The sequence below is a fragment of the Rana temporaria genome, chromosome 1, assembly GCF_905171775.1.
Source record: "Rana temporaria chromosome 1, aRanTem1.1, whole genome shotgun sequence".
NCBI classification, from domain to species: domain Eukaryota; kingdom Metazoa; phylum Chordata; class Amphibia; order Anura; family Ranidae; genus Rana; species Rana temporaria.
In genome coordinates this window covers 575,264,433-575,389,019 of record NC_053489.1, presented here as the reverse complement: position 1 = coordinate 575,389,019, position 124,587 = coordinate 575,264,433, and the positions used below count along the sequence as shown (strand labels likewise).

General features: G+C 43.8%; 1 protein-coding gene across 9 annotated transcripts; it reads left to right on the top strand.

The window, feature by feature from the left end:
* Nucleotides 1-8,765: 8,765 nt before the first annotated feature.
* On the top strand, nt 8,766-121,784 carry EXOC1 (exocyst complex component 1). 9 transcript variants are annotated; one of them, XM_040334713.1, is made up of 21 exons: nt 8,766-8,875; nt 17,768-17,923; nt 21,585-21,715; nt 33,704-33,863; nt 41,998-42,185; nt 46,142-46,369; nt 49,594-49,726; nt 52,396-52,505; nt 57,916-57,969; nt 64,452-64,592; nt 68,221-68,326; nt 70,410-70,445; nt 71,180-71,224; nt 75,602-75,765; nt 82,042-82,152; nt 91,440-91,507; nt 93,366-93,594; nt 96,094-96,277; nt 112,288-112,487; nt 113,503-113,697; nt 121,160-121,784. In XM_040334713.1, the coding sequence occupies exons 2-21, from the start codon at nt 17,800-17,802 to the stop codon at nt 121,310-121,312; spliced, it is 2,760 nt and encodes a 919-aa protein (XP_040190647.1). In that variant the 5' UTR covers nt 8,766-8,875; nt 17,768-17,799; the 3' UTR covers nt 121,313-121,784. The 9 variants fall into 9 exon arrangements, with proteins under 9 accessions (XP_040190647.1, XP_040190672.1, XP_040190656.1 ...); XM_040334716.1 differs by lacking the exon at nt 8,766-8,875 and adding an exon at nt 8,888-8,949; XM_040334738.1 differs by lacking the exon at nt 57,916-57,969.
* Nucleotides 121,785-124,587: the final 2,803 nt, after the last annotated feature.

Genomic DNA, 124,587 nt, shown 5'->3' with positions numbered 1-124,587 from the left:
TTTATTATATCTTTTCATGTGACAACACTGAAGAAATGACACTTTTCTACAATGTAAAGTAGTGAGTGTACAGCTTGTATAACAGTGTAAATTTGCTGTCCCCTCAAATAAGTCAACACACAGCTATTAATGTCTACACTGCTGGCAACAAAAGTGAATACACCTCTAAGTAAAAATGTCCAAATCGGGTCCAATTAGCCATTTTTCCTCCCAGGTGTCATGTGACTCGTTAGTGTTACAAGGTCTCATATGTGAATGGGGAGCAGGTGTGTTAACTTTGGTATTATCGCTCTCACTCTTTCATACTGGTCACTGGAAGTTCAACATGGCACCTCATGGCAAAGAACTCTCTGAGGATCTGAAAAAAAAAGAATTGTTGCGCTACATAAAGATGGCCTAGGATATAAGAAGATTGCCAAGACACTGAAACTGAGTTGCAGCGTGATGGACAAGACCATACAGCGGTTTAACAGCACAGGTTCCACTCAGAACATGGTCGACCAAAGAAGTTGAGTGCATATGCTCAGCGTCATATCCAGAGGTTGTCTTTTGGAAATAGACATATGAGTGCTGCCAGCATTGCTGCAGAAGTTGAATGGGTGGGGGGCAGCCAGTCAGTGCTCAGACCATACAGTACGTCACATACTACATCAAATTGGTCTGCATGGCTGTCCTCCCAGAAGGAAGCCTCTTATAAACATGATGCACAAGAAAGTCCGCAAACAGTTTACTGAAGACAAGCAGACTAAGGACATGGATCACTGGAACCAAGTCCTGTGGTCTGATGAGACCAAAAAACTTATTTGGTTCAGATGGTGTCAAGTGTGTGTGGCGGCAACCAGGTGAGGAGTACAAAGACAAGTGCGTCTTGTCTACAGTCAAGCGCAGTGGTGGGGGTGTCATGGTCTGGGGCTGCATGAGTGCTGCCGGCACTGGGGAGCTACAATTCATTGAGGAAACCATGAATGTCAACATGCAGAGCATGATCCCCTCCCTTCAGGGACAGGGCCTTATTTCAACATGATAATGACCCCAAACACACCTCCAAGATGACCACTGCCTTGCTAAAGGAGCTGAGGGGAAAGGTGATGGACTGGCCAAGCATGTCTCCAGACCTAAACCCTATTGAGCATCTGTGTGGCATCCTCAAGTAGAAGGTGAAGGAGCGCAAAGTCTCTAACATCCACCAGCTCCGTGATGTTGTCATGGAGGAGTGGAAGATGACTCCAGAGGCAACCTGTGATGCTCTGGTGAACTCCATGCCCAAGAGGGTTAAGGCAATTCTGGAAAATAATGGTGGCCACACAAAATATTGACACTTTGGGCTCAATTTGGACATTTGTACTTAGGGGTGTACTCACTTTTGTGACTAGCGGTTTACACATTAAAGTGTTGAGTTATTTTGAGGGGACAGCAAATGTACACTGTTATACAAGCTGTACACTAATTTCTACAGTCTTGTCACATGTAAAGGTATAATAAAATATTTACAAAAATGTGAGGGGTGTACTCACTTTTGTGAGATACTGTATATATACACAGTACTTCCCCATAGTGTAATATATCTGCACACACAAAAAAAAAATTGCTGATTCACACTGTACAGTCCACAATGCCCGTGTGAATGGCCCAGGCACCTGACATTGCTGGAGAGAGATGGGGCTCAGGTAAGTATTAGGGGGTGCTGGAGTGGCTGCTGCACAAAAGACGTTTTTTTTTTTATCCTAATGCATAGGTCTCCGCCCAAAAAAATATTAAAAGCCAGCAGCTACAAATACTGCAGCTGCTGACTTTTAATATTAGGACACTCACCTGTCCTGGAGTCCAGCGATGTCAGCAGCAGAGGAGCAGATGATGAGCGATCGCTCATCACTCTGCTGCCCCCACCGCCATCCTCGGTGAGGGAACCAGGAAGTGAAGCCTTGCCGCTTCACTGCCCGGTTCCCTACGGCGCATGTGCGAGTCGTGCTGCGCCGTGCTAACTGGTCCCCGCTGTGTTCTGTAAACCGTGGGTTTCCCAGAACACAACGAGGGGGGGATCTGACGTCCTGCCCGCAGTCTACCCGCAGACTGTGTGGCCAGAAGTGGGTGCAAATACCTGTCATAGACAGGTATCTGCACTCCCCTCCCCCCTGAAAGGTGTCAAATGTCACACCGGAGGAGGGGAGGGTTCCAATGAGCGGAAGTTCCACTTTAGAGTGGAGCTCCGCTTTAAGATAAAAAAAAAAAAAAACTCGCGACTTTACAACGTCTTCAAGTGAATGTGACTTTTCCTCTCACTACCTACTGTTGCCTGTATATATATATACACACACAATATTCCAGTGTGGCTGTACAACGAGTCCGACTAGCACAGATCAGACTGGGGTTCTCGATTACCATGTGCCTCTAATGGACACAGGGTGATTTACACATCGGAGGGGCCAGGGAAGCCGGACCAGGAGCCTCCAGTGCTCTCCAAGGCAAGCTGGGCTCCACAAGCTGCCCCCCTCCGCCCAAAGTGACTCCCGTCACACAGAGTATCTAGTGAAATCAGTGTAGTGTATATAACGCAGTGCAGAGTATCTAGTGAAGTCAGTGTAGTGTATACAATGCAGTGCAGAATATATAGTGCAGTCAGTGTAGTGTATATAACGCAATGCAGAGTATATAGTGCAGTCAGGGTAGTGTATATAACGCAATGCAGAGTATATAGTGCAGTCAGGGTAGTGTATATGAAGCAGTGCAGAGTATATAGTGCAGTGTAGTGCAGAGTATGTAGTGCAGTGCAGAGTATATAGTGCAGTGTAGTGCAGAGTAAATAACAGTGCAGAGTATATAGTGCAGTGCAGAGTATATAATACAGTGTAATGCAGATTTGCAGATTATATAATACATATGTATTGAAGTGGGAACCATATGACAGAATTAAGAAAAAAATGGCATCCCTCCCCCCCAAAAAAATCCATACCAGGTCCTTCGGGCCTGGTATAGATTTTAAGGGGAACTCTACGCCACAATAAAAGAAAAAAAAAAGGGTCTTGGGACCACCCCCAAAATCCATACACACGATAATTGAGCGCACTCCCTATAAACATCTATATGAACAATACCTGGAATAGGGGGAGGGGGAAAAAGGAATGGAATAATGAAAAAAAGTTTAATAAAGTGATCTATGGAAATACACTAGTCCAATTCAATAATGTCCATAGCACTATGTTAGTAATGCTTTGCTTTGATGGCAGCCAGCTGACAGATGAAGCAATCTGCAGAAGGACAAGAAGAAACACAATGCAGCGCCTTCTAAGCGTAGCAGGTAAGTTTAATGTTGAAAAAATGGTTTAAACATATAAAAAGCCTACTCACAAAACAGATGTAGGTAAGGGCATGGAAATATAAGGTGTATCATCCGCGGGAATCCCGGAGACAACGATGTGCCCTCGTGCAGACATATGGAGCTGTCCTTGCTTGTGTGCAGCGGCGGCGGCAGGAACCAAACGCCCTCGGATCTATCGAGAAGGGATCAGGTCTCCACTGTGTGCTGCGTGTGGGACGTCACTTCCGGGTGATTGGGGTCTGGTATAAATTTTAAGGGCAACTCCACGTACCTTATGTTGATGGGGACAAGGGACTCTTCCCAACAACCCTGGGCTGTGGTTCTCATTTAACCCCCATATCCCGGCCCCCTCTATGAGAATGGGTACTGGGTACATCATACCCCTATCCATTCACCAAAAAAGTGTAAAAAATTTAAAACCACAAGAGACAGTTTTTGACAAATCCTTTATTAAAATATAAAAGAAAGTGTCCCGCAATTTAAATCCACAGTCAATCACGGCGGACCCAAAAAATAGCAAAAATGGAAAATGCTCTGCCTCCATGGGAGGCCTCCCGCCAACCGCTCTCTCTCTTTGCTTTGACAGCTCTTATATAGGTGTAGCACCACCCCCAGGGGGGAGCTGCTGGTTGTTTGGGTGGCGCATTTACCTCGTGGCTCTTCCGAATTCCTAGGGGTGAATGATGCGTATTGCATAAAGTAGAGGAATATCCGCAACAGGTGCTCTTTGCTGTGCTCTTTATTACCCAGCCGGGTAAAAACAATAAAACTTGTGGTGAGGAAAGTATAGTTGAAGAAGAAAGATAAACAGCAAATTCAGGCGTATCAATGGGGAAACAGTCCTGCTCCCAAGTATAACACTTCTTTGCACCACTCCTGCCTGAGTAGGAATAGCGTACCCGGACAGGCTTCTCTCAGTGACCTGGCAGCCGGAGTATCGCTCGAACTTTTGTGAGGAAAAGTCTCTGCCACACCCTCCTTGGTGAACCTCAGGGAGAAACCTCTGCCACAGGCCCTCTCTGGTTTGAATTACGGGATTAGTCCTCCTTGAAAGAATCACGCATGGATTTTCTTCTTAACGTCGCCCAGGTACCAACTGACAGGTGATCAATCCCCCAGTGTCCGGCTACTTGTGATCCCCAGTGGTTTGTCGAGGCCCTGTTGGACCGCCAGCCTCTCAATCGCGCTCCTCAGACAGACTCCCCACCGAACAGCAATACAGCTTGGGATCTTCAAAAGTGGGAACCCAGTCGATCACTGGGTCCCCGTCCGTGCTCAAACATTCCAGACCAGCAGGGTCCCAGAACCAGGAACACCGTGTAGCACGCACGCCCTGGCCAGGTAGGCCATAACGCCGGGGCGCCGTGGTGCAGTCACTCTAAAGGTGGGTGCCGCACTGAAAGAAGACCCAGAACCAATGGCGTCTGCCCCATAAATACCCCTCCCAGCATGCACAGCAAGGCTCAACCCTCCTGATTGGCTGCTGGGGTAGAGCACCCAAACCTCGACTCCACTGCTGCCACCTACCTACCGTTGGAAGAACACCCCAATGTAATAGAATGAGCCCACAGTACATCCAAGCTGAGACAGAGACCCTGTTTTACACATAACAGTTGGGATCAGAGCCTAACTACGCTCGGATCCACCTCTAAATTTAAATAGCATCAGTACCTAAAAGTAACCAGCTACATAGGCAAAGGTGGGGCTACCCATTGACCTAACCAGGTGATCCGCCCCTTCTGATGTCATGTGAATTTTAAAAGCATTGACAAGCCTGCTGATCTCACAGGTTTGCTAATCTGACAGAACACTGCTGCTTTTAAAATTCAACTGTATTTCACTATTTAAAGCGGAGGTCCACCCGATTTTTTTTTAAAAAGCCAGCAGCTACAAATACTGCAGCTGCTGACTTTTAAAAAATGGACACTTACCTGTCCAGCGCGCCCGCGATGTCAGCAGACGAGGCTGAGCAATCGTTCGGTCCTCGGCTGCTTCCGCCGCCATCCTCGGTGAGGGAATCAGGCAGTGAAGCCTTGCAGGTTCACTGCCCGTTTCCCTACTTCACATGCGTGAGGATTGCGGCACACCGTCACTGGTCCCCGCTCTCTCCTTGGAACAGTGTTTCCCAGAAGACAGCGCGGGGGTGACGTGAAGGGGCTAGACTCCTGCGGGAGTCACAGAACCCGAAAGTGGTGCAAATACCTGCACCCCCCTGAAAGGTGCCTTTTTGTGTGAACTTCCGCTTTAAGCTCAGTTTACTGGTAAAACTAAGTGTGAAATGCAAGACTTCAGTGGGTGTAACAAGATGTCCGTTTGCCGCCTTCTAAATGTAGGCTTGCGGCGGACGAGAGCAGGCGTAGCAAGATGGCCGCAATGGAATATCACTAAGGTTGCATATTCTAAAGGATAGCAGTAATCTGATATAACACAGGCACTTTTTTGCACGTTTCTCATGCATAGGGCAGCCCATTGAAAATAACTGGCTGCCCTAAATGTGATGCATGTAAGGAGATAATCGCAACAAAAAGGAGACGCGTGCAACAAAAACGTGTGTGTTCTCGGTCGCACCTCCCCGTGTGAAGCAAGCCTCAGGTAGGGTGACCACGTGTCCCGGTTTGCCCGGGATCGTCCCGTAATTTACATTGTTGTCCCGTGTCCCGGGAGCCTTCAAACCGGGACAATAGAGAGTCCCGGAATCAACTGCCTGCCAGTCTGCAACACTCATGTCGCTGCTGCCGAAGTGCTGCTGTGATTTAATTCATTCTAAATCACTGGTTGCTACGGCCGCCCCGCTTGGCGTGTAGCAACCAGTGACGTCACCATGTCCCGCTCTCTATGCGGCTCCGACTCCACCCCCACCTCCTCCAGCCGCGGTTCTTGTAGCAGAGAGAGCAGCGCAGCAGCCAGCAGCAGCGATTCGTTACAGGGCAGGCAGCCAGGCAGAGACAGTGAGCCACTCACCGTCACCTTCCAGTACCGCGGCAGTGGCACAGACCAAGACCTCCTCCTCCTCTGAGTCCTGACCTCGGCTCCCGCTAGTGAGTCCCGCCGGCGCCGCGACTCCCGCTGCAAGCCTGCCTGTGACATCTCTCAGCCTCCGACCGAGACCCGTCCGACGGTCACAGTGCAGTGCAGACACATCTCCGCCGGTCTGACCTCCTCTACAGCCCAGCGGCCCCGGCAGGCTCCTCCCGGCTCCCGCCCGAGCGGCCCGATTCACTGCCTGCCAGACGCCAGTGCCTCCTCGAGTCCTGACTGGAAAGAGAACACCGGCGCCAACCCTGGAGTGAAGACTGCCCTGCCCTTCTCCACCACCACCAGTGACCAGACAAGGAGACAGTCACTCCATCTCCATTATATGACTCCAAAAGGTGAGCAAATAGGGGCAATTGACACTGGGTGGCAGCATCTGATGGGGCACAGTAGCGACAATCTATGGGCACACTGGCATTTGATGGGGCACAGTAGCGACAATTCATGGGCACCCTGGCATTTGATGGACTGTGCCCCATCAAATGCCAGTGTGCCCATGAATTGTCGCTACTGTGCCCCCCATCAGATGCTGCCAGTGTGCCCATGAATTGTCTCTACTGTGCCCCATCAAATGCCAGTGTGCCCATAAATTGTTGCTACTGTGCCCCATCAAATGCCAGTGTGCCCATAAATTGTGCTACTGTGCCTAGCAACAATTTATGGGCACACTGGCATTTTATGACGCACAGTAGCGACAATTTATGGGCACACTGGCATTTGATGGGGCACAGTAGCAACAATTTATGGGCACACTGGCATTTGATGGGGCACAAGTGACGGCATTTGATGGCACAAGTGATGGCATTTGATGGCACAAGTGACTGCATTTGATGGCACAAGTGACGGCATTTGATGGCACAAGTGATGGCATTTGATGGCACAAGTGACTGCATTTGATGGCACAAGTGACGGCATTTGATGGCACAAGTGATGGCATTTGATGGCACAAGTGACTGCATTTGATGGCACAAGTGACGGCATTTGATGGCACAAGTGATGGCATTTGGTGGCACAAGTGATTGCATTTGATGGCACAAGTGATTGCATTTGATGGCACAAGTGACGGCATTTGATGGCACAAGTGATGGCATTTGATGGCACAAGTGATGGCATTTGATGGCACAAGTGACTGCATTTGATGGCACAAGTGACGGCATTTGATGGCACAAGTGATGGCATTTGGTGGCACAAGTGATTGCATTTGATGGCACAAGTGATTGCATTTGATGGCACAAGTGACGGCATTTGATGGCACAAGTGATGGCACAAGTGATGGCATTTGATGGCACAAGTGATGGCATTTGATGGCACAAGTGACTGCATTTGATGGCACAAGTGACGGCATTTGATGGCACAAGTGATGGCATTTGATGGCACAAGTGACTGCATTTGATGGCACAAGTGACGGCATTTGATGGCACAATTGATTGCATTTGATGGCACAAGTGACGGCATTTGATGGCACAAGTGACGGCATTTGATGGCACAAGTGATTGCATTTGATGGCACAAGTGATTGCATATGATGGGGCACAGTGGTGGCATTAGATAGGGCACAGTGGTGGCATTTGATGGGGCACAAGTGACTGCATTTGATGAGGCACAAGTGATTGCATATGATGGGGCACAGTCGTGGCATTGGATAGGGCACAGTGGTGGCATTTGATGGGGCACAAGTGATTGCATTTGATGGGGCACAAGTGATTGCATTTGATGGGAACAGTGGCGGCATATGATGGGAACAGTGGCGGCATATGATGGGGCACAGTGGTGGCATTTGATGGGGCACAAGTGGCTGCATTAGATGGGGCACAGTGGCTGCATTTGATGGGGCACAAGTGGCTGCATTAGATGGGGCACAGTGGCAGCATTTGATGGGGCACAGTGGCAGCATTTGATGGGGCACAGTGGCAGCATTTGATGGGGCACAAGTGGCTGCATTAGATGGGGCCTAGGGCCCTCTTTTGATCTTGCACACGGGCCCGCTGATTTCATGATACGCCCCTGCCCCCAAAATACGCAAACAAATATGTAAAAAAACATATATTTTTTTAGGGGGGGGGGGGGTGTCCCTGAATGGCAGTTTGGAAATGTGGTCACCCTAGCCTCAGGGCAGTATGCACCCAGGGACGAATGCATGAAACGACAGCTGAATGATACAGTACCTTCCACCCACATCTAAACCCTGGAGCCTCATTCACCAAGCTAAGCACCAGGCCTCAGACATACATTTCTGTTACTATAAATAGAAAATCAAAAGCTGTGAAACTCACTAGAAATAAAACTATTCAAATCCACCTTTTTGTTTGTTTATTATAAATATAATAGAAAGGGGTTAGAATTCTTCAAATTTGTATTGCTGTGACTCCTTTTAAGATTTCCTGTCTGTCTTACAACGAATAAAGTTCTCTACGCTTGAATCATGGCTTCCTCTCTCGCAAGGGCTCTCTGGGAAATGTAGTCCGGTAGCTGCGTCTGTTCCTGCCCGGCCCTGGGAAGAGAGAGAGAGCGGTGTGAGCGGGGATCGGTGAGTGTGGGGCGGATAGAATGAACGATGGGATGGGGCTCCGTGATGTGTACGGCGACTGAGGCTGGGGAGAGGTTTGTGATCGCTATGAAGTCTTCCTGGGCCCGGCTTGTAGCGCTGTGTGTATTGTATGCGATGAGGCCAGTACCTCTCTGTATGGGGATCCAGCGATGACAGAAAGAGCTGTGTGTGTGATCTGATCTCCCCGGCCTGCACCCGGTTCTGTTTACTAACATTGGTCGATCCCCCCCTCCCCCTCCAGTAATCACGGAGGGCCAACAAGAGCCTGGATCTGCAGCTTTATAATGCCTGTGGCAGTCTGTCGGTCTGTGACTGTCAGCTTGTCTTTGTGTTATTCCTAGCAATACAAAATTGTACATAGAACTGCCTTATACACCAATCAGCCTTGCCATTATGACAGATAAAGTGAACAACATTGATTATCTCCTTATAATGGCACCTGAATGTGGGTGAGATGTATTAAGCAGCAAGTGAACATGTTGTCCCTGAAGTTGATGAAAAGCAGAAAATATGGGGTGCTGTAAGGATTTAAGTGACATTTACATGGGCCAAATTGTAATGGCTAGACGAGTGGACCAGAACTCTAATACGGCAGCTCTTGTGGGATGGTCTGCAGCAGTGAGTCCCTACCAAAAGTGATCCAAGGAAGGAAAACGGGCATACTAGTGACAGGATTATCATGACTGCCACAGCTCATTGATCAACATGGGGAGTGGAGGCTGGCCTATGTAGTACCATCCAATAGAAGAGCTACTAAAGATCATACTGGTGAAAAACTTAAGGCTGGTTCCAATAGAAAGGGTTCAAAATACACAATGCAATGCAGTTTGTTGTGTATGGGGTGTGTTGCCGTGGACCGGTCAGGGTGCCCATGCTGACCCGTGTCCAAAGCCAAAAGTTCCTACAATGGGCGTCAGTACTGAACTATGGAGCAATGGAAGAATGTGGCCTGCTCTGATGAATTCAAGAATAGCTTTGAGGAACACAATGAGTTTAAGGTGTTGACTCGGCCTCCAAATTCTCCAGATCGCTATCCAATCGGGCATCTGTTGGATGTGTTGAAAAAACAAGTCTGATCCATGGAGGCCCCAACTCACAACTTACAGGACTTTAAGGCTAGTTTCACACTTATGCGAATTGGATGCGGATCTCCCCGTACCCAAGTCGCCTGACTCGCAATGAAGTGGGTTCACACAGCTCTGGGGTGACCGCTGTCCGCATTTGGAAAGGGTCCTGTGTGTCTTTGGTTCAGATTTAGGTGTGAATTTCGGCAAAATTCAGACCTGATTCGCAACTGAATCGGTGAACAGGGACGCATCAGACCCCCTGCTTTGAACCCGGCCTTAAGGCCCCTTTCACATTGAGGAGTTTTTCAGGCGGTACAGCGCTAAAAATAGCACTGCTATCACGCCTGAAAAACTCCTTCACTGCAGACTCAATGTGAAAGCCCGAGGGCTTTCACACTGAGGCGATGCGCTGGCGGGAGACAAAAAAATCTCCTGTCAGCAGCATCTTTGGAGCGGTGAGAGGAGCGGCATGTATACCGCTCCTTCACCGCTCCTTCCCATTGAGAACAATGGGAAACCGCGGCAATACCGCCCGCAATGCGCCTCTATAGAGGCACATTGCGGGCGGTATTAACCCTTTATCAGCCGCTAGCGGGGGTTAATACCACACCGCTAGCGGCTGAATCCCGTGGCAATCCCGGCGGTATAGCGCCGCTATTTTTAGCGGCGTTATACCGCCACCGCGGCTCCCGCCCCAGTCTGAAAGGGGCCTAAGGGAGTTGTAAAGGTTTGTTTTTTATTTTCTAAATAGGTTCCTTTAAGCTAGTGCATTGTTGGTTCACTTACCTTTTCCTTCCATTTCCCTTCTAAGTGTTTTTTTTCTTTGTCTGAATTTCTCACTTCTTGTTCCTCCTCAGTAAGCTGTTTTAAATGACTTTCCACCGCTCGGATGATGGGGGAAAGCTTACTGAGAAGAAACAGGAAGTGAGAAATTCAAACAAAGAAAAAAAACATTTAGAAGGGAAATCGAAGGAAAAGGTAAGTGAACCAACAATGCGCTAGCTTAAAGCGGAGGTTCACCCTCAAAATTAACTTTTTCACTAACCTATCTGCAGCCTTAATAAAGGCTGGTAGCGTTGTCACTTTTTTTTAATGTGTACACTTACCTGTATTCAGCCGCACTTCCGGGTCTTCTTCCTTGCGGGGAGTAGGCGTGTCGCTCCTTTTTCCCGACGGGGAGCTCTGCGCAATGTCTCCTGGGAGTGAGTGTTGATCCTCCCAGGAGACGATTGACGTGCGGGTAAAGCGCGTCATCGGCCTCCGAAAATATCCGACTGGGACTCGGCTCTTAACGGCGCTATACGGCACCTGCCGTGTAGAGCTGCCTGCGCAGGCGCCGTAAAATGCAGAGTCCCCCTCGGATATTTTCGGAAGGCGATGACGCTCTTTACCCAAATGTCAATCATCTAAGGAACGCCTACTCCCCGGGGGAGCGAGAACCCGGAAGCCCCATGAAAATAGCATAAAACCGTAAGTACAGCGGCACAAAAAAAAAAAAAAATCCAGCATACTGTAGATGTCAGCAGTATGCTGGATGTAACGCTCTATTGTTGTTTTAGGGTGAACCCCCGCTTTAAACTAACCTATTTAGAAAATAAAAGACAAACCTTTACAACCATTTTAAAGGAGGAGTGTCAAGACGCCCACTAACACACAGCTCCTTTCTCTATCTGCAAAGTAGAGCGCGTCCTGACACTCCTGCTCACCCCCTCAAGAGGCTTTCTCCACACCAGGGAGAAAGCCTTGCATTACTGTGTGTAGTTACAGACAGAAGAACAAGAAGTGAGGATTTCTCAGAAGAAATAAGGACATTTAAAAGCAAAATGGAAGGATGAGGTAAGTGAAGGAGGACTGCACTGAGGTAAATGAAGCTATTTAGGGATTTTTTTTTTACCTTTACAACCCCTTTAAGTGTTGCTAAACCCACAACAGTAAGATCAGTCTGTATATGCAGTAAGCATGCGTAGGGTTGTCCTGATACCACTTTTTTAAGACGGAGTACAAGTACTGATACTTTTTTCCAAGTACTCGCCGATACCGATGCTTTTTTTTTTTAATGTCATGTGACAGTTTGACAGGTGGCACTGATTGCACTGACAGGTGGCTGGCACTGACAGGTGGCACTGATTGCACTGACAGGTGGCTGGCACTGACAGGTGGCACTGATTGCACTGACAGGTGGCTGGCACTGACCGGTGGCACTGATTGCACTGACCGGTGGCACTGATTGCACTGACCGGTGGCACTGATTGCACTGACAGGTGGCTGGCACTGACCGGTGGCACTGATTGCACTGACAGGTGGCTGGCACTGACCGGTGGCACTGATTGCACTGACAGGTGGCTGGCACTGACCGGTGGCACTGATTGCACTGACAGGTGGCTGGCACTGAAATGCTGGGAAAAATTACACCAGATTTATAAAAAAAATAAAACGATGCTGCAACGCCCATCTTGGTACACCTTGCACTCGGCTGCAGTAAGCAGCAGCAGACATCTTGTTACACATAGCCCATATAGCTCGGGCTGGGTATGTAGCTTTCTATAGGTGTACGGTGGACCATACACTATACAATCTGTACAATTTCCTTGATCTACCATCAGCTATGTATTGCAGGAGCCTGCCTGATTAGATACTAATTGAAGAGATTGCTTAGGTTTTGTCCTCCTATCGTTTTGCTAACTCTAAAGCCTCGTACACACGTACGGGATTCTCGGGGGTAAAATGTCCCCCGGGAAAACCGAGAACCTGCTCGGTAAGTTTCCCCCCCCCCCCCCTACACATGAGGGGTTTTACCGACAGGAAAACTGCGATGGAGCTTTGGTCGGGAATCCTGGTCGTGTGTATGCTCCGTCGCAGTTTTCCCATAGGAATAGGGAAAAAGGAAAGCTGATTCTCTTCTCTTTTTTTTTTTGGCAGTTTTCCTGTAGGGAAAACTGCGATGGAGCTTACACACGGCCGGTTTTCCAGGCCAAAAGCTCTCATGGCAGTTTTCCCGGGAAAAGGGAGTAGCTGCTCCAGGTGGGAACCCAGATGAATATCCTCCGTTGCAGACAACTCGGGTGCAGGCAATGCACTTAGCAAAGCAGGAACAAAAATTGTTTCTGAACAAGTTGTAGCCTTTATTAAAAAAAGGACAGCACTACAAGTCACAGCAACATAAAATAAAACCCGACTGCTGACGCGTTTCGCACTGAAACTAGTGCTCAGTCATAGCTCATGGCAGTTTTCCCCACGGGAAAACCGGTCGCGTGCACAAGGCTTTAAGGAAATTGTACAGTCAGATTGTATAGTGTATGGTCAGCCAAATACCACTCACTGACCGTAAAATACTGTTTCAAGCCCATAGATTAACCACTTGCTTAGTGGGCACATATACCCCCTTCCTGCCCAGGCGAAATTTCAGCTTTCGGCACACTTTAAATGAAAATTATGCGGTCGTGCGACGTGGCTCCCAAACAAAATTGGCGTCCTTTTTTTCCCACAAACACAGCTTTCTTTTGGTGGCATTTGATCACCTCTGCGGTTTTATTTTTTGCGCTATAAACAAAAAAAGAGCGACAATTTTGAAATAAACACAATGACCCAGATTCTCAAAGACTTACGACGGCGTATCTCCAGATACGCCGTCGTAAGTCCGAATGGGCGCCGTCGTATCTATGCGCCCGATTCATAGAATCAGTTACGCATAAATTCTGCCAAGATACGAGCGGCGTAAGTCTCCTACGCCGTCGTATCTTGGGTGCATATTTACGCTGGCCGCTAGGTGGTGCTTCTATTGATTTTCGCGTTGAATATGTAAATGAGCAAGATATGCTGATTCACGAACGTAAGTACGCCCGTCGCAATTAGTTACGCCGTTTACGTAAGACATACGCCGGCGTAAAGATAAAGCTGGTCTCTAGGTGGCGCAGCCCATGCAAGGTATGGACGTCGGGACAAGCGTATCTTTTTACGTTGTTTACGTAAGTCGTACGTGTATGGGGCTGTGCGTAGGTTACATTCACGTCACAGGCATTGAGCCGGCGTATCTTTGGGCGTAAATACGACGTGATACTGAGTATGCATGCGCCGTTTGTTCGGCCATGCATCTACATGGGGTCACGATTAATTTAAATACAACACGCCCACGACCTGCCTACTTTGAAATATGCGCGCTTACGCCGGCCCATTTACGCTACGCCGCCGTAACTTAGGACGCAAGTGCTTTGTGAATACAGCACTTGCCTCTCTAAGTTGCGGCGGCGTAGCGTAAATAAGATGCGCTAGGCCGGCACATAGTTACGCCGCCCTAAGTGAATCTAGGCCAATATTTTTTACTTTTTGCTATAATAAATATCCCTTTTTTTTTTTTTTTTTCTTAGTTTAGGCCGAAAGGTATTCTTCTACATATTTTGGGGGAGGGTAATCGCAATAAGCGTATAGTGATTGGTTTGCGCCAAAGTTATAGTGGCTACAAAATAGGGGATAGAATTCTAAAATTTTTTTTTTTTTTTTTACTAGTAATGGCGGTTATCTGCGTTTTTTTTTTTTTTATTTATTTTTTTTTTTTTATCGGGATTGCGATATTATGGCACACTTTTTGACACACTTTTGGGACCATTCACATTTATACAGCGAACAGTGCTATAAATATGCACGTATTACTGTATAAATGTGACTGGCGAGGAAGGGGTTAAATGTGTACCCTGGGAGTAATTCTAACTGTGGGTGGAGGGGACTGACTGGGGGAGGTGACCCATCTGTGTCTGTGTCCCTATGTACAACGGCAGGGCTGCTGATATGGGGGGGGACCACCAGTCCTCCTGTAGGGGGCCCAGCCACACAGGGGGGCCCCAACAGCAGGGGGAATTGGTGTGGTCAGGTAGAGGGGCAAATACAGGAGGATAATCTGTGTGGCTCTCTGCAGCCTGCCAGGTAGGCTGTACAGGGTCCCGTGATTTCTAACAGCAGCCCTGTACAAGGGACAACACAGTATCGGTCTCCTCTCCCTGACAGGATGTGGATCTCTGTGTTTACACACAGAGATCCACGTCCCTGGCTCTGTCACTGCCGATCGCGGGTACCTGGCGGACATCGCGCCCGCCAGGCACGCGCATTGGCATCTCGTGACGCACCGGGCACGCGTGCGCCCCCCAGTGGCCGGAGGGCCCAAGGCAGCCTCCCGAATCTATAGAGCCACCTTGTGGCCGTCTTTTTACTACGGCCCGGGTCTCAAGAAGTTAAAAAAAAGATTCATGACCGGATTCCCTCATCCACATATTCATTGTGGATGAAGGAATCCTCCTCACTGAGTGATTGTATTCTGACAGCAGGGAGATTTCCCCAACTACAGAACACACGGCTATAGCCGGCACACTGATCGTCAGGGGGGGGGGGGGGCACAACAGGCTGGCTGTACAAAAACTGATTGGTAGATTGACTTGTGTGTGTGTATGTGTGTGTGTATGTGTATGCGTTTTCTTTGCCGCGATTTTGCAGCGCTTTTTGCGCCTTTTTTTGCCATGATTTTGCACAGGTCAAAAGTTCCCCAAAATAAGCTCATGTACTTTTGTGAGCTTTAGGAATTTTAAATTAATGGAATTTTGCTTGTTGGGCGTTTTACGAGCTGAAAACGCTCAGGTGCGAATGCAGCCTGAAGAAATGACACTTTGCTACAGTGTAAAGTAGCGAATGTACTGCTTGTATAAACCTAGGTTCACACTACTGCGATGCGATGTACTGCAAATTTGATCTGGTTTTTTGTCCTGTGTAAGGTGCGAATTTGCCTTGGGTTTTGACGTAGACTGGTGCAAATTTACCGTGATACAGCGAATTTCAGGAGGCAGCCAACGAACAATTCGCAGAGATGTGAACTGTGTTATACGAGTTTACTGCATGTTCAATTGAAGCTTATGAAGATAAAATTTGCATCGCACCCACAGTCAACGCGCACAAGACACTTTTTTTTTTTTTTTCTGCACCAAATTCGCGATGCAGAGATCTGATCCAAAGCCACGGAATCCTATGCTTTTTACATGACCTGCGAATCCTAAACGCTTCAAACCCAATGTAAATTTGCATCAGTGAGAACCCAGGCTAACCGTGTAAATTTACTGTCCCCTCAAAATAACTCAACACACAGCTATTATTGTCTAAACTGCTGGCAACAAAAGTGAGTACACCCCTAAGTGAAAATGTCCAAATTGGGCCCAAAGTGTCAGTATTTTGTATTGCCACCATTATTTTCCAGTGCTGTTTTAACCCTCTTGGGCATGGAGTTCACCAGAGCTTCACAGGTTGCCACTGGAGTCCTCTTCCACTCCTCCATGATGACATCACAGAGCTGGTGGATGTTAGAGACCTTGCGCTCCTCCACCTTCCGTTTGAAGATGCCCCACAATGGCTCAATAGGGTTTATGTCTGAAGACATGCTTGGCCAGTTCATCATCTTTACCCTCAGCTTCTTTAGCAAGGCAGTGGTCGTCTTGGAGGTGTGTTTGGGGTCGTTATCATGTTGGAATACTACTCTGTGGCCAAGTTTTTAAAGGGAGGGGATCATACTCTGCTTCAGCATGTCACAGTACATGTTGGCATTCATGGTTCCCTCAATGAACTGTAGCTTCCCAGTGCCGGCAGCACTCATGAAGCCCCAGACCATGACATACCCACCACCATGCTTGACTGTAGGCAAGAAACACTTGTCTTTGTATTCCTCACCTGGTTGTCGCCACACACGCTTGACACCATCTGAACCAAAAACTTTTATCTTGGTCTCATCAGACCACAGGACATGGTTCCAGTAATCCAAGTCCTTAGTCTGCTTGTCTTCAGCAAATTGTGGGCTTTCTTGGGCATCATCTTTAGAAGAGACTTCCTTGTAGGATGATTTATTGCAGTGTGCGGCGTATGGTCTGAGCACTGACAGGCTGACCCACCACCCCTTCAACCTCAGCAGCAATGCTGGCAGCACTCATATGTCTATTTCCCAAAGACAACCTCTGGATATGACGCTGAGCACATGCATTCAACCTCTTTGGTCGACCACGGCGAGATCTGTTCTGAGTGGAACCTGTCCTGTTAAACCACTGTATTGTCTTGGTCATTGTGCTGCAGCTTAGTTTCAGGGTCTTGGCAATCTTCTTATAGCCTAGGCCAGTGATGGCGAACCTTGGCACCCCAGATGTTTTGGAACTACATTTCCCATGATGCTCATGCACTCTGCAGTGTAGTTGAGCATCATGGGAAATGTAGTTCCAAAACATCTGGAGTGCCAAGGTTCGCCATCACTGGCCTAGGCCATCTTTATGTAGAGCAACAATTCTTTTTTTCAGATCCTCAGAGAGTTCTTTGCCATGAGGTGCCATGTTTAACTTCCAGTGACCAGTATGAGAGTGAGAGCGATAACACCAAATTTAACACACCTGCTTCCCATTCACACCTGAGACCTTGTAACACTATTTAGACATTAATAGCTGTGTGTTGAGTTATTTTTGGGGGACAGCAAATTTACACTGTTATACAAGCTGTACACTCACTACTTTACATTGTAGCAAAGTGTCATTTCTTCAGTGTTGTCACATGAAAATATATAATTAAATATTTACAAAAATATGAGGGTTGTACTCACTTTTGTGAGATACTTTGTGTGTGTGTGTGTGTGTGTATAAAATATATATATTAGAGATATATCAGGATGCATTCAGTTTTTGTTGTGGAAGTTTCTATGGTTGATATTTCAGTGCTTCCCAAATATGTTAGGCTTTTCATTCACAGGCTGAACACATTATGGGTGACATAGTGACATCTCTGCCTTGTTCTACAGTTTGAAATAGATGTAAGAGAACTTTTTACAAGATGACTGCCATCAAGCATGCCCTGCAGAGGGACATATTCACTCCAAACGATGAGCGCCTCCTCAGTATTGTGAATGTATGCAAAGCTGGAAAAAAGAAGAAAAACTGCTTTTTATGTGCCACAGGTAAGTGAATACAAGAGGGTAACTGTCAGCTCCTTCTCATGGGTATTTAAAGGGCCATGGCATGCATTTTCAACTCTTACAAATTGCCCCCCACATGCCAGAGCCATAAGACTGTAGTGTACCATATGGGTTTGGCTTTGTGTTTCACTAACCCGAGGTCATGCCATGTCTGAGCTGTGGCAGGCCATTGATCTACGTGGATTTTTTTAAATTTTTTTAGATTTAAGACAATTAAAGTCTATTTGTTGGATTAATTTCTAGCAAAACAATCCTGACTCTACTCAATGCAAAATGAGCCTTAAGCATAAATGGAGCACACTGGTTTACACTTTTTCATTACAGTAAAGCACGCTAAAACACCATGGCGTTGGTAACATACCAACCTTGGTGCTTTGCAGTGCCATTCAATATAAACACACCTCCCATGTGTGTGTTTCAGCACACCATACTGCACAGATGGCATGTGTTAAAAAATGGTGCTTGTCTAGTTTTAGGTGTATTGTTGTCCATTTGCAGGCCATTCAAAATTAGAGCTGCGAACAGGTGCGGCCAATGGCGGCCTGTCATTATAGTGAACGGGTACAGCAGCTGCAGCCAGTGCCGATCCTGACCTCTCTGGGGCCCTAAGCAAAATGACATGTCACATTAAAGTTGAGAAGGCGGGGGGTGGGGGTGGGCTGCCGACAGTGACATTTCACATTAAAGATTAAAGTTGGGGGGGGGTGTTCTGCTGTCGGAAGTTACATCTTACATTAAAGTGAGAAGCGGGGGGTGATGACTTCTTACCTCTTCTCCCATGCAGCCAGCGAGTTGAGAAGTGGGGTGAGGGGCCGAAAATAACTTCTCACCAGGCGGGGACTCTGTTAATTTGGGGGGGCCCTCCGCAACTTTGCGGGGCCCTAAGCGGTTTGCATGGTGAGCCTATAGAGCAGATCGGCCCTGGCTGCAGCTACCTGTTAAGAGCCACAGGAGGACCTGCTCATCAGCTATCCTTATTGTTTGTGTATTTTATGTGTGGCCCATGACAATTTTTCTTCCAATGTGACCAAGGAAGGTTAAATGGTTGGACACCATTGCTTTAAAGGGATATGAATGAAGACCATTGGTCTTTCCCACCCTGTAGCAGTTGGGGAGAAATACATGCGCTGACAGCACATAGCGTAGGCTTTTATTATCCATCATTTGTGATAGTGTGTTTTTTGCCAGCATTAGATATCGCAGGTACACAAGGGACTTGGATAACAGGTGCAGACCATCTAGATGGACAGTTAGCTTACACAGTAACTAATGGCTGCTAATGCAGGAACTGCTTACATAACCTCCAATTACCTTATGTTTTTTTCTAAGCAATTAAAGCACTTAGTAATGTAAGGTTTGCTGTATCAAATGCATTGTGTATTTAACTTAAGTTGTAGGTCATCCAAGCCGCTATATGTGATTTTTTTTTTTTTTTTTTTCTTTGTCATGCACACAGCAGATGCTGCTGGTCAATCCCCAGGTCCAGATAGCCAGCGTACCTCGTTCTTGCCTATGCCTACAGTTTAGAAATTCACATATTGATTTCAAAAGCCTTAAAACATGGGAGTTGATTTACCAAAGTATTGTTGTCTCATTGGGGCCAATTCACACACCTCCAGTGTGATGTCATTAATTTTCAATGGCACGCCTGCTTTGTACCACAGCACATGGTAATGTACTATTATGAGATGTTGTGCAGTGCATCTGACAAAATTATGCATGTCCAATTTTTGGACCATTGTCGGCGTATTTAAATGAATATGCTGCTATAATTGCCAGTGCATGTTAATGGATTGCAATGTGAATGGGTCCTTTTTACATGCTGGAAGAGCTTGTAGTTGATGTGACTTTGAGCGCTCATTCATGCTATTGTGTTGCAGTTACTTGCAGCAATGCCATGTCACATGCGTTGGTGCAATGCGCTGCCAGTTATTCTGAATGGCACTCTAACACCCTGCTGATGGATGTGCAGTGCACCGCACTGACTTATGGTGCATTGTCAGCCGATTCATTTTGAATTGTCTGCCTTATTGCAACATACATTTTCACATGGCGTAACGCACGCAAGCATACTTATCTATATTCCTATCGCACACGTTCCTGTCAAGTAAGGCTCATAAAATTGTGGGTGCTGCAGCGATTACCAGCTGGGTACTGGAAACATTAACCACTTCCCGACTGCCTCATGTAGATATACGTCGGCAGAATGGCACGGACAGGCACATCAACGTACCTGTACGTGCCTGCCTAGACGTGGGTCGGGGGTCCGATCGGGACCCCCCCCCGGTACATGCGGCGGTCGGATCCCCTCGGGGAGCGATCCGGGACGACGGCGCGGCTATTTGTTTATAGCCGCTCCGTCGCGTTCGCTCCCCGGAGCTGAAGAACGGGGAGAGCCGTATGTAAACACGGCTTCCCCGTGCTTCACTGTGGCGGCGTATCGATCGAGTGATCCCTTATATAAGGGAGACTCGATCGATGACGTCAGTCCTACAGCCACACCCCCCTACAGTTGTAAACACACACAAAGTGGTTAACTCCCAAACTGCAACTGTCATTTTCACAATAAACAATGCAATTTAAATGCATTTTTTGCTGTGAAAATGACAGTGGTCCCAAAAATGTGTCAAAATTGTCCGAAGTGTCCACCATAATGTCGCAGTCACAAAAAAAATCGCTGATCGCCGCCATTAGTAGTAAAAAAAAAAAAATTAATAAAAATGCAATAAAACTATTCCCTATTTTTGTAAACGCTATAAATTTTGCGCAAACCAATCGATAAACGCTTATTGCGATTTTTTTTTTTTTTTTTTTTTTTTTTTTTTTTTTTACCAAAAATAAGTAGAAGAATACGTATCGGCCTAAACTGAGGAAAAAAAATGTTTAGATATGTTTTTGGGGGATATTTATTATAGCAAAAAGTATTTTTTTTCAAAATTGTCGCTCTATTTTTTTTAGACAATTGCGCGGTCGTGCGACGTGGCTCCCAAACAAAATTGGGTCCTTTTCTCCCCACAAATAGAGCTTTCTTTTGGTGGCATTTGATCACCTCTGCGGTTTTTATTTTTTGCGCGTTTATAGCGCAAAAAATAAAAACCGCAGTTTTCAAATGCCAAGTGATCAAATGCCACCAAAAGAAAGCTCTATTTGTGGGGAGAAAAGGACCCAATTTTGTTTGGGAGCCACGTCGCACGACCGCGCAATTGTCTGTTAAAGCGACGCAGTGCCGAATTGTAAAAACCCCTTGGGTCATTTAGCTGCATATTGGTCCGGTCCTTAAGTGGTTAAGCAAGCACACCATGAATCAACAATAGCCGTCCAAAGTTTTTTTTTTTTTATTGCAGAGAGATCACATCACAGAGACAAGTGCAAAGTTTTGGAGCCGCACAGGACCTCTCCGAAATGCCTGACAAAGCGTTCCTGAGTGGCTCCAAAACTTTGCACTTGTCTCTGTGATGTGATCTCTCTGCAATAAAAAAAACTTTGGATGGTGATTGTTGATCCATGGTGTGCTGGCGAATATGTACTGTACACTTGCACATATGTCTGCTTTTACTGTTCTTGATGGCAGATTTTTTTTGTTTTTTTGTTGTGATTTTTACATTATATACAAACATTTTATAAAATTCTATCTTTTCTAAAGTAACAACGGAGCATCCAGTTCAGGTTCGAGTGGTGAAAGTAAAGAAATCTGACAAAGGGGATTTCTATAAGACCCAGACCACGTGGCTACTGCAAGACCTGACAATGGTGGATGCAAAAGATGACCTCAAGGTAAGCCATGTTTTCACTGACATGGACTTTAACCAGTGAATATCGCTGCTCATCTGCAGGGCTTTAAAACCACTCTGTTTTTAAGTTTAAAGTGTAAATAAAACCTTCCCCTTTAAAGAAATGCCAATATAGAAGTCCACGAACTGTGATCTTGTGCTCTAGCCAGGATGTTCAGGCCCCACAAATACAATAAAGGACTGGCAACTCGGATGCTCTTAAATAAAAGTACTTTATTGGTTACATGGGTACACAGATACAGGCTATATGTTGACGCGTTTCGGCTAAGAAGCATGGCTTCATCATGGCTTCATCAAAGCATACATGGAGAAAAGAAAGGAAGAAGCACGGCAGGCATATAAAGAACATATCATGAACAAATAAAACATGATCAAAGTGGTACAATAAATGTATCAAATCCATGCGATTATGTTAGAAAAAGATTTTTGTCCATTCTATCTTTCAAGCCATACAGTTTTCTAGTATTAAAGCGGATCTCCACTCTAAAGTGGAGTCCCGCTGATCGGAACCCTCCCCCCCTCCGGTGTCACATTTGACACCTTTCAGGGGGGAGGGGGGTGCAGATACCTGTCTACAGACAGGTATCTGCACCCACTTCCGGCCCTACGATACGGGCAAAGGACGGTTTTTTCCTTCCTTCCCGTCCGTCCCCCCGTTGTATGCTGGGAACACTCGGCTCCCAGCACACAGCGGGAGCCAATCGGCGGGCGCAGCGCGACTCGCGCATGCGCCGTAGGGAACCGGGCAGTGAAGCCGGAGCGCTTCACTTCCTGGTTCCCTCACCGAGGATGGAGGGGGGAGCAGCAGGGTGACGAGCGATCGGCTCGTCATCTGCTGCGATCACCGCTGGACTCCAGGACAGGTAAGTGTCCTTATATTAAAAGTCAGCAGCTGCAGTATTTGTAGCTGCTGGCTTTTAATATATTTTTCCCGTGGCACATCCGCTTTAAAGAAAATAGTAGATACTCATCTCTGCCAGTTCCTGAACTGATGAACACGGCTGTTATAAAGAGAAATCATCCTGTGAAGTCTCTGCAGACTCTTCTGTTAATCTCTGGTTTTCTCCACTCTGTTCGGTGGTTCTTCCTGCCCACTCATCTTGTAGTGATATAGGGGTCAGTGTTTAGAACCACTGAGCACAGTGAGAGACCAGAAGATTGACACTCCTCGAAGTGTCAATGTCTGAAGAGAGTTCAGGGACAATTTCCCTTTTTATTAGGCCTTAAGCCTCGTACACGATCGGATTTTCTGACTGGATTTGTGTGATGACAGGCTATTGTCGGAAAATCCGTCTGTTTTCTATGCTCCATCGGACAATTGTCGGATTTTCAGCGGACAAATGTTGGATGGCATGCGTAAATAAAAATTTTCCGCAAACAACGGTCTGTTGTCGGATTTTTCGACAAAAATCCTAAGTACAAAGCAATGCTCGGAAACAATGCTCACCAAATGCAACATTAGCAGAAAGTGTCCAAAGGGTGGCGCTAAAGAGCTGAAAAACTACGTAGTACGTAACTGTGTTCGTTATTGGCCGACAATTGTGTGCCGTTTATATGCAAGACAAGTTGTTGGCCAACGCCCTTTGGACAAATGTCAGAGGCTTTGTCTGTGGAAAATCGGATCATGTGTATAAGGCTTTTGGCAGCATGGGTAATAGGAGAGGTAAGTAGTCTCTACAGGAAACTATAATTTATTGAACGTTTAACTCCAGGCAAAATTACAACATTACTCAGAACCCCCAAACATTATATAAATAATTTAGCAGACACCCTAGGGAATAAAGTGGTGGTCATTGCAACTTTTTATCTCGCACGGTATGTGCGCAATCATTTTTCAAACGCCATTTTTTTGGGGAAAAAAACGGTTTCATGAATTAAAAAATAACAAAACAGTAGTTAGCCCATTTTTGTTGTATAATGTGAAAGATGATGTTACGCCAAGTAAATAGATACCTAACTTGTCACGCTTTAAAATTGTGCACACTCATGGAATGGTGCCAAACTTCGGTACTTAAAAATCTCCATATGCAATGCTTGAATTTTTTTTACAGGTTACCAGTTTAGAGTTACAGAGGAGGTCTAGTGTTAGAATTGTTGCACACGCTCTAACGCACGCAGCGATGCCTCACATGTGTGGTTTGAACACCGTTTACATATGTGGACGGGACTTAGGTGTGTGTTCGCTTCTAAAGGCGGGAGCTACCAGAGACAGGGGCGTTTTTAAAAAAAAAAAAAAACTTTTTTTTTTCTTTATACTTTTAAATTTTATGATTTTTTTTTTATTTTTTTATTTATTACTTTTTTTTTTTTTATTACTTTTATTCCTATTACAAGGAATTTTTAATGACGGGTCCTCTTTATGGCGAGATGCGGGGTCAATAAGACCCCACATCTCTCCTTCAGGCTGGAAAGCATGAGTTCGGGGGAAAAAATTCACCAATGTAATGCTTTAAGCGGTGATTGCCGCTTTGTTTACTTCCGGGTACCCGGGCTTGACGTCATAACGTCACACCCGGGCCTCCGACAGTCATAGAGAAATCTTTATGATCCTCATCTGACGCCGGTCGATTCGTTCTCTGGGCCCTCAATGGCACAAGAGAGCCCGGCGAATCATCGGATGGCAGCGGGAGGGGGGACGTCCCCTCCCGCCGCCTTTAAGAACGATCAAGCGGCGGAAATGCCGCTTTGATCATTCTTATGGTGTGCAGAAAAGAAGGATATCTGAATGATGCCTATAGCTCATGAGTGTGCAGCCCAAAGCTCAAACACACATGCGGGTGTGTGTGTGTGTGTGTGTGTGTGTGTATGTATGTATGTATGTATGTGTGTTATATAATCTCTCTCAATGGACAGTGTCAGTAGGGCAGAGGTTGGTGTCAGTAGGGCAGAGGTTGGTGTCAGTAATTTATGTTTTTAAATATTTTTTTTTCTCTTATGGTCTATGGACAGACACAGCCTTCAAAGTCTTGACATATGGGTTATGTTCCTGCTCATAGGAGAGGACTAGGCAGAACATGTTATATATTTAAATACATGTTACTTTAACAGAGTTGAACAGCCCCGCCCAGGGGCAGCCTCTCCAGACATAACCCTCCTCTCTGCAGCATGCAGCCTCAGTTTTTTTCTGCCTAGCAGAGGAGGACGTGGCTCCCTTTGGGCCCAGCGCCCTGAAACTTTTTTTATTTTGTTTTAAGATTCTTCTATTAACTGCCGGCTGGGCGACAGGCTGCATATAAAGACCCTTGTAGTCTTCCCAGTCCGGCAATCGAGCGTGAGCACACCTTAGCTAAGCGCTGGGTCTGCCACGACATACCCCATGACTCCTGAGGTGGCCGGTGGGCTTTTTGCTCCAGGGTCCACACATGACTGGGCTGTTTTGTTGTCTCACTCACGGTGGACCGGGCTGACAGCTACTCCATACCATCGGTTGTGGGTCTGTCAGCGACATGCCAGCATGTTCTCACAAGGACGGGCAAGTACGGTTCCTCCTGCTTCGGCAGGATGGAACAGCTGGGCATTCGTGGGATTAAGGGGTTCTCCTGTCCTCCCTTTCCTTGCTCTCTGTCGCCCTTTCCCTTCCTGCCCTAGGGCCCGCTGCGACCGGGGTGTACCTGTGGGGGCGCTCTGGGTCAGATTTTTACCTCTCAGATTTCTACCTCTCCGATTTCTACCACTCAGATTTTTTTACTCACACACACGCTGTGTATACAAGGAGGGCGGGCAGCGGTGCTGATCGGTCTCCCTCTGGGTGGTGAGCCCCTGGGTAACCCCCCCCCCCCCTGGTAGGTGCAGCAAGAGGGTGAACTTCTTAAGTGTTTTTTACTTTGGTCCCTGAGGGCCCCTACCTCCCCCGCTGAGCCTGCCGGTAATTGAGGCCGCGGCTTTGCGGCCTTCTGCAGGCCTAAGCTTCCTTCTGTGATCTGGTGCCATCTTGTGGTGGCCGTTGGCATGACAAACCAGAAATTCTAATGGAGCTTCCCCAGTGTTTTCACTGCCATCTCCTTCCCTCTAATTAGAGCCCCCAAACATTATATATATTTTTTATTCTAACACCCTAGAGAATAAAATGGTGGTCGTTGCAATACTTTATGTCACACCGTATTTGTGCAGCGGTCTTGCAAGCACACTTTTTTGGGGAAAAATTTCACTTTTTTTTTTTTAAGCAAGTCTTTGGAGGGTGGGAGGAAACCGGAGTACCCGAAGGAAACCCACGCAGGCACAGGGAGAACATGCAAACTCCAGGCAGACGTTGTGGTCGGGATTCGAACCCACGACCCTTTTGCTGCTAGGCGGAGGTGTTAACTTCTACACCACTGTGCCGCCCATAAAATACACTTTTGTTAATAAAAAAATAAGACCACAGTAAAGTTAGCCCAATTTCTTTTATATTGTGAAAGAAAATGTTACGCCGAGTAAATTGATACCCAACATGTCACGCTTCAAAATTGCGTCCGCTTGTCGAATGGCGACAAACTTTTACCCTTTAAAATCTCCATAGGCGACGTTTAAAAAATTCTACAGGTTGCATGTTTTAAGTTACAGAGGAGGCCCCATGGGGTCAGTATCGGCTAATTTATGCCTTTCCCCCATTGAAGTTGCTTCCTCGGCTGCTCTGCAGAGTGGAGGCCGAAGGGATCCCAATGATTCTAAACGCTCCAGATTGGCCCTGGCGTCCTTGGTATGCCGATCTCGTGCGCCTGGTGGCGGATGCACCCTGGCGGCTGCCAATGCGGGAGGACCTTCTGTCTCAGGGTCCCATACTTCATCCTGCTTTACAGTCGCTGGCTTTAACGGCATGGCTAATGAAAGCCAGGTACTAAGGGGCCGAGGTCTTTCTGACTCGGTCATCTCAACCATGCTGAGGGCACGGAAGTCTTCTTCCAGGAAGATCTACCATCGCACCTGGAAGGCCTACATTTCTTTGTGCGAGGAAATGGGGTGGCATCCACAGACGTATTCGGTTTCCAGGGTCCTGCTATTTTTACAGCGTGGAGTAGATCAGAAACTTGCCTTAAGCATCATTTAAGGGACAGATTTCAGCTTTGGCTGTGTTCTTTCAGCGGCCTTTGGTGGCCCATTCTCTGGCGGGTACCTTTTGTGCAGGGGGTGCATCATATACTTCCCCCCTCTTAAACCACCTCTTCCTTCATGGGATCTGAATATGGTGCTCTCGGTTCTTCAGGAACCTCCCTTTAAAAACATTGGAGAAATTCCTCTCTTGACACTATCTCAGAAGGTGGCCTTTTTAGTGGCCATTACGTCTGTCAGATGTGTTTCTGAATTGGCGGCCTTGTCTTGCAAGTCGCCATACTTGGTCCTCCATAAGGATAAGGTGGTGTTGCGCCCGCAACCTTCCTTTCTTCCGAAGGTGGTTTCGGCCTTTCACCTTAACAAGGACATTGTACTTCCATCCTTGTCTCCTCGACCGGCGCTGCATACTTTAGACGTGGTACGTGCTTTGCGGGTGTACCTGTCTGCTACGGCTCAGTTTCAGAGGTCTGACTCACTTTTTGTGAGGGGCCTGGCGGTCTCGTCGGCCACCATTTCTCGGTGGATCAGGCAGACCGTCACACAGGCCTATGCTCTTAAGGGGCGGGCGCCCCCCTTTGCGGTCACGGCACATTCAACCAGGGCAATTGGTGCTTCCTGGGCTTTCCGACATCAAGCGTTTGTCTCACAGGTGTGTAAGGTGGCGACTTGGTCGTCCGTTCACACCTTTTCCAAATTTTACAAGGTTGATGTGAGTGCATCTTCAGATGCTTCCTTCGGTCGCAAGATTTTTCAGGCGGCTGTCTAAAGTTGCAAATCCTCCGTTGAGGAGCTCTGCTTGTTTTGGGGTGAAGTTAAATTGATTTTACTGATACTGTTCCCACCCCTCGTTTTTTGACACTGCTTGGGGACATCCCATATGTAATACGATTTTTTTTTTTTGTACTCACCGTAAAATCCTTTTCTCTGTCGTCCATGGACAGACACGGCACCCACCCCTCCTTTTTAGGTTTGTACTGCTTGTAGGAGGGTTATGTCCGGAGGGATCGCCCCCTGGGCAGGGCTGTTCAACTCTGTTAAAGTAACATGTATTTAAATATCTAACATGTTCTGCCTAGTCCTCTCCTATGAACAGGAACATAACCCATATGTCAAGACTTTGAAGGCTGTGTCCGTCCATGGACAACAGAGAAAAGGATTTTACAAAAAATCCTATTTTATTATTTATTACATCTTTTTTTACAATAACTTTTTATTATTGTTTACAATTATTTTTAGGAGCCCCATTGGGGGGCTTTGGTGAAATGTCAGGGGTCTATAAAAAGACCCCTGATGTCTCACTTTTGAGACAGAGATTCCCCAGTCCTTTTCTCTGCAGTCAAGCAGCAGGGGGAATCTGCCCAGTACAAGGGTTATTAGGGTGTGCTCCCCCCCCCCACCTAAAGTCCAGGACGTCATATGACGTCCTACGTTAGGAGAGTGGTTAACTAGTTACCGACCGCCCACCGTCGTTCTACGTCATCACTTTAAAGATGGATATCTCGGTAACGGCAGCAGCTGCTGCCACAACCAAGATATTCATCTCTTCAGTGGGCGGTCCTGTCAGCGATAACGGCAGTCTCCGCAGCGGATTCGCCGCAAGATCGCCGTTATCGGTGGCGGGAAAGGGCCCTGCCGCTCTCCCGCGCCCTCCGCCGCTTACTGTAGCCGTCGGTAGCGGCGGAGGAGATCGGGTGCGCTCGGCTGCTGACTGGGGTTGCGAGTGAAGGAAAAAATGTCCTTCACCCGTCCCCATAGCTCTGCTGGGCGGAAGTGACGTCAAAACGTCAGTCCCGCTCCGCGTCTTAAAGGCACATTTTTTTTTTTTTTTTTGTCATTTGAAAAAAATGACAGTTTCAAATTTTTTTTTTTTTTATTTTTTTTTTTTTTTTGCATTTAAGCCTAAATATGAGATCTGAGGTCTTTTTGACCCCAGATCTCATATTTAAGAGGACCTGTCATGCTTGTTTCTATTACAAGGGATGTTTACATTCCTTGTAATAGGAATAAAAGTGCTAATTTTTTTTATTTTTTTTATTTCAGTGTTAAAAATTGTAAAATAAATAAAAATAAATCCGAAAACCCCCAAAATTTTTTTTTAAAGCGCCCCGTCCCAACGAGTTCGCGCGCAGAAGCGAACGCATACGCAAGTGAGGTATCGCCGCGATCGTTAGAGCAATAATTCTAGCCCTAGACCTACTCTGTAACTCAAAAAATGCAACCTGTAGAATTTTTTAAACGTCGCCTATCGAGATTTTTAAGGGTAAAAGTTTGACGCCATGCCACAAGCGGGCGCAATTTTTAAGCGTGACATGTTGGGTATCATTTTACTCGGCGTAACATTCTCTTTCACAATATGTAAAAAAATTGGGCCACATTTATTGTTGTCTTATTTTTTCATTTAAAAAAGTGAATTTTTTCCAAAAAAAGTGCGCTTGTAAGACCGCTGCGCAAATACGGTGTGACAAAAAGTATTGCAATGACTGCCATTTTATTCTCTAGGGCATGGGTCTTCAAACTACGGCCCTCCAGTTGTTCAGAAACTACAGTTCCCATCATGCCTAGTCATGTCTGTTGATGTCAGTGTGTTACAATGCCTCATGGGATGTATAGTTCCGCAACAGCTGGAGGGCGTAGTTTGAGGATCCCTGCTCTAGGGTGTTATAAAAAAAAATATATATATAATGTTTGGGGGTTTTAAGTAATTTTATAGCAAAAAAAAATGTTTTAGTCTCGTAAACACCGAATCTGAAAAACAGGTTTGGGGCTTAAAGCGGAGCTCCACCCTAAAGTGGAACTCACGCTGATCGGCACCCGCCCCCCCTCCGGTGTCACATTTGACACCTTTCAGGGGGGAGGGGGGTGCAGATACCTGTCTAAAGACAGGTATTTGCACCCACTTCCGGCCACACGCTACGGGCAAAAGACGGGTTTTTCTGACTTCCCGTCTGTCGCCCGTTGTGTGCTGGGAACACTCGGCTCCCAGCACACAGCATGTGAGCCAATCGGCGGGCGCAGCGCGACTCGCGCATGCGCCGTAGGGAACCGGGTAGTGAAGCCGGAGCGCTTCACTTCCTGGTTCCCTCACTGAGGATGGCGGGGGGGAGCAGCAGAGAGACGAGCGATCGCTCGTCCTCTGCTGCGGACGGCGCTGGACTCCAGGACAGGTAAGTGTCCTAATATTAAAAGTCAGCAGCTGCAGTATTTGTACCTGCTGGCTTTTAATATTTTTTTTATACTGGCACATCCGCTTTAAGTGGTTAAATAGTGCTTTGTACATCAATTGCCTTAATATTCAGTCTTGATTCCAAACACCACCTCCTATGCCACCCTGCAGTGTATTCAATTAAAGTCAGTTTCCTTAATGAGCCAGGCTAATTTCTTACCCTGGAGATGGCAAATTTCTCCCTTATCGTTCTCTTCTTGGACACCTGTAACCTCACCACCTCCATGTGTTCTGCCTATGAGAGGGGACCTGGCTGCTGGAAGTGTTGTCTCCACCAAAAAGAAAAACCACAGAGGTGATCAAATACCAACAAAAGAAAGTTTTATTTGTGGGGGGAAAAAAAGGACACTTTGTTTGGGTACAGCATCGCGTGGCAATTTGTCAGTTAAATTAACATAGTGCTGTATCTGGTCATTAAGGGGGGTTATCTTCCGGAGGTCAAGTGGTTAAAGCTGAAGTTTAGTTATTACATTTTTTTTCTTGGTTATAGGTTCAATTACTTACCTCTAATGAAGTGTATCCCACATCCTGCTGATTGCTTTTTAGTGTAGAAATGTTCCTTGTAATTAAGTCCTCTTCACATTAATGAACTATGAACTAAAGTGGAATTAAAGCTCCATCAAACGTTTATTTTTTTTATTGGTCTCCAGGAGCTTTTAGCCATGATGCGCTAGTATGTACTGCAAATAAGCAGATTATGGTAGATTACCTGGCAAGCGATTCCCTCCAGCACTGTGCCATCAGCATTCCCATCAGCCACAGGCACTGTCCTCTTCTCCCTGGCTTCCTTCCGGGTTCTGAAACTTCAGCCGCTTGGCCGCGATGACTCCCTATGCGCATGGGAGTCGCATTGTCATGGCACAGATCAGTTCTGTAAATGTATGCTAACATTGAAGAAGTCCCAACGGCTGCCCACCACTTTCTGCCCTTTTCTCCATGGCGAAAAGTCCTTTTATTATTTTCACAGGATGCAACATCCTCTCTGAATGAGGGAGAGGATCCTGTACTGCAATGTTAGAATTGAGGAAGTTAGTCTTCTCTGCCCCGGAAGTTCAATGATGTGTAGAGGACTTGTCTTCATCGCAGGAACATTTATACATTAAAGATTAATGAGCGGGACATGGGATACACTTCAATAGTGGTAGATAATGTTACTGAACGTACAGTGGGTATGGAAAAGAATCGCCCCCCTTTAAAATAATCACATGTTGTTGCTTTGCAGCCAGACACAGTATTTGTTTTATCCAGCTGTACTCACTAGTGTGACTTAATAATATCCAAGTGAAAGCTTTAACACCAACATGTCATAAAAAAATAAAAAACAGCACCACTGAGTTGGAAAAAGGATCACCAGACACCCCCCCCCTCCCCATGCCAGTATTTTGTTGAACCACCTTTTGCTTTAATTACAGCCTTGAGTCTGTTGGAATATGTCTCCACTAACTTGCCATATCTAGACTTTGCAATATTTGCCCACACCTCTTTGCAGAACTGCTCAAGTTCAGTTAAATTTGATGGTGACCGTTCAAGTCATTCCACAGATTTTCAACGGGGTTTAGGTCTGGGCTCCGACTAAGGCTGCATTCACACCTGAGCGTTTTGTCGCCTAAAGCATGAAGCTCCAAAACGCTAGAGGGGAAAAAATACATTATTCTCAATTGGGATGATTCACATCTCCACTCCAAAACGCCTGACGCCGAACGCCTGAAGCTCAAACAAGTTCTGGAACCTTTTTTGTCGCTCGAATTGAGCGTATTTGGGCGTTTTTCTGTTTTTAACATTGGTGACCCTAGACCTGTCCAAAATCGAGGTAAAAAAACGCCGCAAATATCGCGGCAAAACGCGGTAAAAAACGCAGCAAAACGCTACGCTCAGGTGTGAATGCAGCCTAAGCCATTCAAGGACGTTCCCCTTTTTCTCCTTCAACCACCATGTGGTCATTTTTGCTGTGTGCTTTGGGTCGTTGTCATGTTGGAAGGTAAACCTTCCCATTGACCGCTTTCTGGCAGAGAGCAGCAGATTTTCCTTAAGGATTTGATTGTATTTTGACCCATCCATTTTTCATTCTATCCTGACAAGTGCTCCATTTCCTGTTGCAGAGAGGCCTCCCCATGACAGGATATTACCATATCTATGCTTTGCTGTAGGAATGATGTTATTTGGATAGTGATCTGTATTAGATTTCCGCCAGACATATCATTTGGTGTTGAGGCTAAATAATATTTTTGTCTCATCTGACCAGAACACATTTTTCCATGTGGCCTCTTCTTGGAATCTTCAAGGTGCATTTAAGGTGGTCACATGAGACTAGAATTTTATTATTTGGCCTCAACACCAAATGATAAGTCTGGCCGAAATCCAATATACAGACGTAGACCCAGATCCAGTTTCTGGATTTGCCAATCTTATGTTTTTTTACAAAAGACACCCACTGTAACGGTCAGGGGTTAACACCGTTTACGATATTCCATTCCACCAACCCAAGACAGCTTATCCGACACTCCAAAATCCAGCAGACAGGACCCATTTCATTCCCCAGAATAAACAAGACACACAGCTCTGTTCTCTGAGTCAAACTAATGAATTGGCGTAAAATGAAGGATGGATGGCCGCACTCCAAACCAAACAGGTTGTCTTTATTTAAACGAACAGCAAAAACATACCAGATCACAGCAACAGAAACAGGAGGATAACCGACGTTTCGCACTGACTTGGTGCTTATTCATGGATAAGCCATGAATGTTTTTGCTGTTCGTTTAAATAAAGACAACCTGTTTGGTTTGGAGTGCGGCCATCCATCCTTCATTTTACGCCAATGCTTGCCTAGTGCACTGCCAGCACCCTTGGAATTCTACACCTGTGTATGACCCTATAGCAGACCCACCTTGAGCGGTGATTTTCCTTCTTCAAACTAATGAATGCTTTAATGGTAACTCCGCCTTGTTATATACAGTTACAAGCATGCTACAGTAATCACAGGGACAATGAAACTCTCCACCCAAAACATCACACAATGGCTGCTCAACGAGTTCCCCCCCTCAATCCACATCCCAGACAGACATTCTGGCACCGAATCTAGAGAAGTTAATTACTACAGCTGACAAGTCACATTCCTCATCTATTATCAATAGTATTTTCACATAAAACAGTGTCATTAGCATACACAATGAAATATTTCAGGAGCAGACCTAATTAGCACAATGGACAACAGAATGCAATCACAGCAAGCCCCATCACCACAGCCAGGTGGACTTAATTAGCATCTCAACAGTCTATGTTACACAATGAATGAGACATTCTATTGACCTGTTGTGGTCAGAATAAACAACCTGTAATATTCCAAGATATCCTGGAATACATGAATTATTATTGTTGTCCCATCTCATGTAATTCATGATATCATTTCTCAGTCATCCTATGCTCCTATCAGACATAGGATGACCCAAGAGTCATTAGTGAAGCTGGCACAGGAGTACCCCACATCCTTCAAAAGTCTCTGGGTATCACGGGCCATTCCGTTACACCCACCGATTTCATCCAGGATTCACAAAATTCTCTAATTAAATTGAAATAGAAAAATGTGTGAGTCTTGGATAAAAACTGTTTTAATCCTGGGTGAAAACATGTATTATTAAACCCCCTAATTCTTGTATATCGATGACCTATAGGTGGGTACCTCTATTATATCAAGACAATGTGAATCTGCTTTCTTTCTAGGAAAACCCTGACTTTGATCTGCATTTTGATAAAGTCTACAAGTGGGTCGCCAGCAGCCCAGCTGAAAAAAATGCTTTCATTTCCTGTATCTTGAAACTGAACCAAAGGTACCTCAGAAAAAAAATTGACCTTGCCAACGTCAGCCTACAGATTTTGGAAGGTAGGTCCTTAGGAGATCGTATTTCATCACCAATGGCATTGAACAACTCACACCTGAATCAAAGGAAATTATTATTTTGAAAATGATCAACTTCGAAGTTTTCAGTTAAAAATGACAGTTACCTTCTTTCATTGCAATCGGGTAGTAGCTGGTTTTCAGGTCAGGAGCTGAATCCATATTGCATAGTAAGCCTTACTGAATATATGCTGAATTTAGCAGCCTTGCTGTATGACCAAGTTGAGGCCCCTACTGACTTGTAGGCTAAGTTCACCTTTTACATGAACTCTCCCATGCAGATAAGGGGTCCCAATAGTTTGAAATGCACTCAGTGGTTTGCTAAAATATAGTTAGAGGCAGATGGCATAACTTTAGCCTATTTCTGTCCCTCATGCAGCCTGGCCAAAATACTCCATTGCTTACACCCTGGGCTAATTGCATGCAGGACATGGCAGCCATTGGCACTCCCAGCTTCTCAGGTGCCAGTGTGCTTCCTGTTTCAAAAGCCACGTAGTGCTCGCTCTTTTTCCACTTATCCAAGCAGTGGCTGAGATCGGCATTCCTGGGATTACGTGTAAATGGAACATGTACTGGCATGTGTGGATTTTGAAACCAGAAGAGTGATGCTGGGGGAAAGCACCACTGACTGCTGTGTCCTGCAATTGACCTAGACTGTAAGGATGTACAGTTGCAAGAAAAAGTATGTGAACCCCTTTTGGAATGATATGGATTTCTGCACAAATTGGTCATAAAATGTGATCCCCCTCTTCATCTAAGTCTCAACAATAGACAATTAGTCTGCATAAACTAATAACACACAAAGAATTAAATGTTACCATGTTTTTATTGAACACACCATGTAAACATTCACAGTGCAAGTGGAAAAAGTATGTGAACCCTTGGATTTATTAACTGGTTGAACCTCCTTTGGCAGCAATAACTTCAACCAAACGTTTCCTGTAGTTGCAGATCAGACATGCACAACGGTCAGGAGTAATTCTTGACCATTCCACTTTACAGAACTGTTTCAGTTCAGCAATATTCTTGGGATGTCTGGTGTGAATCGCTTTCTTGAGGTCATGCCACAGCATCTCAATCGGGTTGAGGTCAGGACTCTGACTGGGCCTCTCCAGAAGGCGTATTTTCTTCTGTTTAAGCCATTCTGTTGTTGATTTTACTTCTATGCTTTGGGTCGTTGTCCTGTTGCAACACCCATCTTCTGTTGAGCTTCAGCTGGTGGACAGATGGCCTTAAGTTCTCCTGCAAAATGTCTTGATAAACTTGAATAATTAATTTTTCCTTCAATGATGGCAATCCGTCCAGGCCCTGATGCAGCAAAGCAGCCCAAACCATGATGCCCCAACCACCGTACTTCACAGTTGGGATGAGGTTTTGATGTTGGCGTGCCTCTTTTTCTCCACACATAGCGTTGTGTGTTTCTTCCAAACAACTCAAATTTGGTTTTATCTGTCCACAGAATATTTTGCCAGTGCTGCTGTGGAACATCCAGGTGCTCTTGTGTAAACGTGCAGCGATGTTTTTTTGAACAGCAGTGGCTTCCTCTGTGGCATCCTCCCATGAAATCCATTCTTGTTTAGTGTTTTACGTATCATAGATTCGCTAATGGGGATGTTGGCATATGTCAGAGACTTTTATAACCCTTTCCAGCTTTATGCAAGTCAACAATTCTTAATCGTAGGTCTTCTGAGAGCTCTTTAGTGCAAGGCATCATTCACATCAGGCAATGCTTCTTGTGAACTTTTGTGTGTGTGTGTGTTTTTTTTTTTTATAGGGCAGGGCAGCTGTAACCAACACCTATAATCTCATCTTATTGATTGTACTCCATTAGGCTGACGCCTCACTCCAATTAGCTCTTGGAGATCTCATTAGTCTAAGGGTTCAGATACTTTTTGCACCTGCACTGTGAATGTTTACATGGTGTGTTCAATAAAAACATGGTAACATTTAATTCTTAATGTGTTATTAGTTTAAGCAGACTGTGATTGTCTATTTTTGTGACTTGGATGAAGATGAGATCACAGTTTATGACCAATTTGTGCAGAAATCCACATCATTCCAAAAGGGTTTACATACTTTTTCTTGCAACTGTACATTATGGGGTATTTCAGACAGGCTGCATGCTGGACAGAAACGGCATCTGCATCTAGCTATATTTAAACAAACCATACAGTACATTTAAAACTACTGGAGCCCTTTATCTGTGTGGTACAGTTTATGTAAAAGGTGAACCTGACCTTTTTCAAGTAGTTGTAATGTCAAAGAAAGATTACTGCCAGCTCCTCTGTTTTACCAAGCCATGCTACACTGTGTAAATGTATAAAATTAATGCCTCTAAATACCTTATTTCAGATAGTTTTTTTGTTTGGTCACGTGACCTCAGGCTGCTCTCCTCCCCCGATCTAAGGGCTACAGCGGGAGGGGCTGAGATTCCTCTTTGATTTCAGCTGGGTAGATCACGTGACCACTGTGCTGTCTGCTCAGCCCCTCATGCTGTAGCTCTAAGATCGGAGGAGGAGAGCGGCTGGAGGTCACACGACCAAACAAACTATCTGAAATAAGGTATTTAGAGGCATCATTTTATACAAACATGTACACTGTGTAGTATAGCTTGGTATAACATTGGGGCTGGCTATAATTCTTCTTTGACTTTTAATGCCAGCTACCAATGGCAGCAGGAGGCGAGGGACAGGGAAGAGATCGCTCCTGTGTGTAAGCAAACAGGCAGGGAGGGGGAGAGGGAGGAAGCAGTGGGATGATGGAGACATGTAAACTGACCACAGTATAATGGATCAGCCAGCCGTGGTCAGTTTACATGGGGGAGGGGGGGGCACAGGAACAGGCAGGATCAACCAGTCTTTTTACAGCATAGAAAGGTACAGATTAGACAGCACAAGCATCATGCTGTTTAACCTGCTATAAGGGAACAGTTTATTTTTAAGGGTTACAACCTCCTTTTAGTTATTGGGGGCTCAATGTGTAAGTGTGGCCAGGGTGTTAATCAGGTTGTAAACACCAAAGGGGGATGCAGCTTTGGAAGGAAGATAAGCAAGGAGCTTGGTAAAGAAGGAAGGGGGAGGTACAGCTGTTCTTTTTGCACATAATATCAAGTGATAAAACTACTGATTCATGGTTTGACATTAGTGAAGCCTGTCCTTTGCAATACAATAGTTAACTCTTTGCATGGCCTGTTTTTGACAGTAGTTTTATTTCTGAAGCCTGTCTAATTGGTATTTGTCTGTTGGGTTCTGTACTGCTAATGTTTGGCGGTATCTGCCGCAGCTGTATGCATTCTGCCTTTGTCTGTCTGGCTTTAATACTCTTTTGCTTACTGTCCTCTGCTCTTTTTTCCCAAACCTATTACACTTCAGAACTTCCTAAAGTTGCAGAAGGTGGGTGTCCTCCATTTACTTCTCTTTCCCTTATTCAGTGACTGTTCATTTTTGTTGCCATTTTGTGTCTCCTGTTGTAAACCATAGTTCATAAAGCACGCGATTCAGGATGGAAATGCTGCTTTCTATCCACTGACAGCAGAGGAGTCTCCGCTAATGGCTGTGCTAATGTCTATGTAGAATGGATGCTGACTCAGAGTGCACTACATAATGTAAACTATTCATTTTAGGACCATGGAAAATATTTATCAGTTGCAATCTTTGCTTCATCTTGTTTTCCAATCTTTTCCGATTGTTTCCAGTTGTGGAAAATAGCAATAAAATAATTGCCTGAAAAACGATTGAGCTTTGTTCATTATCAAAGAATGATGCTAGTGGCTACTTTTAAAGTGCTATTAAAGGGTCACTAAAGGAAAAAATAGTTTTTGCTGAAATGACTGTTTACATGGTATAGAGACATAATAGTTAACTGATTCCTTTTAAAAATGATTACAAATAGATAAAAATCAATCATATAATGTGCCTGCAGGTTAGTTTCACTTTTAACCACTTGCCGCCCGCCAATGACATATTGACGTCGGCAAAGTGGTTGTAGAATCCTGACTGGACGTCATAGGACGTCCTCAGGATTCTGAGCCGATGCGCGCCCCCGGTGGTGCGCATCGCGGCGATCGTTGTTGAAGGGTGTCGGTCTGACACCCCGCAACACTGATCAAGGTAAAGAGTCTCTCACGGAGACTCTTTACCACGTGATCAGCCGTGTCCAACCACGGCTGATCACGATGTAAACAGGAAGAGCCGTTGATGGCTCTTCCTCACTCGCGTCTGACAGACGCGAGTAGAGGAGAGCCGATCGGCAGCTCTCCTGACAGGGGGGGTTTGCGCTGATTGTTAGCGCAGCCCCCCCTCGAATCGCCACACTGGACCACCAGGGAAGCCCACCCTGGACCACCAGGGAAGGGCAAAAAAAAAAAGGGGGCAAAAAAAAAACCCTTAAAAAAAATAAAGATGCCAATCAGTGCCCACAAATGGGCACTGATTGGCACACATGGGTAAATCAGTGCCACCCCACAGTGCCCATCCATGCCCAGTGCCCACCTATCAGTGCCCATCTGTGCCACCCATGAGTGCCCATCTGTGCCACCCATGAGTGCCCATCTGTGCCGCCCATGAGTGTCCATCTGTGCCGCCTATGAGTGCCCAGTGCCGCCAATCAGTGCCACCTCATCTGTGCCCGTCAGTACTACCTCATCGATGTCCATCGGTGCCCATCAGTGCCGCCATATCAGTGCCCGCAATTGAAAGAGAAAACTTACTTATTTACAAAAAAATTAACAGAAAAAAATAAAAGCGTAATTTTTTTTCAAAATTTTCAGTTTTAATTGTTGCGCAAAAAAAAAATCGCAGAGGTGATCAAATACCACCAAAAGAAAGCTCTATTTGTGGGGAAAAAAAGGACGCCAATTTTGTTTGGGTACAGTGTAGCATGACCGCGCAATTGCCATTTAAAGTGCGACAGTGCTGAAAGCTGAAAATTGGCTTGGGCGGGAAGGTGCGCAAGTGCCCTGTATGGAAGTGGTTAAACTGGTTTCATGTTCCTGTGAACTAGAGAGACACACAGAACAAAAACAAACAAATCCAGGGCAGTGTTTTGTTTTTAAAATGAATCTGATTGGTTCTGTTAAGTTTTAGACACACAGTAATGACAGCTTAGACCTACAGTGAAAAGCTCCCAGTACTGTGGTTATAAGGAAACAGGCAACCAGGAAGTGTGGAGATCACAGCAGAATTACAGCCACTTCAAAGCAAAAACGAACAATGAGGACATGAAACCAGGACTGCAGTAAGGTAAAGGAAGCTATTTAACTAAAAAAAAAAATTCCTTTAGTGATCCTTTAAACCTACAACCAAGAATCAAATGTTTTGCAACCTAACAGTCATTACATCTGGTGGCTGCATTTGTTTTTTTTTTTTTGTTTTTTTTTCTCTGTTTTCAACTGATAATCTTCCCAGTAACGCACCTCCACTATTAGCATGCCCCCACTCTGGATGAAGGAGCACAGGGGCACAGCCAACAGCAGTATTGTTAATCTGGGGGGAGTGTTAGATGGACCAGCAGATTTAGATGCACTAACACATTGAAACCCAAACTCCAGCTCACACTGCAGTTACAGAAGCAGTTATTGCAGCAGTTTTTTTTATTTATTTTTTCGTTTTGTGGGATAAACGTTTTGCATGAATAAATAAACGCTGATCACACTGTGGCCCCTCGCCAGGGGGGAGGTTAGCAGGACACATATGTTCCACATCTAGGGCCGCCATCAGGGGGGTACAGGCAGTACACCTGTAAGGGGCCCGGATGGCAACCCCCTTTAAAAAAAAAAAAAAAAAAATGTTTTCTATATTTTTATATTTTATTTCTATATATATATATATATATATATATATATATATATATATATATATATATATATATATATATATATATATATATATATATATATATATATATATATATATATATATATATATATATATATATATATATATATATATATATAAATAAAATATTAAAGAGCCCCCTTTTTTTTCAATTCGCGGAAGCCCCCCCCCCCCCGCTTCTCAATTTCAGGCAGCAGCACCCCCCTCCGGTTCTCTGCTCCAGGGGGCCCATGCCTGAAGCTGTGTAAGGGGCCCCATAATTCCTGATGGCGGCCCTGTCCACATCCCCTACCTTTTTGATCTTGGCCACTTATCCCGTTGCATGCCAGTTTCTGGAAGGGATTAAGGTGGACCTCCTCTCTACCATGTCCTCCTTTCACACCCTCCCATCGCCCCTCCCCCCCCTTTTTTTTCTTTTCACTGGATCTCATCTCCTGGAACCCTCAGCTTATGGGTGGCCAGCTAGATATTTAGTTGTAGTAGGTTTGTTTTTTATTTTCTAAATAGGTTCCTTTAAGCTAGTGCATTGTTCACTTACCTTTTTACTTCGATTTCCCTTCTAAATGTTTTTTTTCTTTGTCTGAATTTCTCACTTCCTGTTCAGACTGACTTTCCACCGCTCGGATGATGGTGCAAAGCCTACTGAGGAGAAACGGGAAGTGAGAAATTTAAACAAAGGAAAAAAAAAAACATTTAGAAGGGAAATTTAAGGAAAAGGCAAGTGAACCAACAATGCTCTAGCTTAAAGGACCCTATTTAGAAAACCCCTTTTAATATACCCTTTCGGGGTCTACCCTCCCTCTCCTTGTCCTCTTGTACGCTTTCTTTCCTACTCCTATTTCCAGGAGTGTGACGCCACATATTCCACCCTCATTTTACCCCCCCCCCCCTTTTTTTCTCCTTTTTAGAAGACTGGCTCCTAAGTTGATATTACGCTCACTTACTAGTCCCTTCCCATAGATCATTGCATCAGCTACCTTTACCCCCACTTCTTGAAGGGGAAGTGAGACATCCATTCATTGTTCGGTTTTACATTCTCTTATTCTAATTAGTGGATGTTTCTCTGCTCTTTTCACTGGGAGATTTGATTTTATATCTCTAACTTTGTACGGAATTTGATATTTTGGATCTGCGTTGTTAGGCAACCATATATTCCTACTCTTTGTACAACTATTTTCAATAAAATGTTTTTGGACCAAAAAAAGAAAATAAATTATTAAAGCATAAAAAAAACTTTGGGGGGGGGCTGATCATTGTAGGCACCCCCATCGGTGGAAAAGGGTTTGTCTCAACACTCTTAAAGTGGATGTAAACCCGATTCATGAAATTTGAGCTGGGCACATATATCTGCAGTGTTTTGTTTTATCTCTCTTCAATGAGCTAAGTCCCATAGCTCTCTCTTGAACCTCTCTCCTGAACTGTTTCTCTGTTATCAGCCTGATAACTCCTGACAAATTCTCAGACTTTTTAGACAAAAGCAGCCCAAATCTTCTGTCTGGGGAGGATGCTAAAATAGATTAGCAGAGAGCAGGTCCTATTACAAAACACCTCAGAGTCTCTGCCTATAAGGAGAGGGGGTGTGTTCCTTTCCTCCAATCAGCAATGTTGGCTATCTTGGCTGTATGCCCAGACATCACATTCTGTGTTAACCAGGAAGAGAAAAATCTAACATGATCTGAACTTTCCAAACAGTATATAAATGTGAAGACAGCAGATATAAATGTAAAACCGATGTGGGAGATTGGTTTCATCCCTGTGTATCATCTGAGGCTGTTAGCTTCACTGGGTGTGTGGAGGGTTTACATCCACTTTAACTGATACATTTACAGGAAAACTTGTTCTGTTGAAAAACATACTTGCCACCAAGATCACAAGGTGAAAATAAAATAAAAAATGTCTTTAAAAATTATGCAGTCATCACAAGAATTTGTAAGTTGCAATATAATGTTTGCTTTTGGGTTTAATACCACTTTAAGTCATGTTCTTTTTTTGGTTGCCAAGGCTAGAATTGCCATTCTAAACACACATTCACGTCCATCCTGTTATTTTGCACCAATGTTCATGTCCAATGTGTCCCCTGTTTTAGTATTGTTACATTTTGAACCATTATTTTTTGTTTTGTTATCTTTTCATTTCTCATTCTTGCATTCTAAATCTGTAACCCTGACCTTGTGTGTTCCCATGCTGCAGAGACCCTGCTCAGTAACTTTTACTGATTTCATGTGCCATATTAACGGTGTGTTCTTTCATTCATTATTTTTGTCTTCACCTCCGTCATCTTGAAGAGTCTGTTCCTAGTGGAGAGAACCAGAGTGTGGCTGGGGGAGAGGAAGAAGCAGCTGCCGAATACCAAGAGCTGAACACCAGGGAGAAACAGGATATCGAGTTCATGATGGTGGGCTGTGAATATGCCATTTCCAATGCTGAGGCCTTCGCTGAGAAACTTTCCAGGGAGCTGCAGGTCCTGGATGGGGTAAGGCCTTTATATTGTAAAATGGTTCTGGAGAAAAGAGTTACCCACTTGCCTTACAAAGATTTATGTGGTTATACCGGGATGATACCTGCAGCTATAGCCATCATCCCTGTATTGTTTTAGGGCTTTGCGATTCTGTTTTATGTAAAAGCCATTCTAGTGGCCAATTGGCAGCTGGATTGCTTTTACGGGCAGCAGGTGGGATTGTCCTCCCTCCGCCCTCCAATGCGTCTCTGGGCTCTACTGTCCCACCAGCGAGCCTGCATGAAGCTGGCCATTCTGCAGAATTACAATAGAGCTTATTGGGGGAACGTGAACGTCCCCAATCATCTCTATGGTATAAGAAACCAGAATTGACGGCCAATACTGACAAGGGAAGGCTTTGAATTTGACCCAAAGCTTTCAAGGACAAAGGGGAGATCAAGGGTCTGATAGACCCCAGATCTCTCAGTAAAGTGTACCTGTCACTGCCTATTGCTAGAAAAAGGGATGTTTACATTACTTGTGATAACAATAAAAGTGATTTAAAAAACTAAGGGACAGTGTTAAAATAAATGTAATAAAATAATCAAAAACATTTTTTTGAAAGCTTGTGGGGAATGCAAAAGCAAAAAAAAAAACATAATTTTTTTTCTTTTTTTTTTTTTTAAAGCAAAGGCAAATGTATACGTAGGTCATGCATGCATGTCTAAACATCGTTGCAACCATTAAAGGGGGAGCAACAACTCTAAACTGGTAACATGTAAAGGCTTTTTAAAGCATCGCCTGTGGTGATTTTTTAAGTACAGTAGTTTGCCACCATTCCATGAGCGTGCGCAATTTTAAAGTGTGACATGTTAATTATCTATTTTCTCGCCGTAACGTCATCTTTTTTGTACTTCTATTGTGTTTTTCTGCATTAAAATTAATAGTATATTTTTTGCAAAAACATGGCATTGGAAAAACCGCTGTGCATAGTGTCTCCTGCTAAAAAAAATATATATGGGGGTTCTAAGTAATTTTCTCCTATAAAATACAGATTTTTTTTTTGTAAATGTAAAAAAAGTGTGATAATTGGCCTGGTCTTAAAGTGGTTAAATGTCTTCACTACTACTTTCCTTGATTGACATTGACCAGATAGCAGGAGCTTTGATTTCTACAAGAATAATATCTATATGAATTTTCACTGTCCTTGTGTTTGCGTGGGTTTTTCCCAGATGCTCATCTTTTGTTCTTTGCAATTACCCAGTTCCTGTACGCTGCAGTTCTAGTCTTCACTGTGGTCCAGGAGCCTTCTAATGCATCTAAGTGGTGTCTGAGTTTCCCGATACAATGTGGGTGTTTTGGTGGTCAGTTGAGATGCACCTGCACTGCATTGTGGGATATGATGGGAAGGGCCTTTGCTGTGCCAACATTTAACTTTATGCAAATTTAAAACTTAAAGCGGGGGTTCACCCAAAAATAAACTCTTTTACATTAGCTACATCCCTCCAGCATACTGCTAACATCTGCAGTATGCTGTTTTTTTTTTTTTTTGTACTTATGGTTATACGAGCCCTTGTTATCTGGCTCCGAGCGGGGGATTACTTCCGGGTATAGGCGTTCCTAAGCTGAGAGGAGTTGATTGACGGCTGCTAAAGCGCGTCACGCCTTCCGAAAATACCCGAAGTCACACTCGGGTGTTTACAGCGCCTGCGCAGTCAGCTCTACACGGCAGGCGCCGTAAACGCCCGAGTGTGACTTCGGGTTTTTTCGGAAAGCGTGACGCGCCTTAGCAGCCGTCAATCAACTCCTCTTCGCTTAGAAATGCCCATTCCCCGCTGGATTCCCCGCTCTGAGCCGGAAAACAGGGGCTCATATAACAATAAGTACAAAAAAAAAAAAAACAGCATACTGCAGATGTTAGTAGTATGCTACAGCTATAATGTCAAAAAGTGGATTTTTGGGTGAACCTCCGCTTTTAAGTAGGGTTTCCTCAAAGCTCCTAAGGTGCACAGTGGCATCATGAAGGTTGAAACTTTGGTCTACAGACCTCAGGTAGGGATTAGTTCAATGGGGTTTATTTGCTAAAGGCAAATCCACTTTGCACTACAAGTGCACTTGGAAGTGCAGTTGCTGTAGATCTGAGGGGGAAGCTCTGCTGATTTTATCATCCAATCATGTGATTTGCCTTTAGTAAATAAACCCCAATGTGTACTTCCTAACTTCAGATGAATTACAATAGCATCAATGTCCTGCAGTTGGCCTTCATGTTCAAGACAGTACTGATGATAATATTTAAAGATATGGGGCTAGATTCAGATCTTTAGATCCGCGTAACCTATCTGATTTACGTTACGCCGCCGCTATTTTTTTGAAGCAAGTGCTTTATTCAGAAAGCACTTGCCTCTAAAGTTGCGGCGGCGTATCGTAATTCCCCCGGCGGAATTCAAATTCCGCGGCTAGGTGGCGTGTAGTAATTAAATCAGGCGCGTTCCCGCGCCGATCGAACAGCGCACGCGCCGTCCGCAAGTTTCCCCAGCGTGCATTTCTCCAAATGACGTCGCAAGGACGTCATTGGTTGCGACGTTAACGTAAATTACGTGCAGCCGTATTCGCGAACGACTTACGCAAACGACGTAAAAAATTCAAAACTCGGCGCGGAAACTATTGCCATACTTAACATAGGATACGCCGCACTTACCCCTGCTATAGCAGGGGTAACTTTCCACCGGAAAAAGCCGAACGCAAACGACGTAAAAAAAAGTTCCTGGGCGGTCGTTCGTTTCTGAATCGGCGTAAATGCTCATTTGCATATCCGACACGTAAAAGATATGGAAGCGCCACCTAGCGGCCGGCCTGGAATTGCAGCCTAAGATCCTACGGTGTAAGTCACTTACACCTGTCAGATCTTAGGGATATCTATGCGTAACCTGATTCTATGAATCAGGCGCATAGATACGACGGCCAGACTCGGAGATACGACGGCGTATCAGGAGATATGCCGTCGTATCTTCTTTATGAATCCAGCCCATTTTGTGGAACAAGAAAAAGTTGCACACAGCTTGTGAATCTGACTTAATTGAAATCCCTCAAAGAAGAGAAAATGGGATACGAGTTGGCAGTAAAAGGGATATTGGGAGTGATTTACTAGAGACAAATAGCCTTTCACTTCATAAGGAAAGTTGCACTTTGCAAGGGGACTTCCCCCCCATAGCTTAGTGAAGCTTTGTTAACGTTCGTCAGCCAATCATATTTTTCTTGCATGCGATTAGCGATTCTTTGCAAAGTAAAATTTCACCACATTGAACAACCTATTTGCCTTTAGCAAATAAACCCCATTATGTCAATGATCCGATGTAATTACCGTATTTATCGCGGTATAACGCGCTCCCGCGTATACCGCGCACCCCTGAAGTTCCCCCGAATCCTGTGGAATTTTTTTTTATTTTTGGACTTCCAGTTTTGGTGTCTTGCGCGGCGTCCATCGGCGGCCTCGTCGGGTCCGTCTGCGGCTTCGGGTGTCCTCTTCGTCGGGTCCTGCGTCCTTCTGTGGCTTCGGTTGTCCTCTTCGTCGGGTCCGGCGTCCGTCTGCGGCTTCGGGTGTCCTCTTCGTCGGGTCCGGCGTCTTTCTGCGGCGTCCTCCCCGCTCGTTTCCCGCGCTGAGTTTGAATACTGCGCCGACATATACAGAGCGCAGTACACTCGTGTATTGTCGGGCAGGCTCGGCAACTCTCGCACTGACGTCCTGTACGTCCAGAACGTGAGCGCGGAAGGAGCGGAGACTGCCCGACTATACCCGAGTGTACTGCGCTCGGTATATGTCGGCGCAGTATTCAAACTCGGAGCGGGAAAGCGGGTATCGGCGTATACCGCGCACTAACGATTTTGCCCTGATTTTCAGGGCAAAAAAAGTGCGCGGTATACGCCGATAAATACGGTACACTGTTATCTCTTGTAATTGTTAGTCTGCTAAGGTTATTTCTCTTTGTTTCCAGGCAAATATCCAGTCCATCATGGCTTCAGAAAAACAGGTTAACATCCTTATGCAGTTGCTGGATGAGGCCCTAAAAGAGGTGGACCAGATAGAAGGGAAGCTGAGCAGCTATGAAGAGATGCTGCAAAGTGTAAAAGAACAAATGGATCAGATTTCTGAGAGTAACCACCTCATTGAGCTCAGCAAAACCAACAGCGAGACTCTGCTGGGCGAAATCGAGTTTCTTGTTGTAAGTACTATGTTTTAGGATCTTCTTTCAGCTGTACAGATTGCATTGGGCCTATACTGTACCAATATTTGTCACATGTAAAGTGAATTTCCTGCAGATACCAGTTTGTAATACCTGATTTGAGGAGTATTCTATTCAGTTTGCATTTAAATAATTTTTTTTTTTTTAAGGGATTATACTGTATGTAATCGCTTCCGACAGATGTGGCTTTCCTACACTGCAGCCATCCTGTCATTTATCCACCTCCTCCTCTTCATTTTTCCACTCGCCAAATGCTTTAAATTCTGCGAACTTATTCACAAAATACATGGGGGCAGATCCACAAACGGAGTATGCCAGCCTATCTACTGATACGCCGGCGTACTTTCAAAATTTCTCGCGTCGTATCTTTTGGTTTGAATCCTCAAACCAAGATACGACGGCATCTGGGTTAGATCCGACAGGCGTATGGCTTCGTACGCCTTCGGATCTTGGATGCAATACTTCGGCGTCCGCTGGGTGGAGTTCCTGTCGTTTTCCGCGTCGAGTATGCAAATTAGCTATTTCCGACGATCCACGAACGTCCGAGAGGCCGTCGCATTCTGTTACGTCGTCTCTAGTCGGCTTTTTCCGGCGTATAGTTAAAGCTGCGGTTTTGTGGCGTATAGTTAAACCTGCCATGTTAAGTATGGCCGTCGTTCCCGCGTTTAATTTGAATTTTTTTTTTCGTTTGCGTAAGTCGTCCGTGAATCGGGATGGACGTAATTTACATCCACGTCCAAAAAAATTACGTCCTTGCGACGTCATTTTAGCGCAATGCACGGTGGGAAATTTAGGGACGGCGCATGCGCAGTCCGTTCGGTGCGGGGACGTGCTTCATTTAAATGAAACGCGCCCCCCTACTCGCCGATTTGAATTGGGCGCCATTACGCCGCGAGAGATACACTACGCCGCCGTAACTTACGGCGCAAATTCTTCCAGGATTCAAAACTAAAAAAGTAAGTTACGGCGGCGTAGCGCATCTCAGATACGCTGCGCCGGGGCAGATCTTTGTGCATCTGCCCCAAAGGGTTCTGGGAATGAACGTGGGAAAAGGTGAGCATAAATGTATTTAAAATAGAGACAGGTATCTCTTGTCAACCCCTGAACCCCCCCCCCTTTACTTACCTGACCCCTCAAAAGTCTTGCGCCGTGAATGCGCAGGCTTCTTGGCCGTCTTCCCGGCTCTTTCATTGGTTGATTGAAAGCAGCGCAGCCATTGGCTCGCGCTGCTGTTAATTGCATCCAATGACGCGGGGGGTGGGCCGAGTGATACAGATATGGCCGCCGGCTGTATCACGGGAGCACGCCAACAAGAACTCAACACCATGCGAGCAAGCTCGCATGAAGGTGTTGAGTCCTTGCAGGGGGAAGCCAAGACAGCCGCCGAGCGACCCCAGAAGACCAGGTTCGGGGCCACTCTGTGCAAAACGAGCTGCACAGTGGAGGTAAGTATGACATGTTTGTTGGTGTTCCTTTAATGTCTCTCTGTGGCTCTTTTTGTTACTTTCATCTTTTTTTTTTTTTTCTTCTGCTTTTGGTTTTGTACCCTTGTCTCTTTCTGCCGGTGTGTTTCCCTTCTCCATTTCTCATGCTTCCCATTCCCCTCCCTTCTTTTGTTGTTCAGTCTTTATATATCTTCCCATTCAACTTGGAAACTGCTCCCTACAGTTTCTTTGCTGTTCTTATGTACCTGATGTCTTTGAGACCTTGCACCCTTATTGGGTTATACTGGCCACCAGGGGATCTCTCTTGTATTTTTTCACTCTATATGCCACGTGGTTGCATTACTAAGTTTGGGCTCTCTTATATATGTTGGGAATCTTGGGGATGTCTTCCACTCAGTTATATTTATACCGCCCAACTTCGAACCTGTTTTGCTGCCTGTGTAGCTCTAACATTGTCTGTTACTAGCATACCAACGTAATTTTATTTTGTATTACTCTTGTCTTGGTTTGTATAATGCAATTTTTGGTTAAATAAAAGAATTACACAAAAAATGGAGAGAGGTACTTGCAATTTGTTAAATGAAGTCGGCTCACGATGCAAACTCCATTTTGTATCGTGAGCTGATTTAATTTTATATTATAAAATGCCAAGCGTGTTGTTCTCGTGACAAATTGCAAGATTATGTTTAGTAAAAATAATAGCACCACAAAGTGTGTGGCATGGTTTACTAGGTTTTTTGCGTGTTACTGTCTGCATTACCAGAACACTTGGGTATGAATTTGGCCTAAAATGCTTGGTTAAATTGATGACAATATGCTTACTTTTTATGTTTTGTAATTTTTTGCTGAATGTGATTTTATTCAGGCCAGCATTTGCAATCCAATAAAAAATTTTTTATATGGTTGCGCTAACCCAATGGAAATTGCACCTGCAGTGTGGATCTGAAATTTTAAAGGAAAAACAGTGGAGACTAACAGGTGTTAACTACAGATCCCAGTGGACACAAATACAGTTGTGAAGTTTAGTTAAAGCCATGATTGAAAGGAAAATTAAAATCTTTCTCGGCCCAAACCAGCAAAACTAAATATCTGTGAGTCTAAAAAAGGGCATACACAAACGAGTCTGAGACCCATTGAGTATCCACGGAGTGTGCTGACTGAGATTGCTGTCCATTTCGGGTGTTTTTGGAGCAAACCATGCTTTTTAATTCAAGCGTCTCTGGATCCTCTGTCACGGGGGGTCACGGAGCTCCGGTAAGGAGGCAATTTATTCCGATTTGGTGGTGGACTTCACAACAACCTTTTTCTAAATTCCTGAAGAGTTTATTTATGGACCAATTTCACTGAGAGAATTTTTTTTTTTGCACGGGTGCAAGAACTTTATTGGCTGGCGCTGCTGTCAATCACATCCAGTGATGTGGCGCACCGAGGGGCGGGGTCGAGTGATACAGTGAGCGGCCATGGCCGCTCGCTGTATCACAGGAGCGCGCCTGCAATTACTCACCACCATGCGAGCGCTCTCTCATGACTGTGGTCAGTACTTGCGGGGAGGACCAGAGACAGCCGCCGAGGGTCCCTCAGAAGACGTGGTTCGGGGCCACTCTGTGCAAAACGAACTGCACAGTGGAGGGAAGTATAACATGTTTGTTATTTTGAATTAAAAAAATGTTTTCCTTTACTAACACTTTAAGTTATGTGAACAATAAATATCTTTTTGTAGTGCTTATTGCTAACCAGTTGTATTGGATTGTGTTCCAGAACCACATGGACCTATCGAAGGGTCATATTAAAGCCCTTCAGGACGCTGACCTATCTTCCTCTCGTGGTATTGAGGCTTGTACTAATGCAGCGGAGGCACTTCTGCAGTGTATGAATGTATCCCTTCGACCAGGTATTCCATTTATACAACATGTCTTATATGAGAGTGTGTGGTACTTCATTGTCTTTGCAATCAGCTCTGTGATATGATCCTGACCACAAGCCACAACCACAAAGTAAACAGTTTTACAAAAATAATGCATTTTACGCTGTGTGCTTATGGTTTCCTAAGTACGCAATGAATACAAAGACCATGGTGCCATTAATGTAGTAATAGATCCTGAACATGAACGGAACTGACCTTGGTGAAACATTGAGGGGATAAGGATGTGGTTTGTGTGTTAGTGGGTTTATATACTTTTCTCTGACTAGCACTTCTAGTAGTTGATGCATTGGGGTTGATTTATTAGAGGCTAATAGGCTGTTCACTATGCCAGGGAATTTTCACTTTGCAAGGGAATTTGCCCTTAGCCTTGGCCTTAGCGTAGTGAATGAGGTGAAGCTCTGCTGACTTCCATCGTTCAATCATGTGTTTTCCTTGATTGGGTATTCTTTGCAAAATTAAGTTTTCACCACATTCACTAAGTTCTTGGAAAAATCCCCTTGCAATGTGAACAGACTATTTGCTTTTAGTAAATCGCCCACTTTGCCTGCAATTACTCAGCACCTGGTATCATTTTTCAAAGGAGGTTTTTTATCTTTTGTTAGTATTTTAACTGCCTTGGAAAGCAGTGCATACTTGGTGAGTTTCTTTAGTGAGCGGATTAATGGCCATGAATGATGATGCAGGGAGGCTGAGAGCCGTCAGGGTCACTTCACCGGACCTCTCCGTTGCCTTTGGACAGTTTGACTATTGAAGTGGAACTACACTGCATCTGAGCACCACAGACCAAAAATGCTATTTAATTCATTTTTTATATTTAAGTAAACTCCTCCATCCATCCATGTCTCCATGCTTTATTTTGCCGAGGAATCGCTTTGGAAAAACAGTCCCTAGCATTTCTGTCTGTAGCCATCTTGAATAAGGGAAGATGATTCATGTAGCATTTACTTCCTGGAAGTCCTTTGCCCTTAGATCAGGCATGCAAGCAGGAAAGTGTGCTTAGCTGAGAAAACCCCTCCTAATGACTTCTGGGATGTATGACATCGGCCTGGAAATCGGGGAAGAACTGTAAAAAAAAAAAATACTTTCCTATCTATTTACTGGCAGCATAAGAATTAACCACTTCCAGACCGCCGCATGTACATTTACGTCGGCAGAATGGCACAGACAGGCACATTGGCGTACCTGTACGTCCCTGTCTAGACGTGGGTAGGGGGTCCGATCAGGACCGTGGCTTCAGGAGCGATCCGGGACGAGGGCGCGGCTATTCGTTTCTAGCCGCCCCCTCGCGATCGATCCCTGGCGCTGAAGAACGGGGAGAGCCGTATGTAAACACGGCTTCCCCCTGCTTCACTGTAGCGGCTGCATCGATCGTGTGATCCCTTTTATAGGGAGACTCGATCGATGACGTCAGACCTACAGCCACACCCCCCTACAGTTGTAAACACACACTAGGTGAACCCTATTTCCTACAGCGCCCCCTGTGGTTAACTCCCAAACTGCAACTGTCATTTTCACAATAAACAATGCAATTTAAATGCATTTTTTGCTGTGTAAATGACAATGGTCCCAAAAATGTGTCAAAATTGTCCGAAGTGTCCGCCATAATGTTGCAGTCACAAAAAAAATCGCTGATCGCCGCCATTAGTAGTAAAAAAAAAAAAAAAAAAAAAATAATAATAATAAAACTATCCCCTATTTTGTAAACGCTATAAATTTTGCGCAAACCAATCGATAAACGCTTATTGCGATTTTTTTTTTTTTACCAAAAATAGGTAGAAGAATACGTATCGGCCTAATCTGAGGGGAAATGTTTTTTTATATATGTTTTTGGGGGATATTTATTACAGCAAAAAGTAAAAAATATTGAATTTTTTTCAAAATTGTCGCTCTATTTTTGTTTATAGCGCAAAAAATAAAAACCGCAGAGGTGATCAAATACCACCAAAAGAAAGCTCTATTTGTGGGGAAAAAAGGATGCCAATTTTGTTTGGGAGCCACGTCGCACGACCGCGCAATTGTCTGTTAAAGCGAGGCAGTGCTGAATTGTAAAAACCCCTTGGGTCATTTAGCAGCATATTGGTCCGGTCCTTAAGTGGTTAAAAATAGTCAATGTTTATTGAGAGTGACGTTCCACTTTATAGGATGACTGTACTGTGCGGCTGTGCCTTGAACTGAACTGCCTTTTCTTCTGGAAGTGTCCTTGTCAAGTCCTCTTTATTCTGCACCTGTTGATCCCTATGGGGAGCCATACTCGTGGTGGCCCAGCATTCTGTGAAGAATGACACTCCCCATAGGAATGCATTGGGCCTGCATGTGCAGGGTGAAGAGGATGAGCTGTTTCTGGCATCCAACTGAAATTACTACTTAGCCATGATTCTGACCATCTGGATTCAATATTTCTTTTTTGACCATGCTCTTTAAAAGGAGATATTGGTTTTCCATGCTGATGCTGCTTTTTCTAAGCACCTTCCCGATCAGAATGGGACTCAGAAAATCCTCAGAATGTTTCCAGTGTACACAGTACATTAGACTTCAAGTACAAATCAAATCTGTTGATATTCATTTTAATCAGATCTTTAGCAGTCGTTTTTTTGCTCCATGTTTTATGACCTACTGACTTCTTGTTCCTGTTTTAGGACACTCCATGCTTCAAGCTGTAAAACAGCAACAGCAGCTCTTCACTGACCTCCGAGAGCAGTTTGCCCGCCGACTAGCCAGCCACCTAAACAATGTATTTGTCCAACAGGTACTTCTATCATTTCATTACTATATTTTTATTATGTTATGTTTATTATAAAGCCTGAACAGATCATTTTTGTAGCAAAGTAAAATTTAAATATGTGAAAAACAAATGCATAGGACTGAAGACCCAAGCAACTGATAGGAACCCTTTAGGACAGGGGTGCCCAACCAGTGGCCGGGGGCCACATGTGGCCCGTGGAGCCCTCTAATGTGACCCGCGACCTCCTGTTTTGGGATGGAATAGAATACTGTTATTGAAGGTCAGTTTATTACTAAAATATATATGGGCATATGTGTTCTGCAGTGGTTACTGGGCTGCTTTCAAACTAATCCGCAGATGCAGAGCAGTGCACCTGTGGGTTACCAACACTGAGCCATAGACTTCTGTTATTACCTGCAAGTTTGGTGAGCTTTCTGAAAGTGCACCAAACCTGCAGAATATAATGGAAGTGCAGAAAAGCCAAAGGTACACTGCGTTGCACCCACGGTGCGGGTAAACCGCAGCGCATCAGTGTGAAAGCAGCCATTGGCCCCCTTTACACGGTCAGTCCCACCCAATTGGACCCTCAAATCGCCTCTAAGGAGTGGCAGATGTAAACCGTCTTGTGTCCTACCTCCAATTCAATCCGGCTGTGTCCGTGTCCGCTCTGCATATGCAGAGTGGACGTGGACCTGCCATCCGCCCACGCCACTGATTGTGGCCCGCGACCAGTTACCATGTTGCTTAAGTGGCCCTAGCTCTTCAAAAGGTTGGGCACCCCTGCTTTAGGAAGTCTAAGTAAGGGAAATGGAAATATCTTTGTTTTTATTACATGGGTTTTGCAAACACAAAGTTCACTCTCCAACTACAATCCAGGGATAACAGGTAAATATGAGAGAATATGCTGGTGGCCCTTTCCAAGGTCCTGAAATCAAGGCAATTTCGATAGTTGCAACAAGCCATTCTTGGCCTTGATTAAAGCGGAGGTCCACACAAAAATGAAATCTCCGCTTTTCGGAACCCCCCCCCCCCCCCTCCGGTGTCACATTTGGCACTTTTCAGGGGGGAGGGGGGGTGGTGCAGATACCTGTAAAATATAGTTATTTGTACCAACGTCTGGGCATAGAACCCCGCGGAGGTTACACCACTTCACCCCCAGGAAACACACAGATCCCAGAAGACAGCAGGGACCAGTGATGACGCGCAGCACAACACAAGCATGCACAGTAGGGAACCGGTCGGTGAAGCCGCAATGCTTCACTTCCTGATTCCCTCACCGAGGATGGCGACGGGGGCAGCCGAGAGCCGAGCGATTGATCGGCTTCCGACATCGCGGGCACCCTGGACAGGCAAGTGTCCATTTATTAAAAGTGAGCAGCTGCAGTATTTGTAGCTGCTAGCTTTTAATATTTATTTTTTTAGGCGGACCTCCGCTTTAAAGCAACCAGTCAATAGAGAAGGAGGGTTGGCATCGTTCATCTCTTTCTGAAGATGTTAGATCCCTGGCTGTTATCCTGCCCCATGGTCTTTAATACGTTTAAAACCAGAACAAGAGTCTGAAAAAAATGAGAATAACAGAAGTCCTTCTCAGCATACTTTTGTCAGGTAGGTCTATTAACGGTATTGAATAATTGGGTCAGTATTTTCAGAAGTAGTGTTAACAATGGCAGCCTCCCAAACTTCCCTTCGCACACGTTTCCTTTTAATGGGACATGTCAGCCACAACAAATACTGTACATCCTCTTTCTGATAAATAGGACATAATCCTTAGAAGTTGAGTTGAAGCGGAACTAAGGACAATATACTGCCTCCTTTCTAACTGTCCAGATCCCTTGTCAGTAAAGGCGTCTCCTCCCCATGTGCCGGTCTTTGGGCATCCCCATTTGTCTGCGTGGGATGATGTTACTGCTGTGTATGTGTAGGAGTTGGTCATCCCGCCACACAGGGACCTTGCCAGCAATGTAAGCTGAACTTGCATGCTGCAGAAGACTGAGAGCAGACAGGTAGGTAGGTGTATTTTATTGCAAAAGAGACACTATGGGGTAGATCTACTAAAACGGATGCACTGGTGCAGCTGTGCATGGTAGCCAATATGTTTCTAACTTCAACTTGTCCAATTAAGCTTTAGCAAAAAAAAAACTGGAAGCTGATTGGTTTCAATGCAGAGTTGCACCAGATTTTTACTTTAGTAAATAACCCCCTACATATCTGTTCTGTGATAATTGCCTGCAGTCTGTTGTAAAATGCATTTAGTTCTGCTGTAACAAAAAAAGCTCTAATGAGCCACATTTGGTAATGCAGCTTAACAGAGCACATCTCTGGACAGCTTAATGGTTTTCCAGTTTGAAGACTTCTGTAGAATATCTGCGAGTTGTTGCCTTTGCGTTGAGTGGAGCACATAGCATTATGTAGTTCTGTGGAGTATCTCCATTTATTTTTATATATTTTGCTAAAGGACTACCGCCATGCTCTTCACATTTTCTGAAACTCTGTTACTACTTTACAGTGTCAGAATGACATGTATACATAAATATTTAAAGTGCTTTCTGTTCTGTGCTGCGAAGCAAATATATATATATATATTTTATGCTATAAAAAAGATTACAGGATCTACTACTTTCAGCTTTGGTTTACATATGTCCGGGTTTTCTTGCACTTTTTCAAAAGAGTCCAGTGCGGTTTTTCTTCAACGGTTTAGGTGCAAATTTATGACACTTGAATTCGCTCCTGAACCGGACCTAAAATTGTACAGGGCTTTTTTTTTAAAACAGATTGCGGCTGTCCCAGATGCCGATAGGTTAGGCCGATTTAAAAAAAAATGTCCCCTTCATCTCATAAAACCTAACAGTTGGACCCCTTTCACACTGGGGTGTTTTTCAGGCGCTTTTGGGGTAAAAATAGCACCTGTAAAGTGCCTGCAAAACGGCTCCCCTGCAGTCTCAGTGTGAACGCCCGTGTGCTTCCACACTGAGGCGGTGCCCTGGCAGGACGTTAAAAAAAGTCCTGCAAGCAGCATCTTTGGATCGGTGTATACTGCTCCTTCATCACTCCTGCCCATTGAAATTAATGGGCACTGCTGCCTAAGCGCCACGCTAGCAGCCGAATAGCGCCTGCCCGCTCTAGTGTGAAAGCAGCGGAGTTCCGCCGGAAAAAAAAATATTAAAAGTCAGCAGCTACAAATACTGCAGCTGCTGACTTTTAATATATGGTCACTTACCTGTCCTGGGCGCCCGCGATGTCGCCACCCAAAGCCGATTTCTCCCTCGGCTCTCGGGTGCTGCCCCGGCCTTCTTCGGTAAGGGAATCAGGAAGCAGGAACAAAAACAGGTACAAAAACAGGTAATCAAAACTTTTGGACGAAGAAAAAAATAATAAAAGCAAGTTCTGTGTTTTAGTTCTATATATATATACATATATATATATATATATATATATATATATATATATATATATATATATATATATATAATGTGTATGTGTATGTATGTATGTATGTTTGGGGGTTCTAATTGATTTTCTAGCAGAAAATACAGGATTTTTAATTGTAAGCAACAAGTGTCAGAAAAGATTTAGTCTTTAAATGGTTAAACTGAGAACTTCTACAGAGTTCGGTTCATTGATAAGTAGCAACATTGGCCCGGATTCACAAAGCACTTGCGCCGACATATCTCAAGATACGTCGCGTAAGTGCAAATGTGCGCCGTCGTATCTGTGCGCCGGACCCACAAACTAAGATACACCTAAAAACAGGCTTCATCCCGCCGACGTAACTTGCCTACGCCGGCGTAGCGTGGCCGCATATTTAGGCTGGACGCATGTGATTTTCTATTCATATACGACGATTCACGAAAGTACATGCGCCCGACGCAGGCTACACCATGTGCGCGTAAGTTGTACGTCCGGCGTAAAGTTAAGCCCCATAAAGGAGGTGTAACCCAGCAGCAGACATGCAAAGGTCTGCACCAGGGAACACAAGCCGGCGTATTTTACGGAGTTTACGTTGGACGTGTGTGTGGCTGGGCGTAGGTTACATTCACGCCGCAGGCAGTGATCCGGCGTATTTTACAGAGTTTACGTTGGACGTGTGTGTGGCTGGGCGTAGGTTACATTCACGCCGCAGGCAGTGATCCGGCGTATTTTACAGAGTTTACGTTGGACGTGTGTGTGGCTGGGCGTAGGTTACATTCACGCCGCAGGCAGTGATCCGGCGTATTTTAGGCAGTTGTTTCGACGTGGTTATGAGCATGCGTAGAGAGATGCGTCCTCGTCTCGGCGCATGCGCAGTTGGTGATACATATCTGTCTGGCGCTCGGCCCATTATTTGCATGAGATAACGCCTCATTTGCATGGGTCACTTCCACCTACGCCGACTTACGCCTTCGAAACCCAGCGCAGTTTTGGCAGCACTGGCTTTGTGAATTCCATGCTTGCCTCTCTGCGCTGCGTCGGCGTAGCGTATATTATTTGCACTACGGCGGCGTAATGTGCGCCTGCTGTCTGTGAATCCGGGCCATTGTATTCTTTTCTCACACTTGGCAGGCTGCCCAGAGACAAGTCGCTCCACAAACTTCAGGCAACTTGCAAGTTACTTCTGTATCACAGAATTCAGTGCAAGTCGCGCTGAAGTAAATCGGCTTTTTTTTTTTTTTTAAAACAATCGGCCAATGCCGATGAATTAAAAAGTGCCAAAAATCGGCCGGACGATATATCGGTCGACCTCTATTTGGTACGTTTGTCATGCGAATCAGGTTGCAGTTTAAAACGTATCCAATTTGTATATATGTGAACCGAGCCTAAAAGCCGATGTAAAAAGTGTGCGCTATCAAATTGCTGTCATTTAATATTGAGGATTTTACAAGAGGCTCTGTAAAAAGGTAAAGCAATGCACTTCTAATAAAAGAGGCATATGTTATTTTGCTGCATTTTCGGTCCTTTTTTTTAGCATGCATGTTATCCATCTCTAGCTTTATTATTTTAGTCCCTGGCTTCAGTATTTTTGACACGGTCACCATAGCGTCACTTACAAAAAAAAAAAAGGCCATCCCTATAAAAGAAGAGGACTATACTTACCTTTCTGGTGGCCTGGATCTTTCAGGTGTGTGCTCTTTCCAGCATATGCAACATTTCCTTCCGCAGACTTGTACGCCACAGCCTACAGGATATACCAACTAGCAGGAGGAACCATTGCGTGCAGTGGCGGTAGCAGGTATTTGACCCCTTTTTTGAGGTCGATTTACCTGCAGCGGCTTGAGGAGGTAGAGCAGGATTCAATATCAGTATTTGCATTACCAAGCTCCCAGTAGTGGAGAATCCCAAAGGTTCACATTGGGTTTATTAGGTTATAACTTCATCAATATTTTATTCTTCCTGCCTACTTTTTAGCATTTTTCTCTTTTCTTTCTATGTGAAACTTTTATATTTTATCTTCTACTAGTTTACTCAGATGTTCCCCCACTTATATAGCAGGTCCTACTATCTCTCTATGGCAGTGAGTACTCTGTGTGGAGATGAAGGCAATGTTTGTGTAATGTTTGTATGGTTGATATTCTGTTCTGCCCTCCCGTGGCAAATTTCCAGTGCTAACAATATGTGTGGAATAGCCTGCCATTTATTGTGTAATCAAATGTAAACGTCTAGATTTTTGTCTCTTTATAATAAAGTGGAACACTTTTGAAATTCATATGTTTTTGCCAGATTTTAAATTCTGTTCAGCCAGTCTTGCGATTGCACGTCTGTAGCCCACTGCATAGACATGGACATGATGATGGTGTGCTGATTTAATTATGCAGTGAGCAGGCTGGAGTGGAGATCTGACTTGGGAAGCTGAATTGCTGAACCCGAAATAAGAGTTGCCTGCCTGGCTGTCCATTATAACAGCTTTTTTGTAAAACTCAAGAATGCCTATATAGAATTACAAGTTCTTTAATAGTAAATATTTTATTTTTTAATCATTTATTTAGTGTGTGCCTGGAGTTGTTATTTTTAGATCTGGATAGTGGAGAGGGATTAAAACGCCTGTCAGGCTTTTATTGCTTGCTGTGCCACCTTTTGTGTCCTGTTTACCTTTATCACCAAGAGCTAAAGTGAAAGAAAATCACACATTTTAGGTTGTTCCCAGAACAGGCATAGAGGGGAAATTCTCCAAAGGGTACAGAAAGTGAATGGAAATGCAACACACACACACACACACACACACACACACACACACACACACACACACACACACACACATATATATATATATATATATATATATATATATATATATATATATATATATATATACCATGTTTCCCCAAAAATAAGCCCGGGTCTTATATAAAATTTTTTGACAAAAGACCCAGTAGGGCTTATTTTCGGGGTAGGGCTTGTCATGTGCTGTCTTCTCTCCCCATCTCCTGGAACGGAGTTAAAAGTGCCTGTAAAATCATAAAATGCACTGTATTAGAGCCCCCAATACAATGTAAAGTGTGCACTGTACCTTCCTACAGCGCCTTCCTTGGTCCTTCCGTGACCTGCCTGATCGGTCTTCCATGCTCTGAGCACTGCAGAGGGAGGGGGGCTCGATATCCCCCGCTGACAGCTGGCAGAAGGAGAGCAGCGGAGAATCAGCTGAGCGCCGATTGGTGCTTCCATGTACAGCCTGAATGGTCTTTAACTGCTCTGAGCACTACAGAGGGAGGGGGGCCGAGATACGCGCTGACAGAGGAGGAGGAGAGCAGCAGGGATCAGCTGAGTAGTGCCGCAACAAAGGTATTAACCAAAGAAACATACACAGTCTAGACCACACAACCCCAAACTAGGGCTTATTTTCAGGGGAGGGCTTATATTGCAGCCTTCTCTAAAAATGACAGTAGGGCTTACTTTCGGGGTAGGTCTTATTTTCGGGGAAACACGGTATATATATAAAAAATCCTGACAGGGGTATTTATTTACTTTTATTAAAAAAAAGTTTTGCCTTCAGTTCTACTTTAAAGAGGAGTTCCACCTAAAAATGGAACATCCGCTTAACCCACTCCTCGCCCCCTTACATGCCACATTTGGCATGTAATTTTTTTGGGGGGGGAGTGGGGGCTTCAGGAGAAGGGGACTTCCTGTCCCACTTCCTCCTTCCGCCGAGGGGCTGGAAAGGCGATTAGCTTAATCGCCTTTTCACAGCCCCTCCCTGTAGGCGAGCGCCTGTCCAATCGGACGGCGCCGCTCGCGCAGTGGGTGCCCGGCTGTGAAGCCGAAAGCTGTCACTGCCGGGTGCCCACACTAAGAATGAAGACGGACCCCCGGCCGGCGCGTCGCTGGAGCCGTGGAGCAGGTAAGTGTCAGTTTATTAAAAGCCAGCAGCTACACTTTTTGTAGCTGCTGACTTTTAATAAACTTAAAAAAAAGGTGGAAAACCCCTTTAAGGATTTGGGGGTTTTTCAAGGTGTTGGGTTCCTCATCTTATTGGATCTTCAAATTTCAATTGCGCCTTCTTTATAAAAACCCTGCAAGCTAGGAAAATATATGTGCAACTTAAAGTGAACCTTCCATGCAAATGGAAGGCCTGCCTCCTTGCCAGCCCCCACCACCCAATCAAATCTGCTGTGAATAAATCTTGAAATAGTAAAGCTCCATGCACAGTGAAGCTGATAAAAGCTATAAAAAAACGCCAGTAGCTTTGCAGGGAGCCTTTCAACTGTTTTTAGCGTTTTTGCAATAGCTTTAATCAGTGTTTTTGAGTGTAGCTTTTTTTTTTTTCTTCCATGGATAAAAAAAAACGCCAAAAAACACTGGCGCCAGCGTTTTTGAGCGTTTTTAAGAGTTTTTAGTGTTTTTTTTTTTCCGCCGAAAAACTGCACTTTGAATGCAAGTTTCGGGCGCTCAGAAAAAAGCCAATAAACTGTAAAGCTCATTAAGACTAAAAAACACCCAGGTGTGCATGGGCACATAGGCTAACATAGAGTTCAGTTTATGGGCTTTAAAAAAAAAAAAGCCAAAACGCAAAGTGCCGATTTAGCGCTGCCCATCGATTTATGTGGGCAGGGGAGCTGTAGGAGCGGTGTATACACTGTTCCTACAGCACCTCAAAACTGCTGCTTTCAGGACTATTTTGAGCATCCTCCCAGCACACCGACCCAGTGTGAAAGCACTCGGGATTTCACATTGGAGTGAAAAGAGAGGCCCTTTGCAGGCGCTATTTTTAGCACTATAGTGCCTGTAAAATGCCTCAGTGTGAAAGAGGTCTAAAAGATTTTACAAGAAACACGATAAGCTACCTACCTCTGTCCTGGGAGCTGCAGATGACGACACCGCCTCCAGGCCACTCGAAATTCTGCAGTAATGTACTCCTTCAATGGGGTGGAAAGCATTCTCGCAGAATTTTGAGTGCCTCGCTGCCTTAGGAGGCAGTAGTAAGGCACAGTGATGTCACCCGTGCCTCCCAAAAGTTAAGATCATGGTATTTTTTATCGTGTGTGTTGTGTTTTTTTTTTTATTTTTATTTTTTTATTATTTTGAATGTTAATTTTGTTTGAGGGGCTGGCAGGGAAGCAGACTTTATTTTCCTCATGGAAGGTTCTGCTTTACACATTTACACTCCATTAATAAATGATGTTATCTTTTGCATTGAAGCTAAACCTGGTTTAATACAAAGGGACCTACCTAAAGTTTTGCTAAAGAAAAATCTTTTTTATTTTTGGAAAACCTAAGGGAGGGTTATAACCCCATCAGTTTTTTTTTTTTTTTGCCATCTGTATTCCATCTCAGAGATTTCCTTTCGTTCCTGTCCCGAAGCCAAAACAAGAAGAGAGGAAATTCCTCCAAAGGGAGGGAAAGCCGTAGTGTCACCAGAATTAGTTTCTCTATTGGAAGATTTTCTCTTTATTCCTGTCCTATTACAACCCAAAATTTGTGATTTTCCTTTTTACTTTAACTTTTGATTATAACGGTAAACACGACCAATAGGGTAAATCTAGCATTGTAGTTACATTATCTGTATTAAGTTGGAAATTCACTTAATTGTAGTTGTACTGTATTTGTTTTTTGTTCCACTTTTTTATAAATGAGTCAAAAGTCAAATGAAAGTGCTTATTATCAGTTTGTGGTGGCTGCTACTAAAGTCTTTTTATATTATGAATGCTGAACTAACCTATGGAATGAAAATTAAAGCCGGGAAAGACAAATGCTTGTTTTGTATAAAAGCTGGAAATGTTTTTGCGGTGATGAGTATGGAATAACCGTAGTCTACTAATTACTTTTTCTTGGAAATGCCTGTATAGGACAATGTAGAAAATGATATTGTCTTTCATGATTTTTTTTAACAAGTGATGGCATGTATTGAAAGGCTGTAATAGATGAACCTTTGTTATGGCACAGTAAGTGATTCGGACCAATGCAATCTTTTATCTGTCAAGAGGCCTTATCCTTAATAGGCTGGCCACAACAGCATCAAGTTCGTATTAACTCACTTTATTTACATTTGATCAGAATTTGGGATCGTAGTTGGGAAAATTTTCTTTTAATGATCCACAACCCTTTGGAAATTGTCAACCATTTTCTAACCTAACCGCATCATGGGAATAGATACATTATTTATTTTTTTCAGCTGTAATATTATATTCAAGCATAGAAATGCCATGAACTGTTAAAGTGCAGTAGCGCCACCATAGATTGAAATCCTGCAGCGCCCGCAAGGTCCCCCTCCTCAAGGAGGCACATGTACAGGCCCTATTGAACATCTAAAATGATTCAGAGGAGGATTGGGAAAAAGTGCTGAGGTCAGATGAGACCAAAATTGAGCTCAAATCGCTGTGTTTGGAAGAAGAAAAATACTGACTATGACCCTAAGAACACCATCCCTACAGTCAATCACGGCGGTGGAAACATTATGTTTTGGGGCTGTTTCTCTGCTAAAGGCACATGCCGACTTTGCCGCATTGAGGGGCCAATGGACGTGGCCATGTATTTTAAAATCTTGGATGAGAACCTTCTTCTCTCAGCCAGATCACTGAAGATGGGTTGAGGATGGGTCTTCTGGTATGACAATGACCCAAAACATACCGCCAAGGCAAAAAAGTAGTGGCTCAAGAAGAAGCACATTAAGGTCATGGAATGGCCTAGCCAGTCTCCAGACCTTAATCCTATAGAAAGTATATGGAGAAGGCTGAAACTTTGAGTTGGTTTAAGGATTTAGAGAAGATCCGTAAAGAAGGGTGTGCCAAAATCCCTCCTGAGATGTGTGCAAACCTGGTAATCGACTACAAGGGTTTCTCCACAAAGTACTAAGTCATGTTTTGCTTGGAGATCAAATACTTTTTTTACTCACTGAACGGCAACTCAATTTATAACATTTGTATCCTGTGTTTTTTCTGGGTTTTTGGTTGATGTTCTGTCTCTATCATCTAAAATAAACCTATGTTAAAATTTTAGACCCTTCATTTCTTTGTAAGTGGGAAAACTTACAAAATCTGCAAGGGATTAAATAATTATTTTCCCCAGTGTATGTCCTATGAGGAGAGCCAGTGTTGTATTTTCAAAAACCTATCATTTTATGCTGATGGAGGTTCCTTATGCTCTTTTGTATGTAAGATCAAGTAAACTATTGTAGAAGAGATTAGAAAACGATGAACTTGGTGATGACCTTTTTAGAGGACCTTTTTATGGACTTTATCGCTCTTCTGTTGCAGTTAAACACCCCATAATTCATGGGACCGTTTTACATGGGACGACTTGTTTACAAAAATTCATGGCATCATTTTATATAAGATGACTTGTTTACAGCACCTTAGGCACGTATATATCTGATTAATACCATTTGAGTGAGCCATTCTAGAAAAATGCATAATTAATGGAACAAGCATAATGCCCATGACAGGTATTTCATAGTTAAGCCCAATTAGAGTAAAAGGCTTACTCCTGAATCTCTAACAAACACCTTACTAATTTATGAGAAGCTTTCCCGTGTGTACCAAGCAGTTTTACTCTGTGACAACTTGCAGGGTGTGCATGCTTCAGAAAGGCAAATGTATTCGTAATTGCAGTACATGGGGGCTTGTGAAATTTTTCTCCGTGAATTGGCCGGTGTTTGTCATAAAGGTGTTTTGTCCATGGCAAGAAGATTATAAGATTAAGGGTTTCCTCCAGACCCAGTCACTGGGCACCATGTTTTACCCAGCTGATGGTTTGAATCGGTTTACACTGGTGTTTTTCTCAACAATGCATGCCTTTGGTGCAACACCTGTACATAATTGGCACAGACACTCCCAGAGCGGGTTAAGGTAAGTATACAAAAGAGTTTAGTGTTGGGGTTTAGTTAAGGAGTTAGGTGTTTGAGGGTGGGGGGTGTATTTAAGGGCATATTTGTATGAGGAATGCTAAGTGTTGGGGTTGGATGACTGGTCAAGAGACAGGTGTGGGGTTTACTAATTGTTAATGGGTTCCTTTTGAGGGTTTGGTATTGCTCAGGAAGAGTTTTTGTTAGAGGTGGTTTTGTGCATAGTAAAGTAGGGGTCAACTTCAGTATAAACATTAATATCTCAGAAACATGATGGCAAGAAATAGAAGTACTTTGGCAGGTAAAACAGACCACATATATGTATTTAACCTCTATATTAAAACGGTTGTAAAGGCAGAAGGTTTTTTAGCTTGATGCATTTGGCGGGGGTGGGCCGGGTTGCGGCTCCTTGTCTGAATGGACATACAGAGCTGTGACTTGGCTCGGGTGCCCCGATAGAAAAAGCTGTTGGCTATGGGGGCACTCAACAGGAGGGAGGAGTCAGGAGTGTATCGAAGAGGGACCAGATTAGAGGAGGATCTGGGCTGCTCTGAGCAAAACCACTGTATAGATCAGGTAAATATAACTTTTTTTTTTAAAATAACAAACAAGCCTTTACAATCACTTTAAGTCGTTTCGCCTGGAGTTCATCTTTAAAGAAGGTGGAAGTGGGGTGCAGGTTTTGCTATAAAAATGTGTTTTTCTTTGTGATCTGTACATAGGGTCACGATCAGACTTCCACACTTTCAGTTGAAATTACCCTACCAAACCATCATCCTTTCCACCGAGATCTTCTACGATATGCCAAACTGATGGAGTGGCTGAAAAACACAGAATATGCCAGATATGAAGGACTTATGAAGGTTTGTATTTTTCTTTTTTTATGCATTTCCTTTCATATTGAGATCCTCTAGGTCGATTTATAATAAACATATATTTTGAGAATTTTAGCAAATGTCTTCATATGTTTTACCTGCTCCTGTTATGTTAAAATTTACAAATGAATTTCCGGTAAGTGGGAAGAGCTACCAGTTACAACCACATGGTCAGTCCATGTAATGAAAATCAGTCGTGAGCTAGTCACATGAACAAAAAAGTTGTATTTCCAGAGTCAATTTGTATAGAAAAGACATGTGTTGCCATGGTCATATGGAAGCAGCGTTTTAAAATTTTGGGCAGTTTAAAAAAATCAAATGGCTACAGATGAAGTCATGCATTTTTATTTTATTTTTTTAAATGCTAACAGAATTACGGAATGTCTCCATATAGCAGTTATATTTGCTTAATCAGTGTGTTTCCACAAAAAAAAAAAAATCTTTAGGCGATGTGAAGTTGCTTCGGTAAGCCTTCTTGGGTACTTCTGCTCTAAGAGGGAGAGAACACAAGTGGGTAATCCAAATGGCAAGTCACCCCCTGAGAGGTAAAGCTGACCATACACATAAATATACCCTGGGACAGGCCCCAGGGGAAAAAATAGGTTAATCCTTCTCCATATGACTTAAATCGGCTTACAATTGTAAAGCAAAAACACCTTAGAGGGATACTATTAAGTAGAATAATGAATTTCATTAATGAAAACATTTGTTAACTTTTAAATTACCAAAATCCCTCAAATGTTTCTTTTCCTGGTGCCTGTCCCAGGGTATATTTCTGTTATTGGTTTAAGTCATTGAGAGGGCAGCCGGCTGTTTATCAAATTTCCCCCATTGGGCAGATTGTTATTATATTATTAAAGCTGGCCATACACCAGTAGAATGATGTTTGCATTTAAATATGAAAAGTCATACTATTTTGCTTAGACCTGCTACTTGATTGGAATCTAAGGTGTATTATACAGTTTTCTTTTGTGTCTTTCATATGCGCATTGATATATGTACATCCCACCCCCCTCAACAAAAAACACATTCACTGTTAGAATTCAGTTTGTTTGAGAAAAAAAAAATCCACACAGCTTTTTCTTTTTGAACAAAATTCTACTAGTGTATGGTCAGCTTTAGTCCAAGAGTGGAGGTTCAGATTATTACAAATACCCTGTAAACCATGCAATAAACCAGGCTTCCATGAGGCCTTCAGAGAGATCCATGTGGCTTCAGCATAGGTCTTCAATGGAACAGATAGGGAGCTCATTTACAGACGCCCTGTTTTTAAAGGACCTCTTCCATACAAAGGACCTCATCCATACATCATTCAAACACACTCCCATATCTGCTGTTCGACCAATCGTTGCACTTCCATGATTCACATCATTGTTCCTGATTGTCCTGCTATACCTAGCGTCTGGGGGCGATATTGCCCATATAATCTCCAAGGCTAGTCTTTTGATCATTGTAATTATGTTGGCAATAGCACTTCCCTTTTGTCTGTGGAGGGGCTAATCAAAGAATTTCGTAGACATTGCAGAGTCGGGTCTAACAGATTACATTCCTGAGGGGGGCATCTTGTCCCCCCCAGGACACTGCAAGCCTCAGCTTATCTGACCGTTGGGACTAGAAACACAATATGTTCAAAACTCAGAAATTATATTCCTTGCAACACCCCGTAAATTAGTATGGGAATCATACCATATATTCCATTCAAACTCTAGGATTGAGACTTTGCATTTGACATAGACTCGTGAGTAACTAGATAAGGCATTCTGTAACTTTTACAGCTCATTTAAAATCAGGAAGTGTGATAATCGAGATGTGGTGAAGCATGTATCCATGCCAGATTTCATATTATCTAATCAATAATCTACTTCCCCTCTGCTTTTACCAGGGAATCTTTCTCAATACAAGCCATTATTGATTAACACAGTTTTATTGCTGGAAGCAAAATGTATCATTAAGCCTAATTAATGACTGGCCTTTCTTAAAGGGCGCTTGTTGACATATGACCATGCCTATTTTTATATCAAATGTAAAGCAGATGAGCAATAATTCTCTGAATTCTGAGCACTCATTAAAATATAATTGTATACAGAGCCATTACCTTTTAGTTTTTCTTCAGAAATTCTGTTGATTTCCATAGTAATGTAACAGAAGAGAGCACATACACAAAGTAGAAACCACAGCAAGCAGTTCCAAAGTTCCAACCTCACTGGCTATTCACCAAAGAATATTCGACAGGGAGTGTCTGGTCATAATGATAGTCTGGTGATTGCTTTGAGTATAGGTGTGAACCGGCTCTAACATGGACAGACTTTTTTTTTTTTTTTTTTTTCTAGCAACACAAAGAAGATCCAGTTTATTTTCTCTAAGCCTGGCTATAGACAGAGCAAATTTCTTTGCTGCAATCATTTGAGTCCCCCATATCCACAGACGGTGTTGACACGGGATTCCCTCCCGCCGAGCCATTGTGTTTTTCCAGCAGAGTGATTATTGCTAGTGGCTATAACAGCCGCTATTGATAATCTCATGTAAATTCCAGCAGGCTGGTTGTAACCAAGTTGATCAACTTGAGTGCATTCAACCTGCCCATACATGGTTCGAATCCTCTATGGCCAGCTTAACACTAGTGATCACTGTGAATGGCTATCACAGTAATCGTATGAACAATGCACAATTGACTGCATTCCAAATACACATTGAAAAAAGCCAGCTTCCATGATGCTACTTATATGTTAATGTCGGGTGCCGTCTTTTGACGGCACCCCAGTGTGCTGTGGCACCCCAGTTGAGCAAGGCTAGCTTTTTTTTTCTCACTTGTTCAAGCTGGGCCTTGATTTCAGTTGGATTCCTTAGTTTCTGTTTCCTGCTTGTCTAAACAAAGCAGACCAGTGATGGTTGCTGTAGCCTGTAGGTGCATGCCTTAGTTTAGGCAATGGCCTGGCCCTTTGAGGAAGTGACTTCCACAGCAAACAAGTCCCGGTGTCCTGTCGAGAAATGCCCGCTATCGAAAAATGCCCAGCCGGAACTGTGCCACGGATGCGCAGAACAGAGCCTCAGAAAAGCTGAGTTTATGCTCAGCTGTTTTCTCGCGTTGCCTAGGAGAAGGGCGGATATTTACATGAGGGGAAGGATATTTCAATGATGGGGGGGGGGGGGGGGCTGAATTTTTATCGATGGCCAAACAAATCTGCTAAAAATCTTTACCTAATATAGAAAAATCCGCCCTTTAATTGACTAGACACGCGTCGTAAGCATTCAAAATGAATATCGGATAAAGATTTATTTTGCAGATTTCTTTTGCCATTGATAAAAATTCCGTCCCCCAGCACTGCCCATCATTGAAAAATCTGCCTCCTTGTAAATATCCTCTCCTCTTCTACATTAACGTGCCTTGGCTACGCAAGACAATAGCTGATTGTAAATTCAGCTGTTCTACGGCTTCTTGCAGCTCATGCACAGTTCCACCCGGGCACTATTCGATAGCCGGGCACTTCTCGACAGAACACCGGAGCAAATTGGTTTTCTATACAAAATGATGACGTCCTTCAAAGCTGAAAGGAAATGTATTTCTCTATAATAATGATGATAAACTTGATGAATGTTTGTGTTCCTTTGTTTGCAGAACTACATTGATTACATTGTGCGGTTATATGACCGAGAGATCAGGGATTTCTTTGAGGTGGCTAAGAACAAGATGACCGGTGCCACCAAAGAAGGAAAAAAGTTTGGTAAGCTAGATGAGTAAACACACTTTATGGGAAGTGTTTGTAACAACATAACATACCGTATTTGCCGGCGTATAAGACGACTCGGCGTATAAGACGACCCCCCTAATTTTCCAGCCAAAATGTTGGTTTTGGGATATACTCGCCGTATAAGACTACCCCCTTCCTACTAGTCATGCCTCGCCTCACGGTGCCACCATTACATGCCAGACTGTGCCCCATTACATGCCAGACTGTGCCCCATTACATGCCAGACTGTGCCCTTACCTTATCCCAAGACATGCAGAATCGCGGCCGTACGATTTTTCAAAAGCCGCGCCTTCTACGTCTTCTGTTCCGTGATAGGCGGAAACACTCAGCTTCCCAGGAGGCACTGTGTTCAGTGTTCGCCTATCACGGAGGCCCTCTCGTCCGAGGACGAGAGGGCCTCCGTGATAGGCGGACACTAAACACAGGACGAGAGGGCCTCCGTGATAGGCGGACACTGAACACAGTGCCTCCTGGGAAGCTGAGTGTTTCCACCTATCACGGAACAGAAGACGTCGGAGGCGCGGCTTTTGAAAAATCGTACGGCCGCGATTCTGGGATAAGGTAAGGTTAGGTTACCGGCGTATAAGACGACCCCCGACTTTTAAGAAGATTTTAAGGGGTTAGAAAGTCGTCTTATACGCCGGAAAATACGTTACCTAAAATATAATTTTCTGTCTGCTGGAATTTATTTTGAAGGTACAGCAGCACTGACAAGAACATATACTATTGTCTGCTTGAGTAGAGAGAGACTCTTTGTAGCTCTGAAACCACTTGCCTTATTGGACAGAACTGTAAATCTAATTTCTATTATGTTTCTATAATCATTATTTAGGATCGTTTTTTCAGAAGCCTATTGTTTGAATGAAACATGTAGTATGTTGGAAACTCAGATCTTCACTGTAAAAATAGGTTATTTAAAAAAAAATCCCAAGTGTTTGATCTCTGGATGTGCGATGAATTCTTCATTCACAACTCTGGACCTCTTGTGATACCTGCCACATATGAACTAAAGCTGGCCATATACAAATAGATTTATTTTCTAGCAAAAATAAAAACACATTTACTTTGCACGTGGGCATGGTTTCTATTAAAGCGGAGTTCCACCTAAAAATGGAACTTCCGCTTAACCCACTCCTTTTGGCATGTAATTTTTTTGGGGGGGGGAGTGGGGGCTTCAGGAGAAGGGGACTTCCTGTCCCACTTCCTCCGAGGGGCTGGAAAGGCGATTAGCTTAATCGCCTTTTCACAGCCCCTCCCTGTAGGCAAGTGCCTGTAAAATCGGACGGCGCCACTCGCGCATGCGCAGTGCCGCTTGTGCATGCGCAGTGGGTGCCCGGCCGTGAAGCCGAAAGCTGTCACTGCCGGGTGCCCACACTAGGAATGAAGACGCCGGCCTGCGAGGGGGGGGGCGAGGAGCGGAGCCCCGGCCGGCGCGTCGCTGGAGCCGTGGAGCAGGTAAGTGTCTGTTTATTAAAAGCCAGCAGCTACACTTTTTGTAGCTGCTGACTTTTAATAAACTTAAAAAATTGCTGGAAAACCCCTTTAAATTACAGGTGCCTAATAAACTAACACTGATGCACACACCTGTACTCCTACCTAGAACTGTGGAACATCTGCATTAATAGCTTCTACCTATGAAACCGTTGCATAGCTTGTTTCATGTGGAAAGATAGATTAGATAGAAGAAAAATGATAAATGTAGATCTCTTGGGCTAGCTGTCTAATTACTACATGTTGCAATGCTCTAGCATCTCTGCTATGTATGAACAAGACCTATTCAGATAAACCATATCTGAATACAATTCTCTCAAAGATTTGGTGCTTTCCAGCTATTATGTAGCCCTTGCAGAGCTTACCCGTGGGATATATTTGAATTGTGCTCTATCACTGGGTTTGTCATAATAGTGCTCTATGATGCTTGCACTTCATTGCTTGTGTGAGATGTCATGCTTGCTGACGGTTGGAGGTGTGTGGTTTTGTGGTGGCCTTGTTATTTGTTACATGGTATGAGCTGTCTTCACACTACACGTTTTTTTTTTTTTCCTTTTTAATGCAGATAATGTTGGTTCAACAAGAATAATCAATAAAAACGGTAAAGGAGAAGGCAAACACATTATTGTTTACTAAGTGTATGAAATATAACCCCTGATGTCCACCTCCTAAGTCAGAAAACCCTTGTCTTCTTGTGAAATAATCTTGTGTTGTTTCTTACCTAACTTCATATTTACCCACAAGAATCCACAGTGTTCTGGCAAAAAAACAGTCAATGGCGCGTCGTCTTTAAAAAAGGTGTGCTGGCATTGGCAAACAAATACATTTTATCTTTATTCAGCCATAGGTATGAAAATAATAATTAGGTTGCTATGGATAACACACTTTCCCATTATTGCTGAGGGTCATGTATGATAATTCTACTAGTAGTCCAAAGTATACAAGTCCGCTAAATGAACATTATGGCAAAAAAAGCGAATTAACCTTGAATGAATTTGCATTGGTCCTTTAAACAGGCATTTAGGTGTAGTTCACTTCCCTATCTTTGCCTTTTTCATGCCTGAAATGCACATAACCCCATCATCCCTTACATCATACATAAGACTGAAGTTCTAATACAGCTTATGACTGTGTGTGTGTGTGTTTTTACATGATTGTAATATGTCAGATTGTCCATGTAACTGTTTACAGCTTAAGATAACCGTAACTGCATAATATTGCCTTCTGCATGTCTTTCTTACTAGTGCCTAACTTACCTCTTGTGCACGGTCTTTGCTAAATGCCTGTTTTCTAATGCATCTTTGTCTTTGATGCTTGCAACTTAATTCATCCCAGCTACGCTGCCTCGAAAAGAGAGTGCCTTGAAACAGGAGACTGAAAGTGAGTATGAGCTGGTCACCTTCAACCAGCATCCTTCCTTGATGCATTCTTGGTCTGAGGATAATATATAATAATTCTTGTGGGCTCTGATTGGACAGACTGCTATAGCCATTAGTTGGCCATGGGTAAACAGAGTTTTCTGCATAAATTGTTCATAACCCACTCAGTGTTGTGAGTGGGTTAGGAACAATTTAAGGCAAAGTAAAAGTAAAATTTCAAAGAAACAGACTAGTAGAATTGAGGGGTTCCCTTCGTCAAACAGTTCCTGGATTTATCATAACTGGGTACCATGAAAGCCAGACTGCTAAAATTTGGTATTGTAGCATTGCCATAAAATGGGTTGATTCTTTATAGCAGTGGTCATCATCCCTGTCCTCAGGGCCCACCAACAGGCCAGATTTTATGTATTACCTTAGGGGAGATTTCTGGCGTTGCTGTGTACCAGTTGTACTGTTTGTCAAAGCGCTGTTTACAACTCATTTTGTAAGTATAACCATTGTTTTAATATATGTAATAAAACCCTTTTATACGGTATTACACTAGGTCAGTGCGCCCTCCTTTCTTTTCTCTTTTTTACCTTGGGGAGATGCAGACTAGAATACTGCAATTACTGAGAAGCAAATGATATCACCTGTGATGTATTTCAGTTATCTTGCCAACCTGGCCTGTTAGTGGGCCCTGAGGACAGGGTTGATGCCTAAGGATGAGCTACGGCATGTTTGCACACCCTACGTGCAGAGCCCGCCAGGAAGTCGGCACTGCCATGCGCTAATCACATTTTCCCAATGCATGGCTGCAGAGATCGGGAAATGTCTCACTGCCTGTGATTAGCGCAGCGCTGACTTCCTGGCGGGCTCTGCACGTGGGGTGTGCGAACACGCCGGAGCTCATCCTTATTGATGACCACTGCTCTATAGGACATAATGCATTTTACCTTCAAACACTACAAGCAGTTTCCCAGGAGTCCTGCTGCTGTTAACCGTGGAGTTGTGGTAGGTAAATGTAGATCTTCCATATTACAGAAAGAACGAGAAGAAAGTAGTGTTTTCCTAATTTTAACAAAGAAAATTTGTTTGGGGTTCTTCGGGAGCTCCTAAACTATACTGTCCTTAGGTTGGTGTTCTGGTTTGGAAAAATGTGTGATGCTTCCAAGACCTAATGGTATTGATTTACTAAAACTGGAGAGTGCAAAATCTGGTGCAGTTGTGCATGGTAGCCAATCGGCTTTTAACTTTTAGCTTCTTCGAATAAGCTTTGACAATTAAAAAAACTGGAAACTGATTGGTTTCTGCACGCTGCACCATATTTTATTTACTCGGTTTTAGTAAATCAACCCCAGTGGGTAGGATATTTTACCTATAGGCTTCCTTTTAGAGAATCACTTTAATTTTAAGCACAAATATTCAGGGGACCATCAAATTTGTGAACCTGAAAATTCACAAATTCAGGGGTCTCACCAAATTTGTGAGCCTGAATATGCACATATGTTTGGTTTGCCTGAATGCAGATCTGCCTGGTGTGCAGAGAATCGCTCATATACTGAGTCAGTTTGCTCATCCCAATCTGCCATGTCGTGCCCCCAGAGGTTTATCTAAGAATTTTTTTTCCATCGAATAGAGATGGTTAACTGAGCTGATTCTATGCATTCATTGGGAGAACTGAGAAATGTTGTATAAATATTGGAGCCCATCATGGGTAAAGTATCTGTCCAATTAAAGCCAGCACTGTTTGTTTTTTTTAGTATTTTGAGATTTAGGAGTGTGTTTTAATTGCATGGTGTTAACTTATGAATTCTCTTCAACCACAATGCATGGCCACTACTTCAAAACTCACTGTGCTAGAAGGAATCCTCAAAATAAAAAATAAATAAAAAAGTTTGTACTTTTATCTTTCCTTAATTTGAGAGATAACCCTACCTACCTAGAGAACAAGCCTATTGCTTCCACCGCTCCTTGGTGTTTTCTGTACTGTGGGAATGCAATGGAGGGTCATTTATCTGTTTCAGCACAAACCAAAGCTTTTAATGTAGCAGGATGGTTACTGCAGGCTTACCTTCCAGGTGAAGAAGGTTTCTTTCCTGTAGATTTTCAAGCAATAAGGGCAGGATAGAATTCTATGGTGGCTGGTACTTCTAAGAAACTTGTCTGAGCTGTACTGCCCAAGCCATGCACATTATGATCAGATAATTATTTAGGGTTGAAGATTCTAGCTGGACAATATACCTCACAGTAAGGTAGTATAACACTCCTTATAGCTCTATAGCATCTTGGACCTCGTTCGCACCTAAACGATTTGAAGCGCATTTGCCAAAGTGCTTCAAAGCTCAACATGAAAATTCCCATTCTATCTATCAGTTAAAGGCTGTTGCTCGAAGCTCAAAAAAACTACATGAGCTTCTTTAGTGGCCCTAAACAATCTCATGTAATTTTTTTTGAGCTTCGAGCAACAGCCTTTAACTGATAGATAGAATGGGAATTTTCATAGCACATTTTGGCTCCTATAGACTTAAGTAGATGCGCCTGAAAATGCACATAATGCATTCTTCGCACAATTTTTTTTTGACTCGCCCTCCTCCTAGTAACAATCTTTCTATTGGCTAGGTAAAACCGAGTGCTACTATAAAGCACTTCACTTCTAGCATATTGTCCCTTCTGCTGGGAGCATGGCTGGAGGAGAGTGTGGTCTATTTCTGAATGCGGTGGAAAGAAACAAAATTCTAATTTAGGTCTAAGGCAGTGGTCTCCAAACTGTGGCCCATTGCTTGCCTTTATATGGCCCCTGGGGGAACTATTCCTCCCACTGACACCAACAGTGGTGCATAAATCCTGCCATTGATGGGACACTGTTCCTCCCACCGATACCAATGATGAAGCACTATTCCTCCCACTAATATCAATGATGGGGCACTATTCCTCCCACTAATGGCAACAGTGGGGCTCTATTCCTCCAAATAATACCAATTCTATTTCGTCAACTGACACCAATGATGGGGCGCTACTACTCATACTGACACCCATGATGGGGCACTGTTTATCTTACTGATACCAATAATAGGGAACCTTCCCTCCATGGATACCAATGTTGGGGAACTTTTCCTCCCACTGATACCATTGATGGGGGAGCTTTTTCTCCCACTGATGCCAATGATGGGCTACTATTCCTCTCACTGATACCGATGATGGGCTACTATTCCTCTCACTGATACCGATGATGGGGCACTATTCCTTCCATGGATACCAATGATGGGGAACTATTCCTCCTACTTATACCAATGAAAGGGCACCATTCCTTTCACTGATAGCGATTATGGCGCACTATTCCCCCTACTGATATCAATGATGGGGAGCTATTTCTCTCAATAATACCAATGATGGGGAACTATTCTTTCAACTAATACCAATGATGGGGAACTATTCTTTCAAATAATACCAATGACTGGGCATCATTCCTTCTGCTATTGACTACAGGCGTTATATAAAATTGTTTTACTTCCACTGATGCTGGGATATTTTCTACTCTCAATAGCCACAATCCGGCCCCCAGAAAGTCTGAAGAATAGGAAACTGGCCCTTTGTTTAGAAAGTTTGGAGACCCCTGATCTAGTGTCTAACTAAACCCATAATACTACTCACCGTTTTTTTTTTACAAGCCTGCAGTAGGTGAGGGGATACCTGCCCAGTGACTATATTAATGATACAAGTATAGGCGGGTAAGCCGGATCATCTCTCAGGTTAAGGATGACATCATAAACGTTTTGTTGAACTGGAATTATTGGTAAATCTAATTAGAAATTATTTTGTAAAGGACAACATTAAGAATAAAAATATTTTTTTGGGGGGTAATTTTTAGGTTGCATTTTTTATTTTTTATTCTTTTAGCTTTTTTGTAGTTGTAAAAATTACTTATTTTAAAAATGAACATTACTTTCTGCATCCAGCTTCTTCCCAGCAGCAACATAATGAAAGGGGGGTACACTGATGTAATGGGTGGCTCTTGCCATCTAATGTAAGGGGAGGGGATGCGCTGGACATCTAATCTTACAGATACAACCGGCCCTTTTTAGGGCAGTCATAATGCTGATGCGGCCCAGCATAAATTTGAGTTTGACACCCCCTGCTCTATAGGTAAGTTAGGATTTGACAGGTTCTTCCTGAGTTGATCTCTAATAATAATTGTGGCAATAATATTAGAATAATAGTAAAGTCTTTCCAGGGCAGGTTTACAAAAAAAAAAAAATCTCACTTACTGAACTTCCAGTGCTTTAATTACATTTAGGGAATCCAGGACAGTGGAGGTTAGTTGGTCAGTATAGCCAACATTTATAGATGATCATGATTTCTAGAGCCAAATTATACAATGTGTATTTCTGGAATCTAGGTCTTCATGGGAGCTCTGGAAAACTGACTGGCTCCACATCAAGTCTGAATAAGCTGTCGGTCCAGAGCTCAGGAAGCCGCAGGTCTCAATCATCCTCATTGCTGGATATGGGCAACATGTCTGCCTCTGATTTGGATGTCGCTGATCGCACCAAGTTTGACAAGGTATTCAGGTTATTCTCTCAGGCTGTTTGCAGTGCTATTTTGTCTTGGCAGGTTTTATAAAAGAGTGACTAAAACATACACACTACTACCCTATGCTGCTACTTAATAAAATGAAAATTGTAAACGTGAAATATTAAAATTAATAATCCACAGTAGCGCACCAATATTCAAATCAGATCTCACAGAAAGAAACAGTGAGTGAAAAAACTAAGTCCATAAAAATTGAAGAATAAAAGTCCAAAATTGTGAAAAAGTGGTGCATTACTCTGAAAAAATATACCGCATATCCACCACCACAGTGTTTTATGCAGGTTCCACTCGCTTAAAACTAAAACTCACCAAATGGGATTGCCATTCATTCTCATGACTGGCAAATGGCGCTTATGCTGATATACAAAACATCAGAAGACTCCAGTCACCATCCAGGTGTCAAGATGTCCACATGTAGAGGAAAATAAAGACAACGCCTCCAATAGTGTAAAAACCTTAAAGGAGTTATAAAGGCAGAAGGTTTTTTATCTTGATGCATTAAGATGAAAAAAACTGTGTAGCAGCACCCCCCCCTAATGACCTATCTTAGCCCCTTCTCTCTCCAGCGATGTCCACGATCCCCTCAGCCATCCAGGACACTCCTTCTGATTGGCTGAGACAGAGCAGCGGCAACATTGGCTGCCACGGCTATTAATCAAATTCTGTCAGCCAGTCGGGGGAGCAGGGCTCTGTGTCTGAATGGATACACGGAGCTATGACTCGGCTTGGGTGCCCCCTGTAGCAAGCTACTGACAGAGGGGCACTCAAAGGAGGGAGGGGCTAGGAGCAGCGAAGAGGGACCAGAGAAGAGGAGCACAGTGACTGCTCTGTGCAAAACCAACTGAACAAAGGAGGTAAGTATAACATGTGTTTTTTTTTTTTTTTTTTTTTTTTTTTTTAATGAGCCTTTAACAATCACTTTAACCACTTCCAGACCGCCTCATGTACATATACGTCAGCAGAATGGCACGGACAGGCACATCAACGTACCTGTACGTGCTCTGCTTGACGTGGGTCGGGGGTCCAATCGGGACCCCCCCCCCCCAGTACTTGCGGCAGTCCGGTAAGCTTCAGGAGCGATCCGGGATGAGGGGGCGGCGGTTCGTTTTTGTCCGCCCCCTCCGGATCGCTCCCCAGCCAATCCGCTTCCTCCCCCGCCCTCCTCCGCCTGCATTGTAAACACAGGCAGAGGAGGAAGTGATGTCACCGCTCCTCCCGCCGGTATATTCGTCCGGCGGAGGAGCGGAGACATCACACAGTGAGTACACAAGCACTACACTGACACCAGTACACATAGGCATACAATCCCCCCCCCCCCCCGATCACCCCCCCAACCCCCCCCTGTCACACTGTCACTAAATAGCAGTGATCATTTACTGATCACTGCATTTAGTGTCAGTGTGACAGGCAGTTAGTGTTAGGTCCAGGGTAGCCCCCTACCCCCCCTCAATAAAGGTTTTAACCCCTTGATCACCCACTAGTTAACCCTTTCACCCCCCATTTATCATATTCCCGCAACTTGTGTCAAAATATAAAATATTCCATGGACTCGACATGCCTCTCAGCAAATAGTTTGGGGTGTCTACTTTCCAAAATGGGGTCATTTGGGGGGGGGTTTTGTGCTATTTTGGCATTTTATGGCCTTCGAAACTGTGATAGGTAGTGAGGAGTGAAATCAAAAATTTGCGCCCTTAGAAATGCTGAAGGCGGTGCTTGGTTTTCGGGGTCCCGTACGTGGCTAGGCTCCCAAAAAGTCCCACACATGTGGTATCCCCGTACTCAGAAGAAGCAGCAGAATGTATTTTGGGGTGCAATTCCACATATAACCATGGCATGTGTGAGCAATATATCATTTAGTGACAACTTTTTGTAAATTTTTTTTTTTTTGTCATTATTCAATCACTTGGGACAAAAAAAAAAATATTCAATGGACTCAACATGCCTCTCAGCAGTTTCCTTGGGGTGTCTTCTTTCCAAAATGGGGTCATTTGGGGGGGTTTTGTACTGCCCTGCCATTTTAGCACCTCAAGAAATGAGATAGGCAGTCATAAAATAAAAGCTGTGTAAATTCCAGAAAATGTACCCTAGTTTGTAGACGCTATAATTTTTGCGAAAACCAATAAATATATGCTTATTGCGATTTTTTTTTTTTACTAAAGACTTGGCTGAATACATTTTGGCTTAAATGTTTGACTAAAATTTTGTTTATTCGATATTTTTTACTTTTTGTTATAAGAAAATCCATATTTTTTCAAAATTTTCGATCTTTTTCCGTTTATATCGCAAAAAATAAAAATCGCAGAGGCAATCAAATACCATCAAAAGAAAGCTCTATTTGTGGGAAGAAAAAGACGCAAATTTCGTTTCGGTACAACATTGCATGACCGCGCAATTACCAGTTAAACCAGCGCAGTGCCAAATTGTAAAAACACCTTGGGTCTTTAGGCAGCGTTTTGGTCTGGGGCTTAAGTGGTTAAGGTACCCACTTTATTTAAAAGTAATGCACTTGCATCAACACTCAAAAGAACAAGCTCATAATTAAAATCAGTGTCAGGTGTCATAGTGCTGCGATCTCACCGTCCCCCGTGGATCAGAGCGGCCGCTCGCACTTCCTAATTCTACAGTAGAGATACACCACTTTTTCACAATTTTGGACTTTTATTCTTCAATTTGTATGGACTTTTTTTTTTTTACTCACTGTTTTTCTTTCTGTGAGCTTTGATTTGAATATTGATGCGCTACTGTGGATTATTAATTTTAATATGTCACCTTGTTTTTTTATGAAAAACCATCTTCACTTTCTTTTGTAAACTACTAGTCCCATTGCTCCCCATGTAATTGGGATTAACAAAGGCTTCCCCCATAAATACAATAACGAATTGAGTGTAGCCACAAGAGAGACGGGAAGTGTGTGCCATTTGCAAATTACCAGGTGAAAATAAAGGAAAAAACCTGAAAAACAAAAGAATGCAGTCACCGTATCCAAGGACGGGTTTAGATACACAGTCTAATGCCACGTACACACGAGTGTTATTCATGTCATGGAAAAAAAAAAATTTCTCGACATAATTCCTCTCAAGCCAGCCTTGCATACACACGATCGTGATAAAAAAAATGCTTGAGCAAAGCGCGGTGATGTACAACACTTACGACGGCACTATAAAGGGGAAGTTCCATTCTAATGGCGCCACCCTTTGGGCTGATTTATACAAATTTCCCTTCTCATAACTTGCTTCTGAGCATGCACGTTTTTTTCCCCATCGTTAAAGCGTACACCCAACCGTTTTTTCAAGACGAGAAAAACAATGACGTGAAAAAATAGAGCAGGTTCTAAATTTTTAATGCCCATTTTTCTCGTCGCGCAAAAAATGCTCTGGGGCCTACACACGACCGTTTTTCACAACCAATTTAAAAAATGGCATTAGAGATCCTTATTGGGTTCAGGGGATTAATACAATTAAAGTTTTTTCCTCCATACAGTATAGGGTAATTTTTACTTTTTGAGAATTTCATTATATGGAGTTTGGTAGGCATGGGATCTATTTATCCTTGTACATTATGTGATAACCATTCAGTCCAAGGGTTTTATGTTTAGAAATTGTAGATGGGGTCTGCCCAATTCCTTCCTCAGTAGATGGGGAATCCAAAAATTCTCATTTGTTGCAGAGAGATGAAGCCAAGCTCAATAGAATTTAAGATATTTCCGAAGACTGTGACGATCATAATGAGTTTGAGTTTAATAAAGTCTACTGTAGAAATGCAAATGGGCTTCCATTATACTTTCATTAGTAGTTTGCAGGATGTGATTAGCTTCATAGATTCTAGGAATGGTGAAAGTCATGTGTTCTGATTTATTGAAAAAGACAAGGCGGGAGCTGTTAATCACCAGATCCAGAAATATGCTATGCCTGATAAAGGAGTCAAAGACTTACAACAGTCAGTGAGCTTGTCCTAGTGCACTGTGGATTTCGGCCATTGCTATCTCCTGCGTTTGGCCTACATTATCATGGATACTCCTTCGTTACCAGGCCGTTTTTCACTTTACAGTGCTCTGATAGTTTGACTGATAATTACTCGTCATGCAACACTGTATCAAATGTATTTTGTATACATTCTATTCTTCTATTTGGTTGTATTTAAAAACTGCGTTTTTATTTTTTTATTATTATTATTACTATATAAAGGAAAAACGAACAAGAATTTGGAAAAATAGCCTGCCTATTTTATTTCTTGATGCCCTAAAATGCTGTTAAAATAGTTTTGTTTAGGACATGGCATATGTAGTGCAGCAATTTCAAGTTACTCTGTACTTCTTGTGCATACTGTAGTTGCATCAATTAATACATCAGCCACCGCCTTGTTTTTATATGTACTTTTCGATAACATTTCTAATGTGATTTAATATTATTGGCATCATATGTTGAATTATAAAAGAAAAGTGTAGGGATCCGCGCTTAGGATGTAATAATTGCTGCTGCCTCCCTGGGAGATCTCGGTAATGTAATCGATGAGTAGATATGAAGTGGTGGGATGGTGGCGCTGCAATAGTAGCTAGATCACCGGATGGTGATCAGTGTGCCTGTTAAGGAACAGGTGTTGGGTAGTCCATAAAAGGTAAACCCCATTCATTTCAGGGGTGTGCCACAGTAAAGGGAATCCATTCCATTGGGTTTACCTTTTATTGACTACCCAACACCTGTTCCTTAACAGGCACACTGATCACCATCCGGTGATCTAGCTACTATTGCAGCGCCACCATCCCACCACTTCATATCTATATGTTGAATTACCGTATTTATCAGCGTATAACACGCACAGGCGTATAACATGCACCCTAACTTTAAGAGGGAAGTTTCAGGAAAAAAACTTTCCACAGCCCCCTGCGTATAACACGCAGGCATAGTTTACCCTCTATTTTCAGGGTAAAAAAGTGAGTTTTATACGCCAATAAATACAGTATCTTTATTTTCTACTTGCATACTTAGCCTTAAAAGTCCAGTCGGGGGGGGGGGTCCTTTTTTTTTGTTCTTTATGGTCATTATGGCCTGTGTGTAACCCCCCCCCCCCCCCCCCTTACTGCTTGATGTACCCTTTTTTTTGCTGCTCTGTGTGTCCCCCATCTCGTTTGTGGTCATTGGATGTAGTATTACTTTTATAGTATTCTTTACATTCGCAGAGAAGGAAGGCAGAGAATCAGTGGGAAGGGGAGGCATATGGGTGAGGACTTTGTAATGTAAATACAAGCATTGTTTGCATTTGTGATCGCTGTGATTGGCAATTACAGTGAACACAAGGCACAGAGCCACTCTGATTGACTTTGTGCATTTTGCCTGGGATAATGACAGTCTGATCCAATTATTTGGGCACACTGGTCGCACATGCCTGTTTTCTGCAGCGCAGTTTATAAGCGGCTGTCCAGAAATAAGTTGTTGCCATTGCCTGACTCTGATGCCGCGTACACACGGTCATTTTCGTCATGAAAAACAAACGACGTTTTTCAGCATGTCCAAAAAACAAAGTTTTTCCAACTTCATCATTAAAAACAACGTTGCCCACACACCATTGTTTTTGAAAAATGATGAACAAAGCGCGGTGACGTACAACGGCACTCTGAAGGGGAAGTTCTATTTGCCTTTGGCCTGCTTTTAGCTGATTCCGTGTTGGTAAAAGACGATTCGCGTTTTTTTGTCTGTTACAGCGTGATGAATGTGCTTACTCTATTATGAACGGTAGTTTTACCAGAACGAGCGCTCCCGTCTCATAACTTGCTTCTGGGCATGCGCGGGTTTAAAATGTAGTTTTAGCTCACTCACGATCATTTTTTTTCAACCCGAAAATCGACATTTTAAAAAATGCAGCATGTTCGAATTTTTTATTTTTGTCGTTTTTCAGAAGCCGAAAAAAACATGTGAAGCCCACACACGATGATTTTAAATGACGTTTTTAAAAATGTCGTTTTTTTTCATGTCGAAAAACAACCGTGTGTACGCGGCATAAGAAGCAGTGCTAATTCCAGGGCAGACAGGTCATTGTGCATATTCCGGTCATGGAAAAATGATCATTTTGGCAGTAGCAGCCTTTAACTGACCATAGCTATATATTTATAAGGCCACTATTAAAGTGTGTATCGGTATTTCTGCCTTTGTGTTTTAATTATTACATTTTTTGTTTTATGTTATTGTCTTTCATCGTTTTCAAATGTGCTTAATAAGGTCTACACAGTCAATCTATCCTTTATGTTTTTAGATATTTGAACAGGTCTTAAGTGAACTGGAGCCGCTTTGTCTGGCAGAACAAGATTTCATTAGTAAATTCTTTAATCTATCTCAGCATCAGAGCATGTCTCGGACATCCATGGTAAGGTTCACTATTTATTTATTAATGTTAGTTGTGTTGGTTTTATTACCATTTTTGTCTAGTTCATTGTTTTCAAGCCAGGAAATAAAGAGCTACAGAGTGCAAGAGGTAAAAAAAATTGAGGAGGAAGCAAAAAATGATATTCCTTATTGAAGCCAGATGTTAAATAACAGCTTTTTGATGGCCAATGGGAAGATTATATGTGTAATGATTATATGTATAATATATTTTATGCATGTTGCACACCTGTACACATCTTTTCAGTGTGGACATTTGTTGCCTTGAGACTGACGCTGGGCACCACCATCTTGAATGTGATGTCAGCAGCCCCAGCACATTATCACTTGACACTATAGTATTCACTTTACTCTTTCCCAGGTAGCTACATAAAAGGTTGTTAGGGAAGGGGCAGGGATGCTGGGCCGATGTTCTGACAAAATGTCGAACCCGGCAAAATATTGAACCACGTCACTTCCTGTGACATGAAATCGGCTGTTGCAGGTAACCACACATACTGCGCAAGCGCACCCCGTCATCTGTGCATGCGCAGTGTGTCATCGCTGACTCCGGACTCTAGCAAGCAAGCCAAATTCGTGGACCAATGCCCATCTTGCTGCACCCCGCACTCAGCCGTACTAAGCCTGCTGTCAGAAGGCAGCAGAGGACATCTTTTTACACCCACCCAAGTCTTGCATTTCACACTTATTTTTAAGCACTAAACTGCGCTTATATAGTGAAATGCTGTATTTTCAAATCCGTCACACTTTTTTCATGTTGAATTTTAAAAGTAGCGGTGTTCTGTCAGATTAGCAAACCTGTCAGATCTGCAGGATTTCCGCTGCTTTTAAAATTTAACATCAAAACCGTGTCACAAACCTCTAAATACGGTTTTGCACTATATGAGCTGTGTTTACTGTTAAAGATACATGTGGAATGCAAGACTTGTGTGGATGTAAAAAGATTCTTGCTACCGCCTTCTGACTGCAGGCTCAGGTCGAGTGTGGGGCGTAGCAAGATGGCCGTCAGTCGACGAATTTGACATGCAGTGTGCTGACGTCAGTGATGACGCGCTGCCCATGTGCAGATGACAAGGTGCGCATGCGCAGTTCATGTGGTTTTCTGCAACGGCTGATTCCACGTCACAGGAAGTGACGTGGTTCCATATTCTGCCGGATTCGATATTATGTCAGTACACTTGCGCAGAGATTAACTAGACACTCCTAGAAGTGTTATAATGTGCAAGTAGGTAGGGAGTTGTGCTAGGGAATCGACTCTCCCGGGGTGGTTAAATATCTAGCATGTTTAATAGAAACCTTGCAAGTGAATAGAAATCTTTTTTATGCTATAACAAGCACTTATACTTGATTTTCTGTGTTTTACCTGCAGTTTTTTTAAGTTGGCGACAGGGGGCCAGATTCACATACATTTGCAGCCGTGTAACGTAACCCGTTTACGATACACCGCCGCAAGTTTCCAGTTTTAGTGCCCGATCCACAAAGCACTTGCCTGGAAACTTGCGGCGGTGTATCGTAAATACGTCCGGCGCAAGGCGGGCCAATTCAAATGGGCGTGTGCCATTTAAATTAGGCACGCTTCCGCGCCGGACCTACTGCGCATGCTCCGTTTCCTACCTTTTACTGATGAAGACCACTCATTGAAACCATGAATAATCTTTGTGATGTTGTCTTGATATGAACACACTGGATATTTAGGAATGTTGTGGTTTACTTTTTAAGACTTAAAGGGGTTGTAAAGGTACAATTTTTTTTTCCTAAATAGCTTCCTTTACCTTAGTGCAGTCCTCCTTCACTTATCTCATCCTTCCATTTTGCTTTTAAATGTCCTTATTTCTTCTGAGAAATCCTCACTTCCTGTTCTTCTGTCTGTAACTCCACACAGTAATTTGAGGTTTTCTCCCTGGTGTGGAGTGTCGTGCTCGCCCCCTCCCTTGGACTACGGGAGAGTCAGGACGCTCTCTAGGTTGCAGATAGAGAAAGGAGCTGTATGTTAGTGGGCGTCCTGACTCTCCTGTAGTCCAAGGGAGGGGGTGAGCACGACACTCCACACCAGGGAGAAAGCCTCGAATTACTGTTTGTAGTTACAGACAGACGAACAGAAAGTGAGGATTTCTCAGAAGAAATAAGGACATTTAAAAGCAAAATTGAAGGATGAGGTAAGTGAAGGAGGACTGCACTAAAGTAAAGGATGCTATTTAGGAAAAAAAATGGACCTTTACAACCCCTTTAAATAGTTTTCAAGATAGTACTATTTTGGATAGATAAACAGGCAGGCTGGGTATTGTAGCTCCCGGAAAAGCTGAAATCTGCTAATAAAATCCTCCCTATTTATACTTTGACACACAGCATATGGTGAAAAGTTGGTCAGTTGCAAAGAGATACAGGTTCTACTATTTGTTCTCCTGCTTGGAACAATACAAATTTCAGAAAACTAAATAGACTTCAAAGTAAACGCAAAACGTCTTTTTTATTTTTTATTTTTTTGGATACAGTGCAGAGGTATTGGAACGCTTGTCGGTTTTTATTGCTGACTGTGCCGTTGTTAAAGCAGAGGTCCACACAAAAATGGAACCTCGGCAGTCCGGATTCCTCCCCCCCCCTTCAGTGTCACATTTGGCACCTTTCAGGGGGGAGCAGATAGACAGGTATTTGCACCCACTTCCTGGCATAGATCCTGGCATTATCTGCGGGAGTCTACGCCACATCCAACCCCCCCCCCCTGCTGTCTTCTGGGAGACATACGGGTCCCAGAAGACAGCAGGGACCATTGCGCAGTGCGAGTCGCGCATGCGCAGTAGGGAAGGCAAGGCTTCACTTCCTGATTCCCTTACCGAAGATGGCGGCAGCAGCAGCGTCCGAGAGCCAAGGCAGAGATTGGCTTCGGGTGCCGACGTCACGGACGCACTGGACAGGTAAGTGTCCTTATTTTAAAAGTCAGCAGCTGCAGTATTTGTAGCTGCTGACTTTTGAAAAAAAAAGTCTCGGACCAGGTTTTCCTGTAAAACCACACCACTAAAAACGGCAGCAAATGACTTCTGGTCTAAACCAAAATATGGTTACTTTATTGTCTTATCTATTAAAAAGCATCTACGCAAATAACAGAAAGCTTTTATGTGAAGATGAACAGATGAGTGAACCACAAAATTTCTACCCAATATTTCTAAGGGAACACCGAGGACTGATTAGTAAATCTAAATGATGACGTTCTGAATTATTAATTTCACTCATCTGTTGTGGTTTTGTAAAAGTCTGGCTGACATTTATATTGTAATTTATAAGGCTAATGGATGAATGTGGAAGCTTGAGCACCTTCATCTTATCAATCTGATCAGGAAGGAAGCAATTTATTATTTAAATGTGTTTTGTAGAGCAAGTGAAAAGGTGACTAAGAATGGTAAAATTAAGGGGTAGATTCACGCAGATCGGCGTTTCTTTATGCGGGCGTAACGTATTCTATTTACATTACGCCTCCGCAACTTTTACAGGCAAGTGCCGTATTCTTAAGCGTAAGCCCGCCTAATTCGAATTGTGAAGAGGTGGGCGTGTGTTATGTAAATCAGGCTTGACCCGACGTGATTGACGTTTTTCCCGAATGCGCCGTCCGTGGAATTTCCCAGTGTGCATTGCTCCAAAGTACGCCGCAAGGACGTCATTGGTTTCGACGTGAACGTAAATGACGTCCAGCCCCATTCACGGACGAATTACGCAAACGACGTAAAAAATTCAAAATTCGACGCGGGAACGACGGCCACACTTAACATTGGTACGCCGCACTTACGCCACCATATAGCAGGGGTAACTTTTCCCCCGGGAAAAGCCTAACGTAAACGGCGTAAATGTACTGCGTCGGCCGGGCGTACGTTCGTGAATTCGCGTATCTAGCTAATTTACATATTTAGACGCGTAAATCAGCGTACGCGCCTCTAGCGGCCAGCGTAAATATGCAGTTACGATCCGACGGCGTAAGAGACTTGCGCCAGTCGGATCTAATGGAAATCTATGCGTAACTGATTCTATGAATCAGGCGCATAGATACGACCGGCCGGACTCAGAGATACGACGGTGTATCTGGAGATACGCCGTCGTATCTCCTCTGAAAATCTGGCCCTAAGTATTTTTAGAAGAAAAATACTACAAAACTGAAATAACAAATCCCAAATCTTCATAAACCAGCACTGGAACTTATTATTTGGCGTATCCACGTCTAGTCATGGCCACAGCTAAAGCCAGGGTCTTGATTCCACAGGAAAAACGTCATACTCTGATCTTCGATACAGGCTCTCCAGTTGAGGAGTGATTTGACTCTTTGCTTTTGCCTAATGCCTTGTAAGCACGACAGGTTTTCCCATAGGACTAGATTCTGAAGGTTTTTCCGATGGAATTCCACTCAAGCTGTCTTCCTACACACGGTCACACTAAAATCACGCGGTGACGTAAAACACTAAGACGAGCCGAGAAAATTGAGTTTTGTGCTTCCAAGCATGCGTGGTGTTTATTCTGTCGGAAAAGCATACACACGATCGGAATTTCCGATCGAATTTTTTTCCAACGGAAAAATTGAGAAGAAGTTCTCTATCTATCGAATTCCGTCAGAAATTCCGCTCATGTGTACAAGGCATTCAAATCTTGGGCATGATTGTAGCTTCCTTGGAGGCAGTCCTATTTGCCCAGTTTCACTCCACACCTCCACCATGCAAAATTCTGTCATCATGGGAAAAGTCAATCTAGTCATTGGACAGACTTATTTGTTTGTCATGGAGGACCAGGTTGTCCCTGGATTGGTGGCTCTGGAATTGAAGTCCTTCCTTCCCGTCTTTTGAACGATGTTAATGCCGGGCTTGGTCCTTATAACTTGGTGGTGCAGGGGGCTTGGTCATTGTTGGAGTCTTGTCTTGCGATCAGCTCTTGGAGCTTTGGGTGATTAGACTGTCTGTAGCGTTGGACCATTCTGCTGGAGGTACTAGATAGTGGTATTGTGTTAGAAAGTCCAAATATATACAGTGCCTTGTGAAAGTATTCGGCCCTCTTGAACTTTGCGACCTTTTGCCACATTTCAGGCTTCAAACATAAAGATATAAAACTGTAATTTTTTTTGAAGAATCAACAAGTGGGACACAATCATGAAGTGGAACGAAATTTATTGGATATTTCAAACTTTTTTTAACAAATAAACTGAAAAATTGGGCGTGCAAAATTATTCAGCCCCCTTAAGGTAATACTTTGTAGCGCCACCTTTTCCTGCGATTACAGCTGTAAGTCGCTTGGGGTATGTCTCTATCAGTTTTGCACATTGAGAGACTAACATTTTTGCCCATTCCTCCTTGCAAAACCACTCAAGCTCAGTGAGGTTGGATGGAGAGCGTTTGTGAACAGCAGTTTTCAGTTCTTTCCACAGATTCTCGATTGGATTCAGGTCTGGACTTTGACTTGGCCATTCTAACACCTGGATATGTTCATTTGTGAACCATTCCATTGTAGATTTTGCTTTATGTTTTGGATCATTGTCTTGTTGGAAGACAAATCTCCGTCCCAGTCTCAGGTCTTTTGCAGACTCCATCAGGTTTTCTTCCAGAATGGTCCTGTATTTGGCTCCATCCATCTTCCCATCAATTTTAACCATCTTCCCTGTCCCTGCTGAAGAAAAGCAGGCCCAAACCATGATGCTGCCACCACCATGTTTGACAGTGGGGATGGTGTGTTCAGGGTGATGAGCTGTGTTGCTTTTACGCCAAACATTACGTTTTGCATTGTTGCCAAAAAGTTTGATTTTGGTTTCATCTGACCAGAGCACCTTCTTCCACATGTTTGGTGTGTCTCCCAGGTGGCTTGTGGCAAACTTTAAACAACACTTTTTATGGATATCTTTAAGAAATGGCTTTCTTCCTGCCACTTTTCCATAAAGGCCAGATTTGTGCAGTATACGACTGATTGTTGTCCTATGGACAGAGTCTCCCACCTCAGCTGTAGATCTCTGCAGTTCATCCAGAGTGATCATGGGCCTCTTGGCTGCATCTCTGATCAGTCTTCTCCTTGTATGAGCTGAAAGTTTAGAGGGACGGCCAGGTCTTCGTAGATTTGCAGTGGTCTGATACTCCTTCCATTTCAATATTATCGCTTGCACAGTGCTCCTTGGGATGTTTAAAGCTTAAGAAATCGTTTTGTATCCAAATCCGGCTTTAAACTTCTCCACAACAGTATCTTGGACCTGCCTGGTGTGTTCCTTGTTCTTCATGATGCTCTCTGTACTTTAAACGGACCTCTGAGACTATCACAGTGCAGGTGCATTTATACGGAGACTTGATTACACACAGGTGGATTCTATTTATCATCATTAGTCATTTAGGTCAACATTGGATCATTCAGAGATCCTCACTGAACTTCCGGAGAGAGTTTGCTGCACTGAAAGTAAAGGGGCTGAATAATTTTGCACGCCCAATTTTTCAGTTTTTTATTTGTTAAAGTTTGAAATATCCAATACATTTCGTTCCACTTCATGATTGTGTCCCACTTGTTGATTCTTCAAAAAAAAATTACAGTTTTATATCTTTATGTTTGAAGCCTGAAATGTGGCAAAAGGTCGCAAAGTTCAAGGGGGCCGAAAACGTTCACAAGACACTGTATATTAATGTCGTATCTAGAAAGTCCTCTGTGTGGGACTATACAAGCACAGGCTGAGAAAGTGTTGTGTTTTCTTTTAAACCCATAGAAATCTTGTATTTGTACAAAAAATATTTGTACATGAAAAACAACTTCACATACAGCAATATGACATCTTGCAGTAAATAACACAGATGGGGGCCCAATATGAAAAAAAAAAAAGAAAACGGTGGGAGGGGCATCTGACACGTTTGGTGGCAGGGTTTTCTATCTCTTCTTCAGAGGTGCCTAAATCTGAGTTGGACCTATAACGTAAACCGAACAGGGCTCTGTACAGAGGGAACAATCTCAAAGCAGGGATAAGAGACAAAAAGATTATTAGTAAAAAGCGGCACACATTACACAAATTACATATGGTTAGGCACACAGTTAACCATTTGATCGCCCTAGATGTTAACCCCTTCTCAGCCAGTGTCATTAGTACAGTGACAGTGTATGATCGCTGTATTAGTGTCAGTGGTAGTCAGTTACCACCCAATGTCGGTGTCAAATTTCCTGCCGCACCATCACAGTCCCACTATTAGTCGCTGATCATCGCATTAGTAGTATAAAAAAAAGAAATAAGTAAACATTCCAGTGTATATATCATCGTTTGTAGATGCTATAACTGTCACGCAAACCAATCACTATTCACTTATTGCGATTTTTTTTTTTTTTTTGTACCAAAGACATGTAGCAGAATACATTTTGGCCTAAATTTATAAAGAATTTTTGTTTTTTTTTATTTATATCGCCAAAAAAAAAAACAGTGGCGATTAAATACCACCAAAAGAAAGCTCTATTTGTGTGAAAAAATAAATACATTTTGTTTGGGTACAGCATTGCATGACTGCTCAATTGTAGCGCAGTGCTAAATAGCAAAAAATGGCCTGGTCATGAAGGGGGTATAATTTTCCAGAGGCGAGGTGGTTAATAAAAAAAAAAAAAATGTTTTATGTCACAATGTAGAGTATAAGATTTCCTATCATCTGTGCCCAGTCTTGCCACACAGAGTTAATCCAGCTCTGAGCAATCCTCTTTTATTGTTCAGTACAAATTAACATTCTTCCAGATAAAACCCTGTCTAAATACAAAGTCCATTCCTCTCTCCTTGCTTTGAGTGACAGGTTATTTACATATCTAGCTTGGACATGTTTATCGTATGTTATGTTTATGTTTATCATAATATAAGGTGATCCACAGTATAAAAAGTGAGAAATCCACCCCTCCCCCACATAACACATCCTGGTAATATACAATGAACTGTGGATCACCTCATATTATGATTAACATAACATATGATAAACATGTCCAAGCTAGATATGTAAATAACCTGTCACTCAGAGCAAGGAGAGAGGAATGGACTTTGTATTTAGACAGGGTTTTATCTGGAAGTCTGTTAATTTTCACTGAACAATAAAAGAGGATTGCTCAGAGCTGGGTTTACATCCAACTTTAATTAACTTAATGAACCACTTTCCAGTTGACTCAGAAAGCTAGATCTAGATCTGTCTGTCAGTTTTTCATATGGCTCCAGACTGAACCACAATGTGTGTCTATGGCCGGGGCAAATGTAAACAGAAAATAATCCGTTTACATCTGCCTACATCCGTGTCTGTTTTTTTTAAATTGAATAAAGCTTTTCCATTTAGACGAATGTAAATGGATGCTAACCATTCAGTTTTTGTCAATTTTTTTTAGGCAAGAAACATTTTGAGTTTGAGGCGTCGTATCTATGCGCCTGATTCTTAGAATCAGTTACGCATAGATTTGTCTTAGATCCGACCGGCGTAAGTCTCTTACGCCGTCGTATCCAAGTTGCATATTTACGCTGGCCGCTAGGTGGCGCTTCCGTCGATTTACGTGTCGAATATGGTAATGCGCTAGATACGCCGATTCTCAAAACATACGTGCGGCCGGCGCTTTTTTTTACGTCGTTTACGTTAGGCTTTTTTGGGCGTTAAGTTACCCCTGCTCTATGAGGCGTACCAATGTTGGGTATGGACGTCGGAACAGCGTAAAATTTTTCACGTTTTATTTCGTTTGCGTAAGTCATCCGTGAATGGGGCTGGATGTAAGTTACGTTCACGTCGACTAGGCATTGCGCGGGCGCAATTTAATGTGAAAATTCGACATGATACTGAGCATGCGCGCGCATGCGCCGTTCGAAAAAAGTGTGAATTACGTGGGGTCATGATTAATTTCCATAAAACACGCCCACCACTTCCACATTTGAATTAGGCGGGCTTATGCCGGCCCAGTTACACTACGCCGGCGTAACTTAAAGCGCAAGTTCTTTGAGAATACGGGACATGCCGCTCTAAGTTACGGTGGCGTAGTGTATCTCAGATGTGCTACGCCCACCGTAAGATAGGCGATTCTACGAGAATCTGGGCCTTTGTTTTTATAATTATGTCACCTATGATTGGTTTCTTGCAACAACTTAAAAAAAAAATGGATGGAAAAACTGATGTAAACTCATGTGAAGTGAAGATGGATGTGCAAACTAATGTAACCTGAATCCCTATTCATCAGATTTTCTTGCCATAAAAACATGACTGAACTGCTGATGATCGTGTAAAAGAACCTTTGTGTTTTCTTATGCGTTTTTTTTTTCTTTCTTCTTTTTAACAGGGTGAAGGTGATGAAGGTGATGGTGGGGTTTCATCTCGACATCAAACTACTGCTGTGCTGTCTTCGGAGTAAGTTAGTAAATTAACTGCTTGCTGTCCGCCTAAAGTACATTTACTGCGGCTGAACGTCAGTACAGCTAGACTGTATCGTGTAAATGTACGTCTTCTAGCTTCGTTCAAGTTGGCTACAGTGTGATTTTGTCAGCAGGTCCCAGCCAATGATTTTGGCCATGGACCTGCTGATTTGGCTGTAGCCAATCACAGAACAGAGTCCTGTGTTTACAAACGCCTGACTCTGTACAAATAGCAGCGATATGGCTGTTAAGTAAATATGGCTTTACTTACAAAACAGCCAGATTTATAAGTAAATTCTGAACATTACACTTGTCAAGCACACAGTTAACCCCTTGATTGCCCCTAGGTGTTAACCCCTTCTGAGCCAGTGTTATTAGTACAGTGTCTGTGTACAGTATTATATGTGATCAGAGTAGTCGTGTCAGTAGCGACTTCAGTGTCATTTAGTCAGTTGGTGTACCTTCCCACGGAGATCTGTTGGCGGTAGATTACCTGCCGCACTATCGCAGTCCCAATAGAAGTCGCTGATCTCTGCCATTACAGTATAGTGTCTATAGCTACGTAAATGACAGTATATATCCTAGCTTGTAGATGCTATAACTTTCACACAAACCAATAAATATACACTTTATTGGAATTTTTTTTATTTAAATTTTTTTTCCAAAGGCGTGTAGCAGACTATATTTTCGCCTAAATTTATGAAGAATTCCTTAAGCATTTAAAGCAATTTCTGTATATTAAACAGGTTTATACTTTTAGCTGCTCTGTGGTCACAGGATTTGACTGACAGTAGCAGGAGACAATGGCTCCCACTGCTCTTAGCAAAGCCTGTGAGACCCGCAAGAGAGTTAGAGAAGACTTGCAACTGAGCACAACAGCGCTGGATGGATACACAGGAGTCGGGTAAGTTTTAGGGAAAAGGGGGGTAACAGACGGTGAAGGGTATTTACCTTCATGCAGAGAATGCATTATGATAAAAAACCTTTAGGCCGCGTACACACAGTTGGTCAAAACCGATGAAAACAGACTGAAGGACCTTTTCATCGGTCCAAACCGACCGTGTGTGGGCCCCATCGGTCCGTTATCCTTCGGTCTAAAAATGTAGAACTTGCTTTAAAATTCAACCGATGGACGCCTAACCGATCGGTCTAAACCGATGGTTAGTACGCAAAACCATCGGTTCAAAGTCCACGCATGCTCAGACTAAATGAGGGGACGGGAGCGCTCGTTCTTGTAAAACTCGCGTTCGTAATGGAGATAGCACATTCGTCACGCTGTAACGGACTGAAAAGCACGAAACGTCTCTCACCAAACTTTCACTAACACGCGGGAACACGAAATCAGCAAAAGCAGAGGCAAGGGTGGCGCCAAAGGCTTTGGCCTTCCCCTTTATAGTGACGTCGTACGTGGTTTACGTGTCCGCGTTCTGAACCGAACGCTTCTTTAACCTATGGTGTGTAGGCACATCAGACCATCAGTCAGCTTCATCGGTGAACCGATGAAACGGTCCTTCAGTCTGTTCTCATCGGATGGACTGATCGTGTGTACAGGGCTTTAGACTTTAGAAGCACTTTAATTATGTATGGCATGTGCTGTTTAGAGGTCTGTTTTTTTTTTTCTCAAGAACTTTGAGAGCTTTTGGATTGTATGATTCTCGATTAACTCTTTGCACAATGCTATACAACTTCATGTACTAGATTCACATGTATTCCAATATGTATGCAAGCTGGCCAACTGTGTCCAAATGATCCCTCTCTGGCCAGTTCCTACTCTAGCTCATTGCATACTTTATTGGGCTTATAGTACCAAAATCATAGATCCAAAATCATCTTCCCTTTTTTTTTTTTTGTAGGAAGGAAATGGTCCGACAGATGATGACTCACATATTCCGCTGTATTGAACCAGAACTGAACAACCTCATTGCTCTGGGCGACAAGATTGACAGCTTTAACTCTTTGTATATGCTTGTGAAGATGAGCTACCATGTGTGGACAGCAGAGAATGTCGATTCCGCCTCCTTCCTCAGCACCACACTTGGCAATGTCCTGGTCACTGTGAAAAGGAACTTTGATAAATGCATTGTAGGTGCCAGCTTAGCTAAGCATAACTGTTGCTTCCATGTTCTCATGTTATTTATTAAAGTGTATCAAACCCCCTCCACCAAAAAAATGATATAATGTATTGCAGCTTACTGGTATTTTGTATGTAGTTACAGCACTCATTCTTGTTTTCCAGGATTTTGTATCCCTTATTTTCACTTGGTAATTTGGCAAATATGTTATTTCCTGTCCTAAGTGGATATGCTCACTCATGTCACTGTATGTTCTATCTCTGGTTCTTACCATAGGGCCAGACTGCCTCTCCTAAATATTGTTACTTTCATTCTATGCACCTACCGTAGTATATGTTGTAAGATCACGTTCTGTTTCTTAGGTAGTTCTGACAAGGAGATCCGGTACAGGCATATATGAATATTTAGAATACTATGTTAAAGTGGGAGTAAACTCCCATCTCTGACTTTTACCTAAAGGTAAGCTTACAATAAGGCTTACTTATAGGTACTCTAAATATCTCCAAAACGTGCGCCGTTTAACCACTTAGGCCCCGTACACATGGTCGAACCAAACCGATGAGACTGGCCCGTCGGACCGTTTTCATTGGTTCACCTCTGAAGTGGCCGTACGGCCTGATATGTGTACACACCATCAGTCCAAAATCCGAGTGGGTCAGAACGCGATGACGTCAAACACACGACGTGCTGAATAAAACGAAGTTCAATGCTTCCAAGCATGCGTCAAACTTGATTCTGAGCATGCGCGGGTTTTGAACCAATGCTTTTCTGTACTAACCATCGGTTTGGTCCGATGGGGCAGTGGTCCATCGGTTCGGTTTTGAAGCATGTTTAGAAATTTTTGACCGAAGGAAACCAGACCGATAGCCTATACACACGGTCGGTTTGGTCCGATGAAAATGAACTTCGGTTCATTCTCTTCGGACCAAACCGACGGTGTGTACGGGGCCTTAAGGACCGCCTCCTGCACATATACGTCGGCAGAATGGCACGGCTGGGCACAAGCACGTACCTGTACGTCCTCTTTAAGTGCCCAGCCGTGGGGCGCGTGCCTGCCCGCGACCCGGTCCGAAGCTCCATGACCCGTGGACCCAATCGCTGCCGGAGTCCCGCGATCGGTCCCCGGAGCTGAAGAACAGGGAGAGGTGTTTGTGTGTGTGTGTAAACACTGCTTCCCCGTTCTTCACTGTGGCGCTGTCATTGATCGTCTGTTCCCTGATATAGGGAAAGGCGATCAATGACGTCACACATTCAGCCACGCCCCCCTACAGTTATAAACACATATGAAATCACACTTAACCCCTAAAGCGCCCCCTAGTGGTTAACTCCCAAACTGCAATTGTCATTTTCACAGTAAATAATGCATTTTTATAGCATTTTTTGCTGTGAAAATGACAGTGGTCCCAAAAATGTATCAAAATTGTCCGATGTGTCTGCCATAATGTCGCAGCCTGGAAAAAAATCGCTGATCGCCACCATTAGTAGTAAAAAAATTAATAAAAATGCAATAAAACTATCCCCTATTTTCCCCTATCGATAAACGCTTATTGTGATTTTTTTTTTTTTTTCTACCAAAAATAGGTAGAATACGTATCGGCCTAAACTGAGGAAAAAAAATAAAAAATTTATATATTTTTGGGGGATATTTATTATAGCAAAAAGTAAAAAATATTGCATTTTTTTTCAAAATTGTCACTCTATTTTTGTTTATAGTGCAAAAAATAAAAACCACAGAAAGAAATCTCTATTTGTGGGGAAAAAAAGGACGCCAATTTTGTTTGGGAGCCACGTCGCATTACCGCGCAATTGTCAGTTAAAGCGATGCAGTGCCGAATCGTAAAAACTGGCCAGGTCCTTTACCTGCATAAAGGTCCGGGTCTTACGTGGTTAAGAGATATTTACTGTACATACAGCCGGTGATGTCACTGGCGCATGCACCCGGGCCATTCCTTCAGAGTCCTGTGCCGTGAACTGCGGCTCCCACGCACAAGCGCGGGAGTGACGTCATCGCGGCTCTGTCCAGTCCATGAACCTAAAAGACCAGGTGTAGATATAAGTGCCTGCAGCTGTGACAGCTCAGCGCTGGAAGACTACTTTTTTAGGTAAGTTTAACATTATGATATTGCCGTTCAGATTAGAAAAAAAAACGCCCAGTGGTTTACTACTGCTTTTAATGACTTACAGGAGAACTGTAATCTTAGTAAAGTTACCATTTTCAAATATACTCCCTCCTCAAGTCTAACACTCATCTGTCCCCACATTGTCAAGATCTTCACCGTGTGGCCTGTTGGCAACTGCACAGTGACTTGTGCAATAGTCTCCCATTCAAGCTCTTCAGCTCATAAATACTACAATCCTCATTTATTTATAAGGAACAGTCGCTTATTCTTGGGAAGCAATGGCCTTCCCTAGGAATGAATGTGTACTTTTCCCATTGTTTGATATCTCTTTCCCATTTTTACCATACATACTGCTATGTGCGTGACATTCTACCCTTTATATTTTGCAGAGTAACCAAATCAAGCAGATGGAGGATGTAAAAATCTCAAAGAAGAGTAAGGTTGGCATTCTTCCATTTGTATCTGGGTTTGAAGAGTTTGCTGAATTGGCAGAGTCAATCTTTCGAGGATCTGAGAGACGTGGAGATTTAGACAAGGCTTATACAAAGTTGATTAAAGCAGTTTTTATAAATGGTAAGTAGCAGTACGTTTATATTGTGTGTGTGTGTGTTGCCCATGAATGTCAAAAAAAACTCTGTGTAATGCGACACAGACCTGAACCATTGGCACCAAAACTTCTATTCCCTGCCCTCACAAAGGAATCCCTACTTTGTCATGGTGGTGAGGCCTGTAGGGCTACGGCATCCTAAATCGTTCTACCACAGGTAATATCGGGATGGTGACCCAGGCAAGTGGAGTACCTTGGTCCCCTCAGAAGGGGGTTGGGCATTATGAGAACAACCCGATCCTGAATTAAAAAAAAAAAAGCAAATGCTCCGATACCTGAAACCGATGCTTTCAGGCTCGGTTCTTTCAGCTGTCAGCAGGATTTCCCCACTGACAGCTCAAATGTAAAAAACAAAAGCCAGCAATTATCGGTTAACCAGTTTCCGACCGGCTCACACAGATTCACTGTGGCAGAATGGCTCCCCTGGGCGAAATCCCGTATGGGTACGTCCTTCCCTTTAGCGGCCACCGGCCATGTGCGATTGTGTGCAATAGCACCAGCACAGGGATTTGTGTGTGTAAACACATAAATCCCTATGCTGTCAGGGAAGAGGAGGCATATTGTTTGTTTCTGCTAAGTAGAAAAAAAATATATGTCTCCCCTCCTAATCCTATCCCCATACAGTTCACACGCTGAGGGAACACACAATTAACACCTTGATCGCCCCCTAGTGTTAACCCCTTCCCTACCAGTGACATTTACACAGTAATCAGTAATCGGTGCAATTTTATAGCACTGATCGCTGTATAAATGTCTATAAATGTCCCCAAAAAAGTGTCCCATCTGTCCGTCACAATTCTGCTAAAAATCGCAGTGTAACGGAACCCAAAATGGGACAGGAGTTAAAGCCGTTTAAGATATTCCATTCCGAACCCAAGACAGCTATCGACACTCCACAGTCCGGCGAACAAGACCCATACGGATTCCCCCAGAAACGAGACACAGCTCTGTTTGAGGTTTAAAATGGATAGATTCTTTAATGAGAAAACCAGGCTCTTATATACAGTCAGTAACCAACAATGAACAATGACTTAACTCCACCCACAACATGACACAAGAAGCCCAATACACATCTTTTGGGTAGACTTTCTGGCACCAGCACTTGATCTAATTTACATGAGCTAATTAACTAAGCATTTACCCAGACAAGGTGACTCCGAGATATGACCTTTCAAGATAGACACCTGCTATACAATACACATTCCTTTAGTAGACATAATTTACATGAGCTAATTAACTACAGCTGATAAGTCAGACATCTGACCTTTAGACTGTCTATTAACTTGCAATACACATTTATCATCAATAGCCCGTCACACAATACAGGGTCAATTAATACAACACAATGAGAGGTCCTTCAGAAGCCATCCTAGCTTCATTTACATCACAACAGATGACATTAACACCTAACAGTTTGTGTCCCCTGCATTGAATGAATCACTCTTTCAATTAACCTGTTGAGTTCAGAATCAACAAACTGTAATATTTCAAGATATCCTGGAATACATTGTGAATTATCGTTACTGCCCCATCTCAGGTAGTCCAAGGTATCATTTCTGTCATCCTATGCCCCTAGTGGACATAGGATATTTTTAGACATAAGAGTCATCGGTGAAGCTGAAACAGGAGTATCTCATACTTTTCAAGAGCTTCTGGGTCCCACGGGCCATTCCGTTACATGCAGATCAGCGCCATTACTAATAAAAATGCCATAAATCTTTCTCATAGTTTGTAGACGCTATAACTTTTTTGCGCAAACCAATCAATATACGCTTTTTTTTTTTTTGAACCAAAAATATGTAGAAGCATAATTATTGGCATAATCTGATGAAGAAATGTTTAAAAAAAGAAAAAAAATGGGAATATTATTTTAGTAAAAAAATATTGTTGTGTTTTTTTCAAAATTGTCGCACTTTTTTTGTTTATAGCGCAAAAAGCAAAAAACGCAGAGGTGATCAAATGCCACCAAAAGAAGGCTCTATTTGTGGGGAAAAAAGGACACAAACTTTAGTTTGGGTACAGCATTGCATGACTGCGCAATTTGTCGGTTAAAGCGACGCAGTGCCAAATTGTAAAAAGTGCTCTGGTCAGGAAGGGGGTAAAATCTTCCGGGGCTGAAGTGGTTAAGGACCACATCCTTAACAACAGATTACTCATTCAGCTGTCAGTGGGGTTCCCCTGTTGACAGCTAAAGTGTAAACGAAGTTCCGGCAATTGGAGCGGTCACAAAAATAAAATTAAAGCAGCCAATGTTTATCAACAGACAAAAACTGAACATTCCATAGCTCAACTCCGCAACCAGTCTGCTGACCAACCAGATTTACCTGTCCAACAGTTGGCACGCATCTGCAACTGCATGTATAAGCTGCAAGGCCTCTTTGTGGCACCCTGTGTATAGCTTGCAGTCCTAAACACTACTGAATTTGAGCGTCTCCACAGTGGGAGCACATGCATTCAATGGGTATATGAGGGGCAGGTGGGCCTGGAGGCAGCCCAATCCCCCTTAAAGGAACAGGAGCACACTGGACACCCAGCAATAGCACACAAACAAAATTCTCCTGCGCTCTGGTGTTTTCCGCTATAGGGCAACGTGATCCAATTTCAGTATAAAGTCTATGGTCTTGCAGCCCTCCTCAGAATCATGGGAATTCATAAAGCTACAAAAGAAAAGAAAAAGGACCTAGTGCATTACCACTTAAAGGAACTTTATTAAATGAATTAAAACAATAGTCATACTCACAAAAGGAGTTAAGGACAGCGCTTATCAGACAATGGATCTGATAACACAGTATCGCCTAACTAACACGGTGACAACATGGAATTCCTGCGTATTGCACATAGGTACTTAGGAGCATCGCTCCCCCTAATGGTCAAAAAGGGGAATTGTTTAACAATTCATGGGAAGCTCATATCCAATGCATAATAGTCACTGTAGAACCCCTCCACACATGCTCACATACTCAAAAAGCCTTGAAGTATATACGCTGTGGGTTGGGTGTACACATACACTATAGAATTACTAAGCATAATTCAGCCATATATATGGGAATAACATAGCAACCCATAGTGGAATATATAAAGATGAATTAAATGGCTCCATTATTATTGATCAATAACCCTTAGACAGAAATAATTGATACCAGTGAGGCCATGTAATAAAAATGGATGAATAAAGATATATATATATATATATATATATATATATAAAAAACTAAATTTAAAATGTACGATTTAAATCTAAATATGAATGTAAAATCCATTATGTATTAATCTACAAAATTTAAAAGCACACATATCAATATACATGCGTGCACGTATACACAACGCATATAGCCATAAAAATATATATACAAAGAGAAATACGTGTAGTACATATAATTCAATAAAATACGATAAAACACACGTATAGAACCTTATATAATCTGTGCATTAATAACCACTATCACCCACCGCGTATCAGACCCATATACCTCGTCCAATGGGCCCAAAGCTTCGCGGGTCTGCAGGGAGACTACTGACCACCTCCATATAGCCAACAATGATGTAATTAGATTGCTACAAAAAGCTCTCCTTCCATATAGATATAAACCTAAAGTTGAAATGAGTACTAATGTTAATATTAAAACAAATTCCTCTTGAAAGAGGGATAACCTTTAAAGGAGGGCCATATTAGGCTAACTGATAGATGTCGTACGCAGTCCGACAGGGTAACAACCACCAGGCCCGACATAGAAGGACCCCCCCCTATTTTTAAAAAAATGCAGTGCAGTATAATCATGACCCATGGGGCACAATATACTCAAAAGAGAGCCCGGAGCGGTGACTATACTCCATTCCTGTGCAATCCCCACTACTCTTACTACGATCACACAATGTTATGCAACTCTATCTCCTCGTTCAAAACATGGTGGGGCCATAGTACCCAAAGTAAAGATCCAGAAGGCCTCTCTCTGAGGCCCCGTACACACGACCGAGTTTCTCGGCAGAATTCAGCCAGAAACTCGGTCGGAGCTGGATTCTGCCGAGAAACTCGGTCGTGTGTACACTTTTCAGCGAGGAAGCCGACGTCGGGCCGAAAAGAGAACATGTTCTCTATTTCCTCGTTGTTCAATGAGGAAAGTCGGCCCGGCGAGCTCCTCGGCGGCTTCCTCACTGAACTTGATGAGGAACTCGATGTGTTTGGCACGTCGAGTTCCTCGGTCGTGTGTACGGGGCCTCACAGAGGATTTGGTATTTCTTACCACTATCCAGAGTACTTGAAATGGCCTCTATGCCGAACATACTTGACTGTCGTGGGCTTCCTTAAAGTGTCTAGGCACTGAACATTTATCCTTTTCTTTTAGGATACTGCTCCTATGCTCGTTCATTCTGGTCCTCATTGGTCGTGATGTTCGACCTATATACAAGAGACCACATGGGCAGAGGATGCCATAGATGACATAGGCAATGCCACAATTGATAAATTGTTTAATCATGTATGTATGTATGTATGTATGTGTGTATATGTATATATATATATATATATATATATATATATAATCTCAGGGGTCGACAAATTTGCTTGGAATCTAGGAGCCAGGTAAAAAAGTTAGGAGCCATAAAACGCGCCCCGTCCCGACGAGCTTGCGCGCAGAAGCGAACACATACGTGAGCAGCGCCCGCATATGTAAATGGTGTTCAAACCACACATGTGAGGTATCGCCGCGATTGGTAGCGCAAGAGCAATAATTCTAGCCCTAGACCTCCTCTGTAACTCAAAACATGCAACCTGTAGATTTTTTTAAACGTCGCCTATGAAGATTTTAAAGGGTAAAAGTTTGTCGGCATTCCACGAGCGCACGCAATTTTGAAGCGTGACATGTTGGGTATGAATTTACTCAGCGTAACATTATCTTTCATAATATAAAAAAAAAAATGGGGATAACTTTACTGTTGTCTTATTTTTTAATTTAAAAAAGTGTAATTTTTTCACAAAAAAAGTGCGCTTGTAAGACTGCTGCGCAAATACGGCGTGACAGAAAGTATTGCAACGATCGCCATTTTATTCTCTAGGGTGTTGGGATAAAAAATATATATAATGTTTGGGGGTTCTAATTAGAGGGAAGAAGATGGCAGTGAAAATAGTGAAAAATAACATTAGAATTGCTGTTTAACTTGTAATGCTTAACTTGTAATACCAACGGCCACCACCAGATGGCGCCAGCTTACACATCTGGTGGTAATAACTTGTAATACCAACGGCTGATCACCAGATGGCGCCAGCTCACAAAAAAAAAAAATTTTTTTTTTGCCCCCCTTCCAAGCCAAGTCGCCAGGACCCTATTTCTAGTCGCCCTGGCGCCCGGGATTTGTCGAGCCCTGATTATATATATATATATATATATATATATATATATATATATATATATATATATATATATATATATATATATATATATATATATATATATATATATATATATATATATATATATTCGAGAGCTTCTTGTATGAGGGAGCAACTACTGACCATCAAGGCTCTGATGAAGGAGGTTCGCCTCTGAAAGGCGTATGCCGGTTTGATGTAATTTGATCCATGTTGTCACCGTGTTAGTTAGGCGATACTGTGTTACCAGATCCATTGTCTGATGAGCGCTGTCCTAACCTCCTTTTGTGAGTATGACTATTGTTTAAATTCATTTAATAAAGTTCCTTTAAGTGGTAATGCACTAGGTCGGTGCGCTGTCCTTTTTCTTTTCTTTTGTAGCCCTGTTTTTCAATAACATTGCTCATTTGCTGAAACAGATAAAAAGAAACATTGTTTAGTTTTGTATCTTTGTTTATTCATCTACAGCAGGGGTGGGGAACCTGCGGCCCGCGAAATCATTCCATGCAGCCCCCCATGCGATCAGAAAAAAAGCGCCGCCGATTGTCACTATGGAGCGGAGTAAATGTATTGCTAAACACACTGACAATGAATGAATGATCATGGCGATCATTCATTCATTGTCCGTGTGTTTAGCAATACATTTACTCCGCTCCTGCGGCCCGCCCCTGTTAGCCGGCTCCAGCCAATAGCATTTACTCCGCCCGCCCCTGTTAGCCGGCGCCAGCCTCCAGCCATTGCACTGCAGCTGATGAGCTGCTCTCCTAGGCTTACAGCCCCGCCCGTCAGCGGCGGCGTGACGTCACTCACGGCGGGCGGGGATTACATTCATGGCTGGCTGGGATGGCACTAGCCAGCGCCACCGACGAGGAACCATTTCCAGCAACAAGTAAGGCAGCCATAAATATGCTGACAGCATTAATGAAATACGGTGTATTTTTTTAATATGCAGCATAGCGGCGGGGGGAGGGGGGGTAAATGTCCTGCACAGTGCACAGGACATTAATACATAAGTTACCATGACCAGTGCAGGACATTTACCCCCCCCCCCCCCCCACATGCTGCATATTAAAAAGATCATATTTATCATATTTACATTTAATAATTTTCAAATTGCATCAATGATTCAATTTGAAAATTATTAAATGTAAATATGATGAATATAATCTTTTTAATATGCATCATGTCGGGGGGGGGGGGGGGTAAATGTCCTGCACTGGTCATGGTAACTTATGTATTAATGTCCTGTGCACTGTGCAGGACATTTACACCCCTCCCCCCGCCGCTATGCTGCATATTAAAAAAAATCACAGACAGTCATCAAAGTTAATAATCTTCAGACTGCATCATTCTGTATGCAGTCTGAAGATTATTAACTGTGATGACGGTCTGTGATTTTTTTAATATTCAGCATGGCGGTGGGGGGAGGGGTGTAAATGTCCTACCTACACAGTTGCACTGGTCATAGTAACTCATGTATTAATGTCCTGCACTGTGAGTTACCATGACCAGTGCAGGACATTTACCCCCCTCCCCCCATGCTGCATATTAAAAAAAAAATCACAATGTCATTAGGGGAAAGTTCTTATCTTTATTCAGCAGTTCTGAGTCCCGACAATTTAATCTCCCCACGTCCTCTTCTATACAGATACCCTGGCTGAGTAATGTAATTGCCGAGAACCTCTGCACAAGGATTACTCCGCCTGAGCCCGAAAACCATCAAATAGTCCCTGCAGAGTAATCCTTGTGCTGCTGATCCCGGCAATTACATTACTCAGTGTATCTGTATGGAAGAGGACATTGGGGCTCAGATTAAATTGTCCGAACTGCTGTATAAGGATAAGAACTTTCCCCTACCAACTTTAACTACTAGTGTTCCTCCACCAGCTAAGCCACAGTACAGTTTGAATCATGTGTCCGGGTAGAAGGCGGAAGGAGACCCGGACACATGATTCAAACCCCGTACTGTCCGGGTCAATCCCGTACAGGTGGCAACCCTAGGTAAATGTCCTGCAATGGTCATGGTAACTCATGTATTAATGTCCTGCACAGTGCAGGGTGCTGTGTAATGTAAAGGGGGCCAGTGATGCAGGGTGCTGTGTAATGTAAAGGGGTCCAGTGATGCAGGGTGCTGTGTAGTGTAAAGGGTCCAGAGGTACAGGGTGCTGTGTAATGTAAAGGGGTCCAGTGATGCAGGGTGCTGTGTAATGTAAAGGGTCCAGAGGTACAGGGTGCTGTGCAATGTAAAGGGGTCCAGTGATGCAGGGTGCTGTGTAATGTAAAGGGTCCAGAGGTACAGGGTGCTGTGTAATGTAAAGGGGTCCAGTGATGCAGGGTGCTGTGTAATGTAAAGGGGTCCAGTGATGCAGGGTGCTGTGTAATGTAAAGGGTCCAGAGGTACAGGGTGCTGTGTAATGTAAAGGGGTCCAGTGATGCAGGGTGCTGTGTAATGTAAAGGGTCCAGAGGTACAGGGTGCTGTGCAATGTAAAGGGGTCCAGTGATGCAGGGTGCTGTGTAATGTAAAGGGTCCAGAGGTACAGGGTGCTGTGTTATGTAAAGGGGTCCAGTGATGCAGGGTGCTGTGTAATGTAAAGGGGTCCAGTGATGCAGGGTGCTGTGTAATGTAAAGGGTCCAGAGGTACAGGGTGCTGTGTAATGTAAAGGGGTCCAGTGATGCAGGGTGCTGTGTAATGTAAAGGGTCCAGAGGTACAGGGTGCTGTGCAATGTAAAGGGGTCCAGTGATGCAGGGGGCTGTGAGATGTAAAGGGGTCCAGTGATGCATGGTGCTGTGTAATGTAAAGGGGTCCAGAGGTGCAAGGTGCTGTGTAATGTAAAGGGGTCCAGTGATGCAGGGTGCTGTGTAATGTAAAGGGGTCCAATGATGCAGGGTGCTGTGTAATGTAAAGGGGTCCAGAGGTGCAAGGTGCTGTGTAATGTAAAGGGGTCCAGTGATGCAGGGTGCTGTGTAATGTAAAGGGGTCCAGTGATGCAGGGTGCTGTGTAATGTAAAGGGGTCCAGTGATGCAGGGTGCTGTGTAATGTAAAGGGGTCCAGTGATGCAGGGGGGGGACACGTTTAATCCCCGCTATAACAGGCTAATTTTTAAGTTGATCATTTCTTTATCGTACATCACGGGACACAGAGCGGCATATTCATTACTATATGGGTTATATGGAGTACCTTCAGGTGTTGACACTGGCAATCTCAAACAGGAAATGCCCCTCCCTATATAACCCCCTCCCATAGGAGGAGTACCTCAGTTTTTACGCCAGTGTCTTAGGTGTTAGTCATGGTTTAGCTTGCCTCCGCATCCTTGGGATTAGGTGAGCTAACCGGTTCTGTCCAAAAAAGCCTCAGCGCTAAAGTGGTCAGTAACCGGACCCCAAACCCTTGGGGTATAGCCCATAATGCTTTTCTTTTTAGAGAGCTGGACCCTGGGCCCAGAACTTAGAAACCTTTGGGTGCCTAATGTTTCTGTTGCCAGAGTGCTATATGGGCCCAGGACAGTGGATCCTTCATAGGAACCCAGGGCCTGAAGGTCTAGACATCCCCACCGAGATGGGGGAAGATTGGGCCTCTTGCTTGACAAAGTCCTGCGGCATGGAGCAGGTAAGTGAGGGGAAAACTTGCGGAACTTGGTTCTTAGCAGGTTTTTTCTGGGGGGTCACAGGGGACATGCCTAAAGTTATGCACTGCATCTGGCAAACTAGTCACATATCATAAAGATAGGATGGCTCTATATGTATTATTCCCCATAAGATGTGACCTCCCTTGTAGTGTTGGAAAAGCATTGAGTGGGGCCTGTGTGATATAAAAGTATATGTGTGTGTCAGAGAGCTATGCTTACCTGCAAGCCTCCAGGCGATGCTCCATTCAGTCTTCCTCCTCAGAGGTTCCAGGCTGCAGGCTGCAGTTTGCTGGAGCTGAGAGGTCCCTTCCCCCCAACCCCCCCCTGTCGGGAGGGGCATTTCCTGTTTGAGATTGCTGGGGGGGGAAGGGCGGGTCAGTGGCTTAAGGAAGGGGCGGCCCTTCCTTGTTTGTTCCATTCAATACTTTGGAACTAGGGAGGAAAGACCAGAACGGCAGCACGGGGCGCCGAGGACACACAGTGGCCAGAAAGAATATTGCAGTCTTCAGAAAACTGTTTTTCAGCCTAGGAATAGGCTGTTTCTTTTCCATCTCATAGTTTTTTCTTGCAATACTACTCAGGGGGACAGAATGTTTTTTCTTTCCTAGATTGAAAAAAAAAAAAAAAGAAAGATTTTTTTTTGAAAAAAAAAAAAAGTGTCATCTAGGGGAGAGGAAGCATTTTTTATCCCCCAAACAGGTGTTTGGGCATTTAACTATTTATAGTCCCAGGTACCAATAAGCTAGCAGGTGTACCTCGGTAGTGTACCATGGCATCCGGGTCAGAGGGTACAAGAGGTGGGGATTCCCCCAGAGAGTCTGAGGTCTCGGACAAAGCTATGCCGCTGCTTTCCCCACAGGGAGCCTTGGGGCCATCAGGATCTGGGGCTGGAGCTGGTGCGGGTCAGTCCAACCCTAAGATGGTCACGGAGGAGGTATTACTCACCTCTTTAAAAAAGATGCAGAAAAGCATGGGAAAAATGATAGCCGCAGCTATGCGGGGCAGTAAGCGGAATAGATCTCCGTCGCCCGAGCGCGGACCCTCAGAAGAGGAGGTCCTTTCCTCAGGGGAATTGGACGACCTCTTGGACAAGGACCAAGCAGGTTCAGGGATCGAGGATCCGGATACAGAGGAGTCTGGAGCAGTCTCCCAAGGGGAGAGCTGGTGGATTCAAGCCTTAACGGACTTGGTCCATAATGCATTCAACTTGCCTGTACCAGATCTCCAGGTATCTACGGTTTCAGCTTTGGGCTCACTGAGGGCGCCTCAAAGCAATGCAGTATTTCCGATCCACCCTCTACTAGAGGGAGTTTTGTTCCAAGATTGGAACAAGCCAGATAAAATCTTCTTACCACCTAAAAGATTCTCTGCCCTATATCCTATGGAAGATAAATTTTCCAAGAAATGGGCTACTCCGGCAGTGGACGCAGCCATCTCATGTATTAACAAATCATTAACATGCCCTGTAGAAAACATACAGGTATTCAAGGATCCAGTTGATAAACGCTTGGAAGCACTACTTAAGAACTCCTTCACTACTGCTGGGGCAGTAGTACAGCCAGCTGTGGCTGCGATTGGGGTTGCTCAAGCATTATCGGATCAAGTTAAGCAGATGCTTAAACTTATTCCTGCCCAGCAGGCAGAAGAATTTTCGGATGTCCCTAGGGCCATATGTTTTACAGTAGACGCAATCAAGGATTCTATCCAGCAAGCGTCACGTTTATCGTTATCCCTTATCCATATGAGAAGACTCTTATGGTTAAAAAGCTGGGAGGCCGAGCCCCCATGCAAGAAGCTCCTGGTAGGGTTCCCCTTCCATGGAGGACGACTCTTCGGAGAAGACCTAGATAAATACATTCAAACCATTTCAAATGGCAAAAGTACTCTCTTGCCAACTAAGAGGAAGTTTCAGGGGCCTGCGTTTAAACGACAGTACTCCCCTGGGCAGGGGCCCTCTAAGGCCAAACAGTATCGACGGCCTCCTGCGAAAGCAAACTTCGGCTTCAACAGCAAATCACAAGGACAGGCTGCTAGAGGCAGAAAGCAGTGGGTTCGCAAACCAGCAAAACCAGCCCCCAAGCCGACCTTATGAAGGGGCGCCCCCACCCACGAAGGTGGGGGGAAGGCTGCGACTCTTTTCAGAGGTTTGGGAAGCCAGCATTCCCGACGAGTGGGTACGGTCTTCCGTGGCCACGGGCTACAAATCAGATTTCCTAAGGTTTCCTCCTCTTCATTTCCAGGAGTCGAGGATTCCAAACGATCCGGAGAAAGGAGCCGCATTAATGTCGGCATTAAATCATCTACTTTCCCAGGAAGTAATAGTAGAGGTACCAGTCCTGGAACAGGGGCTAGGTTTCTACTCCAACCTATTCATCATCCCGAAGTCCAATGGAGATGTCAGGCCAATTTTGGACCTAAAGATGGTAAATACATACCTAAAGATCCGCTCATTTCGGATGGAATCCGTGCGGTCAGCAGCTACCACACTCCAAAAGGACGACTTCATGGCGTCCATAGACATAAAGGATGCCTACCTTCATCTTCCAATTTATCAGCCACATCAAAAATATCTACGCTTCATGGTGGCTTCGCGTCACTTCCAATTCGTGGCGCTTCCCTTCGGGTTGGCTACGGCCCCCCGGGTGTTCACGAAGGTCCTAGCTCCAATCCTAGCCAAACTAAGGATCCAAGGGGTCACGATCCTAGCATACCTGGACGACCTCCTAGTCATAGATCACTCGTCTCCTGGCTTGGAGCGAGCAGTGGCCCTCACGGTCCAATACCTCGAGAGGTTCGGCTGGGTCCTAAATCGAGAAAAGTCAGTTTTCCTGCCCACAAGGCAGTTGGAATATCTCGGCATGAGATTAGACACAGAACAACAAAGAGTGTTTCTACCTCTGAGGAAGGTCAAAGCCATCAAGGAATTAATCCTACTGGTTCTAAGCAAGAAGGAACCGACTATTCGCCTATGTATGAGGTTACTAGGCAAGATGGTGGCCACATTCGAGGCGGTACCATACGCCCAGAGTCACACTCGCATCCTGCAGGCAGCCATCCTGTCAGCATGGAGCAGAAGGCCACAGGCCTTGGATATCCCGTTGCCGCTCTCATCAAGAGTCCGACAAAGTCTGTGTTGGTGGTTAGACCCTCAGAATCTACTGAAGGGGAAGTCTTTCAGCCCAGTGGCTTGGAAGATAGTGACCACAGACGCCAGCCTGACGGGCTGGGGAGCAATTTTGGATGGTTGCACTCGCCAAGGTACTTGGGCAACGCCAGAGAAGCAGTTGCCTATCAACATCTTGGAGCTCAGAGCTGCTCGACTAGCCCTCAGGGCTTGGACGTCAAAATTGCAGGGGTTCCCGGTGAGAATTCAATCAGACAATGCCACGGCCGTGGCATACATAAATCACCAAGGGGGAACCAGGAGTCAAGCCGCTCAGAGAGAGGTGAGCTTGATTCTCCTATGGGCAGAGGCTCATGTACCCTGCATATCGGCAATATTCATTCCAGGAGTGGACAACTTTCAGGCGGACTTCTTAAGCCGCCAGACTCTATTGCCGGGGGAATGGTCTCTGCATCCACAAACCTTTCAAGCACTCTGCCAAAGATGGGGAGTGCCGGACGTGGATATCATGGCATCGAGACTCAACAAGAAGCTAGACAGGTTCATGTCCCGCTCAAGGGATCCGATGGCCTGCGGAACCGATGCGTTGGTTTGCCCTTGGCATCAGTTCAAACTTCTTTATGCGTTTCCCCCGCTCCAGTTACTACCCCGCCTGCTGCGCAGGATCCGGGTGGAGCACATACCAGTCATCCTGGTAGCTCCAGCATGGCCCAGAAGGGCATGGTACTCACTAATCTTAAGGATGGTAGTGGGAGACCCTTGGACTCTTCCTCTACGGCCAGACCTGCTATCGCAAGGTCCGATCCTCCACCCTGCCTTACGGCATCTAAATTTGACGGCCTGGAAGCTGAATCCCTGATTCTCAGGGGTAGAGGTCTGTCTCAGAAAGTAATCTCTACCCTAATCAGAGCCCGGAAACCGGTCTCTAGGGTGATTTATTACAGGGTCTGGAAGGCCTATGTAGGCTGGTGTGAGTCCAAGCGATGGCTTTCTCGCAAATTCACCATTGATAGAGTTTTAAGTTTTCTCCAGCTAGGAGTGGATAAAGGATTGGCATTAAGCACAATCAAAGGACAGATTTCTGCTCTGTCAGTGTGGTTTCAGCGGCCGCTGGCCACCCACTCGCTGGTTAAGACCTTCCTTCAAGGGGTCTTACGTATTAAACCTCCAGTTAAATCCCCGCTTTGCCCGTGGGATTTAAACCTTGTTCTGTCAAGTTTACAGAAACAACCGTTTGAGCCGTTGGCTGAAATTCCTTTGGTTTTACTGACAAGGAAGTTAGTATTTTTGGTCGCCATAGTTTCCGCAAGAAGAGTATCGGAACTGGCGGCCTTATCCTGTAAGGAACCATATCTTATTTTTCACAAGGACAGGGTCGTTCTCCGCCCTCATCCTTCCTTCCTACCGAAGGTTGTATCCAGTTTTCATTTGAACCAGGATTTGGTATTACCATCCTTCTTCCCTAAACCTACTTCCAGAAAGGAAGGGTTGCTGCATACCTTGGATATCGTCAGGGCCATGAAGGCCTATCTTAAAGCTACAAAGAAGATCCGGAAAACAGATGTGCTGTTCATTTTACCGGATGGGCCCAAGAAGGGGCAGGCAGCTGCAAAGTCCACCATTTCTAGGTGGATTAAGCAATTAATCACTCAGGCCTACGGCTTGAAAGGGTTGCCTCCTCCAGTATCATTAAAGGCTCATTCTACTAGGGCCATGGGCGCCTCCTGGGCAGCACACCACCAGATCTCTATGGCTCAAGTTTGCAAGGCGGCAACCTGGTCTTCTGTCCACACGTTTACAAAATTCTACCAGTTGGACGTAAGAAGGAATACTGATACAGCCTTTGGGCAGGCAGTGCTGCAGGCTGCAGTTTGAGACCCTCGGATTCCGGGGGCTCCTCTTTTTTGAGTTAAATTTAAAATTTAAGATTATTTTTCTCAACTAAGTTGGATTTATTATGATTTGAGTATTTCTCTAAATTAAATCCTTTTGTCTTGGAGATGTTCTCCCTCCCCTCATTGTGAGCATTGCTTTGGGACATCCCATATAGTAATGAATATGCCGCTCTGTGTCCCGTGATGTACGATAAAGAAAAAGGGATTTTTAATACAGCTTACCTGTAAAATCCTTTTCTTGGAGTACATCACGGGACACAGAGCTCCCACCCCTCTTTTTGGGGACCATTTTGGGAGGCATACTGCTTGCTACAAAACTGAGGTACTCCTCCTATGGGAGGGGGTTATATAGGGAGGGGCATTTCCTGTTTGAGATTGCCAGTGTCAACACCTGAAGGTACTCCATATAACCCATATAGTAATGAATATGCCGCTCTGTGTCCCGTGATGTACTCCAAGAAAAGGATTTTACAGGTAAGCTGTATTAAAAATCCCTTTTTTGTACGGCCCCCGAATGATGTTACAAAAATCCAAATGGCCCTTGGCAGAAAAAAGGTTCCCCACCCCTGATCTACAGATCAAAGGGATGAACTTTTTTTTTTTATTATTAAATGTTTCTCTGTTTAACACCTTATTAACCCTTAATTTACTCTAATTGGCTTTAATTAACTCCTTATTCTCCTCCCATTTAATTCTTATTTTCCTGCTGACTTTTTTTTTGTTCACTTCTATTTTATAAGCTATTAATAATTAAAACTTGTTTTTGTTTGCTTTGTTCGTTACTACTTTTAGACCTTTAACATATATTTACATGTTTCACATAGAAAAAAGCACAATAAAAAGAAATTATTTAATTTGTAAATGCTTGCATAGTAGGTGAGGTTGAAAAAAGACCATCCTATGATACTGTAACTTTTCAATGCCATTGCCCACAGCTGAATTGTAAGAAAATCAGTTGCGGTAGGCATCAGTAATTGGTATTGTTGAGTACTAAAAAAAAAAAAAACGTATCGGTACTCGTACAAATTGTAAAAAAAAAAAAAATGCTATTTGTGCATCCCTATGCAAAAGCTAAAATGGGTTTACAACATTTCCTATTTGCCTATAGGACTGATAGAATTTTCACATATAGATTCTCAAAAATATCTGATAAAGCAAGTACCGTACTTAATGGGTAATTTGATCTTTCCCCAATGATGGTTATTGACAAGAGAAGGATATTGTTTTTGGCCACCTTAGGCAGGCCATAGATGGTACAAATTTCTTTCCTGTACCTAAGGCGTGGGGAGCGCCCCTGCCAGGAGAAGACAGTGATTATTGCTAGAGGCTATAGCATCCACTAGCGATAATCACAAGTAAATCTACCTGGCTGGTTGTATCGTTGATTGATCAACTTGGTGCATTCAGCTTGCCCTTACACGGTTTGAATCAATTTACTAACAAATTAACACACCAGTGACTATGATTATTTAACCACTATAAGGCTGGCCATAGATGGTTCGAATTCCTGCTAAACCGATCGAGATTCGAACAGTCTATGGCCAGCCTTAAAGTGGTTAAATAATCATAATCTCCACTATCTCTATCTATCATAGTCTTAAGAACATACATTTTATTTGGTTACCGTGTCGCACGACCATGCAATTGTCAGTTAAACTAACGCAGTGCCTTATCGCAAAAAATGGCTTGGTCATGAAGGGAGTAAAACCTTCCGGGGCTGAAGTGGTTAATGTAACCACTGCATTAACAAATCATCTGCTTGCTGAAAGTGCAGAACCCTTTTCTTTAAACACATTGATTGAATAATCCAAGGCCATTCAGTCTGGCCACAGCATGTCTTTCTCTGTATAAGTACCGTTATGTTGGGGACAATAGGCTGTAAGTGCTGTCAGGGCATGTGAATGGCCCAGACCCTGTTCTTTAATGAGTGATTATTAAGAAGTGTTTCCTCTTTTCTTCTAGTTGAAAAAGTTGCAAATGAAAGCCAGAAGACACCCCGCGATGTAGTCATGATGGAAAACTTTCATCACATCCTTGCGACTCTCTCCCGCTTGAAGATCTCTTGCCTGGAAACAGAGAAGAGGGATGCCAAGCAGAAATATAATGACCATCTGCAGTCATATGTCATATATTCTTTAGGGCATCCTCTGGAAAAACTAAATGTAATCTTTTTTCATTTCTTGTGTTCTAGTGTAGAACTGTCTAAAAAAAAAAAAAAAAGTCCTGTTCACACTGGGTTTGCCAAGCTTTTGTAAAGGCCCATACACAAGATCAGATTTTCCGACGGGAATTGTGTGATGGCAGGCTGTTGTCGGAGAATCCAACCGTTTGTATGCTCCATCGGACAATTGACGGATTTTCCGCCAGCAAATGTTGGATAGCATGCTTTAAATTTTTCCGACAACAAATGTGTGCTGTCGGATTATCCGATCGTGTGTACAGAAGTCCTTCGGAAAAAAATCCAAAGTACAAACACGCATGCTCAGAAGCAATGCTCACCATAAGACATTAGCAGAAGTTGCCCAAAGGGTGGCGCTAAAGAGCTGAAAAAAACACGTAGTTTTGTGTTTGTTGGCCGTCAATTCTTTGCCGTTTGTATGCAATACAAGTTCCTGGACAACGCCCTTCGGACAAAAGTCCTAAGTTTTGTCCGTGGAAAATCCGATCGTGTGTACCAGGCTTGATGCATCTGTAAAGCTTACTGCAATTTTTGTTCAGTTTTTATTTTTTAAGCCTTTAAAAAAAAAAAAAATTCTAGCATAGGAATGTTAACTTAATGGGAATACTGACTGTTGCACAAAAACTTGACGAAAACCTTGAAAAGCTTTGCATTTGTACACAGTGCTTCTATACAAGCTGAAGCATGCATGCGCTTGATAATTTTGGAGGGAAGCATGTATTTGTTGCCTTAATGGCTGCGATGGGCTTTATACACAGGATCAATGGACGTATGTTTTCATGATGAATAAACAAATTACGTTTTTTTTTTGTTTTTTTTTGCTTTTCTTCTAGTCTGCCTTTTTAGATGCAACTTTCATACATTTGCAAAATGCTGCAGCAAAGCAAATGTTGGGGTGCAGCGTAACAAAATAGCTTTTTTCTGTTTGCTTATTTTCTTATGTTTTGATAATTTGAATTCTCTCATTTTAATACCTATATTTGTTTATATCATATCAGATATTCTTTGAAGGGGTAAAAGCTCGCGTGGCACAAGGAATTGGCTATGACGAAGTAAGCTACCAGCTGGCTTTTAGCAAGCAAGAACTGCGTAAAGTCATAAAGGATTATCCTGGTAAGGAGGTGAAGAAAGGACTGGACAATCTCTACAAGAAGATGGACAAGCATTTGTGTGAGGAAGAGAACTTGTTACAGGTAACCTTTTTTCCCGCCAAAACATACTCTTTTTGAAAGAGAGTTTTCCTGATCCAGCTTTCCTCATAAAAAGATGTTTAACCACTTCCAGCCCAAGGACGTCATATGACGTCCTGGACTTTCATCGGGGATATCTGAATGATGCCTGCAGCTACAGGAATCATTCAGATATCATTATTTCCAGCCGGATCATTTTATTGTGCTTTCCAGCCTGGAGGAGAAATGCATCTCTCCATAAAGAGGACCCGTCGCAATAGATTCCTATTACAAGGGATGTTTACATTCCTTGTAATAGGAATAAAAGTGATCAAAAAAAGTGTAAAAATAAAATAATAATAAAAAAAAAAAAAGTAAAACACCCCTGTCCCCAGTAGCTTGCGCCCAGAAGCGAACACACACGTAAGTCCCGCCCACATATGTAAATACTGTTCAAACCACACATGTGAGGTATTGGCGCGTGCGTTCTCTAAACTGGTAACCTATAAAAGAAAAAAAATTAAAGCGTCGCCTATGGAGATTTTTAAAGCGTCGGTTCACCCTAAAACATTTTTTTCTTTATCTACCATCCAAACCAGCATACAAGCGACAGCTACAGTATGCCTTTTTTTTTTTTTTTTTTTTGCGCTGTACTTACCGTTTAATCGTCCACTTTCGTTTCAGACTCCGGCGGGGAAATAGGCGTTCCTATGAAGAGGGGAACATGATTGACGTCCGGCTATGACGCGTCACGCGTTCCGAAAATAGCCAAAATAGGACTCGGATATATACAGGGCCTGCGCAGTCAGCTCCTAGTCTGTGCGCAGGCGCCGTATAGTGCCGTGAAGAGCCAGGTCCTACTCCGGCTATTTTCTGAACGCGTGACGCGCCATAGCCGGACGTCAATCATGTTCCCCTCTTCATAGGAACGAGTCTGAAACGAAAGTGACGAATTTAAACAGTAAGTACAGCGCAAAAAAAAAAAGGCATACTGTAGCTGACGCTAGTATGCTGGTTTGGATGGTACATAGTTGTTTTTTAGGGTGAACCTCCGCTTTAAGTACTGAAGTTTGGCGCCATTCCATGATTGTTTGCAATTTTAAAGCGTGACATGTTGGATATCTATTTACTCAGCGTAACATCATCTTTCACATTATACAAAAAAATTGGGCTAACTTTACTGTTTTTTTGTTATTTTTTTAATTCATGAAACCGTTTTTTTTTTTTTTTTTTTTTTTTTTTTTTTCAAGGTGTTTGAAAAATTATTGCGCAAATACCGTGCAAGATAAAAAGTTGCAATGACCGTCATTTTATTCCCTAGGGTGTTTGCTAAAAAGAGTTTTACATGTAGGAGAGAAGTGTCAGAATAGGCCCAGTATGGAAGTGGTTAAAAAGAGAGGGAAATAAAAACATAAAAAAATATTTTTAAATACACACAAACCAATAACCCAATGTTAGGTTCCAGTGAACACATCGGATGCTCTGGATGACACTTGCCTTTCTTGTATTTGTGTCAAATGTGTATAAAGTAATTCAGAGTTTTGGCATTCACCCAATCTGTGACAATGGTGTTGTACTAATTGTTTGCAGAAGAGAGTCTTCTCTTAAAGCGAATATGAACTCAAAAGCAAACATTTCTTAATCATCCATTAAGGCAAATGGGGCCGATGTACATCTTGTACAACTGGGTTATACTGCTGCTTGCAGGGGATTTTGATAATGGCGGTCATTATTGGCTCCCAGTTGATGGTGGCTTCACATGTGGACTCTCTGATCAGAAGTGCATTCTTTGATCAAAAGTGCGAGTTAAAAACCAGGATTTGGCTATCATTTGCTTCTGCTTGCAGATTTTTTTCCCCTCTTTTTCTCTGACACTTTTTAAACAGCTTTTTTTTTCTTTTTCCTTTCTGCTAATTAAGGGGAGGGTTTAATTGTTCACAGGTGTGTGTTTGTTCACAGGTCTTCATAGGTGAGTATAAAGTGGCTGTACAAGCTCCCAGAGGAGCTGGCTCCCAGTTGATGGTGGCTTCACATGTGGACTCTCTGATCAGAAGTGCATTCTTTGATCAAAAGTGCGAGTTAAAAACCAGGAGTTTGAAACAGGAGGTAAGACAGGAGTCTTCATTATTTTTTTCAATCACTGATCCAGAACAAGCTTGCAGCTAATAAAGTTGGAACTCTTGCTATATAGATTCAGCGGTGCAGCAGACGCTCTCATCTTAGTCTGCTCACCCCAGGGATAGTGAGAGCAGGACGCTCTCAAACGAGTCGGCTCTCCCCAGGGATAGTGCAGCCAGGCAGGGTCCACCACACCCCCCTAGCCAATTGATCCAGGGTTGCACCGATCGCCGTTAAGGGGTCAGGAAGGAATTTTTTCCCCCGATCGCTGCAGATTGGCACAGCACGCCTGGGGTTTTTCGCCTTCCTCTGGACCAATCGGGGTGAGAAGACTCAACGAGTGACGGCTCACTTGGACAGTCTTCCACCCATCACGTCCGGCGTCTCGCGGCTCTTCCCGCATCCGCGCCAGACCAGGCCTCATTCGCGGCCGCCGCAATTAGGAAAGACTGATGACAATGTGACTGGCGACAATGGCTAATCTGCGATACTCTGCGCACTCTATTCGGGGTCTGAGACAATTCGCAACAGCATTACCAGCCGTCACCAAAAAGGCCTTAAAAATAGAGCAACTTTTGAGATTCGATCGACGATCGACCATCAAAAATTTTAACTATTTAACCCAGCTCGAGCACATATATCATGTGCTTTGATCAACACAAGATCGGCAGTAAAACACCGATTAGAAATCCACGATTTCTTACTACAAAACGATCTAGACTGCCTCTTTATTACAGAAAGCTGGCTCTCAGACGACTGCAACACCATTCTCGGAGAATTGGTGCCAGAAAACTATCGCATTATAACGGAAAACAGAATAGGGCAAAGAGGAGGAGGCCTGGCGGTGATCCACAAGAATCGCATTACAATCACTAAGCCAGCCCTTCAAAATCCTCTTCCATTCATGGAAACCCTTACTCTTCAACTTCAAACTTCCCCCCAGGAGACTGTTCACATTCTCCTCTGCTATAGGCCACCTGGGCCAAAATCGCAGTTTTTGCCATCATTAACGGAGTTTATATCCACTTATACCCTTAACAGCAAACACCTTTTGCTGCTCGGGGACTTTAATCTGTGGGCCAACTCCGCACAGGATCCCATTGCGGACGCCTGCATTGATCACCTGGAGGGATTAGGGCTACAGCAACTTATATGCGGGCCAACACATGCTTCAGGTCACACACTCGACCTAATTTTCAGCCAAAATCTGAAAATAAGCATTTTAGAAAATGAACCATTGCCATGGACAGACCACCATGCAATTAATTTCATAATCTCCCAAATTCCCCCAGTGATAAAAGCACCCAAGCCGGTGACAATACACTGGGCTAGATCTCAGAAGAAGCTCCATTCGGAACTCTTCAAATCTACCTTGGGAAACAGAATCAAAACAATCCATCCACATCAAACAGCCGCAGATACACTGGATGCCATAAACGCAGCCCTGCTACAGTCAGCCGATTTAGTAGCACCGAAACGCAAAGCCTGCATCCGAAAAAGAAAGTCCGGCTGGTTCAACAACCAGCTGTCGCTTCTGAAGCAAGAGCGCAGAAGGGCAGAAGCCGCCTGGAAAAGAAGTCCTGCAGAGGATAACCTCATCATCTACAAGGCAATAACAACACGATATCATAAAGAAATCTTCAAAGCCAAGAAACATCATTTTTCTATGGCGATTAACAGCGCCCTAAACCGCCCCCGCGAACTCTTCAAGATGGTCACCCAGACCATGAACCCAGGATGTCTTGAAGTCCCCAACTCAGACACCCAAGAGTTCTGCAATGAACTATCGGATTTCTTCATCAACAAAATTGAAAGAATCCGGGAAAGCATCATGCAAAACAATACCCCCCTCAACCCCACCGTCAATCAACCACAAAACACCCACAAACGCTCTACAATCAACAAAGTTCACTCTGGAACCGATCTCCATCGATACCACAAAAAATATCATTGGTGCTTTGCGGAACAGCACATCGCCCAATGATATCATCCCCACCAAACTGCTGAAGGAATGTGCCGACATCCTGGCACCACCCATCACACAGCTTATAAACCAGTCATTTAAGGAAGGCACAGTGCCATCCCTGTTGAAAGAGGGCACAATCCAGCCCATCTTGAAAAAACCTAACCTGGATCCCAAGGACCCAACTCACCGCTGTCCCATAACAGGCCTAAATGTTCTCTCCAAGATAATGGAGAAAGTAGTGGTACAACAGCTGCAACAGCATCTAGATACCCACAATCTACTGGATCCATTACAATCAGGCTTCCGTCCCGGACACGGGACAGAAACGGCCTTACTCAAAATATGGGACGATGCCCTCGAGGCCGCAGACGAAGGAGAATCTTGTCTCCTGGTTCTGCTGGACCTAAGCGCAGCCTTTGACACGGTAGACCACAAACTGTTACTGATGCGACTAGCCAAGGTAGCAGAAGTCGCAGAAGGTGATTTACCATGGTTTTCTTCCTTTCTTGAAAAACGATCACAAACAGTTAAATTGGGTTGTTTCACGTCGGAAAAGCGCACGGTGTCATGTGGAGTCCCCCAAGGATCCCCCCTGTCACCGGTGCTTTTCAACATCTATCTTCGCCCTCTCTTTGATATTATCAGTAGCCAAGAACTACTCTATCACTCTTATGCAGACGATACGCAACTGTATTTTCGCATCTGCAACAAAAAGGATCATCATCTCAGTTTAGAGAAATGTCTCTCTTTGATAGAAAACTGGATGACTAAGAGTTATCTTAAACTCAACAGTTCAAAAACAGAACTCCTTATGTTTCACGCCAGCCGAAAGAGTCAACTGGCAACAACCTGGACACCCCCGCCCATTCTGGGCCAAATCATCACCCCTAGCTCCAAAGTCAAAAGTCTCAGGGTCATCTTCGACACCTTCATGACAATGGACGCACAAATAGGGTCAGTAGTCAGCGGAGCGCACCATCTGTTGCGCCTACTACGCAGACTTATTCCATTTATCCCCAAAGAAGACGTAGCAGTCGTGGTGGGAACAATCGTGAATTCCAGACTGGACTATGCTAACGCCCTGTACCTCGGACTCCCAAAGTACCAAATCTCCCGTCTGCAAGTCGTTCAGAATACGGCCGCCAGACTGGTGACTGGGAAAAAAAAATGGGAATCAATCTCACCTTCGTTGAGAACCCTTCACTGGCTGCCAGTAAAAGACAGAATTGCATTTAAAGCACTCTGCCTGACACATAAGTGCATCCATGGGAAGGCTCCGCAATATCTTTGCGACAAGATAGAACCTCACAATTCGAATCGCGTTCTGCGATCCACCGACCAAAATCTGGTCAGGGTACCAAAAACCAAATACAAGTCCAAAGGAGAAAGAAGGTTTGCTTTTCAGGGTCCTAGACTATGGAACGCTTTACCAACCAGCATTCGGTTGGAGGAAAACCACCTGACTTTCAGAAGACGAATCAAAACTCTGCTCTTTTGATGTCATGAGACACGAACAACTAGCGCCCAGAAGCGATTCAGTTCGCATGCGCCGCGCTTTATAAGTTTTTCATTCATTCATTCATTCATTGCAATTTTTTATCTTGCATGGTATTTGCGCAATCATTTTTCAAACGCCTTTTTTTTATATAAAAAAAGGGGGGGTTTCATAAATGAAAAAATAACAAAACAGTAAAGTTGGCCCATTTTTTTTTTTTTTTGTGTATAATGTGAAAGATGATGTTACGCCGGTTTAAATACCCAACATGTCGGGCATTAAAATCGCTCAGACTCATGGAATGGTGCCAAACTTTGGTACTTGAGAATCTCTATAGGCGACGCTTTGGGTGAAACGTGTGTGTTCGTTTCTGAGCGCGAGCTACCGGGGACAGGAGCGTTTTAAAAAAATGTTTTTTATTATTATTTTTTTACTTTTTATTTTTCGTTTTACACTTTCTTCTACATTTTAATTTTATTTTTTGATCACTTTTATTCCTTTTACAAGGAATGTAAACATCCCTTGTAATAGGAATCTATCGTGACAGGTCCTCTTTATGGAGAGATGCGGGGTCAATAAGACCGTACATCTCTCCTCCAGGCTGGAAAGCACGAGATCGAAAAAAAAAATTCACTGATCTCATGCTGACAGCCGCGATCGCAGCTTTGTTTACATCCGCGCTCTGGACGTGACATAACGTCACGCCCGGGCCTCCGACGGTCATAGAGATGACTGGTAATCTCTATAAACGTCGTCCGGCAGGGACCGATTCTCTCACCGGGTTCCCGATGGCACGGAAGAGCCCGGAGAAGCATCGGATGGAGGGGGGGGAACGTCCCCGCCTGTAAGAACAATCAAGTGGCGGAACTGCCGCTATGATTGTTCTTATGCACAGAATCGCCGGAAGAAAATGATATCTGAATGATGCCTGTAGCTGCAGGCATCATTCAGATATCCCCCCTAAAAGTCAACAATGTCATATGATGTATTGCGGGCAGGAAGTGGTTAAAGATTATTACTGTTCATGGTCATCCTCTAATTGCAGTAACAATTCAGACATTGGAGCTAAGAAATGGCCCATCTGTGTAGGCCAAGTTCATACCATTTGCTGTTCTATAGTTTCTTTGGGCCAGATTCACATAGAACTGCGGCGGCGTAACGTATCGTAGATACGTTGCACCGCCGCAAGTTTTCATCGCAAGTGCCTGATTCACCAAGCACGTGCATGAAAACTTACGCCGGCGGCCTCCGGCGTAAGCCCGCGTAATTCAAAGGGGCGTGTGCCATTTAAATTAGGCGCGCCGGACCTACTGCGCATGCTCCGTTTTGAAATTCCCGCCGTGCTTTGCGCGGAGTGACGTCATTTTTTTGAACGGCGACGTGCGTAGCGTACTTTCGTATTCCCGAACGTCTTACACAAGAAAAAAATTTTTTTACATTTCGACGCAGGAACGACGGCCATACTTTATACAGCACATACGTGGGCTGTGTAAAGTTAGGGCAGGTAAAACGACGACTAAAATTGCGACGGGAAACTAGACTAGCGACGACGTACCGAACGCGAAAAACCGTCGTGGATCGCCGTAAAACCTCATTTGCATACCCGACGCTGGAATACGATGCAAACTCCACCCAGCGGCGGCCGCGGTATTGCATTCTAAGATCCGACAGTGTAAAACAATTACACCTGTTGGATCTAAGGGCTATCTATGCGTAACTGATTCTATGAATCAGTCGCATAGATAGTCTGAGAGATACGACGTCGTATCTCGTCTGTGAATCTGGCCCTTTTTTTGTAATTTTGCCTCCATAGTGCATTCCTAATTCCAGGCATGTGTCATGTTTTCTCTTCCTACATAGTGCATTCCTAATTCCAGGCATGTGTCATGTTTTCTCTTCCTCCCTAGGTGGTCTGGCACACAATGCAGGATGAGTTCATCCGTCAGTACAAGCACTTTGAAGGTTTGATTGAGAAATGTTACACTGGAGTTGGTATTACCATGGAATTCACCATCCAGGACATCTTGGAATATTTCTCCAGTATCGCACAATCTCATTAGCAAGTCTACATGTAATAAAGATCAGGGAACTAGCACTTTAGGTGTCATTTATATACAAGGATATGAGTGGTGGAATTGTCTTTGGACTGGTCAAGGAAGAATCTTGACCATCATGAGTGTAGTATGAACTAAGTACATTTAAGCCAACCGCCATTATTTAATGCTAAACACTGTAATGTAGGTGGGGTCCAGGTAATTGTTTAGAGAACTGTAATATTGCAATTGTCAGACAGACAAATGACACTGGGCTTAGTAGACAAATGGCAGCGCTGTTCAGTGTATCATAAGTCTTTCATGAATCATGAAATATATACGCTAAGTAAACATGTCAACTTGAAAAAACATTACTGCAATATTCGCATCTAAAATAAAGTGGCAATATCAGTGATCCATACATTCTGTTAACCGAACAAGTATTGTACACACATTTTTATCATTTCCATGCTTTGATAAAGTCTTTGGAAGAGCTGAACCACAGAGAAGATAACCATTTATTTCAATTTCTACTTGAATAGTAGGAGGCCAGGGAAAAATACCTTTGTCTAAAAAGACTTGCACCATATAACACAAAGCGACAGCTGTACGTGAATATGTTGGATCTATGGGCCAGATTCACAAAAGAGATACGACGGCGTATCTCCTGATACGCCGTCGTATTTCTGTTTCTAACTATGCGACTGATTCATAGAATCAGTTACGCATAGATATCCCTAAGATCCGACAGGTGTAATGGACTTACACTGTCGGATCTTAGGATGCAGTACCGCGGCCGCCGCTGGGGGGAGTTTGCGTCGTAAACCAGCGTCGGGTATGCAAATTAGGAGTTACGGCGATCCACAAAGCTTTTTCCCGTTGTTACGTCATCGCGAGTGTTAGATTTCCGTCGCAAAGATAGTGCACCTTTAACATGGTGTAAAAGTACTCCACCATGTTAAAGTATGCCCGTCTTTCCCGCGTCGCTTTTGAATTATTTTTAAATTTTTTAATTTTCCCGGCGTAACTCTTTTTTTTCACGCCGCGATTCACAAAACGTTGGCGCGTCGTAATTTCGCGCAAAGCACGTCAGGAAATTTGCGACGGGAGCATGCGCAGTACGTCCGGCGCGGGAGCGCGCCTAATTTAAATGGTACCCGCCCCATTTGAATTGGGCCGCCTTGAGCCGGACCTGTTTACGATACACCGCCGCAAATTTCCAGGTAAGTGCTTTGTGGATCGGGCACTAAATCGGAAAAATTGCGGCGGTGTAACGTAAACCGGTTACGTAAAATTGCGCCCGCTCTACGTGAATCTGGCCCTATAATCTTAGACTGCATGTCTAATTGTCTGCTTCTCAGTATGCATTATAAACTCGTACCAAGATCTGAAGAGATGGAGGGATTTTCAAACCATTGACACATGAAGCAGTAAAGTGGTTGGTTTTATGATGTTAAAGGGGTTGTAAAGGAATTTTTTTTCATAATAAGCATCCTTTACCTGCAGACATTCCTCTTTTCACTTCCTCATTGTTCGTTTTCGCTCAGAAGTTGCTCTATTTCTTCTCTGTTCTGTTCACTTCCTGCTTGTCTGATTTTACTGACCACCGTGACGGGAGGCTTTACTGCAGTGGTCAGTAACGTGCTCACCCCCTCCTGGGAACTACATCTGTGTGGCAGGACGCTCTCTACGTGTTAGAGACTTCAAGGAGGTGTGAATTACTGGGCGTGCCTCAATTCATACTGGGAAATGTAGTTCTTACATGAACGAGCGCCACAAACCAGGAAGTGAATGAGAGAACAGAAACTAGAACACCGGAGGTGATATAGATGAAGGAATTTAATAGGTATTTACTATTTTTTTAACAGAATCATTACACTATTCTGTCTGTCTACCTTGCAGACATTAATTGTGGGCAAAAAAAAAATTCCTTTACAACTCTTTAAGTAGATGGCCATTGGTTGGCAAATGCCATATCGAATTAAGATGAAAATCTGCTAAATATCTAAATACATGGATACACACATCCTATCCAGGATGGTGACACCACTGCTCACTACTGCATCTTCTTGTGTCACCTGGCTGCTCATTCAACCAACATGGAGCATAGTAACAACAAGCTAGTTAGATTTGTGCAATGAAATAGTCTGCATAGCTTTTTTTAATTTTCTGTGCAGGGGGATTGTGGGAGAATGATGCATATATAATTTTCAGACCGTCACTTTTTTGATATTTTAAGCTGAGTTCATTGATTTTATTTTTTATTAATTAATACGTAAAGCGACCTAAAACTGGTATGCAGGATCTGGTGCCAGAGCAGGATCGCGGGACTACAGTACAGTAGGACTGTAGGGAATGAGGAAGGGGGTCCAGTGTAAGGTCACCTTACAGATTTCTGTAAAGTTGAACTTGCATTTTAATTGAACAAGCTGAAGTTACCTGATTTTTTTCCTATGTACAGCTGCACCAGATTCTGTATACCAGTTTAGTAAATCTCCCCTTTTGTAGCCAAATTGGCACAGTACCCACTTTTATATTTGTTACATGTCTCCATTCACATAGCATAACTTAAAGCGGTGTTCCAGCTGCAAATATTTTTTTTTTAAAGTCAGCAACTACAAACACTGTAGCTGCTGACTTTTAATAAGAACACTTACCTGTCCAGGGAACCCGCGATGTCTGCCCCTCCAAGGTCGATCCAATCCATCCATCGGATCGGGTGCCGGCACCGCCATTCCAGCTAAGGGAAACCGGCAGTGGAGCCTTTCTCAATTGTAACTAGATCTGAATGCGGTTTGTCCTAACGGAGGGTTAAAGATTTGGTAGCTAGGCTTCTTGCAATTTTATGTTAATGAGGACAGATGTGGGACAGACTAACTCTGGCATTGTTCAAAAAAAAAAAAAATCTTTTAGTCAGCCATGACACCTGAGTGAGTGAGAAACTTATATAGCGCAACACATGCAAACTGAATCGCCTCTGGGCGCTTAGTATCCTTTCCCTACTGTACTTTTGCCCTCAGAAAAGATGGGTTTTGAGATTTTTTTCTGAAGGCCAGGTGATTCACCTCCAACCAGATGCTGGTTGGTAGAGCCCTAAAAACATCTAAAAGGTAAGATTAAGCATTTTTTTTTTCTGCAACTACGAGTTGCAGGAAAGAAAATTGCTCAATTCCCCCATCAACACAGGCAGTATTAATGGAGGGAATCCCTCCCATGGGGCCATTGTGTTCTCCCGGTGGAGCAAGCCATATCCATCAGGAGAGCACAGTGATTGTTGCTAGCAGCTAGAAAAGCCGCCATCA

What these genes read in the sequence shown, in the direction of transcription:
- EXOC1 (XM_040334713.1), top strand. Translation starts at nt 17,800, where the DNA reads ATGACTGCCATCAAGCATGCCCTGCAGAGGGACATATTCACTCCAAAC. An exon ending in AAGAATAATCAATAAAAACG is followed by an intron (nt 70,446 to 71,179) that starts GTAAAGGAGAAG and finishes AATTCATCCCAG; the next exon opens with CTACGCTGCCTCGAAAAGAG. An exon ending in GCATGTCTCGGACATCCATG is followed by an intron (nt 82,153 to 91,439) that starts GTAAGGTTCACT and finishes TCTTTTTAACAG; the next exon opens with GGTGAAGGTGATGAAGGTGA.